This window comes from Nomascus leucogenys, chromosome 5 (genome assembly GCF_006542625.1).
Source record: "Nomascus leucogenys isolate Asia chromosome 5, Asia_NLE_v1, whole genome shotgun sequence".
NCBI classification, from domain to species: domain Eukaryota; kingdom Metazoa; phylum Chordata; class Mammalia; order Primates; family Hylobatidae; genus Nomascus; species Nomascus leucogenys.
In genome coordinates this window covers 78,638,642-78,782,820 of record NC_044385.1, presented here as the reverse complement: position 1 = coordinate 78,782,820, position 144,179 = coordinate 78,638,642, and the positions used below count along the sequence as shown (strand labels likewise).

At 40.6% G+C, this 144,179-nt stretch overlaps 2 protein-coding genes across 5 annotated transcripts; one reads left to right on the top strand and one right to left on the bottom strand.

Annotated features, from left to right (window-relative positions):
- Window positions 1–33,533: 33,533 nt before the first annotated feature.
- Window positions 33,534–70,920, top strand: CNMD (chondromodulin). 2 transcript variants are annotated; one of them, XM_030813463.1, is made up of 7 exons: window positions 33,534–33,718; window positions 34,173–34,313; window positions 39,996–40,136; window positions 49,583–49,696; window positions 60,822–60,975; window positions 65,317–65,483; window positions 70,381–70,920. In XM_030813463.1, the coding sequence occupies exons 1-7, from the start codon at window positions 33,566–33,568 to the stop codon at window positions 70,591–70,593; spliced, it is 1,083 nt and encodes a 360-aa protein (XP_030669323.1). In that variant the 5' UTR covers window positions 33,534–33,565; the 3' UTR covers window positions 70,594–70,920. The 2 variants fall into 2 exon arrangements, with proteins under 2 accessions (XP_030669323.1, XP_030669322.1); XM_030813462.1 differs by having other exon boundaries at window positions 70,378–70,920.
- A 15,324-nt stretch (window positions 70,921–86,244) lies between these two features.
- On the bottom strand, window positions 86,245–142,669 carry LOC100598627 (protein SGT1 homolog). 3 transcript variants are annotated; one of them, XM_030813459.1, is made up of 15 exons: window positions 142,375–142,669; window positions 137,115–137,256; window positions 122,989–123,105; window positions 122,844–122,901; window positions 118,343–118,433; window positions 117,497–117,566; window positions 116,700–116,770; window positions 113,308–113,361; window positions 112,898–112,914; window positions 111,959–111,981; window positions 110,284–110,380; window positions 109,131–109,238; window positions 99,776–99,866; window positions 95,919–96,100; window positions 86,245–86,595 (listed from the first exon to the last, which is right to left on the bottom strand). In XM_030813459.1, the coding sequence occupies exons 3-15, from the start codon at window positions 123,024–123,026 to the stop codon at window positions 86,494–86,496; spliced, it is 1,002 nt and encodes a 333-aa protein (XP_030669319.1). In that variant the 5' UTR covers window positions 123,027–123,105; window positions 137,115–137,256; window positions 142,375–142,669; the 3' UTR covers window positions 86,245–86,493. The 3 variants fall into 3 exon arrangements, with proteins under 3 accessions (XP_030669319.1, XP_012362291.2, XP_030669321.1); XM_012506837.2 differs by having other exon boundaries at window positions 142,401–142,669; XM_030813461.1 differs by lacking the exons at window positions 122,844–122,901; window positions 122,989–123,105 and having other exon boundaries at window positions 142,401–142,669.
- Between the last annotated feature and the right edge of the window lie 1,510 nt (window positions 142,670–144,179).

Below are 144,179 nucleotides of genomic sequence, written 5' to 3'. Positions count from 1 at the left end.
GAGATAAGAGGACCAGGTAATCAGGAAACCAAGATTCTAACCATAATTCTGTCATTCCTGGCTGTGACACTTGAAAGGAGTCTTTGACTTTCCTGGAACTAGTCCTCTGGTCAGTAAAATGTAGAGATCGACAACGTTTTCATCAGTGAAATAAAGAGAATGTCTCCCAAAATATTTTGCTTGGAATACTGATGTCAAGAGATATCTGTGGGGAAAAAATATGGTTTTGTAGTCAAATATTTGGGACATGCTGCAGACTTAATCCCTCTTTTGGATATTCACAAAACACATTAGCATGTTAAAGGATCTGCAAAGTTCTGTGGTAAAGAAATCTGTTCAGTTTTCTTTACCCACGATCTCACTTTGGGCTCCCGAAGCAGACACTGAGCCAAGGATTTGAGTACAAATAGTTTATTTGGGAAGTGAAGGGAAAACAGTAAGGAAATCAGGAAGGAAAGTCAGTCTTACAGGATATATAATCAAGTTAGCTGCCCTTGGGACAACCAGCTCACAATCCCACTGCAGAAATTCTAGAAGCTAGAGTAGGACACAGTTCAGTGATCACACCTAAAGGGTGGGGGAGCTGGGGTGTTTATACACCACCTCCTGCCAGTCATAGGCTGAGGACGGCTTGTGGTGTCAAGCTCCTGGCACTCTTGGCCCATTATTTGAGGACAGAACAGCCCTCCATGGCTTCAGAAAGGACCCTAGACAAAAAGATTCAGACTCGAGCTCCTGGACGTCAGCCTCTTGCACTGAAGCAGTAAGACTAGAGGGATACAGCAGAGCACCAGCAGCATCTGCTAGATCAGCTTTTCCCAAACTGCCGTGACCCTAGAACGCCTCCTCCCTTGTTTCTCAACACCTAAAAATATCCTACAGAACCTTAGGAAACAAAACAATCTGTAAGATCCCTCTGACTCCAATTTTCTAATGAACTCTGATTTTAAGTTACTTAAAAAACCTTACGATGCCACTTTCAAGCTCAATGACCATTCTATTTCTCAGCTTTGACCCTACCTGGCTCATTCTGGGCAAGGCTGGCCTCCTGCCGGGGCTGGCGGAGAGACAGGCTGTCCAGGCACGGCAGGTGGAAGAGATCAAGGACCTGCCCTCTTCTCCCACCCCTCTAGTGCCTCAGATCCATGGGTGTGTGTCTCAGGCTTTTCTCTCAAAGGAGAATGCACCATCTGTGAGAAGTGGCAATCTCTTCTTCAAACGCACACATTCCTTGGCTATTATTAAAAAGTCAAAAAATAACAGATGTTGGCAAGGCTGGGGAAAAATGGGAACCCTTTTACACTGTTGGTGGAAATGTAAATTAGTTCAACCAATGTGGAAAGCAGTTTGGAGATTTCTCAAAGAACTAAAAATGGAACAACCATTCGACCCCGCAATCCCATTACTGGGTGCATATCCAAAGGAAAATAAATCACTCTTCCAAAAAAACCCACATGTAGTCATATGTTCATCACAGTGCTATTCACAGTCACAAAGACAGAGAATCAACTGAGGTGCCCATCAATGGTGGATTGGATAAAGAAAATGTAGTACATATACACCATGGGATACTATACGGCCATGAAAAAGAACTAAATCATGTCCTTTGCAGCAACATGGATGCAGCTAGAGGCCATTATCCTAAGCAAATTAGCACAGAAACAGAAAACCGAATTTTGCATATTCTCACTTATAAATGGGAGCTAAACATTTGGTACACATGGACATAAAGGTGGGAAAAATAGACACCCAGGACTACAAGAAGGAGGAGGGAGGGAGGAGGCAAGGCTTGAAAAACTACCTATTGAGTGCTGTGCTCACTACCTGTGTGATGGATTCAATCACACCCCAAACCTCAGCATCATACAATAAACCCATGTAACAAACCTGCTTATGTACTCCTGAATCTAAAATAAAAGTTGAAATTACACACACACACACACACACACACACACACACACAGAGAGAGAGAGAGAGAGAGAGAGAAGGAGGAGAGAGAGAGATTTCTTTAAAAAGGAGGGCTGTTGTCTAGGTTCCCAAGTTTGCATAGTTAATTTTTTTCTCTAACAGCAAACTGACCTCCTATGTTCAAAAAGAGAACTCTTATCTGAGCCTGGGGAAAATTTGAGGCCAGAGATCAATCACTAAAGTCTAATATCATACCTGTTTGTAATGAAGAAAAGAAAGCACAAATCCTTACCCATGAAATGTGGATAATTCCTCCAGACAAATGGGCTGTCCTTAAAGAAGTCACATGCTGACAGTCAGCCCCATCCAACCCCACCGTCAGCGTTCTCTCTCAGAGCCAGGCAGTTTGAAGGCTTCCTTCAGGTAGAAAAAATTACATTGGCCTTGGTTCAAGCCTCCTCACTTTCTTTAGCTGACAAGTCTTAAAAAGAAATCAAGAACCAGAAAGAATTAAAGGTTTACCTATTTTTCCTCACAGTCAGAGGCGGTGCTGCTTCTAGAATTCATCTTGAAGTTCCATTTTCAATCTCTTTCTCCCTGCACAAACACATCAATAATCGTCCCATTATACACACACCAGAACTATATTTACAAAAGGCAAGTATAAATTACCCTGCAAATTGTATTAACACTGTGAATAAATTTAAGGATGTTCGTGTGAGACAGAAAACCAGCCTATTTCTAAACAACAAATACCAATGTCAAATCTATTCAAGTCAGTTCAGTCAAGAGCCTGGCTCGGTGCTGAGTGCTGAGGAGACAGCAGGCTAGACTCTGTTGAACTGCTGTTTTTATAGGAGGAAAAAGGTCAGATATTGGCAATTTAATATGGTCAGCCTTATACAAAAATAAGTCACACAAATCCTGGGTGCAAGGAGTTTACATTTCAGGAGAGACGACTAATATGTGAAACAACCAAGGTTGAAATAAGGACTTAAAAACGTACAATGTGCTAAGGAGCTGAGGGGGGTAACTAGGGCAGGTGCCTTAAGGAAGAGTTTTTGTCTTTTATGCTAACAAAAAAAATCAAATATTATACAAGTATTTTATTTATTTATTTATTTATTTATTTTTAGACAGAGTTTCTCTCTTGTTGCCCAGGCTGGAGTGCAATGGCGTGATCTCAGCTCACTGCAACCCCCGCCTCTCGGGTTCAAGCGATTCTCCTGCCTCGGCCTCCCGAGTAGCTGGGATAACAAGCATGTGCCACCATGCCTGGCTAATTTTGCATTTTTAGTAGAGATGGGGTTTCTCCATGTTGGTCAGGCTGGTCTCGAACTCCCGACCTCAGGTGATCGACCCACCTCGGCCTCCCAAAGTGCTGGGATTACAGGCGTGAGCCACTGCACTCGGCCATACAAGTATTTTAAAAAGAAAAATTCCCCCAGAGTCCTTCCCTCCAGAGATAATTTACATTATCAATAGTTTAGTGTATTTTACATTTTTTCTTTGTCTGTACTTTTATTTCTGCTTCTTTAAAGAAAAGTTAGGGCTAGGCATGGTGGCTCATGCCTGTAATCCCAGCACTTTGGGAGGCCGAGGCAGGCAGATCACTTGAGCCCAGGAGTTCCAGACCAGCCTGGGCAACATGGGGAAATCCCATGTCTACAAAAAATACAAAAATTAGGGTGTGGTGGTGTGCACCTGTAGTCCCAGCTACTTGGGAAGCTGAGGTGGAAGAATCACCCAAGCCCCAGAGGTAGAGGCTACAGTGAGCTGTGATCGTACCAGTGCACTCCAGCCTAGGCAGCAGCAGAAGACCTTGTCGAGAGAGAGAGAAAGAGAGACAGAGAGAGAGACAGAGAGACAGAGAAGGAAGGAAGGAAGGAAGGAAGGAAGGAAGGAAGGAAGGAAGGAAGGAAGGAAGGAGGGAAGGAGGGAGGGAGGGAGGGAGGGAGGACAAAGAAATTTCTTTATTTCCTTTACTTTCTTAATAAACTTGCTTTCACTTTGCTCTGTGGACTCGCTTCAAATTCTTTCTTGCGTGAGATCCAAGAACCCTATCTTGGGGTCTGGATTGGGGCCCCTTTCCAGTAACAATACTGCTGATGTCATAAACGCCCCTTTGCCGATACACTTACACACGTGTCTCTTCCATGTCGTCAAAGGGCATTAACTCCTTGGGCCTCTCTAAGGTAGCAGACAGAACCAAAGTCCATGTTGGATAATCATTTAATCATTTATCAAGTAATAGAGAAGGAAGTGCTTAAAGTGGACAACCGCAGTTTGGAAATCAAGGAGACTGTGATGGGAATGGAAGTGGAGGTGGTAAAGACTTCGGCAATGGTGATGGAATTGATAAGGACTGGGTAGGTAGAGGCCTACCGAGGCCCCTTCTTTTTGCTTGGCAGGTAGAGAAAGTGTTGAGAGAGAAAAATGTGCTTCAGAGGCAGATAAGAATTGGAGAGACAAAAGATGTGTGAAGAGCAGCAATCTTCAGACTGAAGAACTGGAGCCCTGGGGTTGGGCTTTCCTAAGGACACGGGGTACAGATGGTTCTGGAGGATTAAGTCCCACGTCCTCCATTTCCACACATTAATTTGCCTGAGGATGTGTCTGCAGCCAAAGGTCCTGGAGATTTGCCTTCCGCTCCTCCTCCTTCACAAGTTCAACTCCCACTGTTAGCTATTATTTGGTTTGTTGTTGTTAACCATTTCCTTAGTGCATATATTTTCTACACTGTGGCACAATAATTTTGCTCAGAGGAGAGTCTCACAAGATGCCCTAGGGAAAGCCAGGGAAGGATATGATCTATAAATGTCAAGAAACCAGGAGCAGTTTTCTGACATCCTATGTGTGATGAGAGATAGCCAGATAAGGGCTTTTATTACACTCTCTCTGATCAGTGTATCAGATGGGATCCCACCACGCACCAGGCTGCACTCTGTAATCGATGGTAAGTTGTCAAAAATGATTTTTTTAATGAATTGCTTACACTACACTGTGCCTTGAGAAAAATGGCCCTGTATTCAGAAAATCTAATTTTTTTAGAGAGGCAATTTTGGTAGCTAAATATTTGAATGTAGTTAAATATTTATGGATTCACAATGTTAAATATTCACATTACCTCTGGTAGGCAGATGTTTCTTATCATCAGTCATAGACTCACAGATTCATGTGTCTCTCATTACCTGCTTCTTCAGTTATTCTTCCAAGTCCTTTCCAGTGATCTCATTGCTCCTGCTACAAGGACATTTTTATCAACTTATGTTAATTAAAAGGCTCAACTTCCAATGTGCCATGCCTAAACCAGAATTAGGAGTCAAGAACTATAATCCTTGGAGTGGCTTGGCCATTCACCCACCCTGCTCCCTGCTTCCACCATCATAACCAGCCATCTCCAGCTCCAGCTCTGAGCTCTCTGTTACTTGTCCTTCTGACTCTCTTGTCTTAGTCCCTTTGAGCTGCTAAAACAAAATGTAATACCTTAGACTAGGTGGCTTATAAATAACAGAAATTTACTGCTCACAGCTCTGGAGGCCAAGAAGTCCAAGATCAAGATCAAGACACCAGCAGATTCGATGTCTGGTGAGGGCCCATTTCCTCGTTCATAGATGGTGACTTCTCACTGTGTCTTCACATGGAAGAAGGGCCAAGCTAGCTCTCTGGGGTCTCTTTTATAAAGGCACTTATCCAATGTATGATTAATTAACCTAATAACCCCTAAAAGGCCCCATCTCCTAATACCATCACCTCAGAGGTAAGGATTTTAACATATGAATTTGGAGGCGACACAAACATTCAGACCATAGCATTCTGACTCTTCTGTCCATCTGCAAAAGGAAAAGTGAGGCTGCCCCTGTGGGTCCGCAGGAGCTATAGAAAACAATTAGGGTCAATCTGGAGGGATGTCTTCTCATAAATCTCACAGCTTGGGCCAAAAGCACTAAGACCAAGCTTGTTCATTCACTTAATCTCCTTATTTGGTCATATACGACCCAGGCAAGCCCACCCCATACTCATTCATCCTTCTCACTACTCAGTACCTCCACCATTATCTTAATGTTAACTCCCAGAGAGAAATCACTAACAGATGCGAATAAGGTCTGTGCAACACACAGCACTGTTGGTTCTAGTCCCTAAGGTCCCCAAAACTACCCTTCATCTTTCTCTTCATTTCTGCAAACTCATGTCCTTCCAATGAGTCCTTTTCTTGATTAAACTAGTTTGGGTTGGATTTCTGTTTGTACATTCCACACTGTAATCATGAACATGTATGCAATGTATGAACTACTGTTGCTTTACCATCACAATGGTAGCTTATCTAAAGGGTCTCAGTTCTATTTTTCCACAAAACAGGAAGACCCATATGATACATACTACCTGCCAGGAATGCGCAGATGGATGAGCTGCTCCTTCACCAGAGTCAACAGACATTCTCTGGGTGCCTGACATAAGTCACTGGCCTCACGAGCTTGCTATCCAAAGAGGGTGCTCACCTCTAATTATGACAATTGTCATAAGAGAGGGACAAAGTACTTGCTATGGTGGCTCAGGTAGGAACAATGATACCACCATTGTGGGAGCAGGAAAGGCTTATGATTGATGAAGCATTTTAGCTGGGTGTGGAAGGATAGGTAGGGTTTCAGTCAGCAAAGATCATGAGAAGGAACTTTTCAACCAGAAAGCCAGGAAAAGCAAAAGCAGAGAAGTAATAACATGCAGGGCAAGCTTGCAAACCAGCGGTACCCAAGCTGGCTGAAACGTTGGGTGTATGAGCATGAGCTATGGGAGAAAATACAGGGAGGGAAGACGTAGCCATGTGGTGGAGGGGGTGCCTACCTTGTGCTAGGCCTAAAGAGTGTTCTCTTAATTTAATAAACAATGGAAGGAACTCTCAGAATGTTTCTGAGTCAAGGAATGATGCGATCTGAGCTCTACTTTAAGAAGATTAATCCAGCAGCATTATGTGGGATGATTTCAAAGACAGAGAGAATGGGGGCAGAGAAACTAGTAAGAAAGCAGACGCAATAAGCTTAGGCAAGAGATAATGAGGGATTGAACTAGGACGGTAGAGATGGGAAGGGGAAAATTGATGGATGGGAGAGATACTGCAGAGGTAGAAAACCGACACGATTTGACAACTTTAAGTGTGAAATCCTTCACAAACGTGTGTATCATTCTTATTTGGTGTTACTTAGGGTAGTCAGGATATGCAGGCCATCTGTCACTGATGCTAATGAGGAAGTCAGATTTTATCCTCATTTGAAGCAGGCTGTCAGAAACCCGAAGACCCCAGGCTCACAGGACTGTGTAGTAAGGGAATATCACAGAGCCAGCCTTACAAGGGCCAGTCACCTATTTAGTGCAATGCCCAGAACAACACCAGGCTCCTACACCCCCAACACCTCCCCAGGTAGAACACCTCGACAGGTACCTGAACTGTCACTACGTTCATGAATTTTCCTAAGGTCCAGTAGGACTGTGTTACACTTGGAGGAAAACCTGCTTCAGAGTGCCTCCCAACCCCCCAGGCAGGCCCGGGGCTCCAGGTAGGGACAGAGAACAATCTTTAGAGTCAAGAAGTAGGACTGCCTGTTTCTCACCTGCATCTGCAACACCCAGCACAGAGTCAGCATGCAGCATTGCACAGGAAATGGATGAAAGAATGATTCAATGATGAAATGAGGCTGGGGATAGTGGCTCACTCCTGTAATCCCAGTGCTTTGGGAGGCCAAGGCAGGAGGATTGTCTGAGGCCAGGAATTCAAGACCAGCCTGGGCAACAGAGTGAGACCCCCATTCTAAAGTTTTTTTTTAGAGATGACAGTCTCACTCTCTTGCCCAGGCTGGAGTGCAGTGATGTGATCTCAGCTCACTGCAACTTCTGCCTCCCAGGTTCGAGAGATTCTCATGCCTCAGCCTCCTGAGTAGCTGGAATTAACAGGTGTGCACCACCCTGCTCAGGTAATTTTTGTATTTTTAGTAGAGAGGCGGTTTCACCATGTTGGCCAGACTGGTCTCAAACTCCTGACCTCATGTGATCCACCCCGCTTGGCCTCCCAAAGTACTGGTATTGTAGGCATTAGCCACCATGCCCAGCCTACAAAAAAATTTTTTTTTAATTAGCTGGGCATGGTAGTGCACACCTGTAGTCCTAGCTACTGGGGAGGCTGAGTCAGGAGGATTGTTGATCTCAGGGATTTGAGGTTACATTGAGCTATGATCACGACACTGCACTTCAGCCTGGACAATGGAATGAGACCCTGTCTACAAAAATAATCATAATAATCATGATCATAATAATTGACTGAATTACAGGATTTCTAGAATGTCAAAGCATTCTATGGAGGCCCCAGCAGTTGCCACCCCTCTCCCTCCACCAGCATCACATCCCTGCACATCTTCTGAAGCACCCCAGAAAAGCTGAGTTCTCCATGGCTTTCGGCTGCAGCCTGCAAGGTGGTGGAACATGACCCCAACTTGCAGGAGACAGGGGTGTGTGAGAAGGGCTTTGCAGAGTTATGAATCCACTCCTGCTCCACCTTCACTGACTTGGAAGGCCGTAATGTTTATTCTCTCAAGGGTAGGCAGAAGAGCTGAATATATTAAATAATCATTTTTTAATTTAAGCTGGTAAAGCATTTGGGAATATCAACGGTGTGAACAATTCTCACAACCAAATAACATTCAAGGCGCCCATCACAGTGACTACTTATGTCTCAACACTTGTTTCTTTCCTTATCATTCCCTCTATTGCTTCAAGCCATGATTTGATGAATCTCGGTGCCAGAAAAAAAACAAAACTTATTAAAATTATGCTGTCAAACTGTTGTGATTTTACTTTGTCATGCATTCGACTGTTTTAAAACAATGTTCCCTCCCCAACCCCTGAGCCCTAAGCTTGGAAACAAAAACTGCCTCAGGTGCTTCTGCTTCTTTCTTGCACAAACAGAAGTTTCTCCTGTAATATTGGGGTCTACAAAGATCTAGAAAGGGAAATCTCTTGCTGTTCCCCCTTCCTCTAACTACATGTGGGTTGTCATTACTATACACATGTGGCATTTTGAGATTGAAAAATTACAGTGATCAGAATTCTGCCATGCCATGCCCCAGGAGGATCCCCTGGAAAAGGTCTGAGCAAAAGGGCCTGATCTCTATTAGATTTTTGTTTGCTTACTTTTTTGAGACAGAGACTCGCTCTGTCACGCAGGCTGGAGTGCAGTGGTGCAATCTTGACTCACTGCAACCTCCACCTTCTGGGTTCAAGCGATTCTCCTACCTCAGCCTCCCAAGTAGCTGGAATTACAGGTCTCTGCCACCATGCTTGGCTAATTTTTTTATTTTTAGTAGAGATGGGGTTTCACCATGTTGGCCAGGCTGGTCTCGAACTCCTGACCTCGAGTGATTTTCCCACCTTGGGCTCCCAAAGTGCTGGGATTACACATGTGAGCCACCACGCCCAGCCATCTATTGTGTTTTGACCACGTCAAGGACCTGGGCCCTGCAAACGAGCTGAATGGAGGAAATTCAGGAACTCTCGTGGTGATCCTACAAGATCCTAGACCTTGGAAGGTATGGGGCCATCCAGTCTTTTTCAGGTGAGAGAAGGTCATTGATGAAGGGTGATGGTTTCCTCCCTGGAGACCTGGTGGCCACTGGTGAGTCTAGGCCTTTGTGACCAACTACACTAAACCTACCCTTATGAACCAGCCTCAAGAAGAAGCTGGTGAAAATGTCTCTGTGAAATCATACCAGGAAATGCTGGGGAAAGAAACAAGCTGTTTGGGGACCTGGCCAGCAGTGGCACCCAGACTAATTGGTGGCAGAACTTTTGTGAAACTAAAGTAAGGAATTCAGCACTCTGTGATCACATTCATTTCCTCCCTCTTGTATTTCTGTGTTGTCTGGTTTGGATTTGTTTTTCCCGTGCATTTCCTAAGAATATTTCCTTGGGAAAAGTCCAACTTCACTTCAACTGAACCATGGGCAGAAAGGATGCAGACACCTGGACCCAAGTAATGAACAAAGATCAGTCCACCTCCCCACGTGGTACTTGGAGGAGTGGTGACAGAAGCTCAAGTGGAAACGATGGCGGGCAGAAGACGGTGGGGTAGCCGGGAAAGAAAGTGAAATGTCAGAACCAGTGGTTAGAGACCCTCCTGGGCTCCTCCTGGGGCACTCTCTCTCACCCTCTTTAGCTCCTCTAGACTCTCACCTACACTGACTGCACTGAAGACCGTGGGCTACCAGCAGGAGAGAAAGAAGAATATTAAGAGCACGGACTTTGCACTCAGGCATGCTTGGGCTCAAGCACTCACGCTGCCACACTTGGCTGTGTGACCTTGAACGTGACATTGAATATCCCTAAGCCTCTTTTTTTTTTTCTCTCATTTGCTAAAAGAGAGTAACTAAAGTATCACTACTGCATGGTAGGTTGTTGCTGGAATGAAATGAGATGACAGATGCAAACGTTGAGTGGAATTGTGTGGCTCAGCCAGCCCATCACCTCTGCCTCTTCTGGGAAAGCATTCCTCTTCTCTTGGGGAATTACCCTTCCTCTCCCAACTTCACCGTAGCAATCCAAATGGGAATTGCTGCCTTTTTACATGACCTTGAAGACAGTGACAAATCAAGAGGTGATCACCCATTCCAAGTTATGCCAAGCACGGTACACACCCCATAACTACCCTCATTGGTGGAGGGATGGGTGTGTGTCCTAAGCAAGTCAATGAGACTCTTCAAAAGGAACCTAGACAGCAGATATTGAAGCCCCTGGCTCCAGTCACCTGGACCTTCTGTAGTTTGGCTATATGCTAATTTGAATTGTGGTTATGTCCCATACAGGCAAAAGAATCCTGTAATAGCCAGAAGTGGGGTATTTAAAGTAACAGAACCTGAAATGTGGAACTGGCTAAATTAAGGGTATGGGGGTTTTAACAAACATCTGCAAATTCTTTAACACTCCTTCCATCAAGAGGTAGCGTCTCTGTTCCTTCTTCTTGAAGTTGGGCAGGTCTTGGTGACTGCCTGGATTAACAGAATGTAGTAGAAATGACACTGTATGATTTCTGAGGTTAGGAAAGAAAAAGCCATGGAGCTTCTGACAGTTTTTCTTGGGACTCTCACTCTGGGAGCCTTCAGTCACCACGGAAGAAATTCAGATCCCCGAGGCTGCCATGTGGACAGACTGCGTGGAGGGGGGTTGCCTGAGGAGCCCCAGCTATTGGAGTCTTCCCAGCTCAGTCACCACCTTCATGGGATGAAGTCTTTGCAAGAACCCCTCAGCTTCTGTCTGATACCATGAGTAAGGCCTCCCTTGCTGAGCCCAGTCAACCCCCAGAATCGTGAGCAAAATAAATCATTGTAATTGCTTTAATCACTGTTTTGGGTGATTTGCTGTGCAGCAACAGATAACCAGAATAGCAAGTGAAGGCAGTCAGGACTCCTTCTTTCTGACAGCAATCTTTGGTAAGAGTCAGTTAAGCTCTTTGTTAAATGATTACCTGCCGTGTCTGGAGACTCAGCCCACTGAGACTTTAGAGATTTGGGCAAATTGAGAGTACTTAAATATATCATATCATCTATAAATTGCAAGATCCTAAGAAGCTTCTCCTGGAACTGATGAAAAGGAATGAACGTCACCAATGATGTGGTTGGGTATACAAGATATATACGAGTTAGACATGACTTTGAAATATTTCAAGATGCTGAGGAAATAAGTAAGCATGTAATCTTTCCATGGGATAGTTGCATTAAATTGAATGAGACATTTCTGGAAATGCCTTGGAAGGAGTGTGTGTGTGTGTGTGTGTGTGTGTGTGTGTACACGCACATTCATACCCAGGCACTGAATAGCCAAGGGTGTGGACTGTAATGGATCTATTTTTCTCTTTGCCCTGCACTCTTTCCTTCTAAATACAACCATTTCTCTCTCTTCTCCTCAGGTTTACCCTCAGGAGAGCCATCCCTCCTGTCCATTTACTAGAGGATCTGAAGCTGCCATTATCTTAACATGATGGGTTAGGAGGTAAAACCTGGCCCATGCTGGGCCTCCCAGAGGTCTTCCCAGCATTGCTCAGACCTGAGCAGGAAGGCAAATAGTGCGGTGAGAGGGAGAGACCTTCACGCTCTCCACTTGAATCTGTAATAATGAAAGACCAAATCTGAGAGTGGAAACGGTCCTAGCCTCATGCAGGATGAAGCCAACACAGAGAAAAGAGTTGGTGGGAGACCAGAAAAGCCCATGTGGTGCTTGAGTACCTACCTTTGCCACCACTGACTTACATCAGCCAAAACTTCATGGCCAACACTGTTTCATTCAATCATCAGCAATCAACAGAATCTTTTAATACAGTTCCAAGGCCATAGAAAGCACCCAATAAATGCTTTTCAAACCTGTTTTCCACTGTTGTGCTTCAGCAAGAAGGAGAAAAGACAACTATGCATGAGAAATGTGTTCAAACCACACTCCATTAGGGCTCAGTGGGCCACAAAGTCAGCTCACTCCATCAGCCTCCTGTAGAGCCCTTAAAATATAGCAGTGCCCAGATCCCACCCCGGATCCCTGAATGAGAATCTTTAGGGATGGGGCCTAGGTGCCTGTGTATTGTTAAAAATTTCATGGGTGGACTTCTGACTAAGTAAACACAGGTGCTTATCTCCAATCCTTCCAAAAACCCCATAAAATGACAGCAAAAGAATTAAGGAGCTAAAAATATACAAAAGCAAAAAGAACAGGAGTAGAGCCAACAGCAGATGAGAAATGTCAGTAACATTTTGTACCATGGAAACAGCATGGAAGAGTCAACAAAGAAGACCGAATCTAAGTGTCCACAGGAAGGCAAACAGAGGCAAGTCTGTTTGCACCACAGGACCCCAGAAAGGCCCAGTAATTGATCATAGGTACCAGGTACCCTGAAAGACAGAGGGGCAAGGTTGGGCTGAAAACAGGAGGATTGGTTACAACCCTGTGCAAGAAGCAGTTTGTGCCTTGATAAATGTCCCACCCACATTGCCAGGCAACAGCCCTTCCTTCAACAGGCAGAAGATGAGGTTCACTCTCTAGGGGGGATCAACAAGCCAGGTGCTGGAATCTGGGACTCAGGCACAGGTGAGAGCAAGACGAGATGTCCCTAAGATTAGGTGATTTAAAATATCGCAGGCTGAATGGAGAGAACCTCCATCCCTCTTCCCTTCCTGCTTCCCCGGTGCTGGAACTAAACTTAAACCTTCAAGACAAGAGCATAGAGAGGAATCCTTCCAGAGAAAATTGATAGGCCTGAGAGAAAGACCCACAGGTAAAGATGTTTGGGTGTCCCCAGTAAAAAGCCGAATCCCCACCCATTGACCATATCAGATCATGATCCTACCCACGCACTCCAAGCTTCCATTTAGCTTTTCAGGGGCTCACATTTAGATATGAATGACAGCCGAGCCAGGCGCAGTGGCTCATGCTTGTAATCCCAGCACTTTGGGAGGCCGAGGCGGGCGGATCACGAGGTCAGGAGATCGAGACCACAGTGAAACCCCGTCTCTACTAAAAATACAAAAAATTAGCCGGGCGTGGTGGCGGGCGCCTGTAGTCCCAGCTACTCAGAGAGGCTGAGGCAGGAGAATGGCGTGAACCCGGGAGGCGGAGCTTGCAGTGAGCCGAGATTGTGCCACTGCACTCCAGCCTGGGCGACAGAGCGAGACTCCGTCTCAAAAAAAAAAAAAAAAAAAAAAAAAAAAAGATATGAATGACAGCCAATGATCCCCAACACATGAGGAAAACCACTTCAGGAAAAGAGACCAAAACCGTTACATGGGACAAAGAAGCCTGTAAGAAAAAAGGCAATGCAGGGAGTAAAAGAAAACTTCTTTTAAAACTGTAATTAATATGCTCACAGATAGGAGAAGATATTACAGCAATGAAACTAAAATAAAATGCTATTTTTAAGAACCATTTGAGAACAAGAAAGATTATGGCAGAATAAAAGAAGTAAAAGATAAAGTCACAAAAAGCTCAAAGAAATTAGAATTTTTTAATGGAAAATAAAAGAGATAAGATGAGTGGCCATTCAAAAAATATTCTAAAAAGTGAAAGCATAGAGGAAAAATTTAACCCCCTCAAAAAAACTACAAGAAAAATTATTAGAACTAAGAACATGCATTTCCCTTTTATGATGGTAGGCGGTAGAAACTCCAATCTCAAAACCCCAAAACCACTGGGTAACTGCTGATTTTATCTCTACAAACTTACATTCACAGAAAATACATGGGGATAATAAAATAATTACTACTTACTGAGAGCTTGCTCTATGCCCAGTGCTTGCTGTGTCTTACATGCCTTACATTTCATTTAACCTTCATAGTAATCCTATGAAATCGGTGCTATTATTTTTCCTGCTTGCAGATGAAAAAACTAAAACTCAAAAAAGTTAAGTAATTTAGGGGCTATAATTCAACCCAAGACTGCCTGTCCTAACCTATTCTGCCTCCTGCCTGTTAATACAAACTGCATATATGTACACGTGCACACATACACACACACACACCCCCCTTTACCTGTGCTGCCCCTTGCTCTTACCTCTTGAGTAGCTGCTAAACAGTTTTGTTACTTGCTTTCTTTTATTATTTTACTTTTCAGAAAGACTTAATCCTTTTTGCCACTTCACATTCTCAATTTTTAACTAAATTGGCCATTTTCTGCTTTTCATGTGGGAGCTTTGCACACAGAAATGTGAAAAATAGCTCAGTCCTTGGGCTTGCTGTACCAGCTCATATGGCCCTTTAACCTCACAGTCATTCTTCGGAAGTCAAAATCCCCTGGAAAAGAAAAATCTTCCTTTTGTCCCTATTTGGTTAGGTTAGAGCCTGCTAAGGATAGACTTTGCAGAGATGCAGAAGAGTTCACATCCCCCGTGAAATGCAAAGACCAGCTGGGAGACAACATTGATAGATCTTGGGATAGGAACAAGACCGCCTTTCACCAAGGACTGCTTTATTTGAAAGTGTGAAGATAATGTCAACAGTGTCTGCCTTTGGGCTCCTCTCTAAAGAAAGGATATGTATTCAGCTGGGCTGAGCCAGCCCTCTCTGAATAAAGGCAGTGACAGAATCTTTCAAGGCATGTTGGCTCTTATGTGAACATTATGGTACATTGGCACTGAAAGCTTATAAAATACCTCAAAGGCTACAATGTTACTGCAAGGCAAGGAGAGGTTTTTCTTCAAGGATGCACACATGCAATTTCTTCAGTCCTGTCTATCTAGGTGTTCTTTTTTTTTAATTTATTTATTTATTTATTTATTTATTTATTTATTTATTTATTTTTGAGACAAAGTCTTGCTCTATTGCCCAGGCTGGAGTGCAGTGGTGTGATCCCGGCTCACTATAACCTCTGCCTCCTGGGTTCCAGCAATTCTCCTGCCTCAGCCTCTGCAGTAGCTGGGATTGCAGGCAGGCGCCACCACGCCTGGCTAATTTTTTGTAGTTTTAGTAGAGACGGGGTTTCACCATGTTGGCCAGGCTGGTCTCGAACTCCTGACCTCAAGTAGTCTGCCCGCCTTGGCCTCCCAAAGTGCTGTGATTACAGGCATGAGCCACCGTGCCTGACCTGTCTAGGTGTTTTGTTTTGTTTTGTTTTGTTTTGTTTTGTTTTGTTTGAGGTGGAGTCTCACTCTGTTGCCCAGGCTAGAGTCAGTGGCACAGTCTCAGCTCACCACAACCTCTGCCTCCCAGGTTCAAGCGATTCTCCTGCCTCAGCCCCCTGAGTAGCTGGGACTACAGGTGCGTGCCACCATGCCTGGCTAATTTTTGTGTTTTTAGTAGAGACGGGGTTTCACTATATTGGCCAGGCTGGTCTCAAACTCCTGACCTTGTGATCCGCCCCTCCTTGGCCTCCCAACGTGCAGGGATTACAGACATGAGCCACCACGCCTGGCCCTATCTAGGTATTTTTAATATGTCTGTTTCCATAGTGTGTCAGAGGCTCTTCTGTTCCACAAAAACTATGTGACTAATGCCAACTTTTTAGCAGAGACCATCTCTTCCAGATTCGCAAAGGGTGAAAGGAATAATGAGGGAACTAGTGTTGCTCCCTAATATGTGTCATCACTGAAGCAAATAGAGAAGTTAGAAAACAGACGATATCCACCACCAAAAGGAGAAAAGGTAGGTACAGTGATGGGTCGACTTTCAAGAGGGGATTGTCTTGTAAGTAGTTGAAAACAATTCCATAGTGACAAGAGAACATCATTTTGCTAAGCCACCAATATAATTATGCCTTTGGCTATTTAAGGGATTATTAAAATCTTGAAAATCACCTGTAGATCAAATTAAACGAATAGCAGCATTCGACAAGATATAAAAATCATCAAATCATCCCGAAGTTTATAATACTTAGGGCATTCCACTTAAATATTCTTAAATTAATTTGAAAAAGTTAGGCCAAGCATGTTGGCTCATGCCTGTAACCGCGGCACTTTGGGAGGTCAAAGTAAGAGGATCACTTGAGCCCAGGGGTTCCAGACCAGCCTGGGCAAAATAGCAAGGCCCTGTCTCTATAAAAAAAAGTTTAAAAATTAACCAGACATGGTGGCACCTGTAGTCCCAGCTATTCTGGAAGCTAAGGTGGGAAGATTGCTTGAGATGGGGCGGTCAAGACTGCAGTGAGCTGTGATCACACTGCATTCCAGCCCAGGGGATAGAATGAGATCCTGTCTCAAAAAGAAACCAAGAAGAAAAAGAAAAAGTTGTTAAAATAATATTTTGCAGAGTACCCAGTTTTTTTTTCACATCATTTTGTTTGGAGTTTTAAGATACATTTATGAGATGGATAAGCCTCCTGTTACTCTCCTCATTTTACAGAGAAGGAAACTAAGGCTCAGAAAAGCTAAGAGATTTGTCCAAGGTCACACAACTAGTAAGAATAATGGCTAAATTAGTATAGTGCTTTACAAGACACAAAGAGCTTTTAAATTCATCATATCCTGTGGAACTCTCCCTATAGTCCTGTTAAAACAATGTTTACTAGTAGGCCCATTTCTCAGAAGTAAACTGAGGCTTTGAGAAGTGAGAAAGTTTTCCTTTTTAAGGTCTCACCTTTGCTAGGATTGGTCAATTCAATACCCACATCCCAGATTCCAAGTCTCACTCTTTTTCTATTAGAATTCAAATCAAATCCAGGTCTACTGACTGCGAATCCATTGCACTTTCTGCTAAACCACCTGGCCTTGAAGAGAATAGAGAAATAAATCTTCTTCCCTCTTAACTGACATTTGTGGGGCTGGATATTTTGAAATCCTTAGCATCCTTGGGCTCCATGTTGATTATTTCAGCTCACTGGGTATTAGAGCAATTGTCTACCCAACAGCCCATTTAAACTGATTTACAAATAGAAGATGCCTTAGAAACTATAGAAGTCTTAACATAAAGAAGTATGGCTATAGTTTGGATATTTAACCCTCCAAGCCTCATGTTGAAACTTGATTTTCAGTGTTGGAGGTGGGGCCTATTGGAGGTGTTTGGGTTACGTGGGCAGATCCCTCATGAACAGCTTGGTGCTGTCCTCACTCTATTAATTCCTGTGAGAGCTGACTGTTGAAAAGAGCCTGGCACCCCTCTGCGTTTCTCTCTCACTTCCTCTCTGGCCATGTGATCTCTACACATGGGCTCCCCGTCCCCTTCTGCGGTGAGTGGAAGGAGCCTGAGGCCCTCATCAGAAACAGAGGCCGAGGCCATGCTTTTTTTTTTTTTTTTTTTTTTGAGGTGGAGTATTGCTCTGTCACCCAGGCTGGAGTGCAGCGGCGTGATCTCGGCTCACTGCAACCTCTGCCTCCCAGTTTCAAGCAATTTTCCTGCCTCAGCCTCCTGAGTAGCTGGGATTACAGGCACCCGCCACCACGCCTGGCTAATTTTTGTATTTTTAGTAGAGATAGGGTTTCACCATGTTAGCCAGGCTGGTCTCGAACTCCTGACCTCAAATGATCCACCCGCCTCGGCTTCCCAAAGTGCTGGGATTACAGACACGAGCCACTGCACCTGGCCTGAGACCATGTTTCTTGTACAGCCTGCAGAACTGAGAGTCAAATAAACCTCTTTCTTAAATAAATTACGCAGCCTCAATAATTCCTTAATGGCAGCACCGAATGGACTGAGGCAAGTACATTCATATGTAGCACAATATTTGAAATTTTACATTGAAACCAAGACCTGTGATTTTAGAAGACCCAAGCATGCCTCAATATGCCATCACTAAGCCCTCCACCAGGTCAATATGTTGAATTGAAAGCATGCAGTAAGGTAGTTTCAAAGCAACACTCAAGCGGCCACCTACAAAATACTCCATTGTCCTGAAAACCCTAAACACTCCTCTTAGAGTAATCTAAATCAAGGTCCAAGTAGGAGACAAGAACGAATCTATTAACAAAGTCCAAAGGTTATTAGTCCTAACATAGCATTCTGTCACTTTTCTTATTTTTTTAATTCAAAGTTAACTTTATTTTGGCATTGCTTTTGGTGTCTGGTATAATTTCATTTTTCAAGCAAAATTTAAAGACTGTCATTTCCACACACTTGCAGCCAATGAGAAACAGCTCTGGTGACAACTTTTTTTATTAAAGTTCCTCATGACCAAACAATAGTGCTTCATTCATCTGAATTGAAAGACAAGGTTGTCAGAAAATCTGTAAACTGTTTCCATACAAATCCCCAAGTACTGTGAATAGTGCCTCTGTCCGACTTTTTTCAGAGGTCTGGCTTCAGCACAAAACTTGGCTCAGTAGGTTTCATAAAACCAATCTTCAGATGCCACAAATGCCCAGTGGGTTTTCTGTTGACTCTGAAAATACCATATACTGTATTTAATCTCTTCATGGGGCACACTCATTAGTTTTGTTTCCACGTTTCTGATATATTAGAAGGTTCTTACAGGCTCAGGGTATAGTTTTGAGAAATCAAAATGGTTTATTGCTTTTTGTGTTTTATACAAAATAATAGGTGCCACTTTTTCTTTTCAACATCTTTACTTTCCTAAACAAAGTGAAGGTAGATCTGGATGAGGGAAAAAAAAACTTAATAGTGTGTTACAAAAGTCCATCATTTTTCTGTTTTCGTTTCTCTAATTCTTACGTAACTATGTAGATAGTCTTTGAATTCATACCGAATCTCAATGTCAGTGGAAATCTTGGTCCCAAGAGAACTGCCAGGGATTTAAAACAGAAAATAGCTCACATGATATATGTAGCTGGCATCAATCTGAGAAGCCAGCTTATTAGGGAAGCTTTTCTTTGAAATGTAGCACAAAAGGCTGAACTCATCGCTGCAGATGAGATCTTTCTTGGCTTAGCAAGAGAAGGCAGAGCAGGTGCCTATGGTGATTCTCAGATTATGTATTTGATTTTTTTTTGCAATTAAACGAAAAGTTAGGAACCTCTTGGTTGTTCACATTTGTTTTTGCTACAGCTGCTCCCAGGAGAAACAGTATTTTTGCCATTTGTAAATTGGCAGTAACTCCCAGCTTTTCCTTTACGTCGTGGCATATGTTATCAGCAGTCTTCTGTTTCTATGATATTGATATGCTCTTTTTAATCCCTGCTTAAAATTCCCTTTTCCTGTGCTTCCATGTGTGAAAGCCCACCAGCTTGCTCCGCTCTGCCACTACTGTGCCTCTTCATTTAACTCAGCACCTATTACATGCTGGCCACTCTCACTGGGCATCTCCACGTGTTAGCTCACTTCTGTGCTCTCAACAACCTTCAGGGATAGGTGTTTTGTTTTTTTGTTTGTTTATTTGAGATAGAGTCTCATTCTGTCGCCCAGGCTGGAGTGCAGTGGTGCAATCTTGGCTCACTGCAACCTCTGCCTCCCGAGTTCAAGTGATTTTCCTGCCTCAGACTCCTGAGTAGCTGGGATTACGGGCATGCGCCACATGCTCAGCTTATTTTTGTGTTTTTAGTAGAGACGGGGTTTCACCATGTTGCCCATAGGGATAAGTTTTGATGTTCTGATTCTACAGATGATAAACCTGACATTCAGAGATATAAAAAGTAACTCGTTGGCCAGGTGCAGTGGCTCACACCTGTAATCCCGGCACTTTGGGAGGCCAAGTCAAGCAGATCACTTGAGGCCAGGAGTTCAAGACCAGCCTGGCTAACATGGTGAAACCCCATCTCTACTAAAAATACAAAAAAATTAGCTGGGCATGGTGGCGCACACCTGTATTCCCAGCTACTCGGGAAGCTGAGACAGGAGAATTGCTTGAACTCAGGAGGCAGAGATTGTGGTGAGCCGAGATCGCACAACTGCACTCCAGGCTGGGCAACAGAGCCAGACCCCGTCTCAAAAAAAAGAAAAAAAGTAGGCCGGGCTCAGTGGCTCACGCCCGTAATCCCAGAACTCTGGAAGGCCGAGGCAGGCTGATCACCTGAGGTCAGGAGTTCGAGATTAGCCTGGGTAACACGGTGAAACCCCATCTGTACTAAAAAAAAACTACAAAAATTATCCAGGAATGGTGGTGTGGTAATCCCAGTTGCTCGGGAGGCTGAGGCAGGAGAATTGCTTGAACCCAGGAGGTGGAAGTTGCAGTGAGTCAAGATCGCGCCATTGCACTCCGGCCTGGGCAACAAGAGTGAATCTCTGTCTCACAAAAAAAAAAAAAAGTAGTTCAACTACAGTCACAAAGCTCATCCGTAGAAGAATTGGGATTTGACCCCAGGGCTAGTGGACTCCAGAGCCTGGCCAGTCCATGCCAGCATGGTGTTCCTTAGATGATGTGTTACATCTGCCTGGAGCAGTAAAAGAGCTATGAATAACTGACAGCTTCTACATGTGTGTATAAAGGTCACACGGTTCGTGAGTTAGACTCAGATTCAGCAGGCCTTTGAGATCATCTCGTTCAAACTTCTACACCCTAATAAGCAATTCCTTGTACAACATTCCAAGTAAAATGTTTCTCAGTCTGTGCTTGAGTTGTTTTTAAATGAAAAAAATATATAGTAAATGGCTGTGAATATGATCACACTTACATATAAATATTCATCCCATGATTGAGTTTCTGCAGCAACACTCTTATTTGGGAGCAATTGTGCAAACAGCCATGCTCAGGGTGGATCAGAGAATTCCCACCAGCAGAGCCAGGCACCCAGGAGAGACCCAGCAATGAGGTAGAATCAGGAATTGCAGTCCTTGTTGTTGTTTATCTGTCTTCCTGGGACTGACAACCTTGAAAGTTATCCCCAAAAGGGCCAAACAGCATCCTTTTAAGATGGCACAAACAAGATCAACGTAACACAAATTCAAAAAGAAGGGGGATTCTTTACAGTCTCACTGGCCGAACTCATCTGTTTCCATTCTTCTTGCTTCCAATCCTTGCCCACATGTAAACATGATTTTTAGAGTCCTAATCAAGTATACTTGCAATTTGCTATTCCACTCTGCATGTTTAACATTATATCATCACATTTTATGATGCTACATAGTCTGCATAATTACAATTTTTAGTGACGATATGGTAGTCCATCAAATTGACACAATGTAATTTACTTAACTACTCACTCTTAAGTTGTTTCTGGTTTTTCTTTATTATGAATTACTCCGCAATGATCATTTTCATTTTTATTGATTTTTCTCTTCTTTTGGATGATTTCCTTGGAGGCAAAAATCGGTACATTCTTGTCGTTGTTGTTGTTGTTGTTGTTGTTTTGAGATGGAGTCTTGCTCTGTCGCCCAGGCTGGAGTGCGGTGGCGCTATCTCAGCACACTGCAAGCTCCACCTCCCGGGTTTGCGCCGTTCTCCTGCCTCAGCCTCCTGAGTAGCTGGGACTATAGGCGCCCAGCACCACGACCGGCTAATTTTTTGTACTTTTAGTAGAACCAGGGTTTCACCGTGTTAGCCAGGATGGTCTTGATCTCCTGACCTTGTGATCCACCCCAGAAAGTGCTGGGATTACAGGCGTGAGCCACCGAGCCTGGCCTGGCAGCTCATTTTCAAATGATCCTGCCCCAGGCTTAGGAGTAGCAACAATAGATACCTGCAAACTCAGATTCACCTGAAGTACTTCCAGATCTCTGAGCTTACCTGCCAAAAATGCTGCCCCAGGGGAGTCGTTTGTGTAAGTTGACATAGCACCTCCCCATCAGCCTCTAGTTACACTGCAACCCACTCTTGAGTGAATGACATATTATTATATCATCTACAAGGTGGACCTGAGGAAGAAGCCACTGGGCTAGGGAGTCAGGGGACCTGAGTCCTGGTCTTTGCTATGAGGTTGTGGTAAGTCCCTTGATCTTGCCCAAATTCAGTTTATTATCTGTAAAATGGGGATAGTAATGACTATCTGCCTGTTTGACAAGGTTTTGAGCTTCATGTGAAATCTTGCATGTGAACTCTCTCTGTAAACTCTGATGTACTACAGAGATGTTGGAGGGGTGAGGGAGCAGAAAGGGGAGGCAGGAAGCTGGTCATATCCCCAGCTGGATGGTGGATGGTAGAAAGCAGAGTCCTAAATGAATAGGATACAAGATAGGTAAATTCTGATGAGTCAGCCTGAAAAGTTGCTTTAGTTTGCTCAGCCTGCTGTTACAACAAAATTCCACAGACTGGGTAGCTTAAACCATGGATGTTTATATCTCACAGTTCTGGAAGCTATAAAGTTCAATGTCAAGGTGCCAGCAGATTCAGTTCCTGATGAGGGTTCTCTTCCCGGTTTACAAACAGCCACTTTCTCACTGTGTCCTCACATGGTGGAGAGGGTGGGCTCTGGTCCTCTTTCTCTTCTTACAAAGACATGAATCACATCATGGGCTCTCCACCCTTGTGATCTCATCTAAACTTAATCATCTCCCAAAGGCCCCGCCTCCAAGTACCATCACATTGGGGGTTAGGGTTCAACATATGAATTTTAGAGAGACACAAACATTCGGTCTATTACAAAGGCTAATATTTGAGAACAAAGCACTGATGGAAACAGACCTGAATGGGAGGCTGATTGGGCTTCAAGCACCCAGGACAAGAGGATGCCTGAGGATCCTCTTGGTGGTGAACAAGGTTATGAATCCTGCCTCTGTCACTTTCTAGAGTTGTACAACCCTGACAGGTTGCCAACTCTGCTATACCTCAACTACCTCTTCTAACATGGAGACTCATTTATTCACTCACCAGATATTTACTGAGCAGCTACTGTGTACCAGAAACTGTTCTCAGTGCTGGGGATTATAAAAAGGTGATTAAGACAGACTAAGTCCCTGCCTTTATGAAGCAAACATCCCCATGAGATGTACTAGTGCCCTGTGGGGGTCTCGTGTAATCTACATGGCATGTGCATAGTAAGTGCTCTAGAATTGCTAGCTGCTATTATCATCTATTTCACCATTTTTCCTGGGGCTGGCCCTGTTAAGATGCTACGTGAATAGAACAAATGCATAGAAAGCCGGAGTATTAACCCAGAGGTCCATTCATATATTGCATCTGTTTGTATTTGCTTTGTGGATAGAACTTCCAGGGTCACCCCCGCACTGCTCATCTCACGGGGTAGCCAATATCTGTGCTATTCAACCATTCTCTGGGCTCTCTTCTCCAATGAGTCCAGAAGGGCATCGCTTATTTAGGAAATGACATGTTCCGAGTTATTAATACATTCCAAATATTAAAATTTCAGTCGAAGCACTGGGAAAATCATGGCAGGATCATAATTTAGGGAGGCCAGGTGGCTAATGAATGCTTGGTGCCCAGGAATATCTTGATTCCTCTGCCCCTCTCTCTCAATTAACAAAAGCGCTGATGATCTTGGGGCTGTTTCTGGCCAGCTGGGATAAATCAGCCCTCTGGCAGCTGCCCAAATGATGTATTTTAAGGGCACAGGCCATGTGGCTCACGATTGCAAAGCAATTGGGGTCACTGTGTTTGCATACGGATTAACTCGCTGTGCAGGGATCCTACCCGCTTACTGTGCCCGCTGTGGGTTGACACTCAATAACTATTCAACAATGATAAAGAGGAGCCAGACCTAATGACCCTTCAGAATGCTCCCCATCTTCATTTCTCTCCATTCCTATTTTTATTACTTTCAGCACAGAGAATTCAGTCGGCTTTCCTATTTTCACAGTCCTTATTCTTCTTAGAAGTTTTCCACATTTGACAGAAAAAGGTATCTGGGTGACTATGGTTGGAAAAAAACATACTGATGGGTTGAAAATTATCGGCCTGGCCCATTCTCCTTGGTGATTCCAAGGCAAGTCACAAAAGTTAGAGTCGTTTTGAATAAACTATTAATTGGACGTGCTGTTCTCTGGGGAAATCCAGGGTAAGTCCCATTGATGGGCTTAGGTGGTAATTGCTCTGTTGTGAACAGTGTCTAGAAGTTCCCGAATAGTCTGTCTCCATTCCCCTGAGCAATCATCTGTGGCACCAAGGAGGTAACTGACTTAGTCCCTATTCAGCCATTCAATAAACATCTACCAACAATCTACCGCATTCAACACACCATATTAAACATGGGAAAGTTCCTACGATGTAGAAGACAGTCCCCAGCAAGCCAGGAGCTTGCTGTCTTACAAAAGGGATCAGGATCAGGAATTCACAAAATAAACACAACACAGGTCATACAGTTTAGGCAACAACAGTTTCATGATCATTGTGATGTGTGATCACAGGTCCTGGATTTTCTGGGCTCATTCTAATACTTCATTTTCTCTGCCATTATCCCCATAAATCATTGAAATATTCCAAAAATTCCAATAGTCAAAAATCCAAACTACATTTCTCAGACTACCTCTACTATTTGAAAGCAAGACAAAAATCCTCTGTCAAAGAAGAAGTTCTGGTTTTTACCTAAAATGATGGCCACTGGCCACCTAAGTATTCTTACCTAGGTGACTGGCCCATTCATGATTCTGCAGTGGCGATTTACAAGGAACATGAGCCTCTTCAGCAAGGTCTTCTGTACAATGACTTGGCACATGTTTTGGATGGTCCTTGCCCCGCTTTCTTTTCTTTTCCTTTTTTTTTTGTTTTGTTTTGAGATGGAGTTTCGCTCTTGTCACCCAGGCTGGAGTGCAGTGGCATGATCTCAGCTCACTGCAACCTCCGCCTCCCGGGTTCAAGCGATTCTCCTGCCTCAGCCCCCAGAGTAGCTGGGATTACAGGCACCCACAGTCACACCCAGCTAATTTTTGTATTTTTAGTAGAGACAGGGTTTTGCCATATTGGCCATAGCTGGTCTCAAACTCCTGACCTTGGGTGATCCACCCACCTCGGCCTCCCAAAGTGCTGAGATTACAGGCGTGAGCCACCGTGCTTGGCCCGCTTTTCTTTTTCTGTATTAATTTACTATCCATCTGCCCAACGAACAACAGTAAATAAGACACAGACCTGAACTCCCAGAAGCTTACATGATGGTCTTGGGGGGACAACAGGCAATTAAACAGGCCAAGAGGAAAGCAGGGAAGGGACCAGAGCTGCAGATGTGCTTCAAAGGTATTTGGACTTGACTCTGATGGAACTAGGAGCCACAGAAGGGTCTTGAGCAGAGGTGCGAGTGGATATGAGTTGCACTTCAGAAAAGGTGATGTCACTACAGGGTGAAGAGATGAAAAGGAGCAAGACTGAAGACAGTGAGAAGGTTCTTGTGTCATCCCAGAGACAACTGCCTCATAAAGCTCCATTGAAAGGGGTTTGAGTTCTTGAGAGCGGAAGGGTGAGATGGAGCCCACAAGCCAAGATACGGTCGCCATGAGGGGTGCAGGGGCAGAGCATAGCTCCAATTATTTATACATAGTCTTATATCACTATGCTCTGTGCAGGTCTTGCACACTCTGGCATTTGAGTGTAGACTAATATACTTTTAAAAGGCTCAAAATTTGCTAAACTAAAGGGAAGAAACCCTGTTTTGATGATTCCAAAAGGCAGATAATGAATGAATACCTGGTATTTAGCTTTGGAATATGACATTATATTTTCTGGAGTGTATCTGTCATCGGTGCAATTTTTTTTTATTTTGCCAATGTAAAAATGTTCCCTGCAGTACCTCCAAATAGGCTAGACAACAGGAAGTAGAAAAGGAAAAGCAAATAGAGCCCGTGAGCCAGTTCATTGGCACAAGGATGTAGGGTCTGTAATAATGCACAAAAAGTTAATTGCCAGGCCGGGTGTGGTGGCTCAGGCCTGTAATCCCAGCACTTTGGGAGGCCAAGGCGGGCGGATCACGAGGTCAGGAGTTCGAGACCAGCCTGATCAACATGGTGAAACCCTGTCTCTACTAAAAATACAAAAATTAGCCAGGCATTGTGGTGCGCACCTGTAATCCCAGCTACTCTGGAGGCTGAGGCAGGAGAATCACTTGAACCTGGGAGGCAGAGGTTGCAGTGAGCTGAGATCACGCCACTGCACTCCAGCCTGGGAGACAGAGCGAGACTCTGCCTCAAAAAAAAAAAAAAAAAAAGTTAATTGCCTATGACAGCCAGACGTCAATGCCCTCTCACCTCCCCTCCACCTAGGTTGTAAACATCAGTATCATCATCAGAAAATTCTAGAGATGCTTCAGCTGCTTGACTGGAGTAATTATGTTAGTGACACAGTAGAATTCCCTTAAAGGCTCTCCTTTATCTTTAACCACTTTTCCCTAAGCACCCCCCCTTCTCCTAATCTAAACGCCAGAGTGTTCAGAAAGCAGTAGTGATGGAAAGCTGTATGTAAACATAACTACAATAACAGTGCCATGAATTGGAGCTCTCCATTGCTCCCTAAACCTTCTGGAAGAGGGAAGCTCTATATGGATTCCCAGGAGACAAGGGGCTGTTTTTGGTTCTCCACCGTCCATTCCAGGACTTTGTTCCAGGCCCCTCTATCTGCAAAATCTCTTCTTCTGACATTCACGCATCCATTCATACCACCTTCTTCTCTCTCTCATCTCTGGCTAGGGAGTTCCGCATAGAACATTCTGCCACTCTCTGTCACAATTTCTGCAACTCCCTCACAGATTTTTTGTTTTTTTCCGTCGGGTCCCTATCATGCCCAAAGCAACTGCTATGGTATAAATGTTTGTGTCCTCCCTGCCAAATTCATATGTTGAAACCTAATCCCCAGTGTGGTGGTACTGGGACGAGGGACCTTTGGAAGATGGTGGGTCATACGGGCTCCTAGAATTAGTGTCTTTATAAAGAGGACTGAGGGAGCTTGTTTGCTCCTTCCTCCGTGTGAGATGCAGTGAAAAAGTTCCATCCTGAACCAGAGACTGGAGCCCTCATTAGACACAAAGTCTGCTGGTGCCTTGGTCTTGCACTTCCAAGCCTCCAGAAATGTGACCAGTAAATTTCTATTGCTTTTATGTTATCCCATTTAAGGTATTTTGTTATAGCAGCCTGAATGGATGAAAACAGCAACTTCAAAATGCACGCTAATTTCAACACCTTTCCTTCAATATCCTCAACTCCTAGATGTGTCATCAGCTCCAATCCTTTGTTAGTAAGTCCACATTTTAGACCACATTTTTATGCAAAATTGATCCACCCCTAAAATCTCAAAGTCTGAGTTGTCCTTCTCTGATTACAGCCTTCTTAGTTTCTCCCTCTCCTGTCCCATCCATACACCATCATCATGCCAGTCCTTCCCTATTCCTTTTTCATGAACCCTTCCTCATTTCGTGGATTTTCCTTCCCAACCCAGATTCTAGAATCACCTAGCCCCTGACTCTCTCTCCTTCTCAAGGCAGCCTTCAATATCCAGTACTCTACCAGGCACGGTGGCTCACACCTGTAATCTCAGCACTTTGGGAGGCCGAGGCCAGAGAATCACTTGAGGCCAGGAGTTGGAGACCAGCCTGGCCAACATGAAGAAACCCCGTCTCTACTAAAAATACAAAAATTAGCCAGGCATGGTGACATGCACCTGTAGTCCCAGCTACTCGGGAGGCTGAGGCAGGAGAATCGTCTGAACCTGGGAGGCGGAGGTTGCAGTGAGCCAAGATCACGCCACTGCACTCCAGCCTGACAGAGTGAGACATGACTCAAAAAAAAAAAAAAAAATCCAATACCCTCAACATCTTCCAGGTTCCTCTAACCTGCTCTGTTCATTCAGTGCTGATGGGAGCCTTGGCTCCTTCATGTTCTCCAGCCCCAAATGGTCACTGCTCTTATAAATTCTTTCTTGTATTCCTCATACAACTGATATCAACTTCTCCCACACTCCCTAAGCCCTGCTGGCTCCTCCAGCCTCTTTGTCTCAGCAGATGGTCTTCTCGGCTTATTTACTGACACTATCAAGTACAACATCTGCACTTGAATTTTCACAGCTCTTCAACTTAACACATCCAAAACTCATCCAATGCTTTCTACATCTACTCAGTTGTTTGTGCTTGATACATGAGGTCATCCTGACTTCCTCCCTCACTCACCTCACACTCAGCCAGTCTCCAGAGGGTGTTGATTCTACCTCCAGCATGGATCTGAAATCCTAATGGACTCCTTCGGATTAATATTTCTTCCCATCTGTATCACTTACAATTATTCTAGTTCAGACCAACATCATCTCTTGCTTGGACGACTGCAAGAGCCTCCTAAAAGGTCTGCCTCTGGGCCAGGTTCATTGGCTCATGCCTGTAATCCTAGCACTTTGAAAGGCCAAGGGAGGAGGATCAATTGAGGCCAGCAGTTCAAGACCAGCCTGGGCAACGCCACGAGACACTGCCTTTACAAAATAAACATATGTGTATATTAATTAATCAGGCATGGTGCATGCCTATAGTTGTAGCTACTCAGGAAGCTGAGGCAGGAGGAACACTTGAGCTCAGGAGTTCAAGGTTACAGTGAGCCTTGATCCCACCACTACACTCCAGCCTGAGCAACAGAGCCAGACCCTGGCTTTAAAAAATTAAAATAAGGTCAGGCGCAGTGGCTCACTCCTGTAATCCCAGCACTTTGGGAGGCAAAGGCGGGTAGATTACCTGATGTTAGGAGTTTGAAACCAGCATGGCCAACATGGTGAAACCCTGTCTCTACTAAAAATACAAAAATTAGCTGGGTGTGGTGGCGGGCACCTATAATCCCAGCTACTCGGGAGGCTGAGGCAGGAGAATTGCTTGAACCCAAGAGGCAGAGGTTGCAGTGAGCCGAGATCATGCCACTGTACCCCAGCCTAGGCAACAGAGAGAGACTCTGTCTCAAAAAAAAAAAAAAAAAAAAATTAAAATTAAAAAAAACTACCCCTTCTACTTTGCCCACTCCAGTTTGATTATTCTACCCCACAGTGGCCAAAATGATATTTTTAAAATGCAAACCAGATCACACCATTCCAATGCTTTAAACCCCTTAATGACTTCCCGATACTGACAGGAAATTTTTCAAAATTCTTAACATAACCTAGAAGACTTTATTAGCTGAGGTAACTGTCTCTCTTTGTAGTGTCATCTCTGGCCATTCTTTCTTTTATTCTCTACGGTCTAGCTTTCCCTTTTTCCAATGCCAAACTCTACCATTTCATGGCCTTCTAACATGCTGTCCCTCCACATTTCCCACACCCTTTCACCCATCTCCACCTGGAAAATTCCCCTTCTCTCAGTTTTCAACCTAAATGACACTTCTTCAGGTGCTTTCCCCATTCCCCACTCAGGGTAAATTAGATGTTATATGATCTTAGTGTAGCCTATGTTTTTTCCTCATACTGTGTGTTACAAATGCAATGACATCATATTTTGTGATTACCTGCTTAATGACCATGCTTTCCACTATTCTATAAGCTCATCAAGAGCAGGGGCCATGTCTCATGTGCTCATTACTGTATACCCAGACCTGGCACAGTGCCTGAGAGCAGAGTTGTGTTATAACTTCCAGGGAATGGGCCTACAGGTGGGCCCAGCAGCAGAGTGGGTAGAGGAAAGCAAGCCTGTGAAAGGGGGCACCCCGTTGATTTCATTCTTCACGAGTGTCTAAGTTCATTTTGTGCTGCTAAAACAGAATACCACAGGCCGGTTAATTTATTAACCAAGCTTATTTGGCTTATGGTTCTGGAGGCTGGGAAGTCCAAGAGTAAGGTGTTGTACCTGATGAGGGCCTTTGTGGCAGAAGGTGGAAGAATGAGAGAACACATGCCCATGTGAGAAAGGGAAAGGGGGCCAAACTCATCCTTTTATCAGGAACCCACTCTCATGATAACTACCCAACTCCTGCAATAGTGGCATTAATCTGTTCACAAAGGCAGACTCCTCATGACCTAATCATCTCTTAAAGGTCCACCTCTCAACACTTGCATTGGGAATTCAGTTTCCAGCACATGAATTTTGAGAAACACATTCAAACCACAGCAATGAGCCTCCCAGTCTTGCTCCCTTACTGCTTTTTCTACTGCCTTTTTATTATCTATAACCATCATCATGTGAACACACCACCTTAAAATTGTTGAAAATATGCCATTTTAGGAGAATGTGCTCAGAGGAGGCAACTGATCTCCATACCCACTCCTCACCCCTCATGCCCTGGTCAGCTACTTTCTGTACATTATGTGTTAAAAATGTATGAATGAGGCAAGGTATTGCATTTCCCCTAATTCCTCGCCCTCTCTTCAATGTCTGTTTGGCCCCAAAGTATCCACTCACCACTCACTCCCTCCAGTATTTCTCTCCTTCTCAAGGTTCATCAAGGGAAGGTGGTACCTTCCTTGATCCTCTAACTCCCCTCATCTAACTTCCTTACATTCGTCCTTCTTCCCCTCAAGTTGAAAGTTGTTAAAAGAATTGTCTCCATTTGTAGCATTCACTTCCTCCCCACCTACTCACTGTTATTTAGTGCTTTATTCACTCAATTCCTGAATAGCTAATACGTGTTCACAATATAGAATTCAAAACATTTCAGAAGGTTCACAGTTAAGCATCTTCTTTCTACTAGTCTCCCCAAGCTTCACATTTTCCTCAGAGGCAACCCCCACTACCAGCATCTTATTTATCTTTCCAGAAAGCATATACTTACATTTATTCTTGTTTGTATTTCTTTATACAAATGGAAGCATTTCTACGCATTTTCTACCTTTTGCTTTTTTCACTTGAAGTATCTTAGAGAGTGTTTTAGCTACATCACTATATCCAAAGCTGCCTCATTCTTTTAAAGGGCTGCCAAACCCCCACGGTAAGAATGGATCATAAATTCTCTACTCTGGACATTGAAGATATTACTAGTGCTTTGTTCTAACAAACATGCTGCAGTGAGCATCATTGCACATACAGGATTTTTCCACCCTTGTGAATGCATCTGTAGGATAAATCCATAGAAATGAAACTGCATTTTGCATTTTGGAATTAAATTGCTTTCCATAGAAGTTGTACCAATTCACCCACTACAGTAGTCCATAAATTCACTGCCCCTCATATTTTTCAACAGATTGTTTTAACAAGCATTTTTATGTTTTTCCAGTCTCATAGGTGAACCAGTCTACTTTTGGTTTGCATTTCCTTGTATGAATGCAGTTGTGGCCAGGCGTGGTGGCTCATGCCTGTAATCCCAGTATTTTGGGAGGCCAAGGTGGGCAGATCACTTGATGTCAGGAGTTCAAGACCAGCCTGGCGAACATGGTGAAAGCCCATCTCTATTAAAAATAGAAAAATTAGTCTGGCATGGTGGCTGGTGCCTGTAATCCCAGCCACTTGGGAGGCTGAGGCAGGAGAACCACTTGAACCTGGGAGGTGGAGGTTACAGTGAGCCAAGATTGCACCCACTGCACTCCAGCCTGGGCGACAGAGCAAGATTCTGTCTCAAAAAAAAAAAAAAAAAAAGGCAAAACAATGCTGTTGTGCATTCTTCTTACATTTAAGAGCCATTTCTAGTTCTTGCTTCACCAACTCTTGCTTCACCAACTCTCTGTTTTCATTCTTTGTCATTTTTTCTACTACATTTTTGGTCTTTTGGTTTTCCTAGGAAAACACTATATAAGAAAACTAGTTCCTTGTCTGTGGTATAAGTTGCAAATATTTTTAATCACTCTGTAACCCTTTGCAATGTGTCTTCTGTGCCCAGGGAAGTAAATGGAACTACTGTCTCGCTAGTTCCCCCTGGCCTCCTGGTTGTGCCCTTCCAAGGCCTTTCTCTGTGCTCATTTTTTTTTCAGCATTTGACACTGCTGACCCACCCTTCTTGAATGTGCCTTTAAAAATTACATGTACTACTTTATATTGCACCATCTCCCACCTCTCTGACGGTTACTTCTCTTATTCCTTCACCAAAATTCCTGTGAAGAATGCCCTTGTGAAAAGAGGTCTTTGAACTCTGCCTCAGCAGTGCCCCAGGGATGAGCCCTGGCTGGAGATCTTGCTGGAGTTTTTTCCAAGCACCTTAAGTCTAGTGTGATGCGCAGACAGCTATTTCCATAGCTAAGTCCAATGCGGGCTCAGGACGTTTCCTTGGCTCTTTTACTTTTCATCCCCACATCAAGCTCAACATGTCTAAAACTGTTTCTTCCAATTTTTTCACTTCCCTAGGGTTCCTATCACTCTCCCAATCCTCCTAGGTCTGAAAACTCAGTTCCCACAGCCCAGGAATTGCCAAGTCCCATCGATTCTTCTGTGAAAGTCGTCTCCTCCACTTCTCCCCTCCTTCCCAGCCCCAGGTCATCATGCTTGTCACCTCACTCTTCATCACATGTCTTGGATGATTCTTCAACACTTTCTCCTTCTGCAGTCCTGCACATGCAATCTCCCGCTGCCGTTTGGGGAAGCCTCAATCCCTCCCATGCACTAGTGCTGCTCACTTACACCTCACCAGAGGGCTGTGCACAAAGCTAGAATCGAACGCAATTTAAGGAAGCCTGGATCCAAATGAAGTACCATGTATCCTGGAACTGGAAGATGGCATTTCCAAAAGTGAAAATTTTATATACATACACACACACACATATATATTTGTGTTATTCCTTTGGATACATCAGTACTCTGTGTGTGTGTGTCTCTCTCTCTGTGTGTGTGTGTATGTGTGTGTGTGTGTGTGTGTGCTTTGCCATTGTTGCTTTTGTTCGCACTTATTTAATTTATTCAACCAACCAGCATGCACTTTTATTCTGGTCTCCCCAACTCCTTCCCTCCAGCCCTGTTCTGCTTAGCTCTCACTTTTGCTGCAGTTGTACCCAGCCCCTAGAAAAACTGGTGGCAAGGAGCCATCTCTAAGACCCTGCTCCGTTTTCCAGTCCCAGGGGCCATCCAGCAATGCCAGGCCAGTGAGAATGTGGCCTAACCCTTACACTCTTAGGCCAATGTCCCCTGTCCACCTGCACCACTCTGCTGCTGTCTTCTCCTTCACCTTCCCTGAGCCATCTTCCCCCCACCCCCACCCCAACACACACATACAAAGACCCTGCAGGAAATGGCCTCCAGCCAGGTGTCACAGCAGAGCCCACTGACATTCTAAGACATCCTCAGTGCATGGCTAATTGCTCTGGCACTTGAGTATTTCTTTGGGGTCCCAGGATTCAGCATCCCGCTCTGAGGGATGCAAACACCCCCACATATTCAGAGTCACCGGGATGCTGTTTGGGGGGCCAGTAGACAGGATAGTGTGAGGAGAAAAGGGGGCATCCGGGAGTGCAGGACGAGCTGCCCGCGGCGGGAGAGTGAAGGGAGGAGTGAGGTGAGGCGCTGGAAGGGGTGGGGACCGCTGGGCTGGCCCAGGCGGGACCGTGCACCGTGTGTGCGCGCGGCGTTGAAATGCCCTGCACGTCGGGGCAGCGGGACAGAGCCCAGGGCGCCCAGGGAGTCTCCGAGTGCCTCGCTCCTCCCGCCGCAACCATGACAGAGAATTCCGACAAAGTTCCCATTGCCCTGGTGGGACCTGATGACGTGGAATTCTGCAGCCCCCCGGTGAGTACCGCCAGGGATTCCACACGCAGGGCCCGGGTTGTGTGTTTAGTTACACAGTTCGGACTTAGGGGTGCGTGCCACCGAATGGGTGTGTTGGCGGGGGGATAAATTTGGGTCCCAAATGTGTGCGTGGGGTGTCGCCCCACTCGTATGAGTGTGCAGCGGTCACGGCATCCACAGGCGGGTGCGGAGGGGCGTCCCGTGGCCAGTAGAGGGTGCAGGTCCTGGGGCAAAGGCCCTGTGCTGCGGGGTTTGCTCATCCCACTTCCACGCCCGACTGCAAAGGACCCTCGGGAGGGAGCGCGGCGAAAGGGGCACCCGTAGGAGCCCGGGCGAGCTGTTTCCCGCCCGACTCCCCACTCCCTGGGGGCCACCGCGTGGGGCCCGGGTGCGCGGGGGGCCGCAGGTGCGGGCGGCACCAACGTGACGGTCCCTCTCCCGCCCCGGCCCGCAGGCGTACGCTACGGTGACGGTGAAGCCCTCCAGCCCCGCGCGGCTGCTCAAGGTGGGAGCCGTGGTCCTCATTTCGGGAGCTGTGCTGCTGCTTTTCGGGGCCATCGGGGCCTTCTACTTCTGGAAGGGGAGCGACAGTCACGTAAGTCCGGAGGGCGGCGCGCAGGGACCCCCGTGTCGCTCATGGTGCCCCTAGGGGGAGCCCGAGCGCGGGCCGGCGAGGGGCGCGCGGCTGCCGGAGGGCCCCTTGGGCCCAGCGTGAGCACCCCTCTCCCATCCCACGCTGGCATGAGGCTTTCCGCCTTAGGTCAACGTTGTAGAAAAGCAAGTGAAGGTTTCACGCGAGAAGATTGAAGCGTAGAGTAGAGGAGAATGCAGTGGACGGTCCGAGAAAGGCCGTTCTCGGCTCATCTCCCACTAAGCAGTGGTGCGACCGTGGGGAAGGCACGTCACCTTTTGGCCTCAGTGTACTCGTCCTGAAGGGAAAAAATGGAACTGGACGATCTTTAAGGCCTCTCCCTGCTAAGAAAGGCTGTGGATGTAAAATTCAGGACAAAGATAGCGGAGGCATATTCAGACTCATATTCAGACCTATTGGGAAGGAATTTTTGCCTTTCAGAAGGTTTTTTTGTGACCTAGCCATGAACGCTCCCTTTTCTCTCTGGAAAACAAAAACAAACAAACAAACAAACAAACAAAAAGTCTAACTTCCTTAAAGGTGGAAAATCTCTTTAACAATCAGTTCTGACCTAGTCATCACATGTGGTTTAATAGTAGGTGTTTTACTAACTGCTGTCCTACTTTCTTTGTATGCAACTATTTATTTTAAAGCTCCATGGCTCTCGAGGAGTATAAAGACTGTTTCTAAGTTGACTGGGCAGAGCTCCAGTGTGTTCTCTAAATACTCCGAAAGTGTTCACCTATGTAAAAGGGGGCATTTTATCTTGATGACCACTGCCAGGTCTGGTATAAGCTTATTTCGACTAATGGAAAAGAATTCCATCTCCAGGGCACACACAAAGGGCTCTTTCATAATCACTATCCTCAGAGGATTGGTGATTGCTGTTTTTTCCTCTCTCTCCTACCGTGAAATGCAAAGCATGAACGAATTCCAGTACTTACAGAAAATGGTGCTGAAAGCAATTCAACCATTTTACACATCACATCTTCTGCAGTCACTGCATAATTTGTATTTTTAACTCAAATGTCTAATGTAGATAAGCATGCCATTTAGCACCGAGTCTGTTTTAGAGACTATATCAAATTTACAAGCATCGATTTGTAAGATCAGAATTGCACTGTATTTTGTGGGTATTTGAAAAGTGCTTTAATGTATTTGTATTTTAAATATAGAAGCTGGGCCAGATGCTCATGTTTGAAACAGCAAATGTGAATAAGAGAATGATTTCAATATCTACATCTCCATTAATAGCAGGGTTTAGATTGTCATCTCTTTGGGAAATTCTGTGGTTTTGGAATGTAAATGCTATCTTTTAAATAACAAAGCCTCAATGGTATAGGTCAATGGGGGATAAATATGCTTTTTTTTGGTAAAGATTCTGGACATGATATATTTTAAAATGAATACCATTTGTCACTTAATTACTCAAGGTAAACATCACTAACTGACAAGCTTCTAAAAAGAGAGATTAAACAATCATACTGAATAAGCACAGCTCCCTTTTTTCATATCTTTTACTTTACTGCAAGATGGTTGGTTGTCTGGTTTAGGAGGGCAGTATTAAATTCTAAGAATTCAGAGGAATAGTGAATCACATTTTATTGCCAACAATCAAAGTTATTGCTATATCCTATACAGACAGGAGAATGAAGAAAATCATGATAGTTTTTTTCTCCCTGATCCATATGACTTAAGTAAGAAAAACAAATCACAAAATACTAAATAGAGTAACTTTGGCACCATCTAGGCATAGCACATGCACAGGTCTGCTTTGCCTGAATACAAATCTAAATAGCTCAGACAAAATGTAATCAAAAAAGGTAAGTCTTTGTCAAACAGAAAGACTTGTCAAACCAAATGGATTATCCACTCTTTGGGGATTATCTGTGCCTTGGCTCCTCTATATTGGTTTATAGAGGAGAACCAGCTGTAATTCACCTCCTATCCTTTTCATGTGGGTAAATCCCCTTAGGACAGGTTTACTGAAATTTAGCTGGAGGACTATGAAGCACCGGAGTACTAATAATCAGGGGACAACTGAACTGGGCTCCAATATCGAGACCATTTTTCATCCACATTATTGTAAATGGAACAAGGCATTGAAATATGGGAAATTTCCACCAATATGAAATAACTGACAACCCCACCCTATGGGATGAGGGAAGGAGATCATTGCTTGGGGCCTTTCCTCTCAGACTAATTCTTCTAGACATTTTCCCAAACATTATGTAATTAATCTTATAGAACGTAGGCCTTATTAAAAACTCATTAGCAAATATCCTTGGCTGTAAAAGGCACCATATTGAGCAGAATTTTGGCAAATAATAAATTTCATCTTATTTGGATAAAAATAGCCTTGGGTGTCCACAGCTCCATGGACTTAGAGCAGATAAGGTAATTGCTGCTCCAACAGCCCAGCCTCGTCCCTAGCTCAGAGTCTAATATGTTAGAAACTGGACTGCCTCCTCCCCCAATATCCTCCCCCAGTAGCTTCAGGAGGGGGACAGCTTCACTGCTGTCCCCATGCAGATGGTGAGGTGCACATAAAAGGTGGGCTGCAGGCCGGGCGTGGTGGCTCACGTCTGTAATCCCAGCAATTTGGGAGGCCGAGGCAGGAGGATCACTTGAGGTCAGGAGTTCAAGGCCAGCCTGGCCAGCATGGTGAAATCCCATCTCTACTAAAAATGCAAAAAAAGGCCAGGCGTGGTGGCTCACGCCTGTAGTCCCAGTACTTTGGGAAGCCGAGGTGGGTGGCTCACAAGGTCATGAGATCGAGACCATGCTGGCTAACACAGTGAAACCCTGTCTCTACTAAAAATATATATATATATATTAGCCGAGCCTGGTGGTGGGCACCTGTAGTCCCAGCTACTTGGGAGGCTGAGGCAGGAGAATGGTGTGAACCCAGGAGACGGAGCTTGCAGTGAGACAAGAGCACGCCACTGCACTCCAGCCTGGGCGACAGAGCAAGACTCCATCTCAAAAAAAAAAAAAAAAAGAATTAGCTGGGTGTGGTGGCGCATGCCGGTAGTCCCAGCTCCCTGGGAGGCTGAGGCAGGAGAATGGCTTGAACCTGGGAGGCGGAGGTTGCAGTGAGTCGAGATTGTGCCACTGCACCCCAGCTTGGGTGACAGAGCAAGACTCCATCTCAAAAAAAAAAAAAAAAAAAAAAAAAAAAGGTGGGCTGCAGCTGCACAACCAAGATGCCCTATGTCAACCTTGTCCAATCCGTGGTCCTGCATGTGGCCCAGGGCGGTTTTGAATGCAACCCAACACAAATTCGTAAACTTTGTTAAAACATTATGAGATTTTTTTTTTTTTTTTTTAAGATTTAAAAAAAATTCATCAGCTATCGTTAGTGTTAGTGTATTTTATGTGTGGTCCAAGACAATTCTTCTTCCATTGTGGCCCAGGGAAGCCAAAAGATTGGATATCCCTGCACCTAGTTAGCGAGGCTTTCTGGGGAGAAGACAGCCAGGGGTAGTGGCGGAGGAATGTGAAATTCAGACAACAGGCCACTCTTCTAGTGTGACAACCTTGTCTCCTTAAGAACTGCTAAGAATTTAGAAATGGTTATGTTCTTAAATGTTGCATTGCTTTACTAGTAAAAGCTTATGTGCAATGTTCTTTAAAAAAAAAAACAAACAAAAAAACAAACCAGAACCTCTTGTCACATGAGTGGAAGACACTCACATGGGTGTTTCCTGCCAGGCTTCTTCTGACAGTCATCACTGACCTATATGAACACTGGCTGCTCAGAGAGCACCAGACAGAACAGAGCCTTCTTTCCAAACCTCACCTGCAGGAGTCCCGTCTCAGCCAAAGAAAACAGGTTTCCCAAACCTAGCTGATCATAAGGGTCACCTGAGGGCAAAGGGGAAAAGAGACTGGTGGACTGTGCTCTAGCTCCACTAAATCAGAACCCCTAGGAGTGGCTCTTGTGATCAGGGAAGCCTAGGAGACAGTAAATTGCAGACATCTAAGTTCCTCAGAAAGAGACAGGGAAGGAGGGGCAATGAGGGATGGTTGAGCTGAAACAGGACACTGGTATTTTCTGTCCTGCTGAATGAATGCTGTTCCTAAAAGGGTGCTGGATAGCAAAGCCATTTCTGTATCTCTGCTGATAATAAGATAGTGCACTGTGGGTCTTGTAATAATGAGTTTTCTTCAAGAAATGGATCCAACAATAACAGATCCTTTTTCCAGTGTTTGCGCATGTAGCAGTCACTCTTCATAATGAGGAAGAAAAATCAGACTTGAATTGGATCTGAGCTATTTGCAGTTTTGACTGGCTAACCTGACATTAAGTAGCAACAGTTTTTCATCAGTTCTCATTCCTCCCCTTTAAAGATTTATATACGTGTGTATATATACATATATAATTTATATATAAGATATGTAGATACACATACATATGCATCTAAATCCAAAAAACAAAGAAACCCACCTCCTAGCCCTGCCACACAGAAAGGTCTACCAGGACAGCAGCACATTGAGCAGGAGTAGCATCCGAGTTATTTTGAAACCAGTGCAGTAATCAGGTGTCTGAGCCCTTTAGGTCAGCTAATTAGTGGCAAACTTTTAAAAAAATGTTTTAAGTGTTGAAATTTGTCTTTCTAACAAAATGTTACTCAGAAATGCAACACATAAGACAGAAAAAGCAGAGCCACTCTGGCTAGACTATGGATGGACAGGAGAGAACAGAGTGCCACAGTGCCATCCTCACCTCTAGGCCATGCCCGGGAGATCCCAACAGTTCTAAGGACATAGATGAAAGCCACCTATGAGGTTCAACTTCATTATACACTCGTGGCAACTCACAAGATCCAGAGATGACTGGTGTGGCCACCTGTTTTCCTGATCACTGGACCGGTGCTCTTCTGCAGTGCCAGGTCCCTTCCCCTCTTCCACACTCCCCACACAGCTCATAATAAAATGCCCTACAGCACCATGGGCCTGCCCCATAGAGTCGTTCAGGGAGTACTACCGTTTTGAGCTGAAACAAACGTGCACATTGGCCTTCCTTTCCACACATGCTGCGCTACATCAAGCATACCCTGGTCCTGTCTGCAGTCCTTTCCATATACCTAATACCATATACCATATACCTGAGACACTGCATGCCTAATCTTGACCAAAGGATGAAAACAACTTGTGAAATTGAGGTGCCCTGCAGACGTGTTCAGCTGGGAGCCCAATTAACCTTCTGCCTCCTCAATTTCCATTTATCCATCAATAGTGCTCAACCCAGATGCATAATAGAATTGAGCTTTAGAAAAAGAAAGACCTATGCCCAAGCGCCCTCCCCACAGCTTCTGATTTGATTTGTCCACGGTGAAACCCAGGCATGGTACCCAGAGAGTCTACCCAGTTGCTTCTAAAGTACAGCCAGCATTGCAAATTACGGAGCTATTGGAATAGGTGTCAGAGACAACCAAAGGTTTTATTCTTAAGGTATTTTTAAGGAAATCATTGCATTAACTGCTGTATGAATGAAGTCATCATATATAAATGTATTATTATTAAGGACTATCTCTTGTATCTCTGAAACATATGGACACTACCTCATACACTGCCATTCTAAAGATAAGCCCTGAATTGCTCAAAAAAGAAAGCATCACTAACTCTTATGCTCACTTTCAGATTTACAATGTCCATTACACCATGAGTATCAATGGGAAATTACAAGATGGGTCAATGGAAATAGATGCTGGGAACAACTTGGAGACCTTTAAAATGGGAAGTGGAGCTGAAGAAGCAATTGAAGTTAGTGATTTCCAGAATGTAAGTATATTTCATGCATTTAGAGAATTTAACCAGGCAAGCCTGGGGGACTTTTCTAACTCAAGGAGAAGCAGCGTTTCTCACACACATCCAAATGGTAACTGTTCTTTACAGCAGTGCCACTAATCCACTACATGTAGCATATTCTCTCTGAGAAAGGACCAAACTTTGTCCTTCATATTTACAAAAGAAAAAAACAACACTTCAGCTGTAAAATACCAAAAACAGAAAGAACCACCTTTATTGAATTCATGTACATAAGGATTTAGCTGTTTTGAAAAAAATTTTTTACTTCTAGGAAATTAAAGGTATGTCCCTAGAAGTCAAAATAAAACTTGATTTTTAAAACTGGAAAAAAAAAAAAACCACAATACCATAGCATTGAAAAGAGCAGGTTCTTCTTGGAATTATATAAAAGTCTTGGCAGAAAGACTTGAAGGAGCTATTTCTTTTCAAGCGGATTTCTGTAACATGATGAATAAAATGCTCAAAACAATCCAAGAATGTTGCAAGATTTGAAATTTAAATTTCCGAAGAAGAGGGATATTCTAATGACCTAATAATCTCATCAACAACAGGTGGGATCTATTTGCATACTTTTCTCAATTCCGATTTCCTATTTAATCCAGAAAATGACCATGAGCAAATTCTCCTATTATAGCATATGTTTTCTGACCATAGCATATTATCATAGCATATTAGAGATAAAACATTCACATCTCCTTTGAAAAGGAGACTGTTTTGTTTTGATTTTTTAACAAAAATTTCATTTACAGGCAATCTGAGACATTAAGCTGTGCAGCAATGTTTCGGTGTACATCTGCAAACCACAGTGTCACTCCAGGCCAAATTTCCTGTTGGCCAACATAAATATTTTATGCTCTTTTATGTTTTACTATGAGGAAGAGGCATCACTATTTGTGTTCTCCTGTTAAATCTGCAGATGGAGTAGGTGAAACTTCATAATGAAAAAAGGCTCTTGAAAATAATGTCTCTTCTGATAGTTTATTGGTCCACAAACACCTCATCAACCCATCTTCCTCTGATTGATGAGAAAAGCTAAAGATGCTTTTCATTTGAGTGAAAGCACTCCTCTTGTTGGTACCAGAATATACCTCATAAGTCCATTTGAATACCCAACAGATGCTAACATTGGAGCTACTGTGATGTTAGATATTATTTGATCCTGACAAGGACTATGTTCAGAATGGTCTCTGCCCTGGGGACAGCCTCTGCAGCTCTGTATGTGCCCAGATGCACTTTGTTTAGTCATAGCTTTGCAAATGATTCTGGTCAATGCACAAGTATAATTTCTCTGCACTTATTAAAGGCTTTTACTGCAAGACCCAGGACGGGATAAAATCATTTTTCTTTCTACTACTCAATATAAACTAATAAAATGTGACTCCCCAACACACATTATTCAATCCAGAAATTGAATACCTGTGGTGTGCCACAATATTAAGATATGCAAAGGGAGCTACAAAGATGAATAAGAAAAGATTCATCTTTCTTGAGATGTTCATGTATCAAAAGTATTCTTTTAACATATTTTAATCCCAAACCTATATTTCTGTTTTATAATCCTTTGGTTCTTTTCTAATAATGGTATCGATTGTGTTTTGTTCTCATAGACCAACAGGGCCACAGATATTTTATAAACTGATCAATTCTCTTTGATAGCTTCCACATTTCTCTAAGTCAGAACTGGTGAGTGGAACATTTTTTTGATGGATAGAACCTGTTATGGGTTTAAATAAGCCTGAACTTTCAAAAACACATGAATCAGCCACTATGGTACCTACACTATTACTTTCTCCTGTATTTTGAATCAACAGTCAAATTCAAGAAGCATTTATTGAGACATACTGTGTGCAAGAGATGGTGCTAAGCAGGCGAAATGCAAAAATGATTGACCCTTCCCTCAAGGACCCCTCAGTTCAGTTCAGGAGGCAGACACACACACACAAATAGCTTCAGGTTAGCCTGGAAAATGTGTTCCAATGAGCTATGAACAGAGAGGAAACATCCTTGCTGAATAGGGGACTGGAGCAGGTCTTACAGAGGTAGTGATGACCAAATCAGGTCCTGAAGAATAATTAGGATTTCAACTGTCAGACAGTTAGGGGAAGGCTCTCTAGGCCCAGGGAAAAATAGAGAACACGAATGTGCAGGCTCGCTCCAGGGTTCTAATTCTAAGTAGCCCAGTTCAGCCCAACTTCGGGAAGGAAGGAAGATGGGGATGCAGGTGGGGCTAGATTATAAAAGGTTTTGAATTGTAAATGAACAGTCTCCCTGGTTCATCCAGGACTCCACCAAGATTTTAGTAGAACCCAGTGGAAAAAAACAACCCCCGATGGAGGACAGCACTGAAAAAAGTGCTCCAGGCTCTCCACCCTAAGAGATAGAAAAGCCAAGTTCATTCATACTTTATCAGTTACATTCTAGTTATACTCTCACAAGCACCAGTGCTGTTGCTTTAAGCCAACCCCCTCGGACTGAATGCCCCATTTATATAACAAAAAGCCTTAGAAATTGAAAGAATATCCCATCAAAAAGTGGGCTAAGGATATGAACAGACACTTCTCAAAAGAAGACATTTATGCAGCCAAAAAACACATGAAAAAATGCTCATCATCACTGGCCATCAGAGAAATGCAAATCAAAACCACAATGAGATACCATCTCACACCAGTTAGAATGGCAATCATTAAAAAGTCAGGAAACAACAGGTGCTGGAGAGGATGTGGAGAAATAGGAACACTTTTACACTGTTGGTGGGACTGTAAACTAGTTCAACCATTGTGGAAGTCAGTGTGGCGATTCCTCGGGGATCTAGAACTAGAAATACCATTTGACCCAGCCATCCCATTACTGGGTATATAACCAAAGGATTATAAATCATGCTGCTATAAAGACACATGCACACGTATGTTTATTGCAGCACTATTCACAATAGCAAAGACTTGGAACCAACCCAAATGTCCAGCAACGATAGACTGGATAAAGAAAATGTGGCACATATACACCATGGAATACTATGCAGCCATAAAAAATGATGAGTTCATATCCTTTGTAGGGACATGGATGAAACTGGAAACCATCATTCTCAGTAAACTATCACAAGGACAAAAAGCCAAACACCGCATATTCTCACTCATAGGTGGGAATTGAACGATGAGAACTCATGGACACGGGAAGGGGAACATCACACACCAGGGACTGTTGTGAGGTGGGGGAAGGGGGGAGGGATAGTATTAGGAGATACACCTAATGCTAAATGATGAGTTAATGGGTGCAGCACACCAACATGGCACATGTATACATATGTAACAAACCTGCACATTGTGCACATGTACCCGAAAACTTAAAGTATAATAATAATAAAATTTAAAAAAAAAAAAGAAATTGAAAGAATAAACTGATGGGCATATGGGGGTTCACTGTATAATCCTTTTAATTTTGTGAATATTTGAAATTTTTTATTTAAAAAGCTAGAGAAAGTAAAGATAGCATAACCTATCAATTCAGCCTCCAACTATAAGGTAAAGGAAAAATGAAATGAAACTAATTTATATTAAAAATACGGACTTCATATGTAAATGTGCAGCCAGATGCACTAGAAGATATCAAGTCAAACACTTATAGTAGTAGCTGAATTACTGTCAATGCCACAGCCCAAAATGCAGATAGACACAAGTGTGTGTTGGCAATTTAAATGCTATGTAATTTTCTCAAACAGTGAAGACAAGTACTGTTTTCTCTCCATTTCACAGTAATTGCATTCCTAGGAAATTTGTTGTACATTAAGACTATGCCAAAAATTACTTTGTGTTTACATATAAAACAACATTGGGTTCTAGACACTGATATTTACAAACAGGTTTTTTTCCTCCAACCCAGGACAATTAGTTCTTCAGGACTGTCCCAGTCTGTGCAGGACCTGACATCCCTGGGCCCTGTACAATAAAGGTCAGGAGTGCCTGCAATCTTTGTGGCAACCAGGAACTTCTCCAAGGATTTCTAAAGTGCCCTCTTGGGGACACGAACCCCTACCATCCTTGGGAACCTCTGGTTTAAGCCATAGAAATAGATGAGATACCTTAGAAAGAAAAAAATGTGCAGCCAAGGTAAGAATACGTCACTCTTTTGAAAAAAGAATGTTAGATTCTTGGACTCTCCACTCATCACCCTTGCTAGCAAATTTCTTCATTACCACCAGCTTCTAAAGCCTGTCTGTTTCCAAAAACAGGAGGTTTGCTTGGCTTTCTTGTGCTTCTTTTAGTTCCCTCTGTTTAATCTCTTAATATATCTGGCTGCTTGATGTGGAGTTTTAGCTAGACACGGTGGTTAATATGTGTGAATTCTTTCCCACACTTCCCACCCCATGGGGGTTTCAGTTCTCACTGCAGTGTGTCGACTGTCAGAACCAACTTAACACTAGATTCCCATTCAGTGCTGAGAATCCTTTAGTAGAATCAGCTTTCCCCTTTGGGGATATGGTGATGGTTGTATAGCGTTCCCTCCACACATCTCACATTCAGGGGATGTGTTTGAAGTTAAGAGAAAATGTCACATAAGAAGGCATCATCTCCCTCCCTTGCCTTCTGTTTTTCAAACTATGAGTCCTAAATTTACATGCCAAATAAGAGCAGCGGCCCTACAGGAGGTAGCATGAGAGAAAGCAGTTATTCTCCACGTGTATTCCTCAGGCTGCCAGTGGAGCATCACTTGGCTTGTTAGAAATGCAGATTTTAGGCCCCACCCCAGACCTACTGAATGGGAAACTGGGGGTGGGGCACAACACTATTTAATTTAACAAGTCCTCCAAGTGATTTTTTTTTTTTTTTTTTTTTTTTTTTGAGATGGAGTCTCGCTCTGTCGCCAGGCTGGAGTGCAGTGGTGCGATCTTGGTTCACTGCAACCTCCACCTCCTGGGTTCAAGCGATTCTCCTGCCTCCACCTCCCGAGTAACTGGGACTACAGGTGCAAGCCACCAAGCCCAACTAATTTTTGTATTTTTAGTAGAGATGGGGTTTCACCATGTTGGCCAGGATGGTCTCCATCTCTTGACCTCGTGATCCTCCCACCTCAGCCTCCCAAAGTGCTGGGATTACAGGCGTGAGCCACCGCCCCGGCCCAGGTGATTTTTTAATTTGCCTTTTTAAAATTGTTACATAATATTTTATATATTTATGGGATATATGTGATATTTTGTTACATGATAGAATGTGTAATGATAATGTTAGGGTATTTGGTTTTCATTTCTATGTGTTGGGAACATTTCAAGTCCTCTCTTCTAGCTACTTTGAAATATACAATACATTGTTGCTAACTATAGTCACCCCACTCTGCTACTGAACATTAGAACTTATTTCTTTTTTTTTTTTTTGAGAGGGAGTCTCACTCCGTCGCCCAGGCTGGAGTGCAGTGGCACGATCTCAGCTCACTGCAAGCTCTGCCTCCCAAGTTCGCGCCATTCTCCTGCCTCAGCTTCCCGAGTAGCTGGGACTACAGGTGCCTGCCACCACGCCGGGCTAATTTTTTGTATTTTTAGTAGAGACGGGGTTTCACCCTGTTAGCCAGGATGGTCTCGATCTCCTGACCTCGTGATCCGCCCGCCCCGGCCTCCCAAAGTGCTGGGATTACAGGCATGAACCACCGCGCCTGGCCTAGAACTTATTTCTTCTATCTAACTGCATGTTTGTACCACCCATTAACCAACCCGTCTTCATTCCCCCAGCTCCACCCATATATCCTTCTCAGCCTCTGGTATCTATCATTACTTTCTGCTTCCATGAGATCAACTTTTTTAGCTCCCACATAGGATTGAGAACATATGACATTTGTCTTTCTGTGCTTGGCTTATTTCATTTAACATAATGACCTCCGGTTCCATCCATGTTACTGCAAATGACATGATTTCATTCTTTTCTATGGCCAAATAGTATTCCATTGTGGAGGTATATATATATATACCAGTGATCCTTCTCCCTTCCAAGTAGCTGGGACTACAGGCACACACCACCACACCTAGCTAGTTTTTAAAATTTTTTTGTAGAAATGGGGTCTCACCATGTTGCCCAGGCTCATTGCGAAATCATGGGCTCAAGCAATCCTCCTGCCTCAGCCTCCCAAAATGTTGGGATTACAGGCATAAGACACTATGCTTGGCCCTTTTTTATTCTTTTTCCTTTATTTTTGTCTGGGTTATTTCAAAAGACTTCTCTTCAAGTTCTGAGATGCTTGAAATAGTCTATTGTTGAATCTTTTTTTTTTTTTTTTGAGATGGAGTCTGGCTCTGCTGCCCAGGCTGAAGTGCGGTGGTGCCATTTCAACTCACTGCAACCTCCGCCTCCTGAGTTCAAGCGATTCTCCTGCCTCAGCCTCTTGAGTAACTGGGATAACAGGCATGCACCACCATGGCCAGCTATTTTTTATTTTTTTGTATTTTTAGTAGAGATGGGGTTTTGCCATGTTGGCCAAGCTGGCCTCGAACTCCTGACCTCAGGTGATCCACTCACTTTGGCCTCCCAAAGTGCTGAGATTACAGGCGTGAGCCACTGTGCCTGGCCTCTATTGTTGAATCTTTTAAGTGTATATTGTATTTCATTCAATGAATTATTCAGTCTTATAATTTTTATTTCATTCTTTTTTATAATATACATCTCCTTATTAAATTTCTCATTCATATCCTAAATTGTCTTTCTGATTTCTTTGTCATGTTTTTCAGTATTCTCTTGTATCTCATGGAGCTTCTTTAATATCAATATTTAATTTTTTTCTGAGATTTCATAAATTTGTTTTTGATTGTGATCTGTTGCTGGAGAATTATTGTATTCCTCTGGAAGTGTCATGTTTTATTGCTTTTTCATGCTTCCTGTGTCCTTGTGTTGATATCTGTGCATCTGATATAATAGTTGCTTATTACAGTTTTTTAAATTTGTTTTTGTAGGGGTGGACTTTTGGTGTTGGTTAGGTAGGGCACTTCAGCTTTCATTCTGGGTACATGCAGTAGTATAGTCTCTGTATGATGATGATGATTATTATTATTATTTTAGCTGTAAACAGCATCAGTGGTGTCTGTGATTTTTCTTGGTAGCTTAAGGTATAGTTGTTAATGAAGACGGTTCTGAAGTTTTGTGGGGGACCCAGGGGATTTTTGATACAAGGGAAGGTTTGTGAACCACTGATAAAAAGAAACTTGGGTCCAAAGGTTATTGCAATCACTTTAAAAGCTTTGTTACCTTGATCACCTTTCTCTTTCATATGGTAGTCTTCAACCCTGGCATCAACCCTTTAAATTATAAACACCTGGGGAGCTTTTAAGACCACCAATACCTGGGCCCCAAAGCAAACCAATCAAATGGGAATCCCTGGGAAGGGGCCCAGGCATCTGTGTTCTTAAACCCTCTCCAGTGAATTCAGGTGCAGTTAAGAGCCAAGCCTCAGCAGTAAGCCTCCGAGTTCCTCTTCTGTAAAGTGGGGATAATGCCCCTGTCTCTCTGAGTGAGCAGTAGTGCTGGGAGAAATAGGTGAAATGAGTTACATATGTATACATGATTAATTAAGCCACAAGACAATTAAAGTGCTTGAGGAAGAATGAGCCTTTTCTTCTGTGTTCTGCAGTCCTTTACTCACCAGCTTCTGTAGGGCTCCTGGCTCTGTGACTACATAAGGTAGAGCTCTCCATGAATCCCCTCCAGCATGACTTACATTTAATTTTCTTCTTCATTGTAAAGGGCTGAATCTTGAGCCAGGATCCCTAGATTTTAAGTGTTTTCTTCCCCCATTCCGTATCACTGGCCCCGGTACCATTTCTATATCATCCCACATCCCAACACTTGCCTCAACTCAACAGAAGACTGATAAGGTTCAGATTTGTGCTAGTATCTCCATTATTATACCATAAAAATTGTAGGCCTTTAATATTATTTTAGGTTCACCAGTCCTGAAACTAACAGCAGCAGGAGGAGAGTAAACATTCTTGGAACAGAACATCCTGTTACCCCTCATGTCCTCTGTGGGTAGAATAGGGGCTGTGCTGCCAGCCAAGACTGGAGCTTTGTGGCTGATGTTTCCCTTGAGGCAGGTCCTAGGCAGACCAAGAGAAAATATTGTTTATATCTCTCAGGAGACAAAAAAAAACCATCCAAGTCCTTGGGTAAGGTATAGAAGGAAAGTTCAGGACCAGGTGCTGTAGAAAGTTTTACTGTTTACTCTGGGCTCAGTAACCTAGGAAAATTCTGAATTCATAGAATTAATTAATTTGACCAACATCTTTTGAGAAGCTTTGTGGGGTCACCAAAAAAGAAAACAAAAAAAATTCAAATACTGATCTCAAGAAGCTTATAACTAAGTAGGCTGTGTATGGTTGAGTAAGCATCCCAGTTGAGGAATGAAGACGGGAGGACTTATGGGAAAGCAGAGGAAAGACAGCTGCTTAGGCTGAGATGTTCAGAGAAGGCTGCATGGAGAAGGTGGCATTTCATCTGAGCTTGTGAACATAGATGGAATAACTAATATATTCTGTCCCAGCTCAAATATCATCCCCTCATTGGGTCACCTCCCCTGACTATGCTGTCTGTCTAAATTACCACCTCATCATTCCTGTCTTATTTTTCTTCACCCAGTTATTACCTGACTTTATCTCTATTCTTATTTTTATTTTTTTGAGACAGAGCCTTGTTCTGTCACCCAGGCTGGAGTGCAGTGGCGATCTTGGCTGTCTGCAACCTCCGCCTCCCGGGTTCAAGCAATTCTCCTGCCTCAGCCTCCCAAGTAGCTGGGATTACAGGAGCCCGCTACTACACCCGGCTAATTTTTGTATTTTTAGTAGAGGTGGGGTTTCACCATGGTGGCCAGGCTGGTCTCAAACTCCCGACCTCAGGTGATCTGCCCGCCTCAGCCTCCCAAAGTTCTGGTGGTATAAGCCACCATGCCTGGCTGTTTTTGTTTGTTTTTTGTTTTTGTTTTGAGACGGAGTCTTGCTCTGTTGCCCAGGCTGTGGAGTGCAGTGGCACGATCTTGGCTCACTGCAAGCTCCGCCTCCCCAGTTCACCCTATTCACCCTGCCTCAGCCTCCTGAGTAGCTGGGGCTACAGGTGCCCACCACTACACCTGGCTAATTTTTTTTTTTTTTTGTATTTTTAGTAGAGATGGGGTTTCATCATGTTAGCCAGTATGGTCTTGATCTTCCGACCTCATGATCTGCCTACCTCGGCCTCCCAAAGTGCTAGGATTACAGGCGTGAGCCACCGCACCCAGCCGCCCAGCTGTTTTTTATTATTGGTAAATAATGCTAAAAGGTAAGTTCCATGAGGGCAATTCCACCTCTTTTGTTCATCCCTATCCCCAGCACCCGGAACAGCATCTGGAATGCAGTAGACAATAAATCGAATAAATGAACAAATGGATAGATAGATGGATACACTTTTGTTTCATAGGGCATCACAGGAATTCGTTTTGCTGGAGGAGAGAAGTGCTACATTAAAGCGCAAGTGAAGGCTCGTATTCCTGACATGGGCGCCGTGACCAAACAGAGCATCTCCTCCAAACTGGTGGGTACCAACATGCCTGAGACAGTGAGACTGCTTGGCAAACATTGTCTGAAGGCACAACCCTTTTGGTTTTTATTATTTGTTTTTATTTTTATTTTTATTGAGACAGAGTCTCACTCTGGAGTGCAGTGGTGCTTTTGGCTCACTACATCCGATTCTCCTGTCTCAGCTTCCAAGTAGCTGGGACTACAGCGATGCCACCACATCCAACTAACTTGTATTTTTAATAGATATGGGGTTTCACCATGTTGGCCAGGCTCTTCTTGAACTCCTGGCCTCAAGTGATCTGCCCGCCTCGGCCTTCCAAAGTGCCAGGATTATAGGAGTCAGCCACCGCGCCCAGCCTAAAGGCACAACCCTTTTGGTTTCTAGTATCTGGATAGGTTCATGACTAGATGGTAAATTCGATTTCTTCTCTGCCAAAGGAATTTGTCCTACTGGGGTCAAGGGATTCTTCTCACGTGATATAGTATATTTAAACGTTTTGAGAAGCCACATTTTAAAGTGCATAAAGGGGCTGGGTGCTCATATGGCCTTATTTGCCTGGGGTTAGGGAACTATCTGATCTGTGGTTAAGACTCCACAATAGAGGCAGGCATGGTGGCTTATGCTGATAATCCCAGCACTTTGGGAGGCCGAGGTGGGCAGTTCATTTAAGGCCAGGAATTCGAGACAAGCCTGGACAACACGGCAAAACCCTGTCTCTACTAAGAATACAAAAAATTAGCTGGCCGGGGTGGTGCATGCCTATAGTCCCAGCTACTCAGGAGGCAGAGGTGGGAGGATCACTTGAGCCCAGGAGATTGAGGCTGCAGGGAGCTGAGATTGCACCAGTGCACTCCAGGCTGGGCGACAGAATGAGACTCTAGCTCAAAAAAAAAAAAAAAAAACCCCAAAAGAGACTCCACAATAAAGACAAAGGACTCCACAAGATAGAGTCTTCATTAAAGGGACCCACAATAGCAGATCACACAGCCTCTGCTGGAAAGTAGCCAAGGGCACTCATCCCCCACCCGAACACCAGCCAGCTTCACTGAGGGTGGTTCTAATTGTTTTGCCCTACATTAAACTGAGATAGCTCCTCCTGCAACTTCTTCCCATTGGTTCAGGTTCAGCCCATTGAAGCTACACAACGTATATCTAATTCCTTTTCTATGTGTCAAACCTGTGAGTTTTTAAAACATGCTTCTTTCATTTATTATTAATAACTTGCCTTTGAGCTTGATTTTTTTAAAATTTAGTTTAGGAATTGCATACAGAATTCTAAAGACACATTTAACAATAATACCTTACTTTTAATGGTAGTTTAGGGCTTACAAAATGGTCCCATTGATTATTGTCTTTTATTTGAGTTGTGGCAGGATAGAGTGGAGACAAAATGGGCTTTGAAGTCAGAAAAACGTGGATGTACATCTCAGCTCTCATACTCCCTATGGATACTGTCATCTGCAAGCTGGGGGTATGCATACAGTGCCCAAGGCCCTCAAATCTACTTGATGGTTGACAGACGGCTGCTGCTCATTGTTGTTAATTTTATTATGATCATCTTTGATCCTCCCAGTATTCCTGAGAGGGAGGTAAAGCAAGTATCAGCTCCCTCAAGGCAAAAGAGGAAAACTATATGGGTAAGCAAAGGTGCCTGGAAACTGCCTGATTGTTTGCCCCCATAGGAGCAGCTGCAGGCGGTGTCTCAAAACAGAACAAAACATAAGCTAAAAAACAAACCTGTGAGTTTGTAAAGCTGGCTACCATTCCTCTGTTTCCCATCCATCCTGTGAGATGTATTCCAGACCTTCCTCGCTCTGGTCATTCCCTCCTGATGGTGTTCCAGCTGGTTCCTTATGAGCTGCGCTGTTCAGAATCAAAGGTCATCTTCTCAGTGCGAGTATGTTATACCAAGTATAAAAATGGGACCAAGACCTCCTTTGTTCTGACCCTTGAGCTTCTCTTATTGCATTACCATTTTTTATAGTCATATCCCTCAGTTTCTGTCATGAAGACTTCAGTGAACTATAATCCTTGCCATTTTCCCTATAAATGGACCCAGAACTTGTTCTCCTCTCCTGCCTTCTACAAGGACCAATTCCCCAACAATGGCTGACCCAGATTTCATCGTAAGTTTGCAGTATATTTTCTGGGTTTTTAAATACATTTTTCTCTGACTTTTAAAAACAATACTGTGTTACTGTAGGAAATTTGAGAGATACATAAAAGTATATATAGAGATGGCCGAATAGGAACAGCTCCAATCTGCAGCTCCCCGTGAGATCAACACAGAAGGCAGGTGATTTCTGCATTTCCAACCAAGGTACCTGGCTTATTTCACTGGGAGTGGTTAGACAGTGGGTGCAGCCCACAGAGGGCAAGCCGAAGCAGGGTGGGGCATAGACTCACCCAGGAAGCTCAAGGGGTTGGGGAACTCCCTCCCCTAGCCAAGGGAAGTTGTGAGGGACTATGCCATGAGGAAGAGTGCCTTCCAGCCCAAATACAATGCTTTTCCCATGGTCTTTGCAACCTGCAGACCAGGAGATTCCCTTGGGTGCCTACACCACCAGGGCCCTGGGTTTCAACTGGGTGGCCATTTGGGAAGACACCGAGCTAGCACAGAAGTCTTTCTTCATACCCCAGTGGGGCCAGGAACACCAGCAAGACAGAACCATTCACTCCCCTGGAAAGGGGACTGAAGCCAGGGAGCCAAGTGGTCTGTCTAGCTCAGCAGACCCCACCCCCATGGAGCCCAGCAAGCTAAGATCCACTGGCTTGAAATTCTCGCTGCCAGCACAGCAGTTTGAAGTCAATCTGGGACACTTGAGCTTGGTGGGGGGAGGGGCGTCCGCCATTACTGAGGCTTGAGTAGGCGGTTTTCCCCTCACAGTGTAAACAAAGCCGCCAGGAAGTTCGAACTGGGCAGAGCCCACTGCAGCTCTTCAAAGCCGCTGTAGCCAGACTGCCTCTCTAGATTCCTCCTCTCCAGGCAGGGCATCTCTGAAAGAAAGGCAGCAGCCCCAGTCAGGGGCTTATAGGCAAAACTCCCATCTCCCTAGGACAGAGCACCTGGGGGAAGGGGCGGCTATGGGCACAGGCTCAGCAGACTTAAACGTTCCTGCCTGCTGGCTCTGAAGAGAGCAGCGGATCTCCCAGCACAGCACTCAAGCTTGGCTAAGGAACAGACTGCCTCCTCAAGTGGGTCCCTGACCCCCCTGTGCCTGACTGGGAGACACCTCCCAGCAGGGATTGACAGATACCTCATACAGGAGAGCTCCAGCTGGCATCTGATGGGTGCCCCTCTGGGACAAAGCTTCCAGAGGAAGGAACAGAAAGCAATTTTTGCTGTTCTGCAGCCTCTGATGGTGATACCCAGGCATACAGCGTCTGGAGTGGACCTCAGCAAACTCCAGCAGACCTGCAGCAGAGGGGCTTGAGAGTTAGAAGGAAAACTAACAAACAGAAAAGAATAGCATCAACATCAACAAAAAGGACAACCATACAGAACCCCATCCAAAGGTCACCAACATCAAGGAAAAACCAGTGCAAAAAGGCTGAAAATTCCAAAAACCAGAATGCCTCTTCTCCTCCAAAGGATCACAACTCCTCACCAGCAAGGGAACAAATCTGGATGGAGAATGAGTTTGACAAATTGACAGAAGTAGGCTTCAGAAGTTGGGTAATAACAAACTCCTCTGAGCTAAAGGAGCATGTTCTAACCCAATGCAAGGAAGCCAAGAACCTTGAAAAAAGGTTAGAGGAATTGCTAACTAGAATAACCAGTTTAGAGAAGAACTTAAATGACCAGATGGAGCTGAAAAATACAGCACAAGAACTTCAGGAACCATACACAAGTATCAATATCCAAATCCATTAAGTGGAAGGAAGAAAGGATATCCAAGATTGAAGATCAACTTAATGAAATACAGCATGAAGACGAGATTAGAGAAAAAAGAATGAAAAGGAATGAACAAAGCCTCCAAGCAATATGGGACTATGTGAAAAGACCAAACCTACATTTGATTGGTGTATCTGAAAGTGATAGGGAGAATGGAACCAAGTTGGAAAACACTCTTCAGGATATTATCCAGGAGAACTTCCCCAACCTAGCAAGGCAGGCTAACATTCAAATTCAGGAAATACAGAGAACACCACAAAGATACTCCTCAAGAAGAGCAACCCCAAGACACATAATCATCAGATTCACCAAGATTGAAATGAAGGAAAAAATGTTAAGAGCAGCCAGAGAGAAAGTTCGGGTTACCCACAAAGGAAAGCCCATCAGACTAACAGCGGATCTTTTGGCAGAAACCCTACAAGCCAGAAGAGAGTGGGGGCCAATATTCAACCTCTTCAAGAAAAGAATATTCAACCCAGAATTTCATATCCAGCCAAACTAAGCCTCATAAGCGAAAGAGAAATAAAATCCTTTACAGACAAGCAAATTCTGAGAGATTTTGTCACCACCAGCCCTGCCTTACAAGAGCTCCTGAAGGAAGCACTAAATATGGAAAAGAAGAACTGGTACCAGCCACTGCAAAAACATACCAAATTGTAAAGACCATCAACACTATGAAGAAACTGCATCAATGAATGGGCAAAATAACCAGCTAGCGTCAGAATGATAGGATCAAATTCACACATAACAATATTAACCTTAAATGTAAATGGGCTAAATCCTGCAATTAAAAGACACAGACAGGCAAATTGAATAAAAAGTCCAGACCCATCGGTGTGCTGTATTCAGGAGACCCATCTCATGTGCAAAGACACACATAGGTTCAAAATAAAGGGATGGAGGAATATTTACCAAGCAAATGGAAAGCAAAAAAAGCAGGGGTTGCAATCCTAGTCTCTGATAAAACAGACTTTAAACCAACAAAGATCAAAAAAGACAAATAAGGGCATTACATAATGGTAAAAGGATCAATGCAATGAGAAGAACTAACTATCCTAAATATATATGCACCCAATATAGGAGCACCCAGATTCATAAAGCAAGTTTCTTAGAGACCTACAAAGAGACTTAGACTCCCACATAATTATAGTGAGAGACTTTAACACCCCGCTTTCAATATTAGACAGATCAATGAGACAGAAAATTAACAAGGATATTCAGGACTTGAACTCAGCTCTGGACCAAGCAGACCTAATAGACATATACAGAACCCTCCATCCCAAATCAACAGAATATACATTCTTCTCAGCACCACATCACAATTATTCTAAAATTGGAAGAAAAACACTCCTCAGCAAATGCAAAAGAATGGAAATCATAACAGTCTCTCAGACCACAGTACAATCAAATTAGAACTCAGTATTAAGAAACTCACTCAAAACTGCACAACTACATGGAAACTGAACAACCTGCTCCTGAATGACTACTGAGTAAATAACAAAATGAAGGCAGAAATAAAGATGTTCTTTGAAATCAACGAGAACAAAAACACAATGTACCAGAATCTCTGGGACACAGCTAAAGCAGTGTTTAGAGGGAAATTTATAGCACTAAAATGCCCATAGGCGAAAGCAAGAAAGATCTAAAATTGACACCCTAACATCACAATTAAAACAACTAGAGAAGCAAGAGCAAACAAATTCAAAAGCTAGCAGAAGACAAGAAATAACTAAGATCAGAGCAGAACTGAAGGAGATACAGATATGAAAAACCCTTCCAAAAATCACTGAATGCAGGAGCTGGTTTTTTAAAAAAGATTAACAAATAGACCACTAGCCAGACTAATAAAGAAGAAAAGAGAGAAGAATCAAATGACACAATAAAAAATGATAAGGGGGATATCACCACTGATCCCACAGAAATACAAACTACCATCAGATAATACTATAAACACCTCTACACAAATAAACTAGAAAATTTAGAAGAAATGGGTAAATTCCTGGACACATACACCCTCCCAAGACTCAATCAGGAAGAAGTCAAATCCCTGAATAGACCAATAAGAAGGTCTGAAATTGAGTCCGTAATTAATAGCCTACCAATCAAAAAAAGCCCAGGACCAGACAGATTCACAGCCAGATTTTACCAGAGGTACAAAAAGGAGCTGGTACCATTCTTTCTGAAACTATTCCAAACAATACAAAAAGAGGGACTCCTCTCTAACTCATTTTATGAGACCAGCATCATACTGATACTAAAACCTGGCAGAGACACAACAAAAAAAGAAAATTTCAGGCCAATGTCCCTGATGAACATCGATGCAAAACTCCTCAATAAAATACTGGCAAACTGAATGCAGCAGCATATCAAAAACTTATCCACAATGATCAAGTCGGCTTCATCCCTGGGATACAAGGCTGGTACAACATACACAAATCAATCAACATAATCCATTACCTAAACAGAACCAATGACAAAAACCACGATTATCTCAATAGATACAGAAAAGGCCTTCAATAAAATTTGACACCACTTCATGCTAAAAACTTTCAATAAACTAGATATTGATGGAACATATCTCAAAATAATAAGAGCTATTTATGACAAACCCACAGCCAATATCATACTGAATGGGCAAAAACTGGAAGCATTCCCTTTGAAAACCAGCACAAGACAAGGATGCCCTCTCTCACCACTCCTATTCAACATAGTGTTGGAAGTTCTGGCCAAGGCAATCAGGCAAGAGAAAGAAATAAAGGGTATTCTAATAGGAGAAGAGGAAGTCAAATTGTCTCGTTTTGCAGATTACATGATTGTACATTTAGAAAACTCCATCGCCTCAGCATAAAATCTCTTTAAGCTGACAAGCAACTTCATCAAAGTCTCAGGATAAAAAATCAGTGTGCAAAAATCACAAGCATTCCTATACACCAATAACAGATAGAGAGCCAAATCATGAGGGAACTCTCATTCACAATTGCTAAAAGAGAATAAAATACCTAGAAATACAACTTACAAGGGATGTGAAGGACCTCTTCAAGGAGAACTACAAACTACTGCTCAATGAAAAAAGAGAGCACACAAACACATGGAAAAACATTCCATGCTCATTGATGCGAAGAATCAATGTCGTGAAAATGGCCATATTGCCCAAAGTAATTTATAGATTCAATGCTATCCCCATCAAGCTACCATTGACTTTCTTCACAGAATTAGAAAAAACTACTTTAAATTTCATATGGAACCAAAAAAGAGCCCGTATAGCCAAGACAATCCTAAGCAAAAAGAACAAAGCTGGAGGCATCATGCTACCTGACTTCAAACTATACTACAAGGCTATAGTAACCAAAACAGCATGGTACTGGTACCAAAACAGATATATGGATCAATGGAACAGAACAGAGCCCTCAGAAATAATGCCACACATCTACAACCATCAGATCTTTGACAAACTTGACAAAAACAAGCAATGGGGAAAGGATTCCCTATTTAGTAAATGGTCTTGGGAAAACTGGCTAGCCATATGCAGAAAACTGAAACTGGACCCCTTCCTTACACCTTATACAAAAATTAACTCAAGCTGGATTAAAGACTTAAATGTAAGACCTAAAATCATAAAAACCCTAGAAGAAAACCTAGGCAATACCATTCAGGACATAGGCATGGGCAAAGACTTCATGACTAAAATACCAAAAGCAATGGCAATAAAAGCCAAAATTGACAAATGAGATCTAATTAAATTAAAGAGCTTCTGCACAGCAAAAGAAACTATCATCAGAGTGAAGAGGCAACCTACAGAATGGGAGAACAAATTTTTGCAATCCATCCATCTGACAAAGGGCTAATATCCAGAATCTACAAGGAATTCAAACAAATTAACAAGAAAGAAACAAACAACCCCATCAAAAAGTGGGTGAAGGATATGAACAGACACTTCTCAAAAGAAGACATTTATGCAGCCAACAAACATATGAAAAAAAGTTCATCATCACTGGTCATTACAGAAATGCAAATCAAAACCACAATGAGATACCATCTCATACCAGTTAGAATGGCAATCATTAAAAAGTCAGGAAACAACAGATGCTGCAGAAGATGTGGAGGAATAGGAATGTTTTTACACTGTTGGTGGGACTGTAAATTAGTTTAACCATTGTGGAAGACAGTGTAATGATTCCTCAAGGATCTAGAACCAGAAATATCATTTGACCCAGCAATCCCATTACTGGGTATATACCCAAAGGATTATAAATCATTCTACTGTAAAGACACGTGCATATGTATGCTTATTGCAACACTATTCACAATAGCAAAGACTTGGAACCAACCCAAATGCCCATCAATGGTAGACTGGATAAAGAAAATGTGGCACATGTACACCATGGAATACTATGCAGCCATAAAAACGATGAGTTCATGTCCTTTGCAGGGACACGGATGAAGCTGGAAACCATCATTCTCAGCAAAGTAACACAGGAACAGAAAAACAGACACCGCATGTTCTCACTCATAAGTAGGAGCTGAGCAATGAGAAAACATGGACACAGGGAGGGTAACATCACACACCGGGGCCTGTCAGGGAGTGGGGGTGCTAGGGGAAGAATAGCATTAGGAGAAATATCTAATGTAGATGACGAGTTGATGCGTGCAGCAAACCACCATGGTATGTGTATACCTACGTAACAAACCTGCACATTCTGCGCATGTATCCCAGAATTTAAAATATAATTCAAAAAAATTAAAACAGTTGAACTCATGGAGATAGAGAGTAGAAGGATGATTACCAGAGGCTGGAACGGTTGGGGGAAGAGAGGATGGTAATGGGTACAAAAAATAGTTATAAAGAACAAAAAATAGAAAAACTAAATAAGACCTAGTATTTGCTAGCACAGCAGGGAAACTGTAGTAAAAAATAATTATACATTAAAAAAAAAACTAAGAGTATAACTGGATTGTTTGAAACAAAGAATAAATGTTTGCAGTAATTACCCTGATGTGGTAATTATGCATCTCATGCTGGTATCAAAATATCTTAAGTAACCCATAAGTATATACCTACTATAGATCCACAAAAATTAAAAATAAAATAAGAAAATAGGTGTAAGAATCTTGACTAAAATATTAGTAAAAGGAATATAGCAATATGTTGAATAAGTAACATGTCATGACAAGGTAAGGTTTATTTCAGGGATGTACAAATGGTTCAATACTGGGACATCTTAGGTAAAAAAAGTATAGATAATACAATTACCTACAATTGCATAATCCACAAAAAGCTAATGCTAATGTTTTGGTGAATTTTCTCTGTGTGTGTGTGTGTGTGTGTGTGTGTGTGTGTGATGGTCTTTCTATAAGGGAAATTATACTGTTGTACATGCTTATTATTGTCATAACTTTAGTTCTTCTAAAATGTAAATTATAATGGACATATGCTTTATCATATGATTATAATTTTAAAAGTCTTTTATTCCTAAATACTTCAGGTATCTTCCATTTTTCATTACTTCAAATAATAACAATTAAAAATAACTATTTTTAAATACCATTATTTACCATGGTAAATAAATTCGCCGTGATGGTGAATGCTTTTATATTTAAATCTTTGTCTGCATCTGATTCTTAGGCCATAGAGGTAGATTATTTGTCCTGTGTTTTAGTTGTTTATGTCATGCATGATGGATCCTCTAGTGGACGAAAACAAATTCAGACAATATATTTGTGTGAATTAGGAATATGTTTGGCTGTCAGTAGCGGAAAACTACCCTTAGAGTAACTTACACAAATCGGGATCTGTTTTTCTCCACAGTAAGCAATGTGGAGGCAGGTGGCTGCAAGCATTGGCTCGGTGGCCAGCGTTTCTGTGATTTTTTAAAATCTTGCCTTCCAGCTCCAATCATGGTTGCCACTGCTCAACCTCTTCCTGACTTCCTTAGCTGGCATTCAAGTAAAAATGTCAAGAAGAAAGAGGTTGAGCAATGCCAACCGCGACTTCTCTTTAATCAGGAAAAGCAGAAGGCCTCCCAGGCCCTCAGCATACTTCGGCCTATATCTCGCTGGCTAGCACTGGTCACCCGGGCACCCCGGACTGCAGGAGAACTAGAGAAAGGAAGTGTCTCTCCTGGGGCTGGGCTCATTGCTGCTTCCAATAAAAGAAGGACCATGTTACAAGGCAGGTGGGGGAGGAAGGAGATCGGGTAGGCAACCAAAAGTACATGCCTCAAGATTTATTTAACATTCTTAGCGTGGAGGATGCATCTATATGCATTATCCCAATCACCCCACTCTTCCCCACACACTTTAGACTAAGATGGGGTAGATTTATGTACCACTTGCTTTCATAAATTTTTCATCAGTTTTGTATAACTTTAAAAAACTACAGTACTCAAAGAGCATTCATTTCCTGGATGGAGCCATTTAATTTAAGGTAAATAACTGGATTACCTGACTGTAAGCTTCCTCCAATAACTTTAAGTTGTTTTAATGCAGCCATAAGCCTGAGGGAGAAAGCATAAATGAAGTACTGCTTTTAGCTAAAAATTAGGAGAAAACATTTTAATTTCTCCAAGCTATTGCAAACTAATAAATACATGAAAGGAACAACCTGGCAGGATAAATTTGTCTCCTGGGTTATCAAACCATTCTCAGCATCTCGCTGTGGAAGAAAATCCAGGGTTTAACTTTGAAATCTCAGTGGTGTGCTTGATGCGAGGAACATCTGAAATATGTGTTGTTACAGCTGGGAAATGGAGAAATGGTTTATGTTAAATAATACTTTGAACTGAAGACATTAAAGAACCAATCACTTGCTTTTTCCATTGTTGTTCAGAAGCTGCAGAACAAAACCCCACAAGATTTTCACTTCAAATGAAGGGTTCCTCTATCCTTTGTAGGATTCCAGGTTTCGTTCAATTGCTTTTCCTCAAAAACATCTTTGATCAAAAACATAGATTAACCTAAATCTCAAAGTTGGTATCAAGTAATTTTCACTTCAACTCAGGGCACTTATATTCACATGGTACAGCTATCCAGAGGCAGGGCAACAGGAGGAGGCGTGCTGAATATTGTGAAAAGAGCTACAAAGAGAAGAGATTAGAACCTTAAAGGGCACGCATGTACACACGCATGCTCGGAATTCTCATTAATTTTTTATAAGGCAAAATAACCTTTTAGCAACACGTGACTCTTAATATGCAGCATGTTTCACTGTCCTCTTTGCTCAAATGCAATCGTTTTTACTTTCAGGAAGGCAAGATCATGCCAGTCAAATATGAAGAAAATTCTCTTATCTGGGTGGCTGTAGATCAGCCTGTGAAGGACAACAGCTTCTTGAGTTCTAAGGTGTTAGAACTCTGCGGCGACCTTCCTATTTTCTGGCTTAAACCAACCTATCCAAAAGGTAACATTTTAAATTATCTTAATGCTGTTTACAACTTTCCCTGTTCATGCATGTGAGGTTCCTCCAAGCCCCTCCACAGGCCTGAGCATGTAACAAGGAGGATAAATCAGGATGCATGTCGCAGTGTCTCAGTAATTAGCATGAGAGATGAAAGAGCAGGAATGACAGCCCGTGATTGTTGTAGGGAAGGGAAGGAGCAGTAGGGTTAACAGAAGGCAGATCGGGAAGACAACGCCACGGCATTACCTGCAGCTTTTGTTTATGACACTCCCACTTCTTTCCACTCTGCCCCTTAATCTCAGTTGTTTTCACCTTCCAATTTTACATTTTTTTTTTATTTCTAAGGCATAGAATCAAGGGACTAAGAAACTGTCATACCACCGAGTCTTTATTGTGTTCAAACCTAGAATTATGGGACAGCCAAAAGCTGCTGTGGGTATTGGCTGAGATTCCTCTCAAGTTCAGAGCTTGAATATTAGCTTCCAAGTCCAGTGAAAATAAGTGCAGACTCCCTGGGGTTCACAGCTAGGCTGGAGCCTGTCTTTGAGCTATTTCTGGGTGATGAAGGGCAGGTGAGCCCGGTGGCCCTCACTCTCCCTCCTGAGTTTCTTCTGTCCCCTGAGTTGTCTCACTATTTCTACTGCAGTCACCACACTGGCCTCCCAAAGGCCTATTTTGTAGCTCTGGTTCAAGTGTGGGAAAAAAAGGCCTTTCTCCTAGCACAGCTCAGATAGACTAATGTTTTCTGAAAGATTTTATGGAAGACTAGCAGACAGCAGCATGGAAATAAAGAAAATATAGGCCTTTAAAACCACTAGGCTTGGTGGGCACACAGGGAAGACTGGGCAGTTAGTGTTTAATAGGTACAGTTACATTTTTTGCAAGATGAAACATGTTCTAGACGGTGGTGATGATTGCACAGCAATGTGAATGTACTTCATGCCACTGAACTGTACACTTAAAAATGGTTAACATGGTAAATTTCGTTATGTATATTTTATAATTTTTAAAAATACCCACCAGGCGCCGGGCGCGGTGGCTCACGCTTGTAATCCCAGCACTTTGGGAGGCCGAGGCGGGCGGATCACAAGGTCAGAAGATCGAAACCATGGTGAAACCCCGTCTCTACTAAAAATACAAAAAAAATTAGCCGGGCGTGGTGGCGGGCGCCTGTAGTCCCAGCTACTCGGAGAGGCTGAGGCAGGAGAATGGTGTGAACCCGGGAGGCAGAGCTTGCAGTGAGCCAAGATTGCACCACTGCACTCCAGCCTGGGTGACAGAGCGAGACTCCGTCTCAAAAAAAAAAAAAAAAAAAAAAAAAAAAAAAAACCCACCAGGCTTAGGAAGTACAGGTTTCTGAGTCTGCCACGACTAACTTATTCTTATGGTTCACAAGTCTCATTCTGTCCCAAAGCTGGAGAAGATGGCTCCTCTCCAGCCTGGGTGAGGCAAATAGGATTCAGTGACAAGCCACTGGCAGTAGCTGCCCAGCACAGTGGACTGAGAAAGAGCTCGACACCACATGCAGGCTCAGTAAGAAAGAATTCTAAACTCAGTCAGCAGGGGCTGGCTGGCTGAAGGGGGCAGGAGAGGGGCTGCCAAATGGGCTGTGCTGTTGCCATTCCTGCTCTTGCTCCTGTGGGTGGTCACAACTCACAGTTCTATGATGGCTTGCCAAGTTCTGGCTTTCTGTTCCACACCTGCCGCCACCTGGGTGGGCCTTCTTACTTTCCATCCCCCAGGAACTCCCACCTTTTCCAGTTGAGGACAAGAGTCTGCAGTGTGCTACCAGTTAGAGTTCTCCCTAATCACATTGAGGACAAGCCTCTTACCCAGAGAGTTCATTCACTCATTTGACAGACATTCATGAGGGCCTAGTATGTGCCATATACTTGTTGTAGGTACATCCGTGAGGTGCATCCGTGAATAGAACAGACAAAAACCCATGCCCTCAGGGAGTTTTGCATTGTAGCAAGGGGAGACAGTAAATAAACACTAAATTAAAATAAGAAAATTGTATAATATGATACAAGGTGCTATGGAAAATGCCAGTGCAGGGCCATGGGGTGGGCACTGGCGATCGGAACACAGCATTATTGGCAATGCTAAGACAACTGATATGATGAGTAATTTCTCACTTGGGGAAAGAGCTTCTTCCCTACATATCCAAGATGTGGCTTGGTCTCTCCCAGCCCAATATCGTGACCACATTTAAGTATTCAATCACCACAACATCCATACAAGAATTACACATATTATGTACACAGGAAAAGTGGAAAACACCTCAATGTCCCCAGATTAGAAAAGGTAAATGTTGATTATATCCATAAAATGGAATATCATAGATATGAAAAATGGATTCCCCCCATCTCTCATAAGTACAGTTATATTTTGCAATACAATCAAGAAACTAAGTCCCCCTCTGATGATGCCAGGCTTCCTACCACCTAATTCTAATAAAAGCAGCACACTCCAGGGTCCAGCAGCCCATGCCCTTGGATCTTGAAGCCAGCAGGTCATCAGTGTCACGCAGCTGTATTATCAGAGACACTGGGAATGACAGCTGGACACAGGTCAGAAGGGAACGGGGAGAGCTGACACCTGCTGAGCTGTGTGTGTCAGGCATGGTACTAGAGCATTACGCTTTGTCCTCATTTAATCTTTGCCAACAACTGTTGGGGTAACTACTCGTTCCCGTTTTATAGATGAAGAAACTAAGGTTCACAGAGATAAGTAATTTGCCTAAGGTCATTTAGTGAGTTAAAAGAAGCAGAATTGTGATCAAATCCAGGTCTCACTGGTGCCTCTCCAACCATGCTATCTGTGGAAGCTACCAACGGCTTTAAAGCACATCTTAGTTCTCCTAAATAACAAAGCATGATATAATCCTCATCACCTAATAGTTCAGTGCTTATTATACGCAACACATTGCTTAAACCTTTAGACAGATTCTCATTAACCCTGTCACTACCCTATGAATAAGATATTATTATTATCCCCATTTTACACATAACGAAACTGGGGCTCAGAGAGACACCAAAATCCAAGCTGTGTGGTACTTTCTACTTTTTTTTGAGATAGAGTTTCCCTCTTGTCACCTGGGCTTGAGCACAATGGTGCAATCTCGGCTCACTGCAGCCTCTGCCTCCCGGGTTCAAGCGATTCTCCTGTCTCAGCCTCCCAAGTAGCTGGGATTACAGGTACCTGCCACCGCGCCCAGCTAATTATTGTATTTTTAGTAGAGATGGAGTTTCACCATGTTGACCAGGCTGGTCTCGAACTCCTGACCTCAGGTGATCTGCCCGCGTCGGCCTCCCAAAGTGCTGGGATTACAGGCATGAGCTACCGCTCCTGGCCTGTATTTTTGTTAATTGGCAGCCATCAGCCCTGCTGCAGGACCCATGAGGCTATGTGGTAAACTAGAGCCAGGGAGTTCGCACTGGGCACCTAACTATGCCACCCATTCTGTGATCTTGGCCAAGTCACTTGGCTTTTCTGAGGCTTGATGCCCTCATGTATAAAAGCATTTGCTTTTTCTATCCCATAGGATTTTTAAAAAGAATAAACCAAGATATTTCCCTTGCAAACTGTAAAGCTTTATACTGATATAGTCAATCCATTAGAAATACTTAGGGCTACAATTAACAGAATATTTGATCAACAGTGGTTTCAACAAACACAGGTTTATTTTTTTCATATAGCCAGAAGTCTAGAGAGAGGAGGTTTTTGACATTATCAGCTACTCAATGATACCATCAAGTCTCTTTCCAGTTACCATTTTACTACCTGTAGCATGCTGGCTTATGGTGCCTATCACTTCATAGTCACAAGTTGACTCTCATAACTCCAGCTATCACATCTGTGTTCAAGAAAGGAAAAACAAGACAGGGAAGCCTATCTGTCCCCTTTTACCAAGAAAGCAAAAGCTTTCCCAGAAACTGCACTAGCATATTCTGCTGATGTCTCCCTGGTCAGATATGTCTCACCTGGCCACTTCTAACTGCAAAGGAAGCTGGGGAAATGAGTGGTGTTTTATTTTCTCAGCCCCAGTAATGAAGGCAGACCAAAAGAAAGGGAGGAGGTGGTGTTGAGGTTTGCCAGGCCATCTTACAATGTCGTTCTCAATTAGTATTGCAAAACCAAATTCAGATTATCTGTATGTTTAACTATTAGCCCAAGACTCTAAAACATGCTTTATTATTACAAACATCAGTACAAAAATTTTAAACCACCTGGTTATGCACAAATTTTGATATCCTTTTCTTACGTTTTTCACCCTGATAAACACAGATCTAATTTCTTTATTCAAATAAAGGGATTAATTTACAAAAATTTTTGCAGAAATCCAGAGGGAAAGAAGAGAAGTGGTAAGAAAAATTGTTCCAACTACCACAAAAAGACCACGCAGTGGACCACGGAGCAACCCAGGCGCTGGAAGACTGAATAATGAAACCAGACCCAGCGTTCAAGAGGACTCACAAGCCTTCAATCCCGATAATCCTTATCATGTGCGTTTCGGTGCTTTTTGACATGATTAGACAAATGCATTAAACATAGTGCCAAGGCCGGGTGTGGTGGCTTACGCCTGTAATCCTAGCACTTTGGGAGGCAGGGGTGGGCAGATCACGAGGTCAGGAGTTCGAGGCCAGCCTGGCCAACATGGTGAAACCCTGTCTCTACTAAAGATACAAAGAATTAGCCAGGCATGGTGGCACACACCTGTAATCCCAGCTACTTGGGAAGCTGAGGCAGGAGAATTGCTTGAACACAGGAGGTGGAGGTTGCAGTGAGCCGAGATTGGGCCACACTGCACTTCAGCCTGGGTGACAGGCGAGACTCTGTCTCAAAAAAAAATAGTGCCGAAATGGTCTTTGTACTTGAGGTTTCAAACACACATGTAAGTATTCAACTTAGACTTTTATTCAATTATTTTAAAAATACATTTTCATTTGTTGCAAAGTTGTTTTTTTGTTGTTGTTTCACTGCCTGGGAATTGCCTCCCAGGTTCAAGCAATTCTCCTGCCTCAGCCTCCCAAGTAGCTGGGATTACAGGTGCCCACCACCATGCCCAGCTAATTTTTTGTATTTTTTTTTAGTAGAGACAGGGTTTCACCACTTTGGGCAGGCTGTTCTTGAACTCCTGACCTCAGGTGATCCACCTGCCTTGGCCTCCCAAGATGTTGTTAGGATTACAGGTGTGAGCCACCGCGACCAGCCTTTTGCAAGGTTTATAATTAAGGGAAGAACACTTAAGCATTACCTCTGTAGTGTAAAATCCTGATTGGCTGGTAACCCTTATTCGGTTGTTTTCTGTGCCCTCCTTTTTTTGAGTCACAGGCAAATTCATGAAAACAAATTCATAGGAGGAATGTGATTATTTGAAAATGTTTCCTAGAGTGCTCCCTGGAGGTAACATATGGAATGGAAGTATTCTCTTTCCCCCTTTATATCCACTTTATTCAACAGTCATTTAGGCACCTGCTCTTTCCCAGGCTCTGTGCACAGTCAGGAGAACCTTCTGCCCTCAGGAGCTCTCAGTCCAGTTAGAGGATAGACCCACACTTAGATGTAAAACGCTTTAGGCTGAAACACTGAAAAGTGATGTTTGTGAGGATGACACGAAGTGCTAAAAACAAATCTTCCACAAAATATTTACCATTATACTTTTCAGGGAGTGAAAAAGTAGAATAGGTATTTATTTGTAGCTAGTTTTTAAAATAAAAAATACAGGCCGGGCGCGGTGGCTCACACTTGTAATCCCAGCACTTTGGGAGGCTAAGGTGGGCGGATCACCTGAAGTCGGGAGTTCAAGACCAGCCTGGCCAACATGGTGAAACCCCGTCTCTATTAAAAATACAAAAAATTAGCCGGCACAGTGACGTGCACCTGTAGTCCCAGCTACTCAGGAGGCTGAGGTAGTAGAATCGCTTGAACCCAGGAGACTGAGGTTGCAGTGAGCCAAGATTGCGCCATTGCACTCCAGCGTGGGTGACAGAGCGAGACTTCAACTAAAAACTAAATTAAATTAAAAATACATGCAGAAATTTTTAAAAACAGTACAAAAGGATATACTATGAAGTGTTTCCCTTCCACCCCAGACACCCTCCCCAAAGCAACCTATTAACAATGACTATTTGTCCAGTTTCTTTGCATAAGTACACACACACAGACACACACATACACACACACACTTTTAACACAAAACTTTTATACCTTGCTTTCTTTCCAGTTACAATATTTTGGAGATTGTTTTCCTACATAGTACCTCATTCATTTAATTACTATTCATTTAATAGTAACTCATTGTATACATAAATGTACAGAAATTTAGTTATGCTTTCATGGCTATAAATTATTTCCGTCTTTTGCTGTTTGCAAATACTGTTACAGGATACAATCTCGTACATGACCTACAGTATTATGAGGAGTAAATGAAGGTAATGCAGGTGGAACTCTTTTAGCACAGGGCTTGGGACACATAGGTGAAGAGTAACTTTCTCAATATTAGCTATTAGTATTGTGCCTTTGTACACACATGGAAGTCTATCTTTAGCATAAATACTGAAGCATGAGTCTGCTGCATCGAAGTAGATTCACATTTTAATGGAGGATACCAAATTGCCTTTCAAGGAATTACATCAGCTATATCTCGCAAACAGTAATGAAAGGACCCACTTCTTATCAAACTTAAGAAAAACTTTCACCAATCTCTTGGGTGTAAATTGTATCTTCTGGTTGTTTATCTTGCTTGTCTTTAATTATGTGTAAGGGTGAGCATCTTTTCATATACTAAGTCATTTGCACGTTTTTCTATGTAGCCTATTCAGTCCGACATTATTTCAGGTGTTGCAAATATATTTCCTAGTTTATCATTTTAAAAATATTTTAGAAAAGCTTGGAGCAAAAAGTATTTTCTAAATAACCAAAGGCTTATCAGAAAATTCAGGACGCCACAATACTTTACTACCTTAGCTTGAAGAAGAATAAAAAGAATCTGAATAGACAAATAAAATTTAATATTGTTTATTCCCTAGAGAGCTGGGCTGGCTGAATCTGGCTCAAGGGGTGAGGGCATCAGCCCCTTTATAGACGGGCAGGATATGACTTTGCCTTGGATCCAGTCTTGAGTGACCTGTATCCCTTGAAAAACTCCAATTATATCAATTTTTTCCTTTATTATATGTTGGACTTTAAGCAGAAATGGTTAAAGCATTTATCTCCATGATCTCATTCAGTTATTCCTTTAAAAAAATGTATCTTAGGGTAACAACATGAGATTTCCTCCCAACCTTTCAATCCTAAAACTTTGTCAGGCCCTCAGATAAGGAAGTGCCTCAACTGACAGGCCTTTTAACTCTCCCTGCCCCATAATTAATAAATGAGGTGGTTGTCTTTTTGCTGTCCCAGATTAACCTATTCAAGAAATAAGGTAAAGAATGGAGTGAGTCTGATGAATTAAAAAATGAATGCTTGGCCGGGCGCGGTGGCTCACGCTTGTAATCCCAGCACTTTGGGAGGCCGAGGCGGGCGGATCACGAGGTCAGGAGATCGAGACCACGGTGAAACCCCGTCTCTACTAAAAATACAACAAAAAAAATTAGCCGGGTGTGGTGGCAGGCGCCTGTAGTCCTAGCTACTCGGAGAGGCTGAGGCAGGAGAACGGCGTGAACCCAGGAGGCGGAGCTTGCAGTGACCCGAGATTGCGTCACTGCACTCCAACCTGGGCGACAGAGCAAGACTCCGTCTCAAAAAAAAAAAAAAAAAAAAAAAAAAAAAAAAAAAAAAAAAAAAAAAAAAAAATGAATGCTTTAAGAGTAAGATAATATTTTGATGACATAACTTGAATATAGGTTGTATCAGATCATGTTGTTAATTTTGTGATAATGGCAATCTGGTTGTAAATTTAGGAAAATATCCTCATTTTAGGGGGCACATTCTAATGTATTTATGGATGAAATGTCACAATTCCTCCAATTCTCTTTGAATTCACTTCAGAATTTACTTTAAAATACTGGTTTTGCATTGATGGACATATAAATTATTTCCCTATTTTGCTGTTGCAGGAAGGGGAAAAGCAAATTTGACAATAGGTTAGCAATCGTCCAATCTAGATGAGTCTATTAGTGTTCAATCTGTAATTTTCTCTACTCTCCAGTATGTTTTTTTTTTTTTTTTCAAGACAGAGTTTCACTCCTGTTACCCAGGCGGGAGTGCAATGGCACAATCTTACCTCCTGGTTCAGGAGATTCTCCTGCCTCAGCCTCCCGAGTAGCTGGAATTACAGGTGTCCACCACCACACCTGGCTAATTTTTTGCATTTTTAGTAGAGATGGGGTTGGTTTCACCATGTTGGCCAGGCTGGTCTCAAACTCCTGACCTCAGGTGATCCACCCGCCTCGGCCTCCCAAAGTGCTGGGATTGCAGGCATGAGCCACTGTGCCTGGCTGAAATTTTTAATAACTTCCCCCCCCCACCCCCGACATCCCAAATTAAGATTAAAGACTTCTTGTTTAAACACCAGAATCAGCTAACTTTAGGAAAGAAGCTTAAATTGAATCAAGAATTTAAAGGTAAGGGCTTCTTGGGAATGTACTTCAATACCATATTAAAAATAATGCAGAATCTCTACCCTTAGAAGTCCCCAAAAAGGAAAACCAAATATGTAAACCGGGCAGGGCTGGAGGGATGGGAGTTCCTTCCAGTTCTGTAATCTCACCAGCAGTGAAAATGGAGATTTTTACTTCACCAATGTAATCTTGTGTTTATATAACTATACTTACATAAGAAACTAGAAGGTAAAGTTTAAGGCCTTGAATTTTACATGTTTTTGTGGAGTCTTTTCCTGAGACCCCTTTGTCCCTATAGAGGTAACACCCCCATTCTGTTACTGAAATGAAAGCAGGAGAAAACTAAATGACTTGACAGTGTTCTCAGAGCCAGTGCAACTGGAATTGAAATCTGTCGTTAGCCTAGATTGATGAGTTTCAAAATGTGCTTCTAGAGCCCTGGAAGCTATTACTGCAAGAAGCCACAAGCATTCCACTGACTTAGAATTAGCAGTGGCAGAAATGCTTTTTATCATAATGCTTCCTTCTTACTTTCCTACTTAAAACAAGCTGAGTTACTGAGTGGTAACCATAGTTCATTAAAGGCAGGGAGGAACTTCAGGATATCGTTTTAAAAGATAAAACAACTTTCTAGTCAGAGACAGGTGAGGTAGGTGTAGATTCCTTGGTGTCAAAAGGAATTATGAATGACAGCAGGTAAACAAGATCAAACCCTTTACAGCAGATTACACTTTCTTGTAGCAGTGAAAAATTCAGAATCTTATTTAAAAATAACATGCATGCTATGACCTTCTCATTATGCAGTTGTCACAAATAATTATCTTTTATTTCACAGCAGCAGGAAGGGGAAAGCATGACATTCGACCCTAGACTGGATCACGAAGGAATCTGTTGTATAGAATGTAGACGGAGCTACACCCACTGCCAGAAGATCTGTGAACCCCTGGGGGGTTATTACCCATGGCCTTATAATTATCAAGGCTGCCGTTTGGCCTGCAGAGTTATCATGCCATGTAGCTGGTGGGTGGCCCGTATCTTGGGCATGGTGTGAAATCACTTCATGTATCATGTGCTGTAAAATAAGAACTAGCTGAAGAGACAACCAAAGCAGCATAAGGCAGGTTGATGCTGATGGGACCACAAAATACTTTTACACTCAACCTGAGCGGTTATTCTTGACATTCTTAACAGAATTTTTTTCAATCGTTTCCCAGAACTTTAGTATGCAAATGTACTAAAAGGGTAGTTCAAGTCTAAAATGCCATAACCCCTTTACTATGTTATTTTTTATTTGCATTGCCTTGCCATAAGTCTTCCCTAGCTTGTATCTTCCAAAGCTATTTTGAAATAAACATGAAAATTTACAATTTGCCAAAAATCTCAATTGTACACTTGAGCTCCTTTTAAGTCATGATGAAAATAAGTCATTGTTATTTGTACAGAATTCCTCAACTGTTCTTAATCGTTTTTGCTCTTCCTCTTGCAAATGTGCCCCCAGAATTCCCAGATAAAAACACACATAAAAAGGAAAGGATAGGCCGGGCGCGGTGGCTCACGCTTGTAATCCCAGCACTTTGGGAGGCCAAGGCGGGCGGATCACGAGGTCAGGAGATTGAGACCACGGTGAAACCCCGTCTCTACTAAAAATACAAAAAATTAGCCGGGCGTGGTGGCGGGCGCCTGTAGTCCCAGCTACTCGGAGAGGCTGAGGCGGGAGAATGGCGTGAACCCGGGAGGCGGAGCTTGCAGTGAGCCGAGATTGCACCACTGCACTCCAGCCTGGGCAACAGAGCAAGACTCCGTCTCAAAAAAAAAAAAAAAAAAGGAAAGGATATATAATGGAATCTACCTAAAAGTGAACATTTTTAGCTTCAAACTGGAAGCTCATGGGGAATTATTTGAGTGCACTGGCATGTGACCTGTGTTAAGAGTCACCTCCAGGCAAACAGCACTAGGATACAGAAAAACGCAGTCAAAGATAAATCAGACTTGTGGGGAGGAACGACTTTACTGACATTCTGAAAAGCAGGTCTTCACACCTTTCTCAATCTGTTTTCAGTAAGTGGTCACTGGGCATGAAGAAGCATAATGATTTTTACCTTTGTAGCACAAATCAGGCTGTGGCTGTAGTCCAATTACCAGTAAGTTACTCTCCTAGTTACAGGGCTGACAGTGTTGCTTGGCAGATACAGCTGAGGAGGAATAGCTTATTTATGTATAACGACATAAAGAAAGTCTCTCAGGAACAAGGACTGTCTTTAGAAATTGAAATATTAGATCAAGATGATGAGCAGGTATTTTATATTTTTGACATTTCAGTTTTGCATCCCACAGTTTAAGAGATAAACAACTTTCCTAAGGAAAATAGAAGTAAGTTTTCCAAAACACAGGATTCTGAGAGGACAGAAAGGTCTTGATGCCATGATCTCACTACACTCTCATATTCAGAATACACCTTATTATTGTGTATTCCGCAGTAAATCCCTAATACTGGTGTTTTCCAATTAAAGTCTATAAAATGATACAGAATTTTAAAAACCTGGTTTTCAGGTGAACACTCAGATCCCTCCATTTAATGAAATATACAGCAAGCCTAGGTCTCTGGAGAAAAGAGATGAAGGAAAGGCACAGTAATGACATGTAATGGTCACACCGTTCTCAGGAAGCAGCTACTTCCTGCAGTTATGAATTCTACATGTTTAGTCTTTAAAACTATTGTTACTCTATTAACGAAAGAAACATGCGTCAATGGTTCTGCATATCATCTCCCACCCCCATGGTTCAGCAAGCTGTACTGGGTTCTAAAAATAAAGAATGATTTAGTGATCCCAGCCCAGAAGAGCATATGGTCTTACGAGAGATACAGATAATCAGGGTTCAGCACACCAGACAAAGCCTTGATAAAGATGGAAGCAATGGGCTTCTTGGAAAATGCTCTCTCTCTACATTTTCAAGGATGAGCAGGAGTTAGCCAAGTGAAGGTGACAAAAGATTTGCATTCCAGGCACAGGGAGTTTGAGTAAGACCAGAGGTGTGAAGTGAAGCTGCATGGTACAAGCAAGAAAACAGCATTCAGGTCGGGGTAGGAATTTCAAGATGAAAATGTAGGCAGAAGCTTTAAGTGGCATGTTAATTTGGGGATTTCGTGTGTGTGTGTGTGTGTGTGTGTGTGTGTGTGTGTGTGTGTGTGTGTAGGAAATAGGGAACCAATGAAAAGTTGCAGGCAAGGAGGGAGCTGGTTAAGTTTTCACCTTAGATGAATCCCCCTTGGCTTGGTAGCTTCCCATGTGAACAATGAGCAGGTGCCATACAGGCCAAAGAGGCATCTTAATAAGGACAGCAGGTAGTAAGGGAAGGCTGCCTTTTGAAAAGATGCCCCCTTTCAAAGCTTCATAATTAGATGAAAATATAGGAGGTGGGTAATTTACTTCTAACAGGCCAAGGGATTATGTTGTTATGAAATGTCACTAAATACCCAAGGACATCAATTTAACAGAAAAAAAATCAGGATGATTTAAGAACAGAGGAAAAATTCAAGGTTGGATTAAGGATAGGAATGACAAAGGAGATTTAAATTGTATTCAAGGACGAAAATAGGGGTCTACTTTGAAAGAGAAGTGGACAGATGAGCATTCAATAAAGGAAGAGAGGGCAACAGGGAAGAATTACAAATTTCTTCACAACTTGGTACTAATTTCCCAAATTACTTTTAACCAGGCCAGTCTAAAAGTTGCAAATACAGCCCAGTTTGCTGTGCTGAATCTTGACTGAAATGTTAGTATGCGTGTATAACTTATGTGTATTACTGGTACTTTATTACAGATACTCATTTAATTCTCAGTAGTGGTACAAACCAATCCTGATGGAACATCTCAAGTTAGATTTCAAGGTCCTAGTTTGACTCAGAATGGAAGGAAAAATGTGACAGCTGCCATTTAGTCAGCACATGGAAAATGTTTTCGTTTTCTGGCTGCAAAAACTTGTGTTTTTACACCTCCCCTTCCACCAGCACCTCAAATAACTGTGACACTAAAAAAGTAGATAGAATACTAAGAATAACCACTTAACCCACTCGACAGTTTCTTACATCAGATTTTATTATACGGAAATACAAGCTACATTTTTACAAAATAGAAATTCTTTGTGAGTGGATTTACTTAATTTTATTTCTGTATAAGCTAAATATGTTGATCTGTTTTATGAACATGTATTTTATAAAAATGGTCACAATATATTTTTTAAGTTAACTGATTTATTGAGGGAGGAGGAGAGAGTTGACCAAAGTCTACATGCATAGACAGTCCTAAAAGTATATCTCAAACATGAAGATGTAAATTTGAGAGTTAATGATACAAATTTCAGCAAAAACATTTTACAGGCAGAGAGTGTTTTGGTGTTTATAAAAGCTGAAATCCTTTTGAAGGGCTTTTGTACAAATATGCATGCTCTTATACTATATGCATATATAGGTGTGCTTCATTTTGAGAAAGTCTAGTATAATACTAGCATCAAATTTACAAAACAGGTTTAGTGTTGACTGACTGAAGAACTCACTACAGGTTTTACTTCAACTGCTTACATTCAAAAGTATTCAATTTACAAATTTTAGGTACTTACGGTGTAAGGTAAGTACATTTATAAATAAATACTTTTATGCAGGTATAATCTAAACATAGCAAATAACTGAGGCTATTTTCTAAGGTGTTTGGCTTAGTGAACCTTTTTTACATCTTTATAGTTTTAAAGTCAAATACATAGCAGTCTTTATTTGGATGTTATGTTATCACAGAGGGATAAAAATCAGTAATGGGACTGGTAACAGTATACCCACTAAGTTAAATTAAGTCATTGGTTAAAACACCAAATTATTCAAAACCATTTAAGAGATATGCCCCACTAAATTCCCTCTGAATTCAGTAATTTACAGATGTTGTGTTTCGTATTCCTGTTCTCACCTTTGTGCCTGCTCCTTTGTAAACATTGTTTTCACACCAAACTTAGAACTGAATCAGAACTGCAGAAAATCCAACACCTTTTCTCTCCTCTGCACATGGCTACAAAAATTCTAATAGTAACAAGATAGTTTGAAAGACATACCTCTATATACTTTTTACTAGCATTGCATTTGCAAACTTACTTGAAATTACTTTTTTAAAAAAACAGGATTTCTATGGCATCCTGTCCTTCAGGGTTCCTTCTAAGGTATGAATTGCTAAGGATTTTCTTTTCAGCTGTCTATATTTCATCAGCCTAGATAATTAATCATCTTTTATACTAAATTTGCCATATACTGACAAAGTCAAAGACCTGTAATAAACTAGACAAGCAAAAACTTTCTCTTAGCGGGACTAACGCTGTTAAAGGCAAGTGGTTTCCTTTCCATTAAAACTATATTCCTGCCTGTTAAGTTACTGAGGTAACTCTAAAAAATTAAGCAGTAAAAAAGATCTCCATGGGATGTGCCCTAACACAAATTCTACTCTGCCTATTCGACCAGCACCATAATTTTTAACATCCACTTAGCACCTATGGGTAATTAAACAGGCATCATTTGAGAATATTCCAGTTGCTAAATAGTACCCCATTATTAATTAGTACTATGCTACGGCTCTCTATTTCTCTGCTCAGTTCTAGTAATATCTTAGCAGTGATAAAATAGTGTTTTGCCCAAATAGTTATTCTCATTTTGTTTCACTTTGATTGAAACAAACATCTGATTTTCTTTCATCATGTGCTGTCATACGATATGGATTCAATAACTTAATCATAATGACCCCCAAGATTAAGAAGAAAAAAAGCATCACTCTACCTTTTAATTTCTATGTTAAGAGGGAAACAAAATCTTCAAAGGAGCAAGCCAAGTAGCTTTTCCCCTTCTCTAAACTTTACTGGAAATAAGGCATTAGGGGTGATTAGTGCTGATCTCACTTCTGTTCTCTCCTTTACTCCTTGACATCACTGTGTTTTACATGCAGTCCTCCAGGTCACCTGCTTCAAAACCATCAGTTCATTCAAAACAAAGATTTACTGGACCCTCTCTCAAAGGTACTGATTCAAAATCTCAGGAGGAAAGTAATGAAGGTCTACATTTTTAAAAATAAGCTTCCCAAGTGAGGGTTACTCACCAATAAAGCTTAAGAACCACTACCCTATATATTATACAAAATAGCTGCCCAATGTTATCATTTTAGTTGTCTGATATCAGAAGGTCAGCAGAGGATTAGGGTAAATCAGCTAAGCATGGTGGCTCACGCTTGTAATCCCAGCACTTTGGGAAGCCAAGGCAAGAGGATTACTTGAGGCCAGGAGTTAAGAGAGCAGCCCGGGCAACACAGCAAGACCCTGTCTCTACAAAAAAAATTTAAAAATTAGCTTAGTGCACTAGTAGTGTAGTCCCAGCTACTTGGGAGGCTGAGGCAGGAGGATCACTTGACTCCGGGAGTTGGAGGTTACAGTGAGCTATGATTGAGCTACTGTGTGCCTGGACAGCACAGCAAAACCCTGTCTCTTAAAGAAAAAAAAAAAAAAAGATTAGGATAAATAAGTTTTGAGAGAGAGTCTATCACCAACTATCTGAGTTACATTAAAAACCTGTTATGAAGAAAAAAGTACATGAGATGACAGCACTCTGGAAAAAGTGCATCTGTAAAACCAAAGGTTTGGACTACGTAATATTTAAGATCCATTCCAGCTCCAAAATCTTGACTTCATTTTTGTCTCCTCATACTGACAGTGGATGGAATGCAAATACATGTTTGCATTCCAGGGAATAAGAGGTTCCAAAGCTACCTCTAGTCTTCGCAGATGGCCCATAAAAACATGCTCTGTTGATCTGATTTTAACAACTCTAAAATAAAATCCTATGCTACACATATTCCTAAGTCCCTGTTCACAACCGGTCATTCTCCAATCTTGCCTTGGTACTTATTCTGCTGTAACTGTACTTATATTCCAGAACAAGAAATAGCTTTGCTAAACAAAGATTAGACTAACATATGCTATTACCTATAGTTTAATGTGTTAAGGAATAAAGGGCAGACATAAGTTGAGTATTCAGGCTGAGGGCTTCTTTCCACCATGTGGAAATCTAAGCTCCACGAAGGCAGGGAATTTTGTTTACCTAGTACCTAGCACCTAGCTCAGTGTCTGACGCGTATTTGGCAATCAATGAATTTTGCTGAGTGCATAAATGAATGAGTGGATGTCATGAACCAAGTTCTTTTTCAGATATTTATATTATTCTATTACATAACTTAAAGTAAAAGCTCACTCAAAGAAAAAGTGTATGGCTTTTGACAGCAAAGACTTGAAGGGCCTCAAGGGTGTTAATACTGTTTAAAAATAAGGTATACAACCCTCATCAAAGAGGGTTTTCTAGTATTCAATATCTCAAAATTTCTTCAGGGATTCCAGAAAAAAAATGGACTGGTGAGCAATTCAAACTTTTGTCTCCAAGAAAATGGGTATGCTTATAAATTGACTCACTCTTTGTTTCCAGATTGCTACATATGCTCAAACCTAATTCCACGCCTGGCTTTTAAGATCTGGCCTCCCCTGTACTCTCCCCAAGACATTTGGGCTCATAATTTTTTATCAACGGAGGGCTAACCTAGTTAGAAAGTAAACTTCAGTCCGTTCAATTAAAACACAAAACAAAACAAAACAAAACAAAACAAAACAAAAAACAGCTGGGCACGGTGGCTTACGCCTATAATCCCAACACTTTGGGAGGCCAAGGTGGGAGGACGGCTTGAGCCCAGGAGTTTGAGAAACCAACCTGGGCAATGCAGGGAGACCCCCATCTCTACACAACATTTAAAAATTAGCTGGGAGTGGTGGCACACACCTGTAGTCCCAGCTGCTTAGGAGGCTGAGGAAGGCGGATTGCTTGAGCCCAGGAGATGGAGGCTGCAGTGAGCTGTGACCATGCCATTCCAGCCTGGGCAAAGAGCAAGACCTTACTAAAAAAATTAAAAATAAAAAAAATAAATAAATCAGGACACCCCTCCAAAAAATGGTATCTTAAAATTAAATAGCAAAAAAAAAAAAAAAAAAGTACTTGGATATCACACTGGTTTTGATTAGTTACGTAACTGTTATTACCTCTAACAATGTAGGTAAAATTAGCTCTCGTGGCTGTGGGTTAAAAACCTACTTAAAAATTACAACCCTGTCAGAAACAGTGGTGCACGCCTAGTCTCAGCTACTCAGGAGACTGAAGCGAGAAGATCACTCGAGCCCTGGACTTTGAGGCTATAACACACAATTATCACGCCTGTGAACAGCCACTGCACTCCAGCCTGAGCAACATAGCAAGACCTCATCTTTTTTGAAAACAAATTACTATTCTATTTACATTGACAAATAAATGATCAACTTTAAGGGCTTGACATTTTTAAAAAACCCCAATTTTAAACACTATGGTTTGGGATGAATAACTTCCAGTATTTGAGTACATACTATGTGAAAGGCACTACGCTATGTATCAAAGATCCAAAGCTTAAGTAAATAACACTAACTGACCAAGACACACAAAGTAAAACAGATACAACCGCAACTAACCCTAAAACATGTGACACCATGAGAGGTGTCATAAATAGAGGCATAAACAAGGCACTCCCACATCACAACTAGAATGGCAACGCATTTCAGTAGAGGGCATGGAGCGGGGAGTTCCACAAGAGTACTGACATTTTAATTGAGGTCTCATAGAATGAATGGAAGAAAATAAGGGCATTCTGTGCAGTGATAAGACCATGAGCAAATCCATCCAATTCTGGGAGCCTGTTCTGTATGTACCAGGTGCTACACATACAAAGATGGAAGCCAGACCCCGCCCTCAAGAAACTCAGTCACACGGGGGAAGAAATGAATCAATTGTAATGTATTGATCTGACAAACACGGAATAGATCAGCACTCTCAAGCATGCTCATGACACATTGTGGTTTTGGTATGACTCCATCAAAGGATCCAGTGATGTCTCAACCATAAGCAAATAACCCAATCCAATGCCACAAAAGTCAGTAACAGAGTAGCAAAAGATTAGACTGCTTTCCTGGAGGTAGCATACAAACTCAGTTTTGACACATCAGTAGGAAACTGGAGATGCCCAGGAGGGGCAGAAAAAGGAATGAAAATACATGACATATTCAGAAACAGCAGATATCTGAACACTAAAAACAAAGAATATGCAACAGACTAAGTGCCCTTTGCAGAAAGGACTTTACATTTAAGTAGCATTTATTGATAACATAATTTGAGTCAGGACTTAGTTATTAAATCCTCACAATCCTGAGGGTTATCATCCAGTGTTATAAATAAGAAAAAAGTTCAGATAAGTCACTTGCCCTCAAAACACACAATTATGAAAGTGTCAGAACTGGGATTGTAAGTCTAGATTCATAAGTTACTACTCCTTCCATTACAAAACAACAGCTGTGTCTGTGGTGAAGTATAATTTTTTAAAGTCAACTGTTTTGAAATAGCAAAATAATAATAATAATAAAGGAAATGCACTCAATTTCTTAAGCATGTTTCATCCCCCACTGGATATATATCCTCAGCCTAAGCTCATTACTTATGAATGTGTTCACTTTTAGTCAATTCAAGCCACAGAAAAAGGTTAGAAAACAGATAATCCATAAAAAGTGGTAGTTGTGAGAACTCCCAGCTGAGAATGAGCCCATATTAATCTCTATACACTTGTATATGCTCCACACTGATTCATTTGGGGCAAGAATAATAAGATTGATGAATTAACTCTTATAAAAACATCTATCAGCAGGCTGGGCGCGGTGGCTCACACCTGTAATCCCAGCACTTTGGGAGGTTGAGGCGGGCGGATCACGAGGTCAGGAGATCGAGACCATCCTGGCTAACACGGTGAAACTCTATCTCTACTAAAAATACAAAAAATTAGCCAGGCATGGTGGCGGGTGCCTGTAGTCCCAGCTACTTGGGAGGCTGAGGCATGAGAATGGCGTGAACCAGGAGGCAGAGCTTGCAGTGAGACGAGATCGCGCCACTGCACTCCAGCCTGGGCGACAGAGCAAGACTCCATCTCAAAAAAACAAAAACAAAAACAAAAACACAAACAAGTAAGTATCAGCTTCTTTTCACTGATGCGAATAACGACAATCAGTGGTTTATAAACGGTGTGATTTTGTACCTTGTATTTTTTACAAATCCTAATAGTTTTACCTTGTTTTGAGCTTTGAAATTGAAATGAAAACCAGAGAACTTCCGAAGGAAGTCCCTTAACATTCTACATCTAGTTTATATTTTCTGCCACCATTTTATTTTACAATTCTTTATAAAGTGCTGCTCACAATACTTACATAATTAAGCTCTGTTTAAGTAAAATTATTAAAAACTTTTCATCAATTTTTATGCTCTCCAAAGTACAAATTTTATAAATTACAGTAACAATTGTTAACTAGCTGATATACTTTCCTCAGACAGAATTCCAAATCTTGAAAGACTGAACTTACAACACAAAAAAAGCTTCTCTAGGATTTCCACCTTCCAGCCTAGGATCATCTGATGTTATCTGTCACATGAAGCACTGCTCTCTGCACTTCACACACAGATACACAATTCCAAAACCCTCAGACCAGATGAGTTTTTGAAGTCAGAATTTTGGTTTTTAGAAGATAATGCAATATAGATAGACTATTAATAGTTCCCCTTTATCCATGGTTTTGCTTTCCACAATTTCAGTGACCCACAGTCAACTGTTGTCCAAAAATAACTGTTCACATAAGTTTTATTGCAGTATATTGTATATTCTATTATTATCTTACTGTGCCTAATTTATAAACTTTATCATAAGTATACATGTATAAAAAAATGTAGTATATACAGCATTCAGTACTGGGGGTCTTGGAATGTATCTGCCACAGTTAAGGGGCAACTGCTGTATTCTGTTACAATTTCAGCAGGATCAGCGCTAGCATTCTATAATTAAACATTTATTTCTGCTGCAAAATGTGACTATTCATATTATAAATTCAGGTCACGTTTTATATCACTTGTCATACAGATACACACACACACAAAACCTTAGTATTTTGAGCCTTCTGGATTAAGATAACTGTGGAGTTACATGAATTCATTCAACTAAGACCATGAGGCATGAGGTGGATCCTATTATTTTCTTTACATAGACGCAAAAACTGAGGCACAGAGACATTAAGCACCTATCCATTGTCACACAGCTAGTAAGCAACGTAGCCAGGATGATCCCAAACAGGATGGCTTCAGAGTCCATGCATTTAACCACTATGCAATACTGTCTTTTCACGAACTTAACAAAAGCTTTAAATATATATTAATGGTATGCACAATTGTTTATTATTTAGAGCTTTGGTGGCTGCATTATAGAGTACAGTTTTTTAAAAAACCCCATATAGGTTTTAAGGACCATTTTCCTAACTCCTTCTAAAGAAGCTGAAAATTACCTTTAGGTAAATAGCAGTGTTTCTGAAACATCTTTTTGTATAACTGAATCCTTTAATCATAGGAAAAAATAAAGTCAATGATACAGGTAGAAGTCTCAATGTAAAAATAAAACTAAAAATCCGAATGTGAAGGCATACCAAATATTTAAGACTCCAGACAAACCAACATTCAAATGTTTTTATATATATATATATATATATATATATATATATACATACACACACAAAATGCTAACATAGGAAAAAGGAAATAACCTGAATCATTCAAATTTTATTGGAGAAATCAGTGACACACAAATCCTAACATGTCTGTAGGAATAAAACCTTGAAACAATCTCAGCATTTGTACAACGGAACTGGTATGAGAGCTCCCAAGTTAAAGGGAAAAAAATTTCATTGGCATCATGTACCAGTCTTCTTACACATGCAACAGTTGTTAAAAGTACACTGTTTCTCTGTAATGATCTAGATTTGAGAAAAACAGCACCCTCTCAAAAATCAGACTACTTCTTTGTATTACTTTCATTATGAGGCAAGAGATTTGGATTCCTAATAAGCTTTCCTACTTAAGAAAGTGAGGATCTCTAGGAATGTATCTTCCCAGCTCATATATAACAATTAGTTCTTGGCTGGGCACAGTGGCTCACGCCTATAATCCCAGCATTTTGGGAGGCCAAGGTGTGCGGATCATGAGGTCAGGAGTTCAAAACCACCCTGACCAACATGGTGAAACCTCGTCTCTACCAAAAATACAAAAATTAGCTAGGCATGGCGGCGCATGCCTGTAATCCCAGCTACTCAAGAGGCAGAAGAATTGCTTGAACCCGGGAGGTGGAGGTTGCAGTGAGCTGAGATTGTACCACTTCATTCCAGCCTGAGCGACAGAGTGAGACTCTGTCTCCAAAAAAAAAAAAAAAAAAAAAGAATTAGTTCTTTAACTTGAATATTCTCTGCTTCATTTCCAGTCAGCTGATTTGGTAATAAAAATCATTCATTCCACATCTAGCTTATTAACCTGACGAGAGGACTGCAGTTGTCAGAAGTATGGGTAATGGAGTCTGACAGGCCTGGGTTCAAATCCCAGCTATTGCAATTACTTACTAGTAGAGTGACTTGGGAAAAGAACTTTACTTTGGCCCCATCATCTTTCTGATTTGCAATAATGGGATGCTATCGAAGGGCGATTAAAAATGAGATAGTGCCACCCAGTCCATAAGAAATGCTAGTATACAGTAACTACCACTATTTGCAGTAATGAGTTAGCATTGTATATGATTTTAGCTGATTTGGAGGAGCAACTTTACTAAGGTAGGAAGTGAGGCTACGAGTTAAATTAATCTCAGAAACCAATCACAAGGATGGCTCCAAATAGTAACATTTGTAGGTAAATCAATATTTTCCCCACAAGTTCCCAAAATAAAATCTCTTGGTGTGTGTAAAATGATCTTATGATTTAAAAAATGCACAGATGGAGAAAGGGAAACCACATTAAAAGAGATGAACCCTTTTATTTAAAACTACATATGACCCTTCCCTGCACAGAAACCAGTATTTTGTCCTTTTAGCTTTTATCATCTAATTCCCCTAGACAGAAATAACTTAAATACATACTGTCATATGGTTACAGTAGCAGGTATGAGCAAAAGATGTACTTCTTTAGAGCTAGTTACAAAGGGTAAGTGGCTCTAGTAACTAACAAAAACACACACCACCTAGAAACCTTCTACCTTTTTTTGGAAATGTCAGTAGAGCTACAAGTTCAGAGAGATGCACACCTATCTGAACAGGAAAGATTCCAAGGAATTTAAGTGCATTAGGCTGATTAGATGGTAAATTAATATGCAGTTTTGCTCTGGGTCAGTGATATATCTCAGAGATCAATAATCTCATCTGATATGTAGGTAACTGGGGAAGGAATAGAGGAAGGTAAAGTGGGAAAGAAGAGCCGAAAAACATTTAAGTACTGAACTAAATTAAAATTTCTATCTAAATTATTCACAATAGCATTGTGAGGTATCTCCATTTTAAATATTTACTTGAACTTCATGACTGGGCGTGGTGGCTCACTCCTGTAATCCCAGCACTTTGGGGAGGCTGAGGCAGGCAGATAACTTGAGCCCAGAAGTTCAAGACCAGCCTGGGCACATGGTGAAACCCAGTTCTACAAAAAAAATACAAAACTTAGCCAGTCGTGGTGGTGCACGCCTGTGGTCCCAGCTACTTGGGAGGCTGAGATGGGAGAATCATTTGAGCCTGAAAGATTAAGGCTACAGTGAGCCAAGAATGAAAACGTGGGCCAGGCACAGTGACTCACACCTGTAATCCCAGCACTTTGGGAAGCCAAGGCAAGAGGATTACTTGAGCCTAGGAGTTGGAGGCTACAGTGAGCCATGATCGCACCACTGCACTCCAGCCTAGGTGATAGAAGAAGACCGTGTCTCTAAAAAATTTTTTTTAAAAGGAATAAAAATGTTTTTAAAAATTAGAGTTATTAATGCAAGCCATCCTCTTTCTCCAATCCATTTCACTCCCTATAGACAGAAAACAGATTGGCCAGTAAGTGCCAGTGCTAAAGGCTGAGCTTGTTAGTCGGCAATCAACTCTGAATGGGTATTAAGACATAAGACAGGAAATTACCAAAATTGACCTTGATGTTTCAAACTTGTGGTATAGATATCTAAAGAGATTACTAGATAGCAGAGTTCAAAAAGCAGATTATTCTATTCCAGATTCTTTGAAGACAGTGGGAGAATTCTCGATTCATCAAGGTGCAAATTATTATGGAAATCAGAAGAGATGAAATCTACAAGACCAAGAAAAACATGTATTCCAGGACTAACCTTAAAAAGGGAAAGGAAACACTTAAGAGGAAAAACATATACAGGGTAAAGAAACAAAAGGCTACTAATACTAACAGCACTAAGAGAACCAAAATTTGAGAAATGAAAATTGGAGTCTAGAAACAAAGAGGGAAAAATTAATAGCTACATTGAGATAGCAGATGATAAAGATAGAGTTAAGAGGCTCTTAATCAGAAAGAAGTTTTTTGTTTTAACTTTCTGGAGGCTTACAAGGTTCCATTATCTAGAATGATTAAACAAAGCAGTACTTTAGAGTGGGATTCTTGGGCAGCAATCTAGCCTACTTTTCAAAATTCCCTTGACCTATAAATCTAACATATTTGACAAGGTGCGTTTTATAATGCTTTCAGTCATGTGTTTTACAAACTCCCTTCAGACCAGCAAAATCCCAAACCCTGCAACACTTAGCAAATCTAGACAATAGGTAAGCATATTCTAGATAATATGTCCTTTAAAAACAACCAAAGATAGTACTAGATTTATTTTTTAACAGCTATTTATTTTTTTTGAGATGGAGTCACCCAGGCTGGAGTGTAGTGGCATGATCTTGGCTCACTGCACCCTCTGCCTCCCGGTTCAAGCAATTCTCCCTGCCTCAGCCTCCCAAGTAGCTGGGACTACAGGCGCATGCCACTATGCCCAGCTAATTTTTGCATTTTTAGTAGACACAGGGTTTCACCATGTTGGCCAGGCTGGTCTTGAACTCCTGACCTCAGGTGATCTGCCCGCCTCCGCCTCCCAAAATGCTGGGATTACAAGCACGAGCTACCGCACCTGGTCAAAAACAGCTATTTTAATAGTGTCATTTTTAAGAAAGAAAAAGTTAAGCGGTAAAAATATGCTTCTGTATTTAGAACCATGGATCTTTAATTATAACTCTAAGACTCTATGGATTATATACAAAGGAACTAAGAAAGGCCTAAACCTATTGAAGATTATGAAGGTAGTCAATGACCAAAGACTTGCTAGAGCTAAGCATTCTTTTCTCTGGTGTACTGCTGTACGTCCTCAACTATGCCTCTGCAGCAATAGCCTTCCTCTTCATCTTAGGATTAATGGTACGAGAAAATTTAACATACAGAATACAAGTCACTATCCTATTTCCCTAAGGAGAAAACTTTAGAAATCCATCCAACCAAAAACTTAATTTTGTCTTTTCCTTCAGTGTTCAAGAAGAAAAAAATGTATCTAGTAGCTCTAAGTGGACAGAAGGACACATGAAAACTCTAGAATGCTTAAACAAGCTATAACAACAGGTTTGGGCACTATCTGGTATCACCTTACTGAAACTTTCCTTAGTAACTCCCCTACACCCCACAACAAAGGACTAGAAGGAAGGAGCTGAAATCCTACTGTTTTGGAGGCTGAAATGATGACCCGTTTGCCTCCCACTTCCCGTGCTCTGAGGGTATAGAGTAGTGCTTTGCCATAAAAATGTTAGTGACACTTAACAGAGCTGAGACCAACATCTGGGGTATTACAGTTGAGAAAATCATGGTGAGAAAACAAAGTCGGATCTACAGGTCATCCATAGCCTATACTTTATAACAGCTTACACTGTAAACAATTTTAATAACAGAACATTTTCCTGTCTCTAAAGTGTATTTATACCGAGTTCAGCATTCAATCTTTCCACAGTTCCTTCATGAATGTTATTTTTTTTTCCCTGCTACATTTATAAGCTCCTTGAAGTTAATAATCATGTCTTTTACTTTTTGTATTCTCATGATATCTATATATTCTAGGCACAGAGTAAATACTAAACATACACACATTAATTTACTCTCACAGCAGTTACCATAAACCAATGAAACCAAAGTAATCATGGGGACGTGACAACAGAGATTTTCTAATAAAGAAAAAAAGTACCAAAAAAACCCATCAATGCTGTAATTTCAGGAATCCTGCTGTGATAAAAGAAGCAAGTGGAGTTGGGCTTTCCTAGAACCTTCTTTGCCCCACCTTCACAGATTATCCTTAGTATAAATTTGCAGTGTGTTAAAACTCAGGTATCTATGTTTTATACAGAAATTTGCAAGGTAAGGAACAAAATATCTCAGTGCAATTAAAATTACAAATTCTTCCCATTAAAAGAACTAAATGGGAATTCCCTGTGATAATTTCTCAAAGTTCTCATTAAAAACTTAAGAAAAAGGTAAATAAACCAAACATCTTCATAGAAAAATTGTATTTACAACTCCATTCAAAAGCATTTTTAAAAGCAAACACAATGTAACACTGAAGGTGAAAAATCTAAGTTCACCCAAAGCTGCCAGGTCTAATAAATTACTGACAGAATACTGCATCAAAAATAAGGCAATAACCGAAAATATACCATTAAAGATTTCTCCATCCCCACAACTAGATAGAATGAATCTACCTAGGAGCAAATGATATGCTTTATTCAGTTTCACCGTGTCTGAAATCTTTAAGGACAGAAGTGATAAAATGTTATCTTCATTCTTCATTAGACTTGAACACTTGAAGGAAAATAATTTCTAAAGCACAAAGAGGTAAAGAGGTATAATCTTTCAAAAAGCTATTCAGTGTTCAAAATTCAAGAATGCAATATCAATACACAATGGACATTAGGTGAATATACACAATACAGTGAGAGCAAATTAATTTATTTAGTACTTTTTCCATTCCATATCATCAGGAGGATTGATTTCAACTTTCCTTTTACCTACATCAGACCAGTTGGTACTCAAAACTGTACCACCCGACTCCATCTGCAATGAAAAATAAAAATAGATTAATTCCTGGACCATATAATCAAAATAGAATATTTTTCTAAAAATGTTCCAAGCATAAGGCCCCAAATATTGGCTACTATATACAGCTCAATATAAACTCTATGCAATATATATATATAATAGATTATACACAGATAAAATATACAGCTCAATATAAACACAAAACAATATTTTTATTTAATCTTAGGCATTCCAGAGGTTAACAAGTTCCATAAAATCTGAAAAGGAAATCCTAAAGTAGTCAGGGAGGTGCACTACATCCTTTGCTAATGAGCATAGACGTGTATGTGGAAAAACTACCTTCAAATGAAAATATTATTAGCTCCCAAAAAAATGATTATTGTAATCTCTTTTGCTGAAGACCATAAAGACCAGTCAAAATAATCTCTTCCTGTACCAGCTGAAGAGAACTTTAAGGGCCTCTACTTTGTGCTCTCTTTGGGCCAAACACATGCAAGTTTATCCAAAATTTTTTAAAAATCAAGGTACATAAATGCAGGTATAGAAAGTCAGTGTCTCACTGAAGAATTGACCATTTATTTACCATCTACTGAATATACCACCTACCAACAACCCAAGCATATTCATTAATGTATTTAAAAAAACCATCTGGACATATCTTTTTTTTTATTTTTTTTGTTGTTGTTGTTGAGACGGAGTTCACTCTTGTTGCCCAGGCTGGAGTTCAAGATCTCGGCTCACTGCAACCTCCGCCTCCCGGGTTCAAGCACTTCTCCTGCCTCAGCCTCCCGAGTAACTGGGATTACAGGCATGCACCACCATGCCTGGCTAATTTTGTATTTTTAGTAGAGACGGGGTTTCTCCATATTGGTCAGGCTGGTCTCAAGCTCCCGACCTCAGGTGATCCGCCCACCTTGGCCTTCCAAAGTGCTGGAATTACAGGCGTGAGCCACTGCACCCGGCCCCATTTGGACATTTCTTATTTTAACATGATAAAAATCAATGGATTTGAACCACATCAAAGAATAGTGCGAATTATTAAAATATAAACATTTAAAAATAACCAACTGTGTTAGTGGCCAATGTACACAGTTACATATCCTACACACTGGAACCTCAATGTAACCCCATGTCCGACACGCTCTACCGAGCTCCCTCACATGGGCTTTTTTGCATGGCAGTGATTTTTGTGTCCTTAGTCATCTTCCAAACATGAAATGTCACCACCTCTCTGTGGCTTCCTCTGACCTCTTCTCTATTCCTGTAAATTTGTCTTCTGTGTGAGCCTCATTACCATTTACATAACATGTGTCACAGTGCATTGTTGCAATTTAAGGTTCTGTCTTCTTAGATCTGCTTTCCACCCTTGACTTCAACTAATGTTGAGAGCTCATTAAGGCCAAGGAGTACATTTTACTAATACTCATATCCTAGTTCTAAGCACAGTGACCTGGCACATAGTGGGCTTTAAATAAAATGACTGAATTACATTTGACAAGTCTGTATAATAAACTACCCCAAGGCCGGGCGTAGTGGCTCACGCCTGTAATTCCAGCACCTTGGGAGGCTGAGGCGGGCAGATCACCTGAGGTCAGGAGTTAAAGACCAGTCTGGCCAACATGGTGAAACCCCGTCTCTACTAAAACTACAAAAATTAGCCAGGCATAGTGGCATACGCCTGTAGTCCCAGCTACTCTAGAGGCTGAGTCACGAGAATCACTGGAACCTGGGAGGCGGAGGTTGCAATGAGCTGAGATCACGCCACTGCATTCCAGCCTGAGTGACAGAGTGAAACTCTCTCTCAAATAAACAGACAAACACAAACTACCCCAAGAGGACCTTCAGTTGTGGATTTGGCTTACAATCTGACCATACTGGCTGATGACACTTATCGCCCCACCCCCACATCTCTCCTAATAGACTGCAGGGCAATTTAGCATTTCCCTCTGATTATTTTGTATATCTTGGTCTTTTGTCCCAATTAGATAAGGAGATTATAGAGAACAAAGTCTAGTTTCTTTCATATTCTCACAAGGACAGAAGCCCCTGGTATATTCCAGATCAATGTTGCTGCAAAGATGGCTTATTTTATGGGTATACATAATTTGGTTATAATTGTCAAAGTTTCTACATGAAAATGAGTGCAGATTCTATCTTCGATCTTTGATTTGATTTCACTTGACATCTTTGATCTGACATACTGCTAATTTTGTCTACCATACTTTTAAAAGTCAAAAGTGAGAATGACTTCTCCTGGGAAGATCAAGTAGATGTACTTTTCCTATTCTTCCCAGTAGTAAATCTAAACACCCTAGATGCTACATATGAAACAGAGGTAGTAAAAAGACTCTAAAAGGGGCCAGGTGCAGTGGCTCACACCTATAATCCCAGTACTTTGGGAGGACAAGGCAGGAGGATTGCTTCAGTCCAAGAGTTCAAGAACAGCCTGGGCAACACAGGAGACCTTATCTCTATAAAAAAAGGAGGAGGAGGAAGGAGGAGGAGAAGGAGGAGGAGAGGAAGAGGGAGGGGGAGAGGGAGAAGGGAGAAGGGAGAAGGGAGAAGGAGAAGGGAGAAGGGAGAAGGGAGGAGGGAGAGGGAGGAGGGAGAAGGGAGAAGGGAGAAGGGGAGGAGGAAGGAGAAGGGAGAAGGGAGAAGGGAGAGGGAGAAGGGAGAAGGGAGAAGGGAGAAGGGAGAAGGGAGAAGGGAGAGGGAGAAGGGAGAAGGGAGAAGGGAGAAGGGAGAGGGAGAAGGGAGAAGGAGGGAGAGGGAGAGGGAGAAGGCAGAAGGAGGGAGAAGGGAGAAGGAGGGAGGAGAAGGGAGAAGGAGGGAGAAGGAGAAGGGAGAAGGAGGGAGAAGGGAGAAGGAGGGAGAAGGGAGAAGGAGGGAGAAGGAGAAGGGAGAAGGAGGGAGAAGGAGAAGGGAGAAGGAGGGAGAAGGAGAAGGGAGAAGAAGGGAGAAAGAGGGAGAAGGGAGAAGGAGGGAGAAGGGAGAAGGGAGAAGGGAGAAGGAGGGAGAAGGAGGGAGAAGGAGAAGGAGAAGGGAGAAGGAGAAGGGAGAAGGAGAAGGGAGAAGGAGAAGGAGAAGGAGAAGGGAGAAGGAGAAGGGAGAAGGGAGAAGGAGGGAGGGAGAAGGAGAAGGGAGAAGGAGGGAGAAGGGAGAAGGGGGGAGAAGGGAGAAGGAGAAAGGAGAAGGGAGAAGGAGAAGAAGGAGAGGGAGAGGGAGAAGGAGGGAGAAGGAGGGAGAAGGGAGAAGGAGGGAGAAGGGAGAAGGGAGGAGGAAGGAGAAGGGAGAAGGGAGAAGGAGAGGGAGAAGGAGAGGGAGAAGGAGAGGGAGAGGGAGAAGGAGAGGGAGAAGGAGAGGGAGAAGGAGAGGGAGAAGGAGAAGGAGGGAGAAGGGAGAAGGAGGGAGAAGGGAAAAGGAGGGAGAAGGGAGAGGGAGAAGGGAGGAGGAGGGAAAGGGAGAAGGGAGGAGGAGGGAGAGGGAGAAGGGAGGAGGAGGGAGAAGGGAGAAGGGAGGAGGAGGGAGAAGGGAGAAGGGAGGAGGAGGGAGAAGGGAGAAGGGAGGAGGAGGGAGAAGGGAGGAGAAGGGAGAAGGGAGGAGAAGGGAGGAGAAGGGAGAAGGAAGGAGAAGGGAAGGGAAGGGAGAATCCTCCCTAACTCATTTTATGAGGCCAGCATCATCCTGATACCAAAGCCAGGCAGAGACACAACCAAAAAAGAGAATTTTAGACCAATATCCTTGATGAACATTGATGCAAAAATCCTGAATAAAATACTGGCAAACCGAACCCAGCAGCACATCAAAAAGCTTATCCACCATGATCAAGTGGGCCTCATCCCTGGGATGCATGGCTGGTTCAACATACGCAAATCAATAAATGTAATCCAGCATATAAACAGAACCAAAGACAAAAACCACATGATTATCTCAATAGATGCAGAAAAGGCCTTTGACAAAATTCAACAACCCTTCATGCTAAAAACTCTCAATAAATTAGATATTGACGGGACGTATTTAAAAATAATAAGAGCTATCTATGACAAACCCACAGCCAATATCATACTGAATGGGCAAAAACTGGAAGCATTCTCTTTGAAAACTGGCACAAAACAGGGATGCCCTCTCTCACCGCTCCTATTCAACATAGTGTTGGAAGTTCTGGCCAGGGCAATCAAGCAGGAGAAGGAAATAAAGGGTATTCAATTAGGAAAAGAGGAAGTCAGATTGTCCCTGTTTGCAGATGACATGATTGTATATCTAGAAAACCCCATTGTCTCAGCCCAAAATCTCCTTGAGCTGATAAGCAACTTCAGCAAAGTCTCAGGATACAAAATCAATGTACAAAAATCAAAAGCATTCTTACACACCAGTAACAAACAGAGAGCCAAATCATGAGTGAAATCCCATTCCCAATTGCTTCAAAGAGAATAAAATACCTAGGAATCCAACTTACAAGGGATGTGAAGGACCTCTTCAAGGAGAACTACAAACCACTGCTCAATGAAATAAAAGAGGATACAAACAAATGGAAGAACATTCCATGCTCATGGGTTGGAAGAATCAATATCGTGAAAATGGCCATACTGCCCAAGGTAATTTATAGATTCAATGCCATCCCCATCAAGCTACCAATGACTTTCTTCACAGAATTGGAAAAAACTACTTTGAAGTTCATATGGAACCAAAAAAGAGCCCACATCGCCAAGTCAATCCTAAGCCAAAAGAACAAAGCTGGAGGCATCACACTACCTGACTTCACACTATACTACAAGACTACAGTAACCAAAAGAGTATGGTACTGGTACCAAAACAGAGATACAGATCAACGGAACAGAACAGAGCCCTCAGAAATAGTGCCGCATATCTACAACTATCTGATCTTTGACAAACCTGACAAAAACAATCAATGGGGAAAGGATTCCCTATTTAATAAATGGTGCTGGGAAAACTGGCTAGCCATATGTAGAAAGCTGAAACTGGATCCCTTTCTTACACCTTATACGAAAATTAATTCAAGATGGATTAAAGACTTAAATGTTAGACCTAAAACCATAAAAAGCCTAGAAGAAAACCTAGGCATTACCATTCAGGACATAGCCATGGGCAAGGACTTCATGTCTGAAACACCAAAAGCAATGGCAACAAAAGCCAAAATTGACAAATGGGATCTAATTAAACTAAAGAGCTTCTGCACAGCAAAAGAAACTACCATCAGAGTGAACAGGCAACCTACAAAATGGGAGAAAATTTTCGCAACCTACTTATCTGACAAAGGGCTAATATCCAGAATCTACAATGAACTCAAACAAATTTACAAGAAAAAAACAACCCCATCAAAAGGTGGGCGAAGGACATGAACAGACACTTCTCAAAAGAAGACATTTATGCAGCCAAAAAACACATGAAAAAATGCTCATCATCACTGGCCATCAGAGAAATGCAAATCAAAACCACAATGAGATACCATTCACACCAGTTAGAATGGCCATCATTAAAAAGTCAGGAAACAACAGGTGCTGGAGAGGATGTGGAGAAATAGGAACACTTTTACACTGTTGGTGGGACTGTAAACTAGTTCAACCATTGTGGAAGTCAGTGTGGCGATTCCTCAGGGATCTAGAACTAGAAATACCATTTGACCCAGCCATCCCATTACTGGGTATATACCCAAAGGACTATAAACCATGCTGCCATAAAGACACATGCACACGTATGTTTATTGCGGCACTATTCACAATAGCAAAGACTTGGAACCAAGCCAAATGTCCAACAATGATAGACTGCATTAAGAAAATGTGGCACATATACACCATGGAATACTATGCAGCCATAAAAGATGATGAGTTCATGTCCTTTGTAGGGACATGGATGAAACTGGAAACCATCATTCTCAGTAAACTATCACAAGGACAAAAAACCAAACACCGCATGTTCTCACTCATAGGTGGGAACTGAACAATGAGAACACATGGACACAGGAAGGGGAACATCACAATCCAGGGACTGCTGTGGGGTGGTGGAAGGGGGGAGGGATAGCATTAGGAGATACACCTAATGCTAAATGACAAGTTAATGAGTGCAGCACACCAACATGGCACATGGATACATATGTAACAAACCTGTACATTGTGCACATGTACCCTAAAACTTAAAGTACAATAAAAAAAAATTTTTCAGAAAAATAGGAATACAACAGAACTTTCATAACTTGACAAAGATCATCTACCAAAAACTTAACAGTTAACATTATACTTAATGATGAAACAATAGATACTTTTCCCTTAAAATGGGAAACAATGCAAGGACGTCCACTCTCACTACTCTTATTCAACACAGTGCTGAAGTTGCAGCCAGTGAAATACAACAAGAAAAGGAGATAAAAGGCATACAGATAGAAAAGGGAGAAATAAAACTCTCCGTATCTGCAGATAAATAAAACTTCCATATTTGAAGATGATTGTCCACATTAAAAAAATGACAATCTATCCAAAAATACTCCTAGAACTGAGTCCAGCAATGTCACAGAATACAAGACAAACATAAAATTAACTGTATGTCTAGATTCTAGTAATGAACACCAAAATTATATATAATCACTTTATTCTAAAATTTACATAGAAAGACAAATGAGTTCGAATATCTAAAAACAATTGTGAAAATAAAGGATAAAGTAGGAGGAATGAGTCTGCCCAATTTCAGACTTAAACAGCTACAGCTCAAGAGAGTGGGACTGACAGAGGAACATACATATAGATCACATACAGCTCAATCTAACACAATGGGGAACTTAAGACTCACACAAATATGCTCAACTGATTTTTGAGAAAGGTGCAAAAGCAATTCAATGAGAAAAGATAGGTGCTAGAACACTGGAACATACTATTCACCCCACAAAAAGGAATCTCAAGTTAAATCTCACACTTGACATAAATATTCAAAATGCATCACAGACTTAAATGTAATATGTAGGCCAGGTGCTGTGGCTCATGCCTGTAACTCTAGCACTTCAGGAAGCCAAGCCCAAAGGACTGCTTGAGGTCAGAAGTTCGAGACCACCCTAAGCAATATGGAGACACCCCATCTCTACAAAAAATTTTAAAAATTAGCCAGGCATGGCAGCGTGGATGTGTAGTTCCATCTACTTGGGAGGCTGAGGCGTGAGGATCACCTGAGCCCAGGACTTTGAGGTTACAGTGAACTGTGACTGTGCCACTGTACTTCAGCCTGGGTGAGAGAATGAGACCCTGTCTCTAAATAAAAAACAAATGTAATACGTAAAACAATATTACTTTTATTAATTTTTTTAATGGGAGAAAGTCTTTGAGATCTAGGACTAGGCAAAGAGTTAATAAGACTTGAAACTAAAAGCATGATCCATAAAAAGTGGTAAATTAGACTTAATCAAAATGAAATATTTTGGCTCATGAAAGTCCTTGTTAAGAAAATGAAAACTACGAACTGGGAGAAAATATGTGCAAACTACATATCTGACAAAGATTGCCAGATTTGTCATCATCAGGGATCACGGAAGGGTGGAGGTGGGGTTAGTGAGTATGGCCATAAGATAGCAACATAAGGGAATCCTTGGAATCCATGAAAATGTTCTATCTCTCGCTTTTTTTTTTTTTTTTTTTTTTTTTTTTTTAAAGAGATAGGGTCTCACTTTGCTGCCCAGGCTGAGTGTAGTGTCATGATCATAGCTCACTGCAACCTTGAACTCCTGGGCTCAAACAATATTCCTGCCTCAGATGCCTGAGCTGACAGGGGCACAACACCATGTCAAGCTAGCTTTTAAATTTCTTGTAGAGATCAGAACTTACCATGTTGCCCAGGCTGGTCTAGCCTCAAGGGATCCTGTGGCCTCAGACTCCCAAAGCACTGGGATTAAAGGTTCTTTATCTTAACTGTCAATATCATGGCTGTGACGTTGTAGCATAGTTTTCGCAAAATGTTTCCATCAGTGGAAACTTTGTAAAAGGCACAAAGAATCTCATTTCTTAGGATTGCATGTCAATCTACAATTATCTCAAAACTAAAAGTTTAATTAAAATTTTTTTTTTTTTTTTTTTTTTGAGACAGGGTCTCTGTTGCCCAGGCTGTAGTTCAGTGGCACAAAAAACCAGCTCACTGCAACCTTGACCACCCAGGCTCAAGAGATCCTCCCATCTCACCTTCCCAAGTAGCTGGGACCACAGACACATGCCACCAGGCCTAGCTAATTTCTTTTTTTTTTTTTGTAGAGATAGGGTCTCTCTATGTTGCCCAGGCTGGTCTCAAGATCTTTAGCTCGAGTGATCCTCCCACCTCAGCCTCCCAAAAGTGATGAAAAAAATTTTTTTAATCAATAGTGAGGCTGGTTGAGGTGACTCACGCCTGTAATCCCAGCACTTTGGGAGGCTGAGGCGGCTAGATTGCTTGAAGCCAGGAGTTCGAGACCAGCCTGGGCAACGTGGTGCAACCCCAACTCTACAAGAAATAAAGTAGCCAGGCGTGGTGGTGTATGTCTATAGTCCCAGCTACTGCAGAGGCTGAGGTAGGAGAATCACTTGAGCCGGGCAGACAGAGGCTGCAGTGAGCCGAGATCACGCCATTGCACTCAGGCCTGGGCAACAGAGTGAGACCTTGTCTCTAAATAAATAAACTGTGAAAAGCACAATCATGACCAATTACCACATATTTCTTAAGTGTGAAACACCTGAGCCTCAACCACATTAAATATTAAATTAAAATACTAATTTTAACTTTCTACTGTAAATATGAATGTCTTAAAAGAGTCATATTTCCAGAGCTACTGGTATTAATAAAACTCGCATGATTACAACTGTAAGCTAAATATACAATGACGAATTATTACTAAAATTTTGAGGTCTAATTTAGGTATTTATGCTGCCCTGACAAAAAGCCTGAATTTTCTTAATCAAAAGAGTTGTTAAAACAATGAATAATGTGCATCTTCTACTTGCAAACACTATTCTGGAAAGTTTCACATCTATATTCTTCATCTCTAACATTGAGACTACATATGAGTCTAGAAGGGAAACAACAGAAGTTCACTCAGCTACTGTGATAAATCCAAGTAAGATGACTCTGTATCAATCTAACTCATTGATAAAAAATACCTACTTAGGATAAATTACTTGTTTCTCATCTCTTCCGTAAGTTTTCAACTTCCTCAAAAATTACTCTTAGAGCAAAAAGAAACGTTCAGACAGACCTTATTCAAAAAGTTCTCCCAGCTATAGTACACGCAATTTGGTCTCAAATTACCAATTTTCTCGTTTAAAATATGTAAAATTTGCTCCCATATATATTTCTTTAAAAGTTTATATTCTTACAAAGGATTTGTTCATGGCACGTTTCACTTCATCAGAACCATCTGAATAGATCTGCTGAAATAATCTGTTTAAAGCTGCATCTCCCTCCAACTTTTCATTCTTTTCTTCTTCTTTGATCTCACCAACCAATTTATCCCAATTTCTTGTATAAGGAGATGATGATGGATATAGGTTCTTTACATCTATGAAGTAAAAAAGGCAGAAGTAATTAATCAACATGTTTCAATTATGTTGAGAATATGTAAACTTTGTGACCACATATATGGAACATCTTAGCAAACAGTTTAGGTTACTGAATTTCAGGTATGCACTAAGTGTCTTTCTGGTATATACGTCAATAACAAAATTCACATTTCTAAAAACTGAGTCAGTTACCATAATGTAAAATCTGGGGATTTATTTGAGCAAAATAACTCAATAAAGTGTAAACTTTTGATACGTTATACAAAATTAGATTAAAAGCAGATTCTTCATGTTGATAACAGAAACTAGATGAAAAGTATACAGAACTTTTATGTTTTCAGAAAAGTTGCAGAGACAGTACAAACAATTCTAAAAATAAAATTTTTTAAAGGATGCCTAAGAAATCTTTTGTAACTAAGATTTTAATAAATGTTAAAAATATGAATTTTCTAAAGTACTTAGTATCTTTCAGAATATAAATAGCCTGAAAATATAAATAATCATCCATGCCACTCCATACTCTTCCCACATTAAAAGAATAAGATTATTTTAATAGGCAATAAGTAATTCCTAAATGTTTAACGTACTACATTTGATGATCTAAAGTTCAATGCCCACATCCCATACACCTAGCAAATAATATTTGTAGGGCATACTGGAGTAAACAGAGGCTGCTTGCAGCCAGAGAGGCTACTGGCCCAGGGGCTCGGGGTACTGCCAAGATTGCTCCAAAGTCCAAAGGCATCAAGATCTTGGCACACAAATAATTAGAAAATAACTAGACAACCTAGTAGCTATAGGAGCAGCTCTGTTCACTATCCAATGAAAATATAATGACCACCTCAAATGTGAGTCACATATATAATTTAAAAATTCCTAGTAACTACATTAACAAAAAGAATCAGGTGAAATGCAGTTTGATAATACATTTTATTTAACCTAATATATCAAATATAGTATCATATTGACATGAAACCAACAGTGGCCGAGCATGGGGGCTCACGCCTATAATCCCAGCACTTTGGGAGGCCAAGTAGGAGGACTGCTTGAGGCCAGAAGTGTGAGACCAACCTGGGCAACATAGTGAGAGCCCATCTCTATGAAAAAAATAATAATTAGCTGAGCGTGGTGGCACATGCCTGCAGTACCAGCTACTCGGAAGGTTGGGGTGGGAGGACTGCTTGAGTCCAGGAGGTCGAGGCTACACTGAGCCATGACAGTGCCACTGCATTCCAGCCTGGGCGACAGAGCAAGACTCTCTCCCTCTTAAAAAAAAAAAAAGAAAAAAAAAAAAACCAACAAAAAAAAAAAAAAGATATTTTATATTCTTTTTTTCATACTAAGTCTTCAAACTGTAGCATATATTTCACATAGCACATCTCAATGCAGACTAGTCATATTTCAAGTGCTCAACAGGTAACATGTGGCTAGCAGCTACTGTGTTGGACAAAATAGCTATAGTTTTCAAAAAACCCAATTCAAAATTTCCCCATCAGTATCTATTAGGACACATTAGTACTAATCTAAATGCTCCTCCCAATACTGCTCTCTACATCCCTTTTGTCAAAATAGCTGAGAAACTATTTAACAGCCACTGTTTTTCTACGCTTTCTCTTCACTTGTAAACCGACTTTCTTCCTGCCCATTCCTCCTCAAAATAAAACAAAACAACACACACAACACCAACACATAGTTTTTTTTCAGGGCCAAATATATTGTTTTGAAAATCCTATCCACCTTCCTTCTACTAGATATCCTTCTATCTTTGTACATTTTCACTAGCAGCCAGATAAAACAAAAAATGCAGGCCATGGTAAGTTAAGAGCCTGGGAAACATGGATTTAATTAATCCTAATGCTGACTCCCAGGAAGGATGAGAACAGAGGTTTTAATCTCTATTTTATAGATAAGCAAGCTGGCTCAGATAGGTTAAGTGACTTGCCCTTATCTACAGTCTCCAGCTTGCAATACACAGGAATCTGACAAGTATATTAATTTCTTACAAAAACAGGACAGGAAGAATATCATCTTGAATATCTAAGGTGTTGAGTTTAGAAAAAACATGGTAACTGTAACACTAAAAAGCCTTGATCTTTAATCTCAGAAAAACTTTTAACACCTGGAGATGGTAGATGAACTACTGAGAGATGAGTAATCTAACCTCCCTGCTCATTCACTATAGTATCAAATAACTACATAGATATGTCGGCAAAGACTGTTTCCATTGTTAGAAAATGCAACAACAAGCAGTATGCAACAAGTAGACAACGGGTTAACAGAATAACTGGATCCAACTGAGAAGACCTAGATTTTAGTACTAGACAATGAGAACTGATGGATAATCTTGAGCTTAACTTTTCTGAGCCTGCAAAATGGGAGGAATGCTAAGGGGCTGGCTGCCTGTTATGCAGGGCTGTTAGAATTAAGTAAGATACTACATTTAAAATGATTATATATTTTTTAAAGCTTTCAGCTACATATAAACCTCAGCCTCAAAATCTCTTGGAGTCAGTCCTAAAAGAAACACATACATCTTTCAAATAAAGTGTGAAGCAGATGCTTAAATACCAACTAGATATACTTCAGTCCTTAAAAAGTATCTGTTGGTGTTAATACCCTGATTTTGAAAATTATACCACAGACTACTTAAGAGGTAATCATTGGACTAGTTAAGACACGATCACTGGGGGAAACTGGGTGAAAGCTACATGAGAATCTCTTATTTTTGAAATTTCTAAACATCCAAAATTATTTTTTAAGAAATAACTACACACACACACACACACACACACACACATACACACACACACACAAATGATCTGTTGAATAACTCAGTGTTTTCTAAAAGGTGCCACAAGGAAATGTGTTTTCTGTTACAGAAGAAAGCAGTCAAAATCAGAAAAAGTAGCTGAGACACATGTTAGCTTGTTTCAGTCATTAAATCAGACCATTACTTTCAATAAAAAGAAATTTCCCTCCACTCATTAATGAGGCTATTGCTATAAAATATAATCTTAGGTTGTAGTTCTGAGTGTGCTGTGAATTAGTCCACTAGAAAAATTCTTACCTAGTAATTGCATATACTTAAAATTGACCTCAACACCAAGTTCTGTTTCTTATAGGGTTATATATACAATGAAGCCTGGTTTTCTACTCTTCTCCTAGACTTTCCTTTGGCATTTATTATCTATTTGTGTCCATCTCTAAATTAGCAATAAGAAATGGGGTAGATACCTTACCCTGTAAAGCCCTGAAAATTCCAGGCAATTAGATGACAATATCAGTAGAAGGATTAGAAACGAATTAAGAGAGGGAGAGGGAAGAAGGGGAAATATAATCAGCCGAGTAAACCAACTTACAACCCAAAAAGAAACAACAGGAAGGGCCAACACACAAAAATAAACACCCTCCAACTGATGTCATAAACTTTACATGGTAAACAATAAATCCCAACTCCCTCTGGGATTTTGCTGCCATTCATTTGTATTCTTAGAATTTGAGAAGTTAGAACTTCCACAGAAAGGCTACTTTATATTCATTACGGAGCAACCTTATTATACTCAATGTATCTTATCTTGGGAACATAAATAATGAAAGTAGAAAGAATGTTCATTACTAATTTCAATTACACAACACAATATGAATATAAAGCTCATCAAGGCCAGAAAACAAACCTGCTACGAATTGTTTTGGTGTAGGCACATCTCCTTGCCCCTCTAGCTTTTCCCATCTCACAGCCTCTGGCTTTTTCAGTTTAATTTCAATCTGGAGGAAACACCAAATAAAATACATTACTCGATGTAAAATACACAAAACAGTAAAAAATGCAGTTTTCTTAAGTCATCAAAGTTTTGTAAGAATAGTATCTTTGACAGTTTCCTTAAATTATATAAGGTTAAATTTGAAAAACTATGAAACAATTTTGTTTCTACACTCAAAATTCACCCTTGAAAAAAAAACAACGTACACACTATATATAAGCTACAATCAAGAGAAGACTTGAAATACATATGCTTTTTTTTCATCCAAAGCAATGTTCTGAACTAGGGATGATTCTGCCACCCAGGGGACATTTAGCTATGTCTGGAGACATTGTGGGTTGTCATACTGCAGTGAGGGAAGGGGTGGTAATGACATCTAGTGAGTAGAGACCACGGTTGCCACTAAACATCCTACAATGTACTGGGCAATTCCCCAAAATGTCAATAATGCCACTATACAGAAATCTGATTCTAAAAGAATTACTGCATTTACATGTGCATTAACCTGTTTTACAGTGGAGAAACTTATTTCACTGTATAAACACAATACAACTAACGTTAACATTCAGGCAATCATTCACTCAACAAATAATTACTAAGCACCTGCTATGAGATAGTACAGTCTTCAAGGCTGTGGGAGATTTTTGTTTTATTTTTAGAGACAGGGTCTTGCTCTGTCTCCCAGGCTGGAGTGCAGTAGAACAATCATAGCTCACTCTAGCCTTGAACTCCTGGGCTCAAGGGATCCTCCAGCTTCAGCTTCGCAAGTAGCTGGGACTACAGACAAGTGCCACCACTCCTGCCTAATGTTTTTAAAATTTTTTGTAGAGACAGAGTCTCACTAGGTTGCCCAGGCTGGTCTCAGACTCCTGGCCTCAAGCCATTCTCCCACCTCAGCCTACCAAAGTGCTAGGATTACAGGCATGGGCCACCACACCCGGCTGGATTTTTAAAATATTAAAGACACATCCTCGACCATTTAGAAGTATGTGAGATACTTAAAGTTACTAAAGTTCTAAATAAGTAAATGTTCTAAAAGCTCAGGAGAGAGCACACCTGACCTTGAAGAGGAAAGGCTTTATACACCTTGAAGGGCTCTGAAGGGTAGAAGCATTTGCAAGAGTGAAGGGGTAGGTCTCCAGAGCACAGGGAATGGCCTAACTGGAGCATGGGTATGAAAGGACACTGCATCGGGGAGTACAGAGAAGACTAAGTTCACTTATTAAAAAGTTAATAGTATCCTAATAGCATCTTTTACTATCTAATTAAGGCTAGGCCCGAGTCTACCCTTACCCCTAACACACACAATCACATAGCATTTTATCTACCTTTTGTTTTCTTTATTCAAATAATGCTCTCACCTCTATTTTAACAGGCTAATATCAGCATTTTTAGTGCAAATATTAAACACTATAATAAACATTATATAAAAGTTTAAATGAGCAATTGAATTAGAATTTTACATTCTCATGTTTTTTTCCTATGAAAAGGATCACTACTTCTGTAAACGGGATTAAAAAATCTAAAGGCAGACTTAAAAAAAGAAGCCTATTCACCCTTTGGTTCTTTTATCTTTTATCAGATGACTCATTAAACTAGCAATTCCAGGTAATCTTTATACCAAATGCATTTAGCAAAAGGACCTTCAAAATTTGCACCTTAAAATACCTTAACAAGCACTAACATAGGGAAAACTGCCAATATTTTTAATCAGAGATAAAAGGATGGTGTATGTATGTGGGGTATCTGGTCTCAAGTGTTTATTTTTATTTTCTTTAGGAGCAAAGAAATGTAATGAACAACTGTTTTCATAATAAGAGAAAAATATGAAACAAATGTCACTGGGATAAGGGCAAAGAGTAGTAATCCCAGCACCTTAGGAGGCCGAGGCAGGCAGGTCACCCGAGGTCAGGAGTTCAAGCCCAGCCTGGCCAACACGGCAAAACCCTGTCTCTACTAAAAATACAAAAAATAGCCAGGCATAGTGGCATGTGACTGTAGTCCCAGCTACTCGGGAGACTGAGACAGAATTGCTTGAATCTGGGAGGCGGAGGCTGCAGTGAGCCAAGATCGTGCCGCTGCACTTCAGCCTGGGCAAAAGAGCAAGACTCTGTCAAAAAAAAAAAAAAAAAAAGTATAGTATCTTTGGTGTAATTTACATGTTTAAACTCTACATACATAAAAACATATTTCATAAGAATCTAGAATTCCCTAAAGTGAACTACAATTAATTTTTTATAAAGTAATATACCACCAATATTTTCTGTACTCTGGTTACTTTAAGTTGTCACTGCTACAATATTTATCAAAAGGGACATAAATCAAATAGATGGCAATGACACAGCAATAGTTACTGAAAAGAACCGTTAATATTATCTGAAAAATTAAAATTGCATCTTCTTTAATTTTCAACTCACCTAAAAAATGAGGGCCTGGAAAGTACTGTGTACATCACCACATTAAACTTGGCCACAGGCCACCCTATATATATCACACTTCATGTTCCTGTAACTATGAACATACTGTCTATAAAAAGTTCCTTGTTTCACCTGAAGAGCAGCAGAGAGTAGCATTCGCATCTACTGAAAGCCACTATAACCTGAGTAACTGTGCAGTATGAACAAAGAGGACTTTATAAAGCAAAAGGCAAAGCTCTTAGTAACAACCTGCTTCAGCTGAGACAAGCTGACCTCAACTTGAAATTATACTTAATCCATTCATTAAAATAGCTGCATGTTATAACCACTTAAAGTAGCTTTTTAAAAAAGGTAAAAGGGGCCAGGTGTGTTGGCTCACACCTGTAATCCTGGCACTCTGGGAAGCTGAAGTGGGAGGATCACGTGAGCCCAAGGGGTTGAGGCCACAGTGGGCCATGATCACTCCACTGCACTCCAGCATGGGCAACAGAGTGAGACCCTATCTCCCCACACACACACACAAAAAAAAAAAGTAAAAGAAGGAAGGGACTAATGTCCTATGAAATCCTTTTTACATTTAATTCACTTTCAATGTTTGTACATGCTTTTAAAAATGAAGTTTAAAGTCTTGCAGATAGTTCTAGAATTAGCACCAGTCCAATTTCAGAGGTTTTTACTGCAACCATTAACATACCATTCTATTTTCATTTAAGTCGAAAAGACTTTAAAAGTAACTTAAAACTTTGGTAGTTTGCTTGAATGTTGCTCTCATAGTACAGGGAAGGCTCTCAAGGTGCTAATATCCCAAAAGAGTATTCACAGATTACACTAAGAATCCCTACTGTGCTGGATCATTAGCTCTCAACAGCATACGTATTACCATCCATTTCCGAAGTCTCCTCTGCATAGCAGAGAGTTTAATTCTTTCCAATGAAAGAAATTCCAGATTCAAAGAGATATCATTATGCTTAAGCAATCATGATATCCAGACACCACCATCTTAAGTGGTAAGTAAGATCCCACCTACCACTACAGACTGACATGAAGGGATCTTTCCCAGAGACTAAAGAGCTGGGGCAATTTATTGGCAAACTTTTGAGAACCATACACTTTGAGACTGTACTCATTAATTGTTCCCCTAATCTTCAGAATACAGCCTTCCCAACATACTCTTACTGAGCTCTTTGCACATTTAATTGCTACATCAAATTCCTTTGTCTCAAAATAGCTCAGTCTTCGAGCCCAGACTAATACATCTACCTTGATTTTACACTAAAATATTTCTATAATCATTTTTTAAATGCAAAAAAATGGCAATGAATGGAGAAGATTGAAGGTCTTCTCCAAACTTCTAACAGCTCATTTCAAATATTTGCTGAGTACCTACTCTGTGCCAGAAACAGTGCTGGTACATAAGGACACAGCCTCTGTTCTTCTTAAAGTAATTAATCAGGAGAGACATTCCCATAAACAAAAAGATTCCAGTATGTGTCAGGTGTAGTGACTGACCTATGTATTGGGAAATATCAGGTTATCTGAAAGGAAACATGCTAGAGTGGTGAGTCTGAGTGATTACTTCCTAAACTCCTTGATCTTTTCCAGATTTTCTATGATATGCATTTGCTGAGTTTACAGCCTGAATAAAAATCGAAATAACTAAAATAAAACAGTAAGAAAGGTACTAGTAACATTTATTGAGCTCTTATTACATATCCTGCATGCTACATGCTTCATATATATCATCTTACTTAATGGAATCACCCTATAAAAAAAAGGTTATCCATATTTTAGAGATGAGGGAGCCAAGATATGAAATAATTTGCTGCAAGTGCCTTTTTCAGCTAGAATTTTTACTTATTTCCTGAGAAATAACCACGGGTTGAGAATAAGACAAAAACAATCAGTTGTATAGTTAGAAGAGTCACAAATAGGTGCCACTGGTTAGATATATGACCATAAGCATGCAACTCAATCTCAGCGAGCCTCAGTTTCTCCTATAAAATGAGAACAGTAGGCCTTGACTCATTTAGGGTTCTCAAGAAGATTAAATGACATTATGTATGAAAAGAATAAAGAACCGTGTCTGGCAAATAACTAACAACAGAATGCTATTATCAATATCCTTGTCAGTATAATCGGCTAAAAAACCTGGGCAAATTATTGAACATCTCTGGGTTAAGTTTCTCTACCTGTAAACTGTGGATAAAAATACCTACACCATGCAGTAACTATGAGAATTACATGAGATAAGTCATAGTACAGTGCCTGGAATGTGATAAAAACAGTCAAAACACCTATTCTAATTCTCCACAGGTCAAACAAAATGGGACTGGCTAAATAAGCTACAGTACATGCATATGCCTAAATACTTTGCTGTTGAGTATGTAAGGATGTGATAAAAATATCAACAAAATGTAGCTGTTCAAAAATTATGTAGAGTAAAATTCTTCTTTTAAAAATATATGAATATACATTACAAAATATATGAAAAGATAGGAATACATTCCAAGATCTACAATTTGTGATCTTTTTTTAAACTAATTCAGTTAAAAAAGCAAACAAATCTCACTCACTATTATCACCACCACTGTACCAAAAAAGCAAAACAAAACAGTAATTTTAAAAACTCTCATATCTATGTATTGAGACAAGCAGAAGGAAGCATCATGCCCAGATACCCCATTCCATTACATTATCACCAGGATTTTAACATACATATATTCTTCTATGACCATTAAGAAATGGGATTCATTCTAAAACTTCTCAAAGTGGGAGAAGAGAAAAGGAGGCTATTTTGTTTCTCAGACATACATTTTTATTTCTCACAATTCCAGGCCTTCGTATTTTATATTGTATAATCAGCAAAATTACTATGACTTAAGAATACAAGAACATTTCCACAAGGGCAAATCCACCCCAAAAGACTGAGAATTCTAATTCTTTTTTTTCTTTTGGAGACGGAGTCTCACTCAGTCACCCAGGCTGGAGTGCAGTGGCGCGGCATGATCTCGGCTCACTGCAACCTCCACCTCCCAGGTTCAAGCGATTCTCCTGCCTCAGTCTCCCGAGTAGCTGGGACTACAGGCACCCCACGCCCAGCTCATTTTTTGTATTTTTAGTAGAGACAGGGTTTCGTCAAGTTGACCAGGCTGTTCTCGAACTCCTGACCTCAAGTGACCCGCCCGCCTTGGCCTACCAAAGTGTTGGGATTACAGGCATGACCCACCGTGCCCAACTTGTGAATTCTAAATCTTAAAGGGAATGAAAATTAATTTTTAAAATGAATATTTCACAATATGGGTGCCACTAAAGTCAATTTGGAGACTGTGGCCAGAGAATAGTATCATGAAATCAACAAGATGAAAGACATATAGTTTCTTAATTTCTAAAAAATTAATAATAGGCTGACATTAAAGCTGATATTCAGTAAAAAGTAGCAATAACTATCAGAGATACTGAAAAAATATGAATCCTGGCTTGGAAAAACATACTGGATACTACACTGTAAAATAGTTAAGAAATGCTATTTCATTAATTTCAAGGTTTTACCTCTTACTACTTTCATCACAAATTACATATCACTCAAATAAATAATATTTAACCACTGGCTATACATGGATATGCAACATTCATTCAATCTTGAAGGTGGGAAAGAAAAGAGAATTCCCAAAAGCAAAGAAATCGCCCTTTTAAGCTGCAAATTTTACAGAATCTCTACTATTAAGCAGATTCTCCTCTGCAAAATGCATCCTTTCTCAATTCACAACGGTCCAAGATATCTCAACAATCAAGATATCTGAATACATGAAAAACAAATTATTTTAGTACTGTTGTCTCTTAAGTGTCCACGAAGTAAGCCTCAGTAACCCAGAGATTTTATTTTCAGTATTTTAATATTGTCTCCCTCTACTGTATGAAAAAGGAAATTCAAAGATTTTATCATTTATTTCCCTTAAGACATAATTAAGAAAACTTCTTTCAATTTGCTTCCCCCCCAAATAGTTTAAGAGTTAGTAATCTAACAAGATTGTGTATGTGTACATATATATATGGTATATAAAATACGGAGATTCCAGGGTCAGGGCAAGAAAAACAGTAATTCTTTAGAACACATCCTTAGAATCTAAGTTCTCCAATTCAAAACTTAGAAAAACCTAAGCAAAGATGCACTAGTTTGGTTGGCAATCAGAAGTGTATTTATGTCTCCTGGGCCAGGCTGAAGAATTTAGTTAACTAGGTAAACTTGGGGAAAGTATTTAAAGTCCATTAACCTCAGATTTTTTTTCCACCTGCAAAACTAAGAATAAACATACTCTGTCAATGTCATGGGACTAAAACCAAAATCCAATTTTAATTCATTCACTGAACTAAGCACCCACTGTGCAATCTATGTGGTGAGGGCTGCCAAGTTTAGCAAATAAAAATATAGCATTAAACATATTTACATAATAAAAAATTATTCATTGTTTATCTGAAATAGAAACTTAAATGAGCATCTTGTAACTTTATCTGGGGACCCTAACTGGGGCACACACAAAGATACAAATAAAACATGCTTCTTATCCTCAAAGACTTACACACAGAAACGAGGGACATGAAATGTATACATAAACTACTATACAAGGAAGAAAAGTAGTCACTTAGCATTTAAAGAGGAAGGGGCAGAAAAAGCAAACTGAGAACATAGTAGTATGGTTGAAGAATGGTTAAAATTAACAAATCCAAGACTCAAAAGAGAAAAAAGAATTAAGAGATAAGAGTGCTTAATTACATCCTCAACTCTAGTCACACATCTGTTACCACACATGATATTCTTCCACCATAGGAGGTGGCTCAGTAATACAAGTTCTTAAGTCATTTATCATTAATTCACACTCAATTTAAATAACTCCAAATGGACATGCATTAACAATCTTTTTTTTTTTTTTTTTTTTTGAGACAGAGTCTCACTCCGTTGCCCAGGCTGGAGTGCAATGGAGTGATCTCGGCTCACTTGCATTAGCAATCTCGATAGACATATACCAAAAAAAGTCAAATTCATAATTTTCTGAACTATATCCCTCTCAAATCTACCTATTTTGTGCTTGATTACTAAAAATTCTTTTATTAAACAAATTCTATACTATGTGGATAGGACCAGTGAGAGACCAAAATCCTGATAAGATTTCATCCCTTTCCTCACTTTCTATTGTCCCAAAGCAGCTATTTCAAAAATCTGACTCATAATTAACCAGCTTTGTTCTTGACAATCTTCAAATAAGTAGGCAGATCCTTTTAAACTGGATGCAAAAAACTACTTCACTTTGCACTTCCTTCTCCAACCCTCTGCAGCTGTCTCCTTTCTGCAGGCCCAATTGTCATTCTTCACAACACAGGCCAACCCCGATCCTGTTACACAACAGGAAACTTCACGTCCTTAGAGCTTCAACCTAATAAATAGTAACACAGTATGCTGCAGGACCTGTGTATAAAAAAAGGAGTAGTAGGCCAGGTGCAGTGGCTCACACCTGTAAACCCAGCAGTTTGGGAGGCCAAGGCGGGCACATCACGTGGTCAGCAGATCAAGACCATCCTGGCCAACATGGTGAAACCCCATCTCTACTAAAAATACAAAAATTAGCTGGGCGTGGCAGTACCTGACTGTAATCCCAGTTACTCAGGAGGCTGAGGCAGGAGAATCACTTGAACCTGATTCAAGTAGGCGGAGGTTGCAGTGAGCTGAGATCACAGCACTGCACTCCAGCCTGGCGACAGAGCTAGACTACGTCTCAAAAAAAAAAAGTAGTAATGGAAAAAGCCTACCTACATCATTTATTCCCATTAACTCATTTATCATATATCTTCACACAATTCTACAGCTGAAAGGACTCCAGAGTTCATTTGTTCCACAGCCCTCCTTTCAAAGGTGCTGAAAATTCAGTCTTTTAGTCATTTTGTGCCTAGACTAAATACACAGGGCAAGCAAAGATCCAGAGTCAGATTTTTAAATTTTCAGTTCAGTATTTTTCCTACTAAATTACACTATTATCTACATCTTTTGAGTGACACTCTCTGAATATTAATTCTACTGTGTATCTCTACTTTTAGAAACTTTAAAGGAATCTAAAAATTACTCAAACTATAATTTACTCATTGTTCCCTCATGATAAAGTAATCTAAAATTCAGTTTAAAAAAAAAAAAAAAAAAGGAGTTGGAGACCTGCCTGGCCAATATGGTGAAACCCCATCTCTACTAAAAATACAAAAATTTAGCAGGGCGTGGTGGTGCATGCCTGTAGTCCCAGCTACTTGGAAGGCTGAAGCAGGAGAATCACTTGGATCCAGAAGGCAGAGGTTGCAGTGAGCCGAGATCGCGACACTGCACTCCAGCCTGGGCAACAAAGCAAGACTCCGTCTCAACCGGAAAAAAAAAAAAAAAAAAAAAAAAGGCAGATTCATCTTTATAGTAGTTTGAATTTTAACTGCACGAGGTAGGGTGACAAAAGTATTTGTACATCAAAACAGACAAAACTGACAAGTTCAAAGGAAGAGACACTGTCAGTATCAAATCTTAAAGACAGGCTGATAATTGTATCTTTTTAAAAAAATCTCTTTATTGAAAAACATTATATCTGTCTTAGTAAGTACACAAATGCCACACAATCTAAGTGGATTTTTATACTTTACTGTACTAGAATTTGAGAGGTAAAATAACCCTTATACTCAAAAGTTACCATTCTTATTTTCCTGTCCCTTTTAAAGATAAAGGGCTGAAAGAATCTACAAGCTTATAAACACATGGGTGATTAGTTCACCAGTATTTCTATAATTCTGAAAACATTATTAGTAACAAACCTTTTCAATTGTCTTACCTTTGTTGAAAGTACTTTAAACGTGCTCTGTTCTGGTATTATAGGATGAAGAAGTTCCAGTTTCAAATTGTAATCCTCTCCAGAAGGAAGTTTAACCAAAGCAGACAACTAATGAACACAAAATTAGCATCACATTTTGTAAATGTACATAATGGAGGGTAAAAAACCTAGACAAAATAATTACAAATCTTCAACAATGTTACAAATTATTTTAAACATTATATATGGAATTTCAGATTTAAGAAACTTTTTTTTTCCATCTGGTATCCTTGACATGAATTCTTATAGACATCATTAAACAGCAGAAAAGAATAAGTTTCATAATATTTGTCATATATTTAATAACACCTATTTGATATTTAGATTTCAAGAAAACATACAAAAGCAAAACGATATATAACAAAAAGTTACCCATGTGCAAAACATACAGTTCTATCACTATCTCTTTTAAATAATCTATTATAAGGTTCTCTACTAAATGCTAAGAAATCAAGTTGTTAAAAGTCATACTCAAGAGGCTGGGCACGGTGGTGCATGCCTCTAATCCCAGCACTTTGGGAGGCCAAGGTGGGTGGATCACTTGAGGTCAGGAGTTTGATAACAGCCTGGCCCAACATGGTGAAACCCCGTTTCTACAAAAATTAGCCAGGCATGGTGGGATGTGCCTGTAGTCCCAACTACTCAGGAGGCTGAGGCAGGAAAATTGTTTGAACCCAGGAGGAGGAGGCTGCAGTGAGCCGAAATCGCGCCACTGCACTCCAGCCTAGGCAAGAGCGAGACTCTGTCTCAAAAAACAACAACAAAAAAAGTCACACTCATTAAACATGGCTAGTCAATTCTAAGACATGTGTGATCACAAAACTAGATCTTTTTCATGAAGTACACCACACAAGTATAACCAAATCACATTATCTTACTAATATAACCAAATTCTGCTTTAAATTTCAAATCTAAAGAAAAAAAACGCACATCCAGCTATAATTTACCAACATACATATTCTTATCTCAAAGCAACAGCTTCAGATTTTATTCAACATTTTCCACATCATCTCAGGAAGAAATGGCATTTATCTGATAAACTGTTAATCGATTATTCTGCAATATACTAAACTTGCAAATAATAGTAATATTGAAAAATGATTCAAAGTCTAACCTCTTTTTCTGAAAATTCCACATTTACATCATTCTTCTGAACATTCTTGATCATAAGTGTAATGACTACTTGAGATTCTGTTTGATACCAGTCATACCTATTAAAAAAAAAAAGAAACTTAAGTAACTCTTCTAATTTTCTTAAAGCTATTGTCAAAACAAAAACTAGTCTGATAAACAACAAGAGCTCCACCTGGAGAAAGAAAACAGCAAAGCAGCTACTGATTCACAGAAACAACTTTATATAACTAGTTTTTTATGCTCTGTACTAATGGAAAAAAATGGTAAGGTAGATGATGCTCACACCTTTTCAGTAGACTTAAATACTTGCATGATTTTCTGGGTTCTGACTCATCTCTAGCACTGTTGTGCTTAAACTAATATAAATATTAAAGATGTCATTTATTTTAAACAGCTAATATTTATATGCCATCAACAGAGTTTTTACACTCTCATTTCATCCAAATACTAAAGATAAACACTTAAATCCCTATTTTACAGATGATAAAACTTAAGCTCAGAAAGGTGAAGCAATAAGACTGAGTCAACACTCCAAGCTCTCAAAACTGATGTTGGAAGCAGACAGACTTGAGCACACAAAACAGGGGCAAATGAACTAAAATTAAAATCATGTGAAGTTTAACTGTGTCAGGCACAACATCATACACAACACTTTCCTTCAATTTCAAGATACACGGAAAGACTAATGGGTCGAGATTTTAATTATGTGCATCTTTTGTACTGAAAGCTCTAGAAATGTCGGAATTCTCACTTTCAAATTAGACTACATTAAAAGCTCTCTGAGGGCAGAGCTGTTTATCCTGTCACTATTATATCCCTAGGACCAAGCACAGTGTCTGGTACATGTATATTAAGTCAGATGTTGGATTATTTTATGCTCTGAACACCTTAATTATTATTTCATGGTTATGTGCCCTACTCCTGCTGCTGCCACCAGGGCAAGTCAAAGTTCCTTATCTACTAGGTACTTGGAATTTCATCCTGTATCTCCCCACAACTACCATGAATAGATTGTTTTTAACTTTTCCAGGCTATTTTAGGTAATTATATCCAAAACCACCTTGATTAAAGAAATGAACTTTAAAAGTCTCAGTTTCCCTTTGCAATTCAGTAAGGATGCAAAGCTCCAGATCAACGGCTTGTGTTTCTTTCTGTTACAGTCCTAAGAATGCAAGCTGTACACAGGCTAATGAATAATTAAAAGTCGAAGACTTGCTAGTTGCTTATTATTATAATTGCTGCTCTCAGCAATATTAACTTTCAATGCATAGAGAATATTCCTATGAAAAATTTGCTCCAAATATAAAAGGCAAGGTAAGTTACAATTCTGTTAGATCTACTACTAACTTGTTTACCTGTGCAGTAACATAAACTTAACTGGAAGAGACTCTCCTTAATATATGGAAAGGTAACATAACATGAAACCAAGTGAAGCAACTTTAAAGATAAGAAATGATTTGAATTTAACTTAAGTATAAATATTAATCCTTAAACAGCCTTAAAATTAGCTTTACATAAAGCTGTTACCACAATTTTAGAAAACAAACAAAAACTTAAAAATCACAGGGTAAGAATTTGCTTACTATTAAGCTACAGGGTTTCTTCCTCTTTAGGCATATTTATCATGCATTGTTTTATGAAAAAGAAACACTTACTTGATTTTTGACTGATGAGTCCACTGGGATGCAGATTGATTTTGGCAAGTTGAAAGAGAAAGATTTTTACAAGTCGGTTTAGCAACTGTATATTAAAATGCATGTATTATTAATTTACCCAACGCTGCAGTTATTTTGATATAACTACATGAAAATTTTCTTCAAAGACATAGTAACTGTAATTGTTAAAAACCACTAGTTTTTGGAAAAAAATTAGAATGTTCAGCATTTAAAAAATCTTAGATTCAATTTCATAAAAGATTTTTCCTCTAAAATAACAGAACTTCAAATAACAGAAAACTTCTAAAGGCATGATTAGAAAAGGTTGCTTGTATAAAATGGCCAGTTCTAAGATTCAGCAACTCCCTAAACTAAAATAACATTGTTTTAAAAATCGTTTTAAAGAAACACACTAATTAGCCAGGCTTGGTGGTGTACACCTGTAGTCCCAGCTGCTTGGGTGGCTGAGGTGGGAAGATTGCTTGAGCCCAGGAGTTTGAAGCTCAAGTGCACTATGATGGCACCACTGCACTCCAGCCTGCAGAACAGAGCAAGACTCTGTCAATTTCCAATTTTCCTTAACTTTTGTCTTAGCCTATCATAAAAAGCCCTACAAGTGATTCAAACTGTTGAACCTAAATAAATGCAATAAGGTTTTAGTAACGAAAAGATAAATAATCATCATGACCATACTAAAACACACGAAATCAACTTTAACCACACACTAAATTCATTAAAACAGGCGAATAATTTTCATGACTGGAAACTTCTATGTTTATCAAAAAATGATTTTATTTCAGTTCCTAGAGGAACCAGCACTTAAATGGAATTGCTTAATATTTAAATATCAGACAGATCATCCTGAGTCTTGTCTCAAATATATTTGGTATTTGAAATTTAAAATAATAAAAACACGAAGAATGAAAACTTTGGACTTACCACCTCAGATTCTGAGCCTATTAAAACATAAAAAGGAAACATTTTCAGGTAACAGTGCATTTATAAGCAAAGTTATTTATATGATTTCTATAGCACAAACATACTGATTAAGCAAGCAAATTCTCCATACCTTTCAACTAAAGAAGAGTGGTTTCATTTTGCATCCTGCATTCATTTTAGACTCCTTAGTAATTTCTTACTGATATACCGTACAAGCAAATCCACCCAAATCTCCCTCTCAACATAAGAAGCTATGCAAAAACCAGTGTATCTTTGGAAGCCCACATCTAAGGAAACGTATACTATTTAAAAGAAATTATAAAGATAAAAACAAATTTGTTTAAACCAAAAAAATTTCAGATGTTTACTTCTTTTTAAATCGAAACAAATACCAAGGGAGACCCACATACCATTCTGAGCTTCTTGACACCTTTTAATCCAGATACTGAAATTAGCATCTGCACCTAGAAAGAAAAAATTGACTATAACATCACTCAACTGCACAACCTATAAATCAACAAATACTTACTGAATACCTGCTACATCCCAGGCAGTGTTCTAAGCACTGGGGAGTCAGCAGTGAATAAAATCTGTCTTAACAGACCTTATCGCCAACTCTACTATAGTTATACCAATAGTTTAACATTTAGTTGTTAATCATGAAACATTTTGATTTTCTAAAAATTTTAACTACAGTCAACCTTAATTTCACAGATACAAATAATCTACATTTCCCCCAATCCCAATGCTCTTAGAGAAGCTTCCTCACACACAGAACAAAATCAGTTGTAAATCAGACTTCCAATACATCATCAGTTAGGGTGGAGAGGAGGCTTGGTAACTTGGAGCTGAGTTGAGGTCCAAAAGCCTTTCCCAGCCCCAGCTTGCTCTTCAATGCAGATACCTATTCAGTCCACTATTCTCTCAGTGGCTTTATCTGTTACCATGTCTTTCCTATCAACACCAAGCATCTTCAAATTCCGTGAAGTTTTGTCCTATCTCCAAGTTACATGGCAGTCGAGAGGCTATAGGTGATGTATTATATATTTACAGATAACAGTGTAAATGTATGCATAAACAAATTATTCACTTCTGGAGACACAGAACAATGATTACATTTAAACAGTCACAGTGCATAGTAAGATATGTTAAAAATATTAAAAGTACTCGAAATAAAAGCTTATTAATTCAAGTTAACTGCAGGCAAGATAAATTTGAAAATTTTAAATTAAAAATTTCTTAACAAAAATTTCTACTTTACTAATTTATAAAAGAAATCCAACCAGCCTTAATAAAAAATTTAAATACACTCTCACACACACTGTATTCTAGAGAACTATTATATCAAAATCTTAGATATGAGTAACCTATTATTTTAAGTAATCAATAACTAAAACCAAGCAATCTATCACACAAAGAGGGGAAAAGGTAACAATTCTTTACCTTGTCTGATAAAAATAGAGGCCTAAAAGTTTAACTTAACTTTTTCCCAGATTTTGGCCGGGCAGGGTGGCTCACACCTGTAATCCTAGCACTTTGGGAGTCCAAGGCAGGTGGATCACTTGAGGTCAGGAGTTGGAGACCAGCCTGGCCAACACGATGAAACCCCGTTTCTACTAAAAATACAAACATTAGCCAGGCATGGTAGTGCAGGCCTGTAGTCCCAGCTGCTCAGGAGGTTGAGGCAGGAGAATCACCTGAACTCGAGACAGAGAACTGCACTATGGCCTGGACAACACAGCGAGACTCAGTCTCAAAAAAAGAAACAAACAAACAAACAAAAAAAAACCCCAAAAAACCCCCCAAAAAACAACAAAAAAAGTTTCCTAGATTTAAAGACAAATTTATTTTTAAGTAAAATATCCTCAACAGCAATTTTACCAAATAGGTCTTCCTCTGAAGGCCACCTCTGAAATAACTAAAGAATAAATGTCAATGGCATGATATTAAGATATTACTCAATAAATAATTTAGGGGCCAGACGCAGTGGCTCGTGCCTGTAACCCCAGAACTTTCCGAGGCCGAGGCAGGCAGAACACTTGAGTCCAGGAGTTCAAGACCAGCCTGGGCAACATGGCAAAACCCCATCTCTGCAAAAAATAAAATGCAAAAATTAGTCAGGTGTGGTGGCATGTGCCTGTAGCCCCAGTTACTCGGGAGACTGAGGTGAGAGGATCACTTGAGCCCAAGAGGTGGAGGCTGCAGTGACCCAAGATCGCACCACTGCACTCCAGCCTGGGCGACAGAGCGAGACCTTCTCTTGCTAAAAAAAGAAAGAAAAATGAAAATGTAGAGAATGATATGACTCATGTTTCTTCAGGATTTTCACATTAGGTATCAAGGCACTACATAACTTGACTCTAGAATTTGCTAAGAGTGCAGATGTCCTGTTTGCTGACTGAATAGCCCTACTATTCACGTACCAAAACTGGGATAAGCAAGTTTGAGAATAAGCCTTATCACCCAGACCTCTCCTTTTTTAATTTGTAGCTTCCATTTGCATAATCAGTGCTAAAATCCTTTTTTCTGAATAGGTACACAACAGAAAGGCAAACATTCAAAACAGTACAAAGTAAGAATGTAACATAAAATACTAAGAGTGAAGTTTCTTAATTTCAGCACTACTGATATTTTGGACCAGATACTTCTTTGTTAGGCAGAACTGTCTTGGGCATTATAGGATATTTAGTAGCACCCCTGGTTTATACTCATTAGATGTCAGTAGCACATCCCCCCCATCCACTATTCAAGATTATCAAAAATCTCTTCAGACATTGCATAAAGTTTCCTGGGAAGCAAAATCGTTTCCAGTTAAGAACCACTTCTTTAGAGAACTGTGATAAAACTCTATCATAACATAAAAATAAAATGATAATACAAGTAGGATTATGTAGTCTCCAATTTTCTGAGATTACTCACAATCTCTTAGTATTTTTCAGATTTAAAAATTCTTGGCTCTCGGCTGGGTGCGGTGGCTCATGCCTGTAATCCCAGCATTTTGGGAGGCCGAGGAGGGTGGATCACAAGGTCAGGAGATTGAGACCATCCTGGCTAACATGGTGAAACCCCATCTCTACTAAAAACACAAAAAAATTGGCCGGGCGTGGTAGTGGTCGCCTGTAGTCCCAGCTACTCAGGGGGCTGAGGCAGGAGAATGGCATGAACCCGGGAGGCAGAGGTTGCAGTGAGTCGAGATCGCGCCACTGCACTCCAGCCTGGGCGACAGAGTAAGACTCCGTCTCAAAAAAAAAAAATTCTTGGCTCTCACAATTTCTGTATGTCTAGATATCCACACCACTGTGATACTTTCAATATATTCCCCTCAAAAATATAACATTAAAAGTCACAATACTCTCAAAACTGTGTTTCTTCTGTACCCTCTCATAATTTACCCAAACGTACACTTCACTTCTCCATAAAAACCTTTAATGTTAAGATTTCACATCTCAGCAATCTGAATAACTTAAAATGAACAGACTTCTGACCAAGAAGGCAAATTAAACTTTCACTTCTCCATTAGAGAAAAACAAAGCCAGACTAAATAGAGAGAGCATGTTAAGTGTTTATTCTATAGAGTTTTTTACTTCTAATGGTAAAGTTCATCTGTGATTTAAATGCCAAAAGGCTAATTTAATCAATTTTAAGTGATCTCATATCTGCGATCAATATGAAATATAATTAAGATGAGAAAAACAAGTATTGGGTTTCTACAATTAACCTGAAATTAACAATACCAAAATTCAGCTTTGGTATTTAAGACAGAAATAGATAAGTTTAACAACGTATAATTGTTAATACTTACTATCTAATTTTTGTCCTTCTGTAAAAGTTTCTAGGGCAGCAGCATAGTTTTTTTCATGATATTCACATATTCTGCAAGAATATATTTAAAACAAATTAAGACACACAAAAAATCTGGAAAATAGCCTTCTTTCTAAATGAAAAACTTAGTATTTTCTACTGTTGAAAGAAAAAATTTATTTTAAGTATAGAAAAAATTTATTTTAAGTATATGTTAATAAATCTAGAGACTTTCTAATATACTGTTAAGATCTAGTACAATTCCTACTAAAATTCAATTTTAGAACTCACTTCAGAAGGAATCTGACTTTAATTGTACAGACTTGCTTACTCCAAAATATAATTATATAAAGGAATTAAGGAAGTTTCTTAAAGAATAGTTATACTTATCAACAGAAACAAGATGGGATATCAAGTATACAGATATAGAGCTTTCATAGCATTAAATGTAGCCTATTCAGCTTTGCTGAATAGGATGTTGTCCAGTCAATTAAATATAGTAAATTCCAAATGATTGAAAAAAAAAAAAAAAAAAAAGCAATGTGAAATCTATCAGTTTCATCTATACCTTGCAATTATTTCAATCATCACTATTTTAAAATTTACTAAGTACAGATCTCCTATCACATACTATGGTTAACAAAATAATATAACTATAAGTTGTATTTAAAATTGAATCATATCTCTGCTATATAATGTATACAGAATTTTACAACTTATATAAAGCTTGCAATGAACTCATTCAACAAATACCTACTATCTATACCAAGCTCAACAAGAAGAGTAGCTACTGCATACCCTTTTCTCAGCATAGCAGTGGAATTATTTGGATTGAGTTCTAGAGACTTCTTTGCATCAGCAACAGCAACTATGTAGAAAAAGATGGGTATTTAGTCAGTTATTTATAGATCCTAGCAAATACACATAACATATGAATCAGTTTTAGATTTCTAAGTTTTCAAGTTGGTAGAAATGCCAAATGGTTTTAAATTAGGAAAAGCTAATACAAGATAGAATTCAAATAAATATTACTCTTGTATCTCCCTTCTGGCTTAACATTTAGCTTCCTTCTTAATGCTCTTCAATGACTAGAGCTGTGTCACAAAATTCACCTCCTTGTCTCATTAACATCATCTATGTAATTTTACTCAAGGTATTCAGTTTTTCCCTATTCAGAAGGTACAAAATACAGAAATACATTACTTTTTAAATACAGGTGGTCTTGTTATGTTGCCCAGGCTGGTCTTGAACTCCTGGGCTCAAATGATCCTCCTGCTTTGGCCTCCCAAAGTGTTGGGATTACAGGCGTGAGCCACCATGCCTGGCCACATTCTTTTTTATAAAAAAAATATAAACGAGCATTTCATTTTAATACTCCGCCAAATAGTAAATGTGATGCTATTTTTTATCAGCATACCCAATAACTATGAATGAAATCTGTATACATTCTCCACCCAATGAAGGAAAAAGCGACATCCATAAAATTTAAATGGGTGTTGCTCACCATGTCTGTCACATTTGAGCTAATTTACCTTGTATAAAAGACCAATTTAAAAATTCTCAAAGACAAACTTTAATTTGTCATGGGTAAAACCTATAAGTAACTTATTAAAAAGGGGCAATATACTTTATAAGAAATGTTACCACAGTAATTCCCAAGAAGAATGTGACAATAAGCTCTTTGACAATAATATTGTGCATCATCTGGTTTCTGTTCCAAAGCCTTAGTCAGCTCCTACAAAACAAACATGTGGAGTGTCAGTAAAAGTTTGTAAGAAGCCATCAAATTCTAACTAAAACATAATTTTTAATCAAGTAACATATTGTCAGAAGCTATTTGGAGGAAAGATAACAGGGATGTAATATTGGAGTTTTTCCTTATAAAAGGATCACTATCTCCCCCACTTCTCTTGCCCCTCCTCCCAAAAGTAGGCAATCTAATGTAGTGTCTCTGTACCATAAAGCTTTTAGTTCCTGGTCTATAGATCTCAATAAATGGTAATTATTATCAGCTCATATATTCTGAAGAGTTTAATTGTTACACATTGACCATTACAGACTTCCTCCTACTAATTTGAAGAAGATTCAAACACCATATAGAATTTGAGATTCCTAGAAAATGTGAAGCTGTGCAATAAAAAAAGACCAGAAGTTAGATCTAGCACTCTGGGAGGTTAAGACAATCAATACATACACAATCAACTGTACCTGGCCGTCTCCTAGCCTCTATCAATAGCATGCAACTCTAATAAGACCCAACTAAATATTCTGTTCAAAGCCCAGATACAATCTAATAGATGGCTATGTCAACTATCAAGAGTTAACATTAGAGATTGAAACTTTTCTAACCTGTGCAGTCACAACATATAGGTGCGGTAGCTGGAAAAATAATGATGTAAGAGATTACACAATTAGGGAGATCAAAGACAAGTGCAAGAACACTTTTATTTTCTGCCAACTGCCTACAAACTCTAGGGATTTGGTAGTTTTCTTAAATGGTAAAAATTATTTCAAGAGCCACATGTATCATTGACTTTGCTTTAACCTAGTAGTGTGACTCTCAGAAAGCAACATATACAGATGCTCCTCAACTCACATGGGGTTACAGTCAATCAACAGAAAGTATGGCTCAAACCAAGAGAGCAAACAAGCTGTAAGATGCTACTTCAAGGGCCTTACTTTGCAGCTTGCAGGCTGTTATAAGGAATTTGGACCTTAGGTTTGATGGAAAGCCATGGAAAGTTCACTGTTAGTAAGGGGAACATGGTCCAATTTACTTTTTTTTAAATGTCACTCTGGCTGCAGTATGGTGAACACATTATCAAATCAAGACTGGAAATGGAGACTTCTTAGGAAACTACTACACTAAGTCTAGGCTAGAAAAGGATGTTAGCCACAGAGGTGATGAAGAGAAATACGATTAAGTTGGAACATATTAGAAGCAGAGAGATTTGCTAATGGGTGAACATGTGGGATAAGGGAAACTGAAGATGACTCCAGGGTGTTGGGCTTGCCTAGATCTGTATGTGACATCCAGTAATCACTCAATGAAAAGTATTGATTTTTCTCATTGCAGACTTTTTTTCACCCTTTTCCCCGGTCTCTACTTTGACTGCATCTCCTTCGCCACAGAATACAAAAATATTTGCCTCTCTAGTCTTAATCTTCTCAAAGTCACTAATAACCCCTTATAAAATCCAACTGATTCCTATCTGACTTGATCTCTCTGTGGCCCTTGACAATAATAACCAGGCCTTTCGGCTTACCATTCTGTTGCCTCTTAAAAACTAATGTTCTCCTTGGGATCAGTGCTTAAGACTTCTTCCCCTCTACAAACATTCTTTGATTCCTTAACTACTGCAGGGCTTCACGTATGTGTTGATGCATGCTGATGACTCAAATCTTGAGCCTAGACAGTGGTCCTGAGCAACATCGGTGTATAGTTTTCTCTAGACTTTACCTGAAATGTCCCAGAGGCAACTCATATACAAATATTCACAATCTAAAACTACTTTCTCTCCTCAAACCTATTTCCCCCATGCTGAATGCAATCTTCTAAGTGCTATCATCCTAAGTGCTATCTAAATGAATGGCACCAGTTCCTATTACATTCCCCCAGCCAGAAACTCAGAAGACATCCCTTATATTCTAATCGTCACCAAGTCCAGTGCATTTTACATAAAACAACTCCCCTCCATGCCCTCAATCACTGCCCTTCATGCAGATATTCATCTTTGACCCGGTCTGCAAGACCATCTTCCTGCTATCCACTATCCCTTGTGCCTCCTCCAATTCACTATCTACTCTGCTTTTAAAGGTTTCATAATTCAGAAAATTTCATTTTCCTTCCTCCAAATTCCTAACAGATCTCCATAATCACATGATAAAACTGAAAACCCTGTGCTGGGATTTAATGCCTTTGATGGCCTGGCCTCACTGTCGCCTGGAGTGGAGTGCAATGCCGCGATCTCAGCTCACTGTAACCTCCGCCTCCAGGGTTCAAGCGATTCTCCCGCATCAGCCTCGCAGGCAACTGATTATGGCTGCCCACCACCATGCCCGGCTAATTTTTTGTATTTTTAATAGAGACGGGGTTTCACCATGTTGGCCAGGCTAGTCTTGAATTCCTGCCCTCGTGATCCGCCCGCCTCGGCCTCCCAGAGTGCTGGGACTATAGGCGTGAGCCACCGCGCCCAGCTGCACTTCTAATGAATTGCCAGGTGATGCTGATAATGCTGGTCCAAGACCCACACATTAAAAACCAAGGTACTAATGCTAGCCACATGACTATCCTAGGCAATTCTTCTCCTAGGTACATACAACCAAAAGAAATGCATGTGTTCACCAAAATACATGTACAAGAGTATTCACAGAAGCTTTATGCTAGCTAATAACTAGAAATAACCCAGATGTCCACTGTTAGAATAAACTGCACCGTAATTACGGCTATACAACATATATTTATACAATGGAATATTACACAGCAATGCAAAAGAACTACTGCTTCACACAAAATGAATTTATACTCATGTAATCATTAAAGCAAAAACAGAGTGCCTACATTCAATAAAGCACCTACTGTATGATTCTTTTTATGAGTCAAGAACAAACAAAACTGATGGTGATGGAGGTCAAAGCAGGAGTCAGCAGGACAGTAAGAAGAATTACTGGCTGAGAAAGAGCATGAAGGAGCATTATGAATGGAGATACTCTGTATCTTAATCTGGTGGTGTAAACATGTGAAAACTCACCAAACTATAGACTTAAAACCTGTGTTATTTACATATATCATATATGCCTCCATAAAAATTTTTAAAGTAAAATAAGATGGAAAGTGACAATAAAATTCATTATGTTAATACTGTTTACAAGCAACTTTTATATAAACTGGATCCCCAAAGGAAGCACTAGGTCTAACACGACAATACAAATGTAAATTAAACAATGTAAATTGTTTAATTACAATGTAAATTGTTTAATTATCTAACACAATACAAATGTAAATTAAACAAATGTAAATTAAACAATGCAAATGTAAATTAAAAGTAATAGCTGTCTAGCTAATACAAGAAATTATGGAGAAAAATTCTCAGTGCTTCCTGTAATATTATCCCCAAACTCATCCCAGAAGCCTTACTCCCAGTATCTAAAGGTCTATATATTTAGATGTAAAAAATATACCTGGACCCTAAAAGGCCTTATAGGACCTGGCTCCTAGTTTCCTGTCCAACCTTATCTCTTAATCAAATGGGCCCTCTAATAAAAAGGGCCTTTGTGTTGCTTCACATACAGGCCAACTTCATTCCTACCTCAGGATCTGCACTGGCTCTTGGTCCTGCCTGGAATATTCTTTCCCCAGAGCTTCCAAGCTAATTCCCTTGTTCCTTCAAATCTCCGCTCAAAGATCTCAATGGAGGCTCTAGTACCATGTGGCATATTTCTTATAAAAGTCACAGCTAGAAAAGACGCTGTCTTGCCTCAAATTATTAAACGTAACAACAAAACAGGTTTCCTCTTTTCTGTGATTTAACGCAAAAACAAACAAAAACTCCTGACTAAATTCTGTGACCCACAGCAGCATTTATCCTCAGGTTCTCCTTTAATTCTTATTATTTAACTCTTGCTCTTTTACATTCCTTTACAGCTTTATGGTTCGTCTTCACTGCACACCTACAAAAAGTGATTTCTAGGTTAGCTAAGTATATAACCAAGACTTTAACCCACAGCAATCAGCGCCTTTGCACACAGCCACTCCAAAAAAATTTTTTGATGAATATACAAATAAGTGAATAATGAACTGTGATAAGACCTCTGGAAAGTTTCAGGGACTTAAGGGAAAAGGTTTTTGCTCCAGTAGAAAAATCCTTTCAGCCAAACTACAAATGCCAACCATACTCCCAAGAAATAGAGGAGGTACTTCTCAGGAGCTGTAGGGAGTGGAAAGGGCAAGATAGGAGTCTGGGGTAACGCGACTACCGTGTAACAGAGAAAGGAGACCGACAATCTCAATACCGGGGCTGAGACACAGCATCAACAGGAGCCTGGGTCCCTGTCCGGCGGTGCGGGGAGAAGGCGGGTCAGCGGGGACCCGAAGTGGCCCAGTTCCCCTAAGGAGAGAGGAGGAAGCAGAAATGGGCTCTCTCACCTCTAACGCCTTCTGGGGGTCCTCGTCGATTAGGGCATCCGAGAAGCTCTGGAAAAACCTGTCAAGAAAACAACGACTTCAGCAGGGCTCACTAGCCAAGGAAACGGGGATAAAATAAACAGCAAAGGGAAAGAAAAACACGCACCTCTGGGATGTTGCAGTTCCTGCTGCAGCCGCCGCCATCCCTCGTAGTCGCTGTTGCTGCCGCCGAAGCTGCTACTATCACGGTTACTACCTCCACCACCGCCCAAGGGGGAAACTTCTGGAGAAACACCAACCGAGCTTCCGTCCTAAATAGCCAACGAGCAGCCACGCAGCGTGCTGCTAGCGGGACGGGAAGCGACACGCCGGCGCGTGGCCGGCTGGGACAGTGGAGGACCGATTCCTCCCAGCCCCACCCCGGCCCAGCACCAGCGCTCCCAGTCCCCGCCCCTCGCAGCCATGGTTACGGAGGCCTGGGGCGTACACGTTCTCCCTCCCTTCCAGCGCGCCCACGCCAGCGGGCACTCCCACGGAGCTTTCAGTAGTAGTTTAGAAGCACTTTTGTAACGTACTGTCATCCCTAAGGAACGTGTGGCAGTTAGGGGCGTTTGTATGTCTGTTAATAACGCAAGCTACTTCGAGCTCCCATTTTCCCTAGTTTTTATCATGGCTGCCACAGGTAGCCAAGCCCTTTCGCCTCCATTACGTCATTCGCGGCGGCGTGGTCTCTTCCGGGAGCAGAGGCCCGGATGACGCATGGATCCCCGCGATCTTTGGGCTGGGAATCCGAAACGTCTGGGACTTGCCGGAAGTCATTCTGCCCTAATAGCGGCAAAAAGCCTTCCGGTTCCTGGAGCGACGCGCCCGGCGGCCGTACTATTCCCTTCCCCAGAACGCCACAGCCCAGGCTTTCTTCTTAGTGGGCTTCCCAGACCAAGAAGGGAAACCTTTCATCCGAAGGTACTGAGGGGAGGAAGGTGGCCTGAAGTTATCTCAGTGCCGCTTTGTTTCCCACCCCAGTCGGTCAGCCCTTCCTCAGCGCCCTTTAACCCTTGCAGATCGGATGGAGAAAGCTGCCAGCACGTTCTAGGGATGGGGGCAGATTGAGGAGCGGGAGGGAGTAATCTTTGTCTAACTTTATACCAGTACCAAACTGTGTTAATTTAATGTAGTTTTATAATAAATCTTTAAGTCCTGTAACTTATTCTCCCAAGATTTTTTTGGCTTATTCTACGGCCTTTGTATTTCTAGGTGAATTTTGGAATTAGCTTGTTTAAAAAAAAGGGGGGGGGGATTTTTACTGGGCTCGCATTGAATCTATAGATCTGTTTCGGGAAAACTAGTATCTTAACAACATTAAGTCCTTCAATCCATGAATATCATTCTTCCCCCACCATTTATTTAAGTGGTCTTTAATTTCTCCTGGCAATGTTTTGTAGATTGCACATATATCTATATTTTAATGCAGCTGTGCTTGGATAGATTGCAGTATAGAGAACATATATATCTTTCATTAGATTTATTCTTGAGTATTTAGTGTTGTATACAATGTTAAATGGCATTTTGACTTTTTTATATTCTACTCGTAAGAATAAACAATATTGATTTTAACATACTGACCTTATATTCAAGCATCTTTCTAAGTTCCCTTGTTATTTGTAATACTCTGTAGATTCTTTCGGAATTTCTGTGATCAAAATCTTGCGATCCACGAATAAAGATAGTTTAACTTCTCTGTAACCTTTATACCTTTTATTTTTATTTATTTTTGCCTTTTGTTGCTGGCTAGTGTTTCCACTATTGAATAAAAATAATGATAATGGACTTCCTTGTCTTGGTCATAACATCAGGAGGAAAGCACTGAATATCAAGTGCTTTTTCTGCCTTTATTGAAATGTTCATTTGTATTTTTTAATGTTACTATGAATTACCTTGGTTAATTTTCAAATGTTATCTAAATGGCTAATTGTCTTTCTGGACCCCACTGACTCCAGTTGTGATGGCACTGTAAGAAGAGAGGCAGAGTCAGTGAAGGAGACAAGGTTTATTCAAGATACATACAAGGGTGGTCCAGTGGTGATGGGCTGGCCTGGAGAACTGCTACCATTTGTAAAAAGCATGTAGTCTATATAGCATTTTCACTTAGCACCCTCCTTCTAGCAATCTCCATTTAACCCAAAACGAAGGGCCTTGATCTCCTGTACAGCCTAAGATATGGGCCAGGGATGTGGATGTCCTTCATAGATAAGGAGTCAATCTCTGGATTGGCTACTCCTGGATTCCTTAGCCCAGGACTCCAAACTAAGTTCTTCTTAGACCATAGGGTTAGTCTCAGGTATGCTCCAGTTATGGCTCAGCCATACACTAATGTGTGTACACCAGCCTCTGCCATGCACCAATACACATATATGTATGGCCTCTGAAAGGGTGAATTCCAAGGCTGACCTACGTGCCCAAGATGAAAAGAAGTTCTATGTATTATGGACATTGAAATCAATGAGATACCAAAACTACCACCAGAATGGCTTAAATTAAAAGGACTTCCAATACCAAGCATTGACAAGGATATGTAGCAACTGTATCTTTCATATATTGTTGGTGAGAGTTTAATCATTTTGGAAAACTGGTACTGTATGTCTGTTCTTGCATTGCTATAAATACTTGAGACTAGGTAATTTATAAAGAAAAAAATGTTTAATTCGCTCATGGTTCTGCAGACTGTACAAGAAGCATAGCAGCTTCTACTTTTGCAGAGGCCTCAGGAAGCTTCCAATCACGGCAGAAGGCAAAGGTAGAGCAGCCATCTTACATGGCAGGAGCAAGTAGGGTGGGGGTAAGTGCTACACATTTTTAAACAACCAGATCTCACAAGAATTCACTGTTGTGAGGACAGTACCAAGGGAGGTGGTACTTAACAATTCATGAGAAACCCACCCCTATGATCCAGTTACCTCCCACCAGGCCCCACCTCCAACACTGGGGATTACAATTTGACGTGATTTGGGTGGGGACACATATCCAAACTATATCAGACACTATCTACTAAAGCTAGTTATACACAGACCATAACCCAATAATTCTACCACTGGGCATATACCCAAGAGTATTTATTATTTATGATCATGTAGAAGAATATTCATTGCAGCATTACCCAAGGTAGCAAAAACTGGAAATAATCTAAATGTCCTTAAATAGGAGAAAAAAAATTACATAGCAATAAGAATGAACGACTACTACACACAACGATATGGATGAACCTTATATACATAAGTTGTGGTAAAAAAAAAAAAAAAAAAAAAGCCAGACAGAGTACATCATGATTGATTCCACTTAGAAGAGAGGTATCATAAGGGAACCTCCTGGTTGTCAGGGAGGGTGGGGAACAGGAGCATGAAGAAATCTTCTCGGATGTGGGAAATGTTACATATCTTGATCTGGCAGGTAATCACAGCAGTGTATTCAAACATAAAATTTTATCAAGTTATGCACAAGATTTGTGCAGGCTGGGTGCAGTGGCTCACACCTGTAATCCCAACACTTTGGGAAGCCAAGGCAGAAAAATCACTTGAGCCTAGGAGTTCAAGACCAGCCTGGGCAAGATGGTGAGACCTGGTCTCTACAAAAAATAAATAAAAAACATTAGCGAAGCATGGTGGTGCGTGCCTCGCTACTTGGGAGGCTGAGGCAGGAGGATCGCTTGAGCCCAGGAGGTTGAGACTCTTATCGTGTTACTGCACTCCAGCCTACGTAGCAGTGTGAGTCTCAACAACAACAACAAATTGTTCACTTTGATTTTGCAGATTCGTTTGAGGAGAAATGATATCTTTCCCTTGTATTGCCTCTTCCAGTCCATGAACATAATTGCTTGTTTCATTCAGTTATTCGTATGTCTTTCTGTAAAGTTTTTATAATTTTCTCCATAAATTCTTGGCATCAGTTTATTGAAATCTTGGGAGGAAGGAGAGACAAATGCTTAAGAAGTTATTAATAAAATGTTTTCAGCCAGGCGCGGTGGCTTACGCCTGTAATCCCAGCGCTTTGGGAGGCCGAGGTGGGCAGATCACCTGAGGTCAGGAGTTCAAGACCAGCCTGGCCAACTTGGTGAAACCTCGTCTCTACTAAAAAATTACAAAAATTAGCCGGGCATGGTGGCAGGCGCCTCAATCCCAGCTACTTGGGAGGCAGAGGCAGGAGAATCGTTTGAATCCGGGAAGCGGAGGTTGCAGTGAGCCGAGATTGAGCCATTGCACTCAAGCCTGGAGGACAAGAGCAAGACTTATCGCAAAAAAGAAAAAAAAGTTAAAAAAAGTTTTTATGTGCAAATGACATAACTAAATATACCAATGTGCTTAGCCTTGGTAATTTAAAGAAGGGGAGGAGTGACCATGCTGGATTAAGTGGGCACTTATTGAAGGATAATTCATCTTCAAACTGAAGAGTGAAAATAGTCACTTATACTGTGTTACCTAACATCTTCCTAGGAAAGGGATCCTTTTCATTTAAAAGAGAAAACCTTCCCAGTCTAACACTGAAGCCATCCTTAAGTGTATTACACTTGATAATTTCAAACTGAATCTAACAAAATCTCTTATTTGTGTCTTTTTCACAATAAAGCTTTCCCAAAGAGAAGTTTAAAAAAAAGAGAGAAAATTTTAAAAAGATTTGTACACTTTACCAAGTTTATACTTCAACAGAAAAAAGATTTAAAACAAAATCAGTAATAATCAAAATTTAAAATACAAAAAGCCATGACATGCATAGTAACATCAAAATATTAAATACTGAAAAATAAATCTGACAAAAGATATGCAAGATGTGCACTGAAAACTAAAAAATATTGCAGCCAGGCGCGGTGGCTCACGTCTGTAATCCCGGCACTTTGGGGGGCCAAGGCAGGTGGATCACCTGAGGTCAGGAGTTTGAGACCAGGCTGGCCAACATGGCGAAACCCCATCTCTACTAAAAACACAAAACAAATTAGCTAGACGTGGTGGCGGGTGCTTGTAATCCCAGCTACTTGAGAGACTGAGGCAGGAGAATTGCTTGAACCCGGGAGGCGGAGGTTGCAGTTAGCCGAGATTGCACCATTGCACTCCAGCCTGGGTAATAGAGCAAGACTCTTAAAAAAAAAAAAAAAAAAAAAAAAAAAAACCCAACAACATTGCCAAGAGAAATTAAAGAAAACTAACAAATGGAGAGCTACTCCAAATTCATGAGTCAAGAAGACTCAATATTGTTGAGATCTCAGTTCTTCCAAGATTGACCTATAGACTCAACATGATCCCAATCAAAATCCCTAGTCGGGCATGGTGGCTCATGTCTAATCTCAGTTCTTGTTGGGGCTGAGGCAGGAGTATTGCTTAGAGGCAAGGAGTTGGAGACTGGCCTAGACAACAGAGACCCCACCTCTGAAATAAAATACATTTAAAAATCCCAGAGCTGGCCAGGCGCGGTGGCTCACGCCTGTAATCCCAGCACTTTGGGAGGCCGAGGCGGGCGGATCACAAGGTCAGGAGATCGAGACCATCCTGGCTAACACAGTTAAACCCCATCTCTACTAAAAATAAAGAAAATTAGCCAGGCGTGGTGGCGGGCGCCTGTAGTCCCCACTACTCGGGAGGCTGAGACAGGAGAATGGCGTGAACCCGGGAGGAGGAGCTTGCAGTGAGCCGAGATTGCACCAGTGCACTCCAGCCTGGGCAACAGAGCAAGACTCCGTCTCAAAAAAAAAAAAAAAAAATCCCAGAGCTTTTCCCTTTTAGAAGTTGACAAACTGATTCTAAAATGCAAATGGGGGAAAAAATTCAAATGAAAATGCAAAGAACTTACAATAGCCAAATCAGCTTTGAAAAATAACGAAGTTGGAGAGATAACATTACTTCATTTCAAGACTTGTCAACCTTGTGGTATTGGCACAAAAACAGACAGATTAATGGAACAGAGAATCCATAAATAGACCCATACCATATGTAGACAACTGATTTTTAACAAAGGTCCAAAGGTAATTCAGTGGAGAAAAAACAGTTGAAAAGGAGAGACTTTAAAACAGATTGGATATACATGTGCCAAAAAGTGAGTTTCAATGCATATCTTTGCACCATGTACAACAATTCACTCAAAATGTGGATTATGGGGCTACAACTCCTATAAAACTTCTAGAGGAAAGAAAATTTTGTGAGCTTGGGTTAGACAAAGATTTCTTAGCACACCAAAAGCATGATCCATAAAAGAAGAAATTTGTAAATTAGATTTCACCAAAATTTAAAAGATTCTACACTATGAAAATATTTGCAATCACATTTCTGATGAAGAGCATGCATCCAGAATATATGAAGATGTCTCAAAACTCAGAAACTGTAAGTCAATAGGGAAATAGAAATTAAAACCACAACCATATGCCACTACGCACTCATTTAAATGGCTAAAATGAGAAAGACTGACCATGTCGGCAAGGATGTAGAGCAACTGGAAGACTCATACACCACTGGTAGGAATGTAAAAAGGCACAACCATAAAATGACTTAGACCACTGCTACACAATTAGCACCCAAGAGATATGAAATAACATGTTCACGCAATGTTTGTACAGAAATGTCTGTGTCTGTTTATAGCAGTTTTAATGGTTAACAGTTGAAAACTGGAAACAACCCAAATGTACATCAATAGGTGAATGGATAAACAGTAGTACAGCTGGCCGGGCGCGTGACTCATGCCTGTAATCCCACACTTTGGGAGGCCGAGGCGGGTGGATCACCTGAGATCAGGAGTTTGAGACTAGCCTGGCCAACACTGTCTCGTCTAAAAATACAAAAAAATGTGGCACGCACCTATATTCCCAGCTACTCAGGAGGCTGAGGCAGGAGAACCATTTGAACGCAGGAAGTGGAGGTTGCAGTGAGCCAGGATCACACCACTGCACTCCAGCCTGAGCGACAGAGTGAGACTCCATCTCAAAACAAACAAAAAACAACAGCAGTATAGCCATACAATGGAATACTGCTCAGCAATAAAAGGAATGAAGTATTGCTACACACTATAACATGGATGAATCTCAAAATTATGCTAAGTGAAAGAAATCAGACAAAAATAGTCCATTTTGTATGATTCCATTTATATAAAATCCTGAAAAATTTTAAAACTCATCTGTATGACAATCAGTGGTTTACTGGGCGGGGGTGGGGGCTGGAGAGCAGGGTGGAATTTCAAGAATAAAAGGTGCATAAGGAAACATATTGGGGTAATAGGTATGTTCACTATCTTGATTATGGTGATGATTTTACGAGTGTATACATATGTAACACTTCAAACTGTACACTTTAAATAATGTGCATGGTTTGCTTTATGTCAACTATAGCCCTATAAAGCTATTTTATTTTATTTTTTGAGACGGAGTCTCGCTCTGTTGCCCAGGCTGGAGTGCAATGACGTAATCTCGGCTCACTGCAAGCTCCGCCTCCCGGGTTCACACCATTCTCCTGCCTCAGCCTCCCGAGTAGCTGGGACTATAGGTGCCCGCCACCACGCCCAGCTAATTTTTTGTATTTTTAGTAGAGATGGGGTTTCACCTTGTTAACCAGGATGCTCTCGATCTCGTGACCTCATGATCCGCCCGCCTTGGCCTCCCAAAGTGCTGGGATTACAGGCGTGAGCCACCGCGCCCAGCCTAAAGCTATTTTTTAAAACACATTTAGAGCTATAGATAAGAATTGATAGTAATCAGCATATGGATGGTGGTAAGCAACATGAGAACATGAGCACAAGAAGGCCAGGTGCAGTAGCTCACATCTGTAATCCCATCACTTTGGGATGCCAAAGCAGGAGCATCCCTTGAGCCCAGGAGCTTGAGACCAGCCTGGGCAATATGGTAAAACGCTTTCTCTACAAAATACATTAGCCAGATGTGGTGGTGCATGCCTGTAGTCCACTGAGTGTACTGAGGCTGAGGTGGGAGGATTGATTGAGTCCAGGTCGAGGTTGCAGTGAGCTGTTATCATGCCACTGCACTCCAACCTGGGCAACAGAGTGAGACCCTGTCTCAAAAAAAAAAAAAAAAAAAAGGGCAAGAAGAATATGTAAATATGTAGTTTTCTCACTTAATAAATATTGAGTCCCTACTATGTATAGATATGCGAGGGACTGGGGATACTAAAATGACTGCAATCTTGGTGCTTAATAATCTAGTGTTGGAATCGCTCATATCAACAGGCAGTTATTATAGTGTCATATATGTCTAAATGGGAGAGATTAAAGGGTTCTGTGAGAGCAGTCAGAAGATTTTGAAAGCTCAGAGTGAGTAATGTCTCAGCCAGAGCCTGAAGAACATATAGGAGTTAACCAGCATGAGATAAACTGTGCTGAGCAGAGTGGGCTGGAAATCAGAGCTAGCGGAGTGATTTGGGAAGTACAGCTTCAGGGATGTTTATTTGCAAAAGCCCCTTCAAATCCTCTATCTAATTTGTTAATATAATTTTGTATGTATTTTTCCTAAATAAATCCCCTCCCCACTCCCACAACCCCAACAAACTGTGTAAATTTTGGCCCCACAAAACCTGGATTTGTCCTTAAGTAGGTCTTTCTTTTGGGTTACTTAGAATTCAGCTCCTTCTTATGTCTGGGAAATTCCTTGAGTCTTCCCACTGAGCCAGTCTCCCTTTACAAAAGCTGAAAATGCCAAACGATTTAAGCTGAACTTGCACATACTTTAAAATTTGTAGCTGGTTAACAACAACAAATCAAGGAAGGACCTTAGTGTGTCCTCTCCAGATGCAGTAACACATGTGTCAAGATCAAATTCCCAAAGCAGCAGGTAGTGTTACAAAGCACAGAGTGTGCAGTGCTTGGCAACAGTGGCTACAATCTCCTCACCCGACCAGTTATGCAGTATAGTTCCAGGATTTATTCCCAGCCGTGTGGCTCAGACTGATGCTGATTCTCTAGTCCTTTTGGCCATTCTGCAAGCAGCACAATATTCTTCTAATACAGTTTATCTTATGCTGAAAACCAGAATCCATCTCTCTGGCTTATGACTAAGAATCCAAACTGATAGACAATTTGTATTTGGAAGTGGAGTGCTACAAAACAGACCTGGAATGGTGTGTAACTGGCTGGGTGGAAATGGCAGGATGGAGGGCATTGAGACACAACTGTTTCAGGCTGGGAAACTAGTGACTCTGAGACAGGACACCAAGCTCACACCATGAAGAAATGTACTCTAAAGCTGAGCAGCCTTAGAAAGAGTCTTCTTCCCAGTGCTCATATTAGATGTGGCTGTTGAGGACAAAACACCAGAGTGCCATAGCCACCAGATGAAAAAGCAGCCTACGTATTCCACCAGAGATCTTAGACATGAAGCTGGATAGAGTATTTGGATGAGATTCTGGCTGATTCTCTTTGGGAAATAAATACATTTTTCACATGGGCCTGAACATTTTTGAGTGTATGTACAGGAAGAAGGAGAAGTATACATAATAGGATACTTCACTCCTCCCTTCTTCCTTGCTGTGAAGCCCTAATTTTGTTTCTCCAGCACATGACTAAGTCATTTGTGGTAATCCCACATCCCACATTGTTGGGATCCCCAACCCCACATTGTTGGCCATATTGGCAAACAACATGGTTTAGGAAGGGGTATATAACTAATCTAGCCAATTGGGCCATGCATGAGATGTCTGCTCAGGGATTCTGGGAAAGGTCTCCTTATTGATAAACAGAAACACAGAATAAATTACTGCAGCTACCTTTAGCAATAGCCATCCTGGAAGACCAAACCAATACCCCAAGGAAAATGAAAGCATAAGGATGGAGAAACCTAGTTCATCAGTGTTACCAGTGAGCTCCTGAGTTAACCAACCCAGAAGCCTCCAAACTCCTGACTTTTTGTTTTGTATTATTTAATAATTTTGAGTTGGGTTTTTCTGTTTGCTTCTTGCAATTGAAAACATTCTTATTCTAATTGCTATTCTGTCTGGGAGTGCAGAATTTGATCATAAGGCTGATGAGATAAAGAAGAGTCTCGTGAGACCACATACAGCCTCAACTCCATCTGAAAAGATTAAGAAAACCACTGAAGGCTTGACATAATTAGACTGACACTTCTATTGCATTGGGGAGAACAGATTGGAAGCGGACAAGTTGAAAACAGAGAACAAGAACGGTGACCTTTAGACAAAACTTGGGAGAACTCCAATCTTTGAAACAGTCTCTGGAGCAACCCAAAGGGAACATCAGGAAATTATTTTTTACATGGTAAAAGGGGGAAAATATTACAGAAGCAGGATAGGAGAGTTGGGCACTTCAGATTGGGCAAAACTGAAGGCAATAGAGAGTTTAGAGGAAAAGTGAGTTATGAAAGTTATCAATTGATCAAGAGGTCCAGGAAGAGAAGGAAGGATGGGATTCAGCAATATGGAAACTGTTTACTCTTAGGGACCTTTGCAACAACAAATTCAGGGTAATAAGTCAAATGCAATACTACAGAGGGTTAAAGAATAAATGGAAAGTGAGGAAGGCAGGAAGTTTACAGGTTAAGGACAATGACAACAGCATCACAGGTCCTTCCTTAATAAACAATCTTGAGTCAATGATTTGGTGTGGAGAGGCCAAGTACTGACAGCCATGTCCTATTCAGGAGTTGATGACTAGATTATGTTAGGGCTACAGAGAGTCAAGACGTATTATCTGGACAGATCATGCTGGTCCTTATAAACCCTGTTCAGAAGTTTGCATATTCCTTGTAAGAAATGATGGTAACTTAAACTAAGGTAGAAACATGAAGACAAATGACAAATTAAAAGCTTTTGAGGAGGTAAATTACCTGGGCTGCATGATTGATTGGATGTGGATATCAGATGTGACTGAGCCACGGCAGTAAATGAGATTGTCAAAGGCGCATGTGCAGTGGGAAGAGAGCCAAGAATGGAATCTTAAGAAATACCAAGACATAAGGCAGAGCTCCCCAACTAATGTACTATGAATGGTTATGTGTGTGCCCAGAATACTGATCCCTTTAGTCTAAATGGATGGTGAGAGCCACTGGCTGGTCACACGCAGCAGTAAGCAACTTCACTGGTTAACTCCAGTGTGTCTCTGGAGGGCGGACATTATATTCTGTCAACTTTGTACTAAGAGTTCCGTGACTATGTGAAGCCATCCTTGATACCTTACCCAATACATGTTGGTTGAACGAATAAATGTAGAGCAACATTGAGGGACAAACTTAAAATGACAGGTTGGGGCCAGATCAGTTATTCTTAAACTTCCAAGTGTACATTAAGATTACCTAGTGCTTTTCAAACTTGAATGTCTATGTTATTCTGATTCATTAGGTCTGGAGCAGGGCCTGGAGTTCTATTTTTCTAAAATGTTTCCAGTGATGTAGATGCTAATTGGGGACCACTCTGAGTAGCAAGAAATAAACAATACTAGTTAAAAATACAAACTGTACAGCTTTCCCATGAGATACAAATTCAGTAGGTATGGGGTGTAACCAAAGAATTTCCATTTTAAGAAAAACATCAGCTGGGTGCAATGGCTCAAGCCTGTAATCCCACCACTTTGGGAGGCCAAGGAGGGATGGATCCCTTGAGCCCAGGAGTTGGAGACCAGACAGGAAAACATGGTGAAAACCCCTTTCTACAAAAAATACACACATCTATTAGCCAGGCATGGTGCAGGCCTGTGGTCCCAGCAACTCGGGAGGCTGAAGTGAGAGGACTGCTTGAACCCTGGGAGGTGACAGTTGCAGTGAGCCAAGTGAGAGGACTGCTTGAACCCTGGAAGGTGACAGTTGCAGTGAGCCAAGATTGTGCCATTGCACTCTAGACTGGGTAACAGAGTGAGACACTACCTCAAAAAAAAAAGAACATTAACTCTCAAATAGTTGGCCTAGGAACCCAGTTTGATGGAGAAATTTGAATGTTAAGCTAAGGATTTTGGACTTTATCCTACAGGTAGCAAGAAAGGCATGAGGGTTTCCATATACGAACATCACGTATTCCCAAGGGATATTTTTATTTGATTTTGTTTTTTGTTTTCTTCTTTTGAGACAGGGTCAACAAAAAGAGAAGAGAACACATAAAACGAGAGAAAAATACAGGAAGGCCACTATAGAACTGTTAACAATTCAGGAGCTGGCACGCAAAGACACACTCAGAGCGCTTCTCTTTGCTTCCTTGCCCTCTGAACTGTTCAATAAATAGTGAAGAACACAAAGCTAACTGCAGTATTTGTTTCAGACCTGCTGCTGCTCTCCAATTTAAAAGCAATACAGGAACATTAAATCTGTCACAGCTGAAATTGGTAAAGGTAGACCTCTACAGGTGCTTCTTGACTTACAATGGGTTTATTGGGAGGGGAAGATACTATAAGTCAAAATGTCTTTAATACACCTAACCTACGGAACATCAGAGCTTAGACTAGCCTACCTTAAACGTATTCAGAACACTTACATTAACCTACATTTGGGCAAAATCATCTAACACAAATTCTTTTTTATTATAAAGGGTTGAATAGCTCATGAAATTTATGGGAGCAATGTCCTAAACAGGAAAAACAGGATAGTTGTATGCGGACTCAAAGTTCGCTTTCTACTGAATGTGCATCGCCTTTGGAACCATCAAAAAGTCAAAAAATTCTAAGTTAAACCATCCTAAGCCCCGGACCGTCTGTATGTGAAGTGCTCCCTAAGGGGCACTATGCCAGATACCATGCCTAAGTGTTTTCCAACTTTCTGTACCACATTCAAAAGGAGCATCTTCATAAAGATGTTACTGACATAGTGGAAAATATTATCCTTCCTTCCCTTTGCAGCTGACAGGATTTTTAAAAGAAGCTCTAAACCACAAGCATATTCCAGCAGCTGTTTGTTCTTCCTAGTATGAGTTACTTCCTCCCTCTGCCACCGTCACTTGTATTCTAGTTTGAGGAAATATTAAGCAGCACAGTAAATCAGTCTGTTTTCAGAAATTGCTTAGTCCTGGAATTAATATATTTTATAAAGCAGGTTGGCTTTAGCTCCTTAAGATTTGGTCACTTAGAATAAAATCGTCCCAATTTAATAGCCAATTTGCATACATGTATAAATGCATGAACTTTAAAAGCACCTTTAAGATTAAGAGGGTTTTGTTATCTGTATTTACAGAATTTAAAGCTGATTACCTCAGCAAGTTTTAGGGCAATTTTAAGAATAGTAATAAGACAAGAATCTTAAGATAATACATTCTTTAGAAACAAGAATCTAAGGATAATACATTCTTTAGAACCAAATGTCTAAATGGTTAAATGAAGGATGTTTTAACAACATGGTCTCAACTGGAGGTATCATCATCTTTCAAAGCTACCTGCAAAAAGGGTCAATGTCCTCACTGGCTAGTAAAAATCAGAAAAATTTAAGGAATTCTCAGCAAATTTCTTATCTTTTAAAATACCCATGGTCATCCCCTAAAAGAGTAAATGCACCTGTTATTAATAAGCAAGTAAGTGCGTTCATAAGCAATACTAACCTCCAGGATTTTTAAATTTCTTGGTAGGGATAACAGGGACATTAAAAGCAAGCTTATACTTTCCTATTAATAAGGAGATTTGTTTACAACCAATTTCTACTTCAAAACACTTCCAAGCATATAACAAATACCATCCTTAAAAGAGGGATTCCCTATTTGATTGTCTCAGTTTATTAGAATATGGATGGTCTTTTCATTCTAGATAACATGCCCTTTGTTTGCTTGTTTTTGTATAAGAATTATCTTGGAATCTGATAATGCTGGGACTCTACTGATGGCTAGGCACTGCATATCTTCATTATGTGCCCATTTCCATTCATTCCTTGAAATATTATGAAACATTGTTACAAACAAAAGAATATAATGTGTAATTATAATATGGATAACATATAGTATAATATATACAACATAAAACGACATAAAAGCATGATGAAATGACCACCTGTGAACCTGCCGTGCAACCTGAGGAACAGAATGATAGTACTGTCGAAGCCCCTGGGTGTCCCTACTCAATTACCCTGACTTCCTGAAATACCACGTTATACTGATCATTTTCTTTATAGTTTCATCACCCTTAGAGCTAAGAAAGTATATTCAAAATTTGGTTTTTGAATTTTATAAAATTCTATTATATTGCATGCATTCTGCTGCAACTAACTGTCTTTAGGACACCGTGAAGATATCTACACAGTGTTTTGAAATTCACGTAAGTATCTATACTCTAAAAGTGAATATCTGGCAGAAATAATCTCAATCAATGAATTTTATAACCCCTGGAATTAACACTTACCTGCTTCATTGTTAATTGGGAACTCTCAGTTTCCCCTCTTTTGTCCACTGGATCAGCTCTTCAATCTCATTCTAAAGGGGTTGTTCATATTCTGTGGCTAACTGCTTATCAAATTCCATATCCGAAAGTGAAGGTGATGTGTCTGTATAATAAGACATTTTAAATAAGAACGAGTCAATGTAAATATCTTTTTTAAATATGTTATAACCAATCTTGAATTGATTGTGTATTTTTAATAACTTGACACTCATAATTACAGTATATAATAAAAAGTTACTCGCTGAGAGATAACGGCAACAAAAATTATATTAAAGACTATAACTAGGCCGGGCGCTGTGGCTCATGCCTGTAATCCCAGCACTTTGGGAAGCCAAGGTGGGGAGGTCAGAAGTTCGATATCGGCCGGGCGCGGTGGCTCATGCTTGTAATCCCAGCACTTTGGGAGGCCGAGGCGGGCGGATCATGAGGTCAGGAGATCGAGACCACAGTGAAACCTCATCTCTACTAAAAATACAAAAAATTAGCCAGGCGTGGTGGCGGGCGCCTGTAGTCCCAGCTACTCGGAGAGGCTGAGGCAGGAGAATGGCATGAAGCCGGGAGGCGGAGCTTGCAGTGAGCCGAGATTGCGCCACTGCACTCCAGCCTGGGCAACAGAGCGAGACTCCGTCTCAAAAAAAAAAAAAAAAGGAAGAAGTTCAATATCAGCCTGACCAACATGGTGAAACCCCATCTCTACTAAAAATACAAAAAATTAGCTGGGCACAGTGGTGCGTGCCTGTAATCCCAACTACTTGGGAGGCTGAGGCAGGAGAACTGCTTGAACCCGGAAGGCGGAGGTTGCAATAAGCCAAGATCAGGCCACTGCATTCCGACCTGTGTGACAGAGCGAGACTCTGTCTCAAAAAATAAATAAATAAATAAATAAAGGCTAAATAAAGACTATAACTACATTAATGGCAAGCTTAACTTTGGTTTTACAACAATGCCAGGTAATCACTGCCCCTTCCACTGGAAAAAAAAAAATAAATTTGTATTTTGTTTAAAGGTATGTTTACGAATATGAATATTTTTTATATAATATGTGACTGATTTTTAAAATCTAGGCTGTTTATTTTAACTCTATCAAAATTAGTCACTAATGTACTACTGTTAACAACCAAAGAAGTTAGATCAACAGAATAACAATAAAACTGCTAATGAACACTTGAGTGCTTCCTCTGTGCTTAAATGTTTTTTATGCATTAGCACATTTAATCGTCACAACCAACCCTGTGAGTAGGCTAATTACCACCATCATATTACATGTTTCAATAACTTTTTTACTTTTGAAATTTCAGATCATCTTTTGAGAATGAGCCATATTCCCACCAGTTACTGCTGCTGGGAACGTAAAATGGTACAAACATCTTGGAAAACAGCTTGATGGCTTCTTAAAAAGTTAAAAATACATCTATTATTCATCATAGCTATTTCATCCCTGGATATTTACCCAAGAGATAATACATGCCCACACAAAGACTTGTACATGAAAGTTCATTGCAGCTTTCTTTCTAATAGCCAAATGTGAGTTGTAATGTGGGAAACAATTCAAATGTCCACTAACAGGTGAATAGGTACAAAAATGTAATACATCAGCCGGGCACAGTGGCTTGCAGCTGTAATCCCAGCACTTTGGGAGGCCGAGGCGGGCAGATCACGAGGTCAGGAGTTCAAGAACAGCATGGCCAACATGGTGAAACCTCGTCATTACTAAAAATACAAAAATTAGCTGGGCATGGTGGCATGTGCCTGTAATCCCAGCTACTCAGGAGACTGAGGCAGGAGAAATGCTTCAACCGGGACCCAGGAGGTGGAGGTTGCAGTGAGCCGAGATCACGCCACTGCACTCCAGCCTGAGCTACAGAGCAAGACCTTGCCTCAAAAAAAAAAAAAAAAAAAAAAAAAAAAAAAAAAAGCTAATACAGCCATACAACTGTATACTATTCAGTAATAAAAATGCATTACTAGTACATGTTACAGCATGGATGAATCTCAAATCATTAGCTGAGAGAAACAAGCCAGATGCAAAAGAGTACATACTGTGTGATTTCATTTATGTACAATTCTAAGAGATGCAACCCAATCTATTTTAACAGAAAGCAGATCAGTGGTTGCCTGCGTTGTGTGTGTGTGTGTGTGTGTGTGTGTGTGTGTGTGTGTGTTGCAAAAGAACATGAAAATGTTCAGATTTGTACATGACAGTTTCATGGGTGTATCTATTTGTCAAAACTAGTCGAGTTATATATTCTAAATGTGTGCAGTTCCTTGCACACAAATTATACCTTAATAAAGTTGTAAAAAGAAAATGAGTATCACTATCTATCCCTTGGCTACTTTTTTCCCTAATTTTTGGTCCTTCATTATTTTTTCAAACATATTTTATCTTTCCGGGCTAGAGGTATACATTGCATATGATTTCTCCTCCAGCCTACCTGTTTATACACTTTTGTCAAGCCCCCTAAAGCATGTCAACAAATAGCTCATTCACTCTTCTACCTGGGTAAGCCTTATTTTATCTATTTGCTTTTTCTGAATCGGTTTCTATGAGCCTTTATGTGCAGAGATGTGTCTAACCACATACTGACTGGCAGATATTAAGTATTTTGGCCTAGTTCATCTGATACTGGGTAACTATCACAATTGTTAGGCTTAACTAGCCACATTTACAGAGCAATCACACCAATAAAATAACTTAATTGTCTCAGTTATCTTTTATTTGGTGGACACTAACAGACCTATGTCTTTTCCATCATCATTAGGATCATATTTTTACACTTGCTAATAGTTGCAAACATTTATTAAATGTGTACTATGTTCCAGGCACCGTGCCTCACACTTTTCTCAGATGACCTCATTTCATCCTTGAGATGTACATACTAACCCTCATTGTACAGTTGCGGAAAGGTTAGTGAGGCAGAATCGGAATTTGAATCCAGATCTACACAACACCAACACTCTTTCTGTTGGGCTATACTGCCTGTCGACTCTAGGATAACCAGTAGGGCCTATGACTATATCCTTTGTAGCAGTGGTAAGAACTTAGTGGGGAACAAGACGTGGGAATCATGGAACAGAATAACTCATTCAATCGGTCAATAAAAAAAATTACTGAATGCCAACTATATTTCCAGCATTCTTTGGGATGGTAAGATAACAACAATGAAAAATTGCTAAATTTAAGTTTCCACATTTTGCTATTCTTGTACTTAACTGGAAACAAAAAACATTCTTTAGACTCATGCAAGTATAGCACAAACAGTACCTTCATTAGAGTAAATTATTACATAAATTTGTGTGCTACTTTCCTCACTAGGGTAGAATCATTTGATACTGTTTTATAAAATACATAAAATTTAAATGCCTCCTTGCCAACTAATTTCAGTTTTAGAAATAAGATTATTTTATTTTAAAAAGCAAGCGGGCTCCTTCCAGAATCCAAGTGTCTCTTTTGGCTGGACAACAGCAGCTGCCCTGACAAAAAATTCCTTTCTGATGCACACTTAACGGATACTATTTGAGCAGGGGAGAGGTGATTCATTGTCCCTATGCGTTTTGCATTTCCTTTTTATCACACACAACAGAATGAAGTTTTTGTAATACAGTGGGTTGTTCTTTTAGTTTCACCTTCAGTTCTAACGAACAAACGTTAATTGAATTCACTACTTTCCTTTAGAGATGTATATTTTATAGTACAGTTTATTCAAAAAAGAATTTAAGATTTAAGATAACTGGTTCCTATGATCTGTAAGCCACATGAGTAGATGCTACAGGGTATACAGACATGAATGAGATCTAGCCTCTAATATAGTTTATTAAATAGGGGGAAAATCAGAAGTTTATGTAAGTAACTGGTAGAAAGATTAAATGAGCCATTGGAGGCTGGCCTAGGAACTTATCTATCACATACAACATTTTTTTTCCCCCTTTGAGAGGGGGTCTCACCCTGTCACTTAGGCTGGAGTGTTATAGCACAATTGTAGCTCATTGCAGCATCGAATTCTGGGCTCCAGCGATCCTGCCACCTCAACCTCCCAGGTTGCTAGGACTATAGGCATGCACCACCGTACCCAGATAATTTTTTTCTCTTTTTTTACAGAAAGGATCTCACTATGTTGCCCAGGCTGGTCTTGAACTCCTAATCCTAAGCCATCCTGTTGTCTCAGCCTCCTAAGTCCACATACAACATTATTTCTATCAAAATCCAAAAAACTAACTTCTATTCGTCAGAAATGCTCATCACTTACACTCTGGAGACCATCTGTACTGAGTTTCTTCATTTATTTTACTAGTAAACCAAATTTAATGCCAAGCAAGAGGACACTCATTTCTCTTTTAGACTTAAAATGGTAAATTTCTTACCCAAAGAAAAGGAGAAGAATAGAGAACAAAGACCAACCATGTGTTAAGAAAAAAACACTACAAATCTCTTAAATATATTCCTTGAATGTTCTTCCCATCTCCTGAACAATCACTAAATCACTTCAATAAGTTATTTTATAAATGCTATCTCCTCTTCTAGATAGCAAGCTGCCTAGGGGCAGGAACCAGTATGTCTTTATGTAATAGCATAGAGATACACTGCAAATGGTAGGTGATTAATAATGTTCTAACCCAAATTAGTGGCTAATCTGGACCTCTGGATTCATGTAATTGGTAGTACTTACCTCCCATTATCTCACAGAATGCAGCATTTCAAGAGGGAAACCGAACCACAACTAGCAATGTCAACAACTGTAGTGTGGTATGTCCCCCACCAGGTTACTTAAGGGTATATGTGTGTTGGTTAAACCCTGAAGGCTGGGCAGGGAGCCAAGGCCACAGTGTCTAGCTGAGGAGCAGGTGTCCCTGAGAACCAAAACATCCCAGGGCATACCTCAAAACATATCAAGGAAAACAGTCTCATCGTGCACACACGTAGGCAAACAGCCAGCATGTAAGCTTAAAAGCAGCTTAGAGATAAGAGGCAGGGTGACTCTACAGCTGCCCAGAAATGTCCAGTAGGTAAGTCCTAGTAAACTCATCTATTCATCAAGCTGGTCTTGCCCAAATTATTCTCTGGTCTCTCAATGCCTTCCCAATTTACAGTCCCAAGTTTTCCTTCTAACAACCGCCACACTCATGATTCGAATCCAGGCCAATGACAAGAGGGAATATTAAAATATCCAACTATTACACCATCGGAACACTAAGGACATCTTGAAAGGATGGAATATTTTTCCACCTGAGAAATAGTTATTCTTTACAAACCTGTTCACGTGCTTCTTTAGTAACTGCCATAATGTGAAATCTATTACATCTCTTCCCCGAATATATTTTTCCTAAAAAAAAAGAACATTTTAATGAATATAAACTGTCAACAAAATTATGAGAAAAAAATTTAAGTGAAATATTCTATGTAAAAATTCAAAATAATTCCACTGACGTACATCAAACATCTTAGCTAAATTGCCACATTTTTAGGACTGATAGACTAAAAACAGAAATGTGCACTTGAAGTTTTGCTTCATAATACAACAAATCAGTTACAGCAACTTAATTTCCAAAATATCTAATTGAAAGATTAGCTCAATTAGTATTAATTTTTATTTGTTCTCTTTTATATTAAGTTTTAAAAACTCCATGTTGTGAAAAACTATAAAACTATGCTAAAAAGAAGCTGTTAAAAAGAGTCAACATTTGTTTTTAAGGGCAGGAAACACTGCAATGTTTAATTACAAATTATAATTACAAAAGATTGTGTAGGTAAATCACAACATTCCCTTTCATAAAGCAATCATTCTGTAAAATAATTAACTTTCTTTACATGACTTTTTAACTATTGAAATTAATATCAGAGTTAACAGGTAACATTTTCTTACAAACTTGATAATCAACTGCTTTATGCATCACTTTACATATTTACTTGAATAAACTTACTGGCAGATTAAAATCCAGTTTATAAACTGGAGGGCTAATTTTAAAAATAATTTTAAATTTTTTTTATGGACTAAATTACTTTTCGCTACTAAATAGAACTTACCAGAAAAAATGGAAATATCATATGAACATTAAGTAATGTGATTTCAAGTCATACAAGTTTTCCTCTGGCAGGTTCCTAAGTTATTTGTAAACAAAGGCTTTTATGCTCCAGAATTTTCCTCAGTGCCTTGCATTCTTCTCCCTCAACCGAACGTCCGGTAAACAGGATGGTGGATTAAAGCAAGTCACGGCAGAGAGTAAAGCAGTGAACTTCGAAAGAAGAATGTACAACAAAGAAAGGGAATGAACATTTGCTGAGCACCTACTATGTACCAGATAGTTTATACGTGTTTCTTTTCTATTCCTCAAAGCCATTTCAGCTAGATTTCACTTTCAGCATTTTATAGCTGGGGAAACAGGCTGATGGAGGCTATAAAAGGTGCCCCGGTCACAGAATTAGTCAGTGGCAGTGCCAACATTTCTGAGGCAGGCCAGTGTGAACTGTCAATTTCCAACAGAGCAGTAAGTCCAGGCCTGGGTTGTCTGGGATGATACCCCTAGACCCTGCCCGAGTCATAGCCAGAGTGAACAACTTGGCGTCTCACCATTGCTTTCCCTTACTCCCCTTTAGCTGGCTTTTTAACACACTGAAGGCACAGGACCCTTCCTACTTTTTCAGCTTCTCCTTGCCACCTAATTTTTAAAATATTAAATATCAAATCTAATATTAAAAATCAAATATGCCATCCCCGATGTAGCTGCACAGTATTATATGCAAGCTGAATTATTCAGTTAAATTTTCTCAACTTTAACGGACTCAGTTAACTATTCTTAAGTAAAACTCCAAGAACACTTTCTACTTTATTCAATAATATGTAACAGATACTAAATCACTTTAAATTAGAATTCAAATAATATTCAAAGTCACCATAAACTCTTGAACTTCCTGTGTTAACTGCTAACCACCTTTTACAACTTTTCCTGTATAAATCAGTAATTTAACACCCAGAAGGAGTTAATCAAGTGCCTGATTTACTTAAAACAAATCCACAGAATACACGATGTATT

What these genes read in the sequence shown, in the direction of transcription:
- CNMD (XM_030813462.1), top strand. Translation starts at nt 33,566, where the DNA reads ATGCCCTGCACGTCGGGGCAGCGGGACAGAGCCCAGGGCGCCCAGGGA. An exon ending in AAGTTAGTGATTTCCAGAAT is followed by an intron (nt 40,137 to 49,582) that starts GTAAGTATATTT and finishes TTTGTTTCATAG; the next exon opens with GGCATCACAGGAATTCGTTT. An exon ending in TAAACCAACCTATCCAAAAG is followed by an intron (nt 60,976 to 65,316) that starts GTAACATTTTAA and finishes AAATTTTTGCAG; the next exon opens with AAATCCAGAGGGAAAGAAGA.
- LOC100598627 (XM_030813459.1), bottom strand. Translation starts at nt 123,026, where the DNA reads ATGGCGGCGGCTGCAGCAGGAACTGCAACATCCCAGAG. An exon ending in TCTTCTTGGGAATTACTGTG is followed by an intron (nt 117,567 to 118,342) that starts GTAACATTTCTT and finishes TTTTCTACATAG; the next exon opens with TTGCTGTTGCTGATGCAAAG. An exon ending in TTAAAGTACTTTCAACAAAG is followed by an intron (nt 99,867 to 109,130) that starts GTAAGACAATTG and finishes TGTTTCCTCCAG; the next exon opens with ATTGAAATTAAACTGAAAAA.